We start from the raw sequence: 144,179 nt of genomic DNA, 5'->3' as shown, positions 1-144,179 counted from the left end.
GTCCTTCAGCAGGATCCATCACCAACTAGTGACTTCCTCCTGATTCTCCAAAGCAAATTCCAGAAAGAGACAGACTCTGGCTTATCTTTTTGCTCCTCTTGAGTAAGGCTGTAATCCCAAACCCTCATAAGCTGACAGCTAGCCCAGGCCAATCAGCATGCCAATGCAGTCTCCTCCCACCGTGTGTCCTTAGCACACCATATGTGCCTGACAGCACAAGAACTACCCCCTTCCTGGGTCCCACATGTCAATCCCACTCCCCCCCCCCCCCCATTGCTGTCCCACCCTAAACCAGGCCAGTTTGGTGCTGAGGAAGCATCTGATGTGTTATATTCAGATCCTCTGAAAAGAGAAAGTGTCAGACCCTGAAGACAAACCGTCTATTTCATAGTTTCACCTTGGACTTGAGCTACAGGATGTGGGAATTTGCCCCTGTGCTATCTTCCTTTTACAACTCTTTATATAGTCACTATATGGATGTGAAATAATTATAAGTATTAAATAAGCAGAATTATTTGTTCTGGTTCTGGAGATACCTATTTCTAAAAATAGCCAAAGTCTGAAGGTCATTGTACAAAAGAGATGTGGCTTGGAAATTCCAATAGCCACATCTCCATCCCTCCCCCAGCAAATGCTACAAGCCAAACCACAATGAATGTCATTAACAGGAAATCTAAACGCTCTCCAGGGACACAAACACTTTCCTAACTTCCATCACTCCACCAACATCAGAGACACTAGGGCTGATCTGGCTTGAAACCACTTCAAGTTCTAAAAATGGCTCTTTAAAAAAAAACTATCATGGAAACCATCTAGACTGGGCTTCATACATGTTATTCCAAAAAAGAAAACCACTATCACTGTCCTTTCCCCCACCTCTCTTCCTCCTCCTCCTCCCTTTTATTCTGCAGGTCCTCTGAAATGTGAAGTCCCCAACCAGAACAAAAGGAAAGAATACAATTGCTTCCCACATTAATGGATGATGCGCTAGGGACGGCCAGGGATTTAAAGCTCTGTATGAGCATCTTCTTCCTGAGCCAGTAATTCCCCATTTGTCTGTTGAGTATGTCCATTTGAAAGATTTTTGAAATGTTTTATTTAACAAAAGCAACTTGTCCTTTAGCAATAAAAGTGAAGAGAATTGGCTTTTCTCCAGCCATTTCTTTTTAAAAAAAAATTAAATGGGCAAATAGCTATTAAACCACCCAGAAATGAGCTCTTAGAATTCCTGCTATTGAACAAAAATTGCTCAAGAGACTAAAGAAGCCAACTGAAAGTGGGGAGAATCTACCATCACATTGACATGCATTCGTTCACCATGTGCCTACCCTTAGGTAGAGGTGGAGAGAACACCAGACATGGCCACTGAACTCAAGGGGCATCCGTAATACCATGGATAGTAACAGCCAGCTCTTACTGAGCACCTATTCTGTGTTGACGACTTATGTATATTGCCCTGATCCTTATAACGATCTTCTAAGGCAGGTGACAGTTTAATTGAGGAACAGGTCATGCATATAAATGAATAAAATACAAATAAATATATGTAAAGTCTCAAACAATTTAATTGAGGAACAGGTCATGCATATAAATGAATAAAATATAAAGAAATACATGTAAAGTTTCAAACCAACCAAGTTACTAGAGTTTTGAGAAAGGAAGTTAACTAGGGTGCTCTTTTGAGGCTTCCAGAAAGCACGAGAGCAGGAGAGAAAGAGGAAGCCCTTCCAGGGAAGGGAGGGGCAGCCCAGGCCAAGCTTCAGGGTTTGTGGACCTGGATGGGAGGAAGGGGGATTTATGGGAGGCAGCATGGTGGATGAGTTCTTCCACTGGGTTGGCCAGATCTCTCATATTTCTCTCTGTGTAACTCTGGGCTAGAGGGCTCAAATATATTGCAGTTGGCTCAGAGTCCACAGAACCACCTTTTTTGGGCTGAGCTTGCCTCCCTCCCCAAGAAGCCTTCTGTATCATCTCCATCGTATGATATCTCTCCCTGACTGACTGCCTATAGCACTTATGATCTGAAGAGGCCAAATTATCATGTGGTGGTTTTTTGTTGTTGTTTTTTGTTTTAACCGTTTTCCTAATTTTTATTTAAATTTTAATTAGTTAACATTCAGTGCAATATTGGCTTCGGGAGTAGAATTCAGTGATTCATCACTTATATACAACACCAGTGTTCAATAACATCATAACAAGTATCCTATTTAATATCCATCCCCCATCTAGCCCATCCCCCATCCACCTCCCTCCATCAACCCTCAGTTTGTTCTCTATCATTAAGTCTCTTATGGTTTATTTCTCTCTCTCCTTTTTTTCTTTCCCCTTCCCATATGTTCATCTGTTTTGTTCTTTAGATTCCACATGAATGAAATTATATGATTTGTCTTTTATAAAAAAGATTTTGATTTACTTATTCATGAGAGACACAGAGAGAGAGAGAGAGGCAGAGACACAGGCAGAGGGAGAAGCAGACTCCACGCAGGGAGCCTGATGTGGGACTCAATCCCAGGACCCCAGGATCACGCCCTGGGCTGAAGGTAGTACTAAACCGCTGAGCCACCAGGGCTGCCCTGTGATTTGTCTTTGATTGATTTATTTCACTCAGCATAATACACTCTGGTTCCATACATGTCATTGCAAATGGCAAGATTTCATTCTTTTTGATGGCTGAGTAATACTCCATGATATATATATATATATATATATATCCATATATATATATATCACATCTTCTTTATCCATTCATTAGTTGATGGACATTTGGGCTCTCTCCACCATTTGGCTGCTGTTAATAATGCTGCTATAAACATCAGGGTGCTTGTATCCCTTCGAATCTGTATGTTTGTCTCCTTTGGGTAAATATGTAGTAGTGCAATTTCTAGATTGTAGGGTAGCTTTATTTTTAACTTTTTGAGGAACCTTCATACTGTTTTCCAGAATGGCTGCACCAGTTTGCATTCCCACCAACAGTGCAAGAGCGTTCCCCTTTCTCCACATACTCACCAACACTTGTTGTTTATGTGGTGATTTTTACAGTCCTATGTCCCTCTCCACTCCTTCATGTTGTACACATTTAGTGTTTCCAACAGGATGGCAATCTCCTGGAGATAAGAAATGGCATTTTACATTCTCCATCTTCTGCTCCCTAACTCTGGATTTGCCCAGGGCTCAACGCTTGGTCTTCTGATCTTCAGACTTATTTTTACTTATCATTTATTGGCAGCTGACCCTTCAACGTTTATTCCTAGTTGTTCTCTGTTCCCCAAGTTCTGCTCCTGAATTTCCAGTTGTCCATAGGATAATTCCACAGCCATGTCTTGCCCTCATCTCAATATAATATATCCAAAATTGAATAGTCCATATTCATGGCAGACCAGTTCCTATAGCCAACTTCCTCACCTTTGTCAAATATATTACAATATACTCAAATGTAAAATCCTTTTATATGATGAATAAAATGTTAATTTGGTTGAATCCCAATACACTATCTGGCTCTAGGTGGTCAATATCAACCAAGTGAGCACTAAGTCCAATAATTCAAATGCCTATACCATCTTTCTTATGTGGCTGTCACTTGTCCACCAGCCTCCACTACCTACAACATATCTGGGATTCCAGAAGTGAGACCCAAATGTTCAGTATATTTTTACTATTGTTAAGTAAAGTTACTAGCCAAAATGATGCCTCCCCCCCAAAAAAGTAAGATCTAAAGTTTATAACTTTGCCAGTGGGAGAGTCTTCTCAAGGTTTCACTCAGAACCTGTTTATTCTTACCTTACTTTCAGTTTCAATAACTGTGGTTATCTGGTTTACAACACCATCATACAAGCATAAAAGTATGAGGGAAAAAGATCCCCCACAGAGTTGAGTAGCTGAGGGAGGAGAGGATTTTAAAGCCATGAGAAAAGCTAAAAAAAATAGCAACCCAAAACCATCTCACATAAAGGCAGGAGGCCTCACCTCATTCTGAGAGCAATGCTATTTCAGAGGAGAGCATGAGTTATTATGTACAGTAATAGCAAATATTTGTCTAGTGTTTTACATTTTGCAAAATGGTTTTCAAACTATTTTGTCTGCTTCCTTAACCATCTCTTTTTTTCGTCCCTCTCTCATTCCCTCCCTTCCTTTTTTCCTCTCTTCACACTGCACACTTCAAACTAAAACCACTACACACACCCAGCCAGCCTAAGATGAACAGAATCCAATTCCTGAAAATGCATTACTCATTCACCCAGAGAAGACCATTCTGCAAAAATCCTTTAAAACTAATTACAAACTAAGGCTTCCAACCTCATAAACTCTATTTACTTTATTCCAAACCCTCTTTCGATATTTAAAAATGAACACATGTTTTATGGAGCTATAATCAGTGTGTTCATGCTATTTCAAGTTCTGTTTTTTTTAACTTACTTTTTTTTTTCAAATACGGTATCCATATTAATTAACACTTTCACACAGCATCTTATTAACTATCCTATATTCCATTACATTCCCATACCATAGTTTGCTAAATCTACAAAATACCCTTTAAAATACATTTTTAGCATGCTGCATGGTGAGGGATGCCATCTGCACTGACCTAATACAGGCCTCACCAGGGAGGAAACTCTGATATTTCATTTCTGTTTCACAGCCACTGCCACAAATCTTTGTGCAATAGCTGCCTCCAGCAAAATGCCAGATTGCACCTTGAGAACAGGGTTGGGTGGGGAAGCTAATTTCCACTCCTGTCTTTCACCTGTCTCTTTCGTTAGAAGGTCAGTCGAGGCAATTTTATCCCTGACAGAAGGAAGTCAGGCTGCCTGTTGTTGCTTTATTTTTATACCAACCCATGTTCTTCTGTGGCAAATGTCATATCAAAAACCAGACTCAGGGGTCATTTAGCTCCCATGATGCTAGAACACACTAGTGTTCCTGAGCGGTAAATGTATGGAGTCCCCAAGCTTTTAGTATGGCCAGTAGAGACAAATTCCAAAAACTTAGCCAGTTGCTGCTCCCCACATTTATTCCACCTCAATGCCACTGACCTCCTTCTGTACCACTTGGACATGGAATCCAAAGTCCTTGGAAACAACCAAGAGCCACCATCTGAAAGTAAACCCAGTAGAGGCATCTGAAGTAATTGACCATAAGAAACCTCTACAGGACACATGTTGTATGCTAGAACCTAGAAATGCAGACATAAATCATCCAGAGGTGTTTACTTTCTAATGGGGAGGACAAGAATACTTCTATAAGAAGCAAGCAGTGGTGAATGCTGTAGTGGAGATGTTCACTACATGTGAAGGGAGATGCAGCATCTACCCCTGCCCTTCTGTCATCTGGATATCTGAGAAGTCACTGCCTCCCTGTCCCCAGCCAGGCAGGTGGGTGGAGCTGACCACACCCCCAGCTCCCAGGAAGCAGGACAACCTGAGTAGCTTCTGATAGTTACTATTTCTCATCATCATGGCCTCAGCGACTGGTTCAGGGATAGACACGTGTTCCAAATAGTCAATATGGAAGGAGGAGATTTTCACTGGGAAGGAAAGATTTTCTTCCGATTGGAATCCATGCAAATGGCACCAACATCATGGAAGCAGCGCAGAGGAAAGGAGAGAGATTAGGACCAAATCACACCATGTGAGCCCTGAATCCAGCCAGACCTCAGGCCAGGACCACAATTAGACCTTTCAGTTACTTGAGTCAATAAATTATCTTTATAAACTAAGCCTGCTTGATATGGATTTTGTCTGACTTGCAGCACAATAATAGAACTTGACTGTTGTTTGGTTGGGAAAACTGGCAGGCAAACAAGCTAGCTCTAATATGATGTGACAGGTGCCATCTCCAAGGAAGGAAAAACCAAGCAAAAAGAGTGATTCAGTCTGATTCAGAGGGAGAGATTCTCCTACATTAGGGGCAAGGAGAAAGAGTCTCCTGGTACAATATTGTCTTGTTAGAAGCTTTCATAAGCAACTAGGACATTCAGCCTTTAGAACTGTATAGATGCCATTTCACACTCAGATATGAAATCTTCAAGCCAGACAGGGTGTGCCGTCTAAGATGTCAGTTCTATGTCAAAGTTGGAACCAGAACAGAAATCTTAATTTTTTTAATGATTTCCTTAATTTTAATCCAACAAGGCTTTTAAAAATATCTTTGTAAATTCAAAAAGTGGTTTGTCGTTTTAAAATTCTTATTATTCCCTTCATTTGTGATGCCCTAAATCTAGCTTTTTTCTATATTTGGGCTGATCTTTTTTTATTAATTCACAGAACAGGGGGTGGCGGCTGTAGACATTGTACATGGTGGAAAAACACCATCTTGGGAGCAAATCCTTCACAAACCCAAAAGGCAGCAGGCTGTGCTATTAGATGTTAATATCTGAAAAGCCAGGGGAGGAGGTGTCAGATGATTTCAAGGTTCCATATCGCAGGTTAAGGAGGTGGACATTTCTGCAGTCATGAGTCCTTAAACAAAAGTATGTCAGTCCTGGAATTCAACCTGGAGGGCAGTGCACATCAGAGCAGAAAGGGTGAAGTTCTTGGATGGGGAGGGGGTGGGGCAGTAGCTTGAGGGGGTTGGGGGATCGGATGGGGGAGAGGGAGGAGGGGAGGGTTATCAGAAGAAATGATCAATCGCCAGTGCCCAGTTAACATTCATTATGTTCCCTTTGAACATAATCTTACAAAGTGGAGGAAGAAGAGGAAAGAAGTCCTAGGAATAGTATGTTCCACATTACGGTGGACAGATGAAAATGACAAGGAAAAACAATGGAAGAAACCAATTAAAAAAAAAAAAAAAAAAGACAGGAAAAAAAAAAAAAAAAGGTCCAAGCTAGGATTTAGAAAAATAAGGGAAAGACAGCTGAATATGCCACCCCAAATATGTCACTTTGGCATGGTGATTATTTTAAATTGTAAGCACTTGAAAAACAGCAAGTGCGGGGAGTGGCTTTCTCTCAACTTCCTTTATCTGCCCAAGGACAGATTGTTAGATTCTGAACTGGTAGACACTGATGATGCGTCAGAGTGAGTCCCCAGTGATCTATGCTTCCCTCAAAAGAAAACAAAACTACATTACTCATAAGTTTCATGTAGAAATAGCCATGCCTCTAGAGGGAGAGTTATGTTTTCCATTGCTCCCTGTCACTTTGCATTTAAAGAAGATGCTAATGATACTGCTAGATGTATATGCAAACATGGAGGGTAGAGCTGGCTCAGTCCTCCCCCACAACCCCCAGCCTCAACAGGGCTAATGTCACCACCTAAAGATCCTTTGTTTCTGACTCTATTCCTCCAGGCGTTGGCTTCTCTAATGAGGAAAATTAAAACTCTGCTCACGTGCCTTTTGATAGAAACTGGCTATATAACTTTAACATCTTCTCTTTAGTCAGCCATAGAATTGAGAGTTTTGTACCTCAAACTTCCCAGGTTTTGAATAAGGAATTAAATAAACCCCTTCTGTGCTAAATTGTACAAACAAGCAGATGGGAGGGAGATGCAATTATGATTTTTAAAACCATTTTAAAAATCAATAATTTTTTCTCTTCTCAGCATACAAAACAAGTACAGCCCGGTGATGGCAGGGAAAGTCTTCAATTTTCTGGAAAAGGTAAAATGCACCTTCATGCACCTTCATGAGAGAGAGCACAAGGAGTTCAGAAGGTAAAGAAAATTGTCAAAAATTGTAGCATAAATACAAATACAACTCCCTGGGTGCATTACTGATGATCACAACAGATTCTGATTCTGTTCGAATTGTGAGGATCCAGGAATGGGCATCTTTAACAAGACACCATGCAATTCAGGGTAGGCAGCACGGGACCCAGCACTGGATCCAGTAGAGGGAAACCCCATCTAGAGAAATCTCTGGGAGGAAATGGTAGTAAGTCAGATAGTTTGACCCACCTCACTGAGGGAAAAAATGTCAGAAGCAGCCTGACCCTTGTCCCCTGGAGCTGACAGTTTACTAGTTACTAATGGTTGGTTAAGAAAGATGGTTCAAATTACATGAGACGATGCATTTTGTTTTCTTTGCTGTTTTAGAGTAAATGCCTCCCGTCTTTTTATTATGAAGTATTTTATTGTTTTTTTCCAGACACTTTCCAGTGTTAGTCAAACAGAACTTCTGATCAGCATGGCACAACCAGGATTTTAGAGTCACCTGAGAGAGTTCATGCCCAAAGCAAAGAACCTTGATTTTAGTTCTGGGATGTAAACACATGCTAATGGCAGGTAATATATAATCAAGCCCCCGGGGCTGTGAGCCTAGCAGGGCAAGAAGCATGATAAATTGCAGCTGACACTGTGTTAGTGTCAGGGAGATGTAGGAAAGGGTGGGGCCTGTGGCAAAGTAGAACAGGATACACCCCTGTGAAGAAGGCTCCAGTCGGCAGGCTCCCCGCCCGTGGTTGCCATGCAAGAATGTGGATCCAGGGTGGCCAGATTGCCCAATTTTTCAAGAGTAGTAAAAAATTGGATATTTTTTAGTGAAATCTCCTAGTTTGAAAACGCTGATGATTTTGATAAAACGTAACAGTGCTGCCCTGAGGAGGCATATGGGCAGGCTGGATTTGACTCTGAGCGGCTGTGTCATGTGGTTGCTGTCTGTAAAGATGCCCACTCCTGGTTGGTGTCTGTAGCGATGTCTCCGTAAAGCCACAAGCTCTGGTTTCTGTAGTGAGAGCAGTAGAAAACACACAAGGGCCGTTCATCTTGTGAACTCTTGAAAAGAGCTGGTCCAGGACTATTGCTCTAAGATAGGGATCAGAAAACTTCCTCTTGTTTTTTGTTTTTGTTTTTGTTTCAAGATTGTATTGCTTTACTAAAGAGAGAGAGAGAGAGAGAAAGAGAGCATGCACACAAGCAGGGGGAGGGGCAGAGGGAGAAGCAGACTCCCCACTGAGCAGGGATCCCAACTCAGGACTTGATCCCAGGACCCTGGCATCATGACTCCAGCCAAAGGCAGATGCTTAACCAACTCAGCCCCCCAGGCACCCAGAAAATTTCCTTTAAAAAGGCCAAATAGTAAATGTTTTAGGCTTTGCACACCATTGGGTCTCCTTTACAAGTGTTCAGCTCCTCCTTGTACCCCTGAAAGCAGCCATAGATGATTCATAAACTAACGTGTGCCGTCGGATTCCAATACAGCTTTGTAAAAACAGACTGCCAGGCTGGGGGCTGCAGTGTGCTGACCCTTTCTATAGGGTGTTTTTTCTGGGAATCCTTGACACTTATTTACTCAGTCTGGTTTGTCTAATAATTTTGGAAAGAGAAGATCTATTTGCAATTGTGCAAGCCAAAATTCATTGTGATAGGAAGCTTTCAGAAACAGTCTGACTCATCATGTACCGCGTCTTTGAAATATCTCACACGGGTGGTGCGGTGAAGGGGAAAGTTCCCCCCACTACCCACTCCGGAATCCACCTGGCCTATGTCAGTCCCAACTCGGAGACCTGCTTCCCCACAGCCCCCAGCTCTCCTTGTTCCTGGGGCCGAACAAGCCTCACAGCCTCTATTATTTCCCACCAGACTGCTGGAGACCGCACTTAGCGCCTGGCATTCGTGGGATGCTATTGCCCAACACCAATAAAGCCACATGCTAAATTTAGCACAGCCCTGCCTGCCCAGTCACATAGAACTGTCACCTTGCAACACTTCCTGCTTGATTCCTGCTGATTTTCCCCTTGTCTGAGTGAAACTCAGACTTCTCACTTGCAATAAACGTTGTGGCTAGCTTTGATCTTTGTCCCCAGGGCCGCTGGAGCCCCTGGTTTATGCCAGCGGATCCCCCACTGCCCAGGAACAGCCAGCCCCCAGTGCTGGGAAGAATGGGACAGGTTGTTGGGGCCCAAGGGCCAATAGACACATGTAGTCCTCCTCCGGTAGAGATGGTGCAGGGTGAGGGGGGTTGAAGATTAAATCAGGACCACAGATTTGAAGATAATCTCAATAATTGTCTCATCAGGGATGTCCCCCGGAGGGTGAGAAGTGAATCATGGCCAGGATCTAGGGGCACATACCAACACGTAAAGCCATTAGCACTCTGCAGATGCACCCACAGGGCCCATTGAGCCTGAAACTGCACAGACTGTCCTCTTGCCCTCCTTGTCGAACTACCCAGGGCCCTGACACATGCACAACACAGAAAAGCAAGAGTTGCCTGCTTGGTTTTGTAAGTGCCTGGTTCTATACAGCCTCTATTCTCCTGGCTCAGCCTTCACAAAGCAAGTCACTAATTCATAGGATTCGCTGTCAAGGTTAATCTGACATGAATACATCTCACCGAGTTCTGAAAAGCTGACACTAATATGTTGGTGGTGGCCATCAACTCGGCCTCCTCAGGGAATAGCCTGGAGTCCCTGCCTCACCCATGTGAAGGCTTCTAAGACCTGGGGAAATAAAAATATGGTTTGTCCTGGCAGCGACAGGGCCTGTCTGGGTGAGCTGAGATGGCCCACAGGGAACAGAAGAGTGTGCACAAGCTCTCTGACCCCTGGAGGTCACAGGAAGGCTAATTCCCAAGTATCCATGACAGTCACACTAAGCTGCTAGATGCCCTGAACCAAAGGCTTTTTGCATGAATCACTTATTCCTTCAGAAGGGTTGGTTGGTGTTAGCAGGCTTTATCTATCCCCTGTCACAGTGTGAGTAAGGCTTGGGGTATCTCAGGGCCTATGCAGGGGAAGTCCATTAGCAGTGAAGCAATCCCTTTCCATCTCCTCGCCCTCAGGTCTGCTGATGAAAACATGCTTCTGGATGCACAGCAGCTGAGTGGGGGAGCCCTGTACTTTCACGGGCTATATTGGGATGAGGCCACTCGTTGTCACATAAAACCTTGCCTGACTCTCTCCAGGGTATAATACAGAGAGCACCAGCCTATAGGTCAGAAGGTAGGATGTCCAGTAGCAGACTTGCCACCCATACATAACTCAATAGCCCTGGGGATGTCAGTTAACCTCCTAGAACCTCGGTTTCTTACTTGTAAGGTGGTGTCTTTGGAAGGGAATCATCTTTAAACTCCATACTGGAATAACTCTAACATTTTCTACTGGTGCTTGCCTATAATGTTACTCCAGAGCACACAGCTAAATGGCTGGTATCTGAAAACCAGGACATGCTGGAGTCCCCAGAACATAAAAAGCAACCATTTAATCCAGCTCTTTTGCTCATGAGTAGTTTTCACTGAACGCTCTCTCTGACAGGACTTATGAACAGTTCAGCCTCACTCTGTCCCATAATCAGCTGTGAGTGGTAGAGAAGTAGGTCACTCTCAAGCTCTCATCTCGGCTGCCGATGGGCCTTTCATCTTACTTGACATCCTCTCTGCCAGATTGCCAAACCTCTAGCCGGAGTGTGTGTTCATTCTTGTAAATGAGAGATCTCCGTGCCCAGGAAGGCAGCAGCTCTGTTCTTCAAAATTGCCTAAGTTCAACTCCTCTTCCCTTGGACTGTGTTGGCCCCTGCCACACAGGGGCACTCTGGGCCAACTCACCAGTCAACTCTCCTCTTTGCTTGGATCTCCCATGGTGAGCCCTACCCTGCTCCTTGACAAGAGCTCCAGAAGGACAACTCAGCTTAGAAGCCTTTCTTTCAGTATCAATGCCCCATGCTTGCTGCCTCTCACCAACAGTCATTGGAGGGAACCAACTGCCAGTCAGATCTTCAGGCCCATGCCAGCCTGGCCACCATCTTGACTGCAACCTCCCATGAGACCCCAAGTCAGAACCACCCAGCTAAGCACTCTTAAATTCCTGACCCACAGGAACTTTGTGAGATAATAGATGTGTGTGAAGCCACGAAGTTTTAGGATAATTTGTTAAACGGTAACAGAAAACAGATAATACAAGTCAAACTTCTAAGAGGCTTGGAATCCAAAGTCTAGATTATGGCTCTTGCATGGTGCCTGGGAATATTCCTGAGGATACTGGTTCTCTCAGCGGAGTATGAACAATGTCCATGAGTGAGAAGCCCAGGTACTCAGAGAAAGCCATGGGGGATGAAGAAATGTGGTGGGAATGCCAGTCAGCACTCTGTGCCAGTTGGTACCGTCATTCAGTGAGGCTAAATTCTCTAGCAGTCATCAATGAACCTAGTAGAGGCCCTGCATTTTTGCTGCTAAGGTGCTGGAGCTCTGCTATCATCTAGCCTAGACATTTACAATTGATATGAAAACTTGGTCTAAGACAGCCATGCTAACCCTTCCCCATTTTGTAGGGATGCCAGTAATTTCTTCTCAGACCCCCCAGTCTGTGGCCGTAAGCAGAAAATTTGGATTTAACAAAAAACAAACCAACCAAATGTGGATTTAACAAAGAAAAGCACAGTCTTGTCAAAATGGGCCTTCTTACAACATGTCAGGGGAACGCTCCGAAATTACTCTCTTCAGAATCTCTGTGAGAAAAAAAAAATTGTTTTCTTTCACACAGCAGTAACAGTGTGAATTGTGTTGAATTACGACAGAAGGGGTCAAGAAAGATACCAGCAAATGTGATATTTAGCGTGAATGAAGATTTTTTTTGCAGATATGGTGTGTGACATTCTAGGTATGACAGTTGAATGATGACTGTTCCATCACTGGTGTCCCCGTTGGCCATTGGGCCCAGGGCTCTGCTCCAAGAAACACAGAGAGCGCTGTGTGGCTTCTTTGTTGTCACTGGTATCAAGAGAAGTTGGGGAAAAAGACGTTCCCCTGGAGCCTGTGTTTTCCAGTGCTTCCAAGGAACTGCAAGAAACAGAAAGAGACAGAGACACACACAGAGAGAAGTTTAATAAACTGGCAACATAAAGTTAACTCTAATTTCAAACCCCTTAAAATCTCTGGCAGGGCCCAGAGAATGGTGGGGCTGACAACACAAATGACATAGCTGGTGAGTGGTCTGTATCCTACAAATAAGCCCTGCTGGCCCCCAAGAAATTTTTTCTTATAACCCCAGACTGTTCCACAAAGTGATGTCTATAAAAGATCTGCTGTCACACCAAAAGTGTGAGTCACAGATCTTTGCCCGTAGTTTCCCATATGAATGGTGGCATGGTCCTAACAGTATCCGCCAGTAGGAGGAAGCTCAGACACTGTAGGAGACACTTGGCCACACACATACCCTCCACCTCCAGCAGCAAGATGGTCCTCATGGCACTGTCAGACTCTGTGCTCTGCCCCACTCCACCTTGTACCCAAGCCCCCCTGCTGCTACTTCTCCCGCTGGTCTGCTTTGCCAGCAGCCACTCCTTCAAGACTCTCGCATGACCACCTCTGCCTGTCCTTGCCTGTTGCCTGGAGGCCACCTCCACGACCTTGCTCTGCATGCACCTTCACTCATAGAGCAGTTGCTGTGCTGTGTGATGCTGATGGCACACACATCTACATCCTCTCCAGATCTGGAAACTAGTCCTAACGTTCCATGGTGGAGGCTTTCTGGTCTGGGCTGACTTGGCTGTGCTGGATGGTCTCTGATGGCCTGTTTTGCATTTCTGGGGCCTTGGCTGGAATGGTTGGGATCATTGGGACCACTTACCATCTAGATTGACCCAGCCTTGTCCACATGGTGGTGGAAGTTCCTAGCACCAAGACAGGGCAAGACTCAATGTGCAAGCACTTTTTAACCCTCTCCTTGTGTCACACTTGCTATTGTCCCATTGGCCAAACAAGTCACATGATGAAACCTTCACACTCAAGAAGGAACCATTGCAGAGAGGCATTAACAAGCCAGGACCACTCAGAGACAGACAGACTAACCCAAGAGACATCATGTCTCTTATTTTCCTATCTCAGATGGTCCTCAAGTATCTCCTTAATGAATGAATAAATCTGCTGATACTCTAACATGAATAAATATAACCAATTCTTTTTTATGTTAAAATAAATGCTTCATTTATGATTGATAAAATCTTTGGGATCAGATTAGACACACTAAACAAATGCTTAGAAGGAGGTAAGTAAGCTTGATGGGAAAAGTAGAACTTGCGTGGGGCAGGGAAGGATGTTTGCCATCAGGAGAGGCAGAAGGAGCACTATACATGTGAAGCATCATGCAGGCGCCACTGAAAGGCAGATCATTTTATTCTGTACATACAGAGTGTGCAGTCAGTCAGGGATCTAGCCGCTCTCGATCCACTCACTACCTGCCTTTCACTCCCCTGTTCTGAGCCAGTGAGCCTGAATCTAGAGAATCTACAGACTCTGTGTGGTTCAGCCAGTGGGAGGTATTGGCCAGAGTTCAGAGGGCGGAGGAGGAAGTGATGGGGTATTTCTCCCCTCTTGTTCCAGAGAAGCCACATTTTTGATGGAAATGGCATCCTAGACCACAGCCTATGTTCAACAGCCCCTCCGATAGCTGAGGCTCTCACCTGGTTCCAATATTATCACTTCCTCCTTTTGTCCAAGACCTAAAGGAGATACAAACAGACCAGCTATGTCATTTCTGAGGCCTACTCAAAATGGACATGCCATGCATTGTTAAAAAATTAATCCATCCATGAATGAATGGATAAAAACCATGTGGTACAATGAGATATCACTTTACAACCGGTGAGGATGGCTAAAATTAACAAGACAGAAAACAACAAATGTTGGTGAGGATGCAGGGAAAGGGGAACCCTCTTGTGCTGTTGATAGGAATGCAAGCTGGTACAGCCACTCTGGAAAACAGTGTAGTGGTTCCTTAAGAATTTAAAAATAGAGTTACCCTATGACCCAGCAATTGCACTACAGGGTATTTACCCCAAAGATACAGATGTAGTGAAACACCAGGACACCTGCACCCCATTGTTTGCAGCAGCCATGTCCACAATAGCCAAACTGTGGAAGGAGCCATGATATCCCTCAACAGTCGAATGGATAAAGATGTGATATATATGTATATGTCACATTATTATATATTATATATAATATATATTATATATATAATGGAATATTACTCAACCATCAGAATGGATGAATACTTACCATTTACATCAACGTGAATGGAACTAGAGGGTATTATGCTGAGTGAAATAAGTCAATCAGAGAAAGACAATTATATGGTCTCACTCATTTGTGGAATATAAGAAATAATGAAAGGGACTAGAATGCAAGGGAGGAAACTGAGTGGGGAAAAATTAAAGAGGAAGACAAACCGTGAGAGACTCCTAACTCTAGGAAATGAACAAAGGGTTGCAGAAGGTGAGGTGGGTGGGAGGATGGAGTAGCTGGGTGATGGGCATTAAGGAAGGCACATGATGAGATGAGCCTGGGTGTTATACTATATGTTGGCAAATTGAATTTAAATAATTTTTTTAAAAGAAAAACCATGTGGTATATACCTACAATGGAATATTATTCAGTCTCAAAAGGCAATGACATTCTGACAACATGGTTCCACTTGGATGAGCCTTAAGGACATTATGCTAGGTGAAATAAACCAAACACAAAAGGGCAAACAATTGCATAATTTCACTTACACCAGGTACCTAAAAGACAGGAAGCAGAATGGTGGTGACTCAAGGGCAGAAGGAAGGCAGAGTGAGAAGCGACTGTGTGAGAGGTATGGAGTTTCAGTTTGGAAAGATGGAGATGGTTGGTGGATGATGGTTACACAATAATGGGAATGTACTAAAAAGTGTAATCATGGATTTTTGAGTAAACATGACTTTTTACTTTAAACAGAAATTATTAAAAATTTCAAGAATGTGAGAGCAGAGCATTAAACCAGGTGTGAGAACCTTCTGAACACTGATCCCCGAGGGATCACACTGGCCACAGCCCCCAAGGAAACAGCCCTGGGTAAAGCTTCCCGTTGCTACCACCTATGGAGCTCCTTCTTCCCTGCGGGTTCCCAGAACCGTACAGGGACCTAGAGAGACAAGCCTTTCTCTCAACTTGGCCCAGTTAACCTGTGGAGGGTACCATTTTCTTCCCCCTCCCTCCCAGGAAACTCAAGTGAATGTTGATATTCTAATCCATGACTGAGAAGAAAAACTCCTCAAGAGAAAACAAGCACAGCACAAAGAAAGTGAGTGGAAACACTGGGCCCTTTTGAAGCTGGTCATATTATTAGTCACAGTCACAGTAACATCTATTCACAGTATAATTTCACCCATATTTGACTTTCACCAGCAGTCCTCTAAAACAGACATTAGATAAAATAGATATCCTCATTAACATATGAGGCAACGGACTTCAAAAAAAAAAAAGTGATTTTCACAAGGTCACCCAGCTAGAAGGTAACAACAAAATCGAATCTGACTCTTCTGATTTTAAACCTGAAGATCTTTTCACTTGAGCTGGATCAAAAGAGATCAGCTTTGGGAAAATCATCTAGGAAGGTCCCTCCTGTTTCAGAAGGGGCTTACTAGGGTGCCCCCTTTAGGTCCCTCCCTGTTTCAGAAGGGGCTTACTAGGGTGCCCCCTTTAGGGAGGCACCAGTCCAAAGGTTCCCAAACTTTCTTGGTTTGTGGAACTCTTACTCTCCCAGAAACTTCTTCATGGCATCTCTTGGGTAAAAAAGATATCTAGCAGTTCCATTCTTTTAAGTTGTTAGGTACAAAAACCTTAATAAATACTTAAGTCTTCGTGTTTCATTGTCTTTTTGGAAAATAATACACAAATGGAAAGAAAAAAAATAATATATTTGTTTTATCCTTAAATAACCCTGTAAGCTTACTCCTGGATATGTATTCCTATTAGGCACTGCACAACCTCTCAAACCTTGGAACCAGGGCAGAGACCACCACTGTCATTTCCTGCTTCACACTGATTTTCATGTAATACTTGCCTTTTATTGCAGCAACTACCAAAAATCCAGTTTTGCAAAAATATGCTGTCTTCAATAGAAATAAAGCATGATCTAATGTTAAAACTGTGAACTGCCTTGACCTAGTCATTCACTCTGTGTCTGATAGATATCACTGGCATCCCTCAAAATTTTAAAATATCTTGTGGTGCCCTGAGTTTTGAGGCACTCCTGGATGCTTCAGTCACAGTTTGGGAAACATAGCCCCAGATCTAAATTTTGCACTTTGGGAAACAGGATTTCATGTATTCTAACAAGAATTCAGGCTTTACTATTAAAATGTCCATACTAACCAAAGTGATCTAAAGATTCAATGCAATACCTTCCAAAATCCCAGTGACATTTTCTACAAAAATAGAAAAAAATGATCTTGAAATTCATAAGGAACCTCAGGAGATTCCAAATAGCCAAAGCAATCAAGAAAGAAGAACAGAGCTGGAGGTATCACACTTCCTGATTGCAAACTCTATCACAAAGTGATAGTAATCAAAACAAGTATGGTATTGGCATAAAAACAAATGCAAAAATCAATGAACAGAGTCCAGGCATAAACCCCTGCATATGTGATCAATTAATTTTTGACGAAGGAGTCGAGAATACACCAGGGGAAAGATAGTCTCTTTAATAAATAGTGTTGAGAAAACTAGATATCCACATATGAAAGACTGAAAAATGGACTCTTATACCACATAACCAGTCAATTTAAAGTGGATTAAAACTTGAATGTAAAGTCTGAGACCATAAAATTCCTAGAAGAAAACATAAAGGGTAAGCTCCCTGATATTGGTCTTGGCAGCAGTTTCTTAAATCTGATTACCAAAAAAAGCAAAAATAGACAAGTGGGACTACATCAAATAAAAAGTCTGCACAGCCAAAGAAACCATCAACAAAATGGAAAGTCAACCTATGGAGTGACAGAAAACATTTGCAAAGCACATATCTGATAAGGGGTTAATGTTCAAAATATACAAAAAACTCCTACAACTCAATAGCATAAAAACAAATAAGTCTAATTGAAAAATTGGCAAAGGCCCTTAACAGACATTTTTCCAAAGACGATACACAAATGGCCAACAAGCCATGAAAAGATACTCAAAAATCACTAATTTTTGAGGAAATATGAATCAGAATCACAAAATGAGATATCATCCCATACCTGTTAGCATGTTTATTGTCAAAAAAGATCAGAAATAAATGCTAGTGGGGATGTGGAGACAAGGGAATCCTTGTATGCTGTTGGCAGGAAGCTGGTGTGGCCACTGTGGAAAACAGTATGGAGGTTCCAGAAGAAATTAAAAATAGAACTACCATATGATTCAGTAATCCCACTTTCGGGTACATATCCAAAGGAAATGAAATCATTATCTCAAAGAGGTATCTGTACTACCATGCTCACTGCAGGGCTATTCCTAAGCCAAGGTATAAAGACAATTTAAGTGTCTGTGATGAATGACAGATGAATGAATAAAGAAAATATAGTACATATACACAATGTGATATTATTCAGTCTTTAAAAAGAAGGAAATCTTGCCATTTACAACAACATGGATAAACCTAAAGCACATTATGCTAAGTAAAATTAGCCAGACAAAGATGAATACGGCACGGCATCACTTACATGTGGAATCAGGAGAAAAAAAAGTGGAACTTCTAGAAACAGAGAGTAAGAAAGTGGTTATGAGGGAGTGGAAATGGAGAAAGTAAGAAAAGATTGATCAAAGGGTCAAACTTTTAGTAAAATGAATAAAATAAGAGGATCTAATATTTAATACGGTGACTAGAAGAATAACACTATAATTGAAGTCTCTTAAGAAAGTAGAACTTGTGTACTCACCAAAAAATTAAATTTTTAAAAGATAAAAGGTAAATACATGAGGTGACAGATGTATTAGTTTGATGGAGAGATCCTTTCACAATGCAAACGTGTATCAAATCATCACATTATACACTTTAAATATAATCCAGTTTCATTTGTCAATTATCCTTCAGTGAACCTGGAAAAAATAAAATAAAATAAATTACAGAAATAATAAAATTATGATTTTAGTATTTATTTCAGACTCAGCTCTCTTCCCAAAGTCTCACCTCTAAATGTGTATCGGCTCACTTCCCTGCTTGATTATGCACCTGCTACATCCCCCATATATTTAGAAATGACAACACCATTTCAATAGATTACCAGACTGTGACCTTCCACATAGTTACTTTCTTTTTCTCTGGAAAAGCACCAGAATGTTCTGCAGCAATTTTAAAGGATCAATTTTCAGTTTTTATAAAGAGATGAGTTAATTCTTTGTAAGCTTTAGCTTCCATAAATTTAGACTTGGTGCTGTCAGTCTTTTGGAGAAAATACCAGAGAAGTGTGCTTTACATAAGTCACCATTACATAAGTTTTCTTGAAGCTCGGGATATAGAATGACCAGGAAAAATATCTCAGAAAAGCCATTTCCGAACATGTAAAATTGACATGTAAAAATCACCACCATCTTAAAAGAAAAGAAAACAATAAACCAGAGAAATCCTCTATTCTCATCCGAATGGACAAAGATGAGGATCAGGCTCAGTGCCCCGGGGCTCACCTCTCTCCCTTCCTGGGCATTCTAGGATGTGTGGGTCCTGGAATGAGGCTGGTCTACTCTGGAGAGAAGCAAAGGGCATCTTTGCTTCTCCTCTAGGTTCATTTAAGGCAGATTTCATAAGACTGAGAAACCAGAGTCACAGATAAAGGATAAATGTTCACTTTTTTATGGTTTGGATCTTGCAAGTGAAACAAACTATAATGTTTTAAGAAAAAAAGAGACATTTTTAAAAGTTGCTGGGTCACATGACTAGGAATACAAACTAGAGGACTTAATGCAAATGCCCACCCACCCTCACCACACACACAAACTCCAGCAGCATAGGGCCTCCCATCCAATCCTACAGACTCACTCAGTTTCAAGTCAGATCCTTCTGAAGGGGCCTCTTGCCCTTTATTTGCTCCCGTTTGGCAGCAAATGCCCAGCAGTCAGCAGCATTGTTTCTCTCCCCAGGAAAGCTCTGTCCCTCTCCCCAGTCCGAAATCTGAAAGCTTCAAGGAAATTAAAACCATCTCTCCCACAAAGTAATCTTAGGGAAACACAACGAACTCCCTTTTTCCACAACACTTGAAACACCTGGGAGTATTGAATTCCATTGGACCCTTCCTTTCTCCAATATTCCACCTGAGAGGAGTGGGTGAGTGAAATGGGTGAGTGCATATCCACACTCCTTAATCTACACAAGTGCACATGCTATGATCTCAGCTCTTCCATTTCATAGAAAATGCTTTATCATGTAATCCAAATAGCACATTCTAAGGCAATTATTACATTACAGACTTTCTCCTGGGGAATCACCCTTGCCTTTAATATCCAAGCAAAATGGCACAGTGTAGTTGGAAAGGAAGGTACCAGGAAGTGCCACAGTAATACAGGTGCTTCTGATCTCTCTCTTGGGGGAGATACTTAAGCCCTTGACTGGAAGTCATGGGGATAGAAGCCCTGTTGTTGTTGTTTTTTTTTTAAGTAATATAGGTGCTTTGTATTACTCAACAAAATGAATCTTTTTTGAGGACCTAATACGTAAAAAAAAAAAAAAAAAACTCAACCTATAAAGGTACATAGAAATTTTTTAGGTTATGGTCTGGTTCTCAGGAGCTTTTATAACCCAGTGAAGTTTTTTTTTTTTTTTTTTTTTCACTCTTGCACCAAATCTCAAAGCAGCAGCACACCATGGGCAGGCAGGAATTTGCCTCCTGTAGAGGCTGGGAGTGCAAAGACAGTGGTCAAAGTGGCTATGGCTGGTCAGGAATGAATCTAGGACTGGAAGTCAGTGCCTCATTCTCTAAAACATCAGGATGGCCTGCAGTAGGAATCATCATAGAAATTAGTAGATCAATTATCTGCTGTTTCTGCAGGCTTTCAGGACCATGTCACCTCCCTTCTCCTAGCTGTGAGCTTTTGTTATCACATTGCACCCACAGCAGGAATTGGCAAAGCTGTAAGTGCAACTGAAACCTCAGTGACATGAGATTTAGCTCTTCTGGGCTCAGTTTCTCCATGAAGAATGATCCCACCAGCATTGCTATGAAGCCTCAGACAAATCACACTGGATTCCCAACAATTTCAGATGAAATCAAGTGAACAATGAAAGTCCAGGAAAGAAAGAAAAGAAGGAGGCATCTTATCACACTCTCAGCAGGGGTGACTGGAAAGACAGGAAGACTCTGCTGTTGCCAGGCAACCCCCTCCCTCTCTGAGCCTCAGGTTGGGGCCCTGACTGTGGGAATGACTTCCTTTGTCCTCATGTGTGCCTCCCTGGCTCCCAAAATGTCCTCTGGCAGCTGAGATCACCCCATGTGTGAGACCAGAATCTCTATCCTGATTTGTGCTACTCTAGAAATATTTATTTCTAAGCTTCTTTCTTTCCCAGGAACTCAAAGCTCTTCTCTGTATGTCATGGATATTATACAATCTATATGCAGACAGCATATATGAACACATTACACATGCAAATTGAGCCAATTCCTTGGAAGTTCTCTGTTCCTTCCTCACCAGCTGCCAGATCTGGCAGGCCAGCTGACACCCAGCCAGACCATTTTATTCAACATTGCACAAAACCAGGGTTTGGCCCCTCTCTTCCTAAGAGTCACAAAATACAAAAGCTGGGAAAAGCCAGGGGCGGGGAAGGGGGTCTCTTAGTTCTCTCTTGACAGCTCTAGCCCTTTCCTGGGGGTTAAATTAAGCATTTGGCTCTAGCTATTGTAAACCTGTCTTCCTTGTGATGGAGTACTTAACTTGTGACTTTATTCTTTGAGGAGCACTGAAACAGTGTCTAAAGAACAGCTGGAAATATATGAGAAAGAGGGCAGTCTCAGCCTCTGGGGAGAATGTCCATCACGGCCCAAGGTTTCTATGTGGCAGGAATAATTCTCCCATCTGATAGGAAACCTATGATGCAATCTAAGTGTTGCTTGAGATATTGGTTCCCAAGTCTTTCTTCTGGGGGTGGGAGGTCACCCTTTCCTTTAACATCCAAGAAAAATAGCTCCTGCCCATCCCACATTCATTATGAAGCCCAGTACCTCATATCTCCTGGGAGTTTCAGAGGGATTATATTCCTCTTGGTGTTCTCTCTCTCTCTTTCTCTCTCTCCCCCTCCCTCCCTCCTCTATCTTTTCCATTGAATTCTCCATCTTCAAGCAGCATCACTTCACCCACCCCAGGCTCTCCCTCTTCTTTCATTCCCCAAAGCACCGTCAACATAAGATTACTGTGTGCAGCGCAGTTCCGTGAAGATTGGGATAACGGAGGGAGAATTATAGAATAATTCACCTGATGTAAAATTGAGCATTAGACATCACAGTCCTAGATTTCCAGCCACCGCTGCCACAGACTTTCTCGTGGGCATTTTTTCCATTTATGGTTCTTCCCTCCTGACATTCATAGGGATCCTGTGGACTTCCCCTTCTAGTTCGTACCAATTGCCTCCTCTCTTTCAGGCTATGAGACCCTAATCAAGAAATCCTGCTACTTCGGGCAGCCCCGGTGGCGCAGTGGTTTAGCGCTGCCTGCAGCCTGGGGTGTGATCCTGGAGACCCAGGATCGAGTCCCACATCAGGCTTCCTGTATGGAGCTTGCTTCTCTTCTGCCTGTGTCTCTGCCTCTGTGTGTGTGTGTCTCTATGAATAAATAAACAAAATCTTTAAAGAAAAAAGAAATCCTGCTACCTGTAATACAGAAAAAGTTTAGGGTTTTTTCTAAACCTCTTACCCAGTCAAGTATTGTATTTTCTTCTGGATTAAAAATATTCTATTTGATTCTAATCTAAAAATTAGATTCATATTTTTTACCTAATCTAAAAATTAAGTATATATGTTCATTCTTACTTATATTCATCACTAGAAAAGTCTCCTCAAGAAAATCATCATGGAATCAATCACTTGCAAGATGAGAAGTCTTTGGACAGTATTGCTGCCCAAAACATAATTGGCACCTCTCATCTAGGATGGAGATATGTAGCAATCAGTGTTGCTGTATTTGTTTTTACTAACTTTTAAAATTCCAACTACGTTGTCATAATACTAATAAGATAACTAAAACTCCCAAGAAAGCAAGTCACTTAACATATCTCAATGAAGTACAGGTTTGAGGGAAATCTGAAAAATGAAAGAGTAGGAATCAGATGATCTCCAAGATTTCCTCTAGTGAATACTCTTCATTATCTTCTCTTCCCTGCAGACTTGGAGACTGAAGTGGAAGAGGGAAATGGATGGGCAGGAAGCAAACTCAGTGGGTTTTAATGCACTGTATGTTGGAATGAATTTGAAAGAATCAACTGGAGAGTTTGTTAACTATAAACATAGCTTGCCAAGTCTCACTTTTGGATATTCTAATTTAGGAAATCAGGCATGAGTTCCGGTATCCACATTTTTAAAAACAAAATAAATTCCGTAGATAATTCTAATGAGCAACAAAGTTTAGGAACTACTGGATTGTATGACAACTGACAGTAATAATGCAGGTTAGAACTAAAATGCAGGTTAAAATAATCTATTTGAATACCAAAGAGGAAAATAATATTAATCTCTTACAATAGATTTTGTAAATGTATAGGGCACAAGACAGCACAAGCTGGCTTTTTCCAAAGACTACATCAAAAACCAAGAGTCTTTCCAAAGGGTGAATTAATTAAATATTAATTAAATGTAAGTTTCAGCAAACCCAAAAGCAGAGCTACAGTATACCCAAATACATTGCTTTGACTAACAACCAGGTCTCTTTAATATTTGAGTAACCTAACGTAACTCTTTAGCTGGCGTCCCCAAATTAAGGCATTCTAGGATAATTTAGGACAACTTTGCAAGTAATGTAATCCTTCTGGATTAAAAATAATCCAACCAATACTTTCCATTCACAAGCAAAAAAAACAGAATATATATTCTATTCTTATTTATATCATTATTAGAAAAATCTCTCAATAAAATTTAAAAATTTGAAGCACACACAAACCACAATGTTACTTGAAAGTCTTTTTTTTTTTTTACTTGAAAGTCTTTACCTTTACATTAGACATAGCAAATATTCATAATTTCTGTAGATCTCAATTTTCCTGAAAATAATAGCAATTTCTTCATTAATGCGGAAAGGAATCATTAGAAAACAAGGAACTGAAAACTGCTTTTGAAAAAAACAAGTAAAACTTTTTTTCAAAATATATTTGTCTAGAGATGCCTGAGTGGCTCAGTGATTGAGTGTCTGCCTTTGGCTCAGGTTGTGATCCTGGGGTCCCGGGATTGAAAGCCACATCGGGCTCCCTGCAGGGAGCCTGCTTCTCCCTCTGCCTATGTCTCTGCCTCTCTCTGTGTCTCTCATGAATAAATAAGTAAAATATTTAAATATATATATATATATATTTGTATTAGTCATCATTGCTTTATAGTAAATTACATCAAAATTTGGTGACTTAAGTCAATACATATTTACAATTTCACAGTTTCTGTGAATCACAATTCTGGAAGTGACTTGGCTGGGTGGTTCTGGGTCAGGGTCTCTCATGAGGTTGCAGTCAAGATGTTGGCCAGGTCATCTGAAGGCTTGACTGGGGCTGGAGGATCTGCTTTCAAGTTAGCTCACTCACAAGCCTAACAAGTTAGACCTGGCTGATGGTAGAAAGTCCAAACTCCTCTCATTGACCTCTCTATGAGACTGCTTGAGTCCTTACAACATAGCAGCTGGCTTCTTCCAAAATGGGTCAATCCAAAAGTAAATAAGACAGAAGCAGCCAGGTCACTTATGACCCAACTTTGAAAGTCACGCTCTGTCATTTCCATAAGGTCCAACTGGTTGTACAAACCAGCCTTATTTAATGTGAAGGAGACTCACAAGGATGTGAATATCAGGAGGCAAGAATAACAGGGGACAAGAGGGGTATCCTGAAGACTGGTAACCACACTGCTTGAAACTAACAACAGACCTCAATAAACACTATATTTGATTGGGTCTAAAATACGACTGATTATATAAGACACATTTTTGTTTTATGTAACAATAAGAAAGAAAAAATGACCAATATTGGGAGACTCTCCAAATAAGGCTGGTCTACCAAAGGCTATGCCTTCAGTGTGGGAGTAAATGAAAATAAATCCCCAAAACAAAAAGGAGCAGCAGAAGTTCTCACAAGTCTCAACCTGCACTGGGTGAAGATGGGGGAAAAAATATTCCCTAGAGAATTTGAACCCTAGCAGGTAGGACTCCAAACTGAGACAACTGTAAATAGAACTCTCTGCAGATCCTCTGTTAAGAAACTTGATTTCAATCCAGGTTGAATGCAATTTCTAGAGACTTTCTAATTTTAAAGGATGTTAAAATGTAGGAAAATAACGCAATTTAACATGAAGAAAGCACAGTAAGTCCTATCAGTGAAGATTCAGGTAAAATGTTCAGAAATAGTTTAGAGTCAGCATTCTTTAGGGCAAGATGACAAAAATGGAATCTTATTTTTGAAAAAAGAACAGAACCTTGGTCCATCTGCTGTGTTCTTTTGGCCAATACTGTGTCCTTTCTCACATCAGTTTCTTAGACTCAGCTAATTACAGAAGCAGAAAATGAAGAAAAGCAGAAAGTTAAGATGGGAATCACAGCAGAAATAGGATGAACTTTGAATTAGACCCACTGAGGTCCAGGCCTTCCTAGCTTTGTGATCTTGAGCAAGTTGCTTTACCTTTCTGGGTCTCTAGTCATATGACCTTTGGGTAAGGCCCAGGCAGTGATCTGCCTTGCAGAGTTGTAAGAATTAAATATTACAAGTATGAAACATCTAGCATGATTCTCATCATATTTGCTCAACAATGATAGCAATTAGTATGATTGCTATTTAACAGCTTCTAAGACTACACTCCTTTTTTGAAATTTTTTTAAAAGGCCTAACAAGGGCAGCCCCATGTGGCTCAGCAGTTTAGTGCTGCCTTCAGCCCAGGGCATGATTCTGGAGACCCAGGATCGAGTCCCACATTGTGCTCCCTGCATGGAGCCTACTTCTGTCTCTGCCCCTTTCTCTCTCTCTGTGTGTGTTTCTCATGAATAAATAAATAAAATCTTTAAAAATAATAAAAATAAATAAATAAAAGGCCTAATAAACAGGAGCCATAGGCACAAGGGAAGTCTACCTTCCTCCTACTGTTCATGCAACAATGACTTGTAAACATTGATGGGTTTCTCAGTCTTAATAGTACATGGGTCCTGGGCTCAAGGGTTAGTCCAGTTGCACTGCTTAGGCAGCCCTGCTTCCTTCCCAAAGAACTGGAAGGAGAATAGAGCTGGTCCTCAGGGCTGCCTTCCTCCAACCATCACCAAAAGGAGTCCCACTAAGTCTCATCCTGGAGAAGTCACCTTCATTGATTCGGAGTGAATGGCTCTTCATTCTACAAACATTTACTAAGTATCTTCTAAATTCCAGATTCTACATCAGATTGCAAGGACACAGAGTTTAATTAATAAACATGGCCAGTACCTTTTGAGAGGCTGATGATCCTGTGGAGGAAAGGGTAGGAAGAACTAATCATGGCAGTGAAGTGCCCCCTGAGGGAGATGTAGGTGGAGGTTGTGGGAACAAGCAGGACATATCGACTGCCTGGCGAGGTCAGGGAAGGGTTCAAAGAGGAGGTGATGCTTGGCGAATCTTAAAAGATGAACAGTATTTTGCCAGAGGGATGCCATTAAGGTCTTAGGGGTTCAACATTTAACCTCATTTATTTTTTCCCTTCTCAAGTACGGAATCGATTGAGAAATAAGACATAATAGATGGACCAATGGAGGTCAAAATCTCAGGTTTATTTCTGAGAAAGCCAATCAGAGAACATGGTTCTAGACTTAACCTACAGCAAAAAAGCAAGCCCCAAAAGAGTAACTTTATGGTGGAGAAACCTGAAAAAAAATCCATAAGCACAGTATAATTGTGAGAAAAACTTCAGACTAATTCCAGTTGAGGGACTTTCTACAAAATACCTCACCAGTTCTCCTAAAAACTGTCAATGTCATCAAAGCAAGGAAAATCTGAGAAACTGCTACAGCCAGGAGGAGCCCAAGGAGACATGACAAAAAAACTGCAAGGAGGTATCCTGGGTGGGATTGGGGAACAGAAGGAGACATTAGGTAAAAGCTAAGGAAATCTAAGTAAACTATGGACTACGATTAGTAAAAATGTATCGATTTTGGCTCATTGGTTGTAATAAATCTCCCATACTAATGTAAGATGTTAATAATAGGAGAAAGGGGGGTACCTGGGTGGCTCAGTGGTTGAGCGTCTGCCTTCGGCTCAGGACATGATTCCAGGGTCCTGGGATCGAGTTCCACTTCAGGCTCCCCTCAGGGAGCCTGCTTCTCCCTCTGCCTATGTCTCTGCCTCTCTCTGTGTGTCTCTCATGAATAAATAAATAGAATCTTTAAAAAAAATAATTGCAGAAAGGATGCAGAGTATATGGACCTCTCTGTATTATCTTCTCAAATTTTCTATAAATTTAACACTGTTTTAAAAAATATAGTGTCAAAAAGAAAAACAGAAGAAGCAGGTTGCCAGTGTACCCCAGGCTTCCATCCAAGTGTAGACAGTGAGGTGGATATTTGGGAACAGCAGAGCAGACCCCCTGACTCAGCACCATTGCCCAGGACAATGAGGAAAGGAAACTGAATCTCCCAGAAGATTCTCACTGGCTGTGACCCCCCATTCATGTCACGGAAGCGGCCTCCACGCAGAGAGAAGGGTTGCAAGAGGCCAGACAGGTTTCCAGAGAGGCCTTTTGGCAGAGCAATCAGCACATGCATGTGGGAACTAAGCCTCCTGGACCCAAAGCCTGAGTTCTCCGAGCCTCTTGGTTTGGTGATCTGTAAGAGCAAGATGGTGATAGTAGACATCTCAGTGGGCTGACAGCTCAAATCAGATACTACAAGCAAAGTAGGTGGAACAGTCCCTGGTACACAGGGCTCAATAACAGCCCTGGTGTAAGCTGTTATTCATTACTCTCATGGAGACATAAGGCCAGGGAAACGGCGCCCTGGCTGGCCTAGCAGTCATCGTGGGGCAGGACACGGGGGGCCCGGGAAGCAGCTTCTCCACAGGCAGGGAAGTGAAAGGGAACGGGACACATCACTGCAGCCCAGTGTGCACATGGGAACTCGGGTGAGATCATACTGGAGCACAGCTGGACTCGGCCACCAAGCCAATGAAGACCAGGACTCAACTTTTCTAGGGCTAGACAAGAATGTTTAAAGCTATGGTAGGCAGACTTTTTCTATAAAGGGCCAAGGAGTAAATACTTTACGTTCTGTGGGACAAGAGGTGAAATCAAGGATATTATGTGTCCTTGTTATATAACTATAAATAAAAATATATGTATATACATATATAGTTGTGCATATTAGATATGCATATATTAGTGTTATATAACGAGAGAAAATTATCCATTAACAAAAGTGGATTTCAAGAAAAATAGCTAGAACAGTTTTTTAAGATTTTTTTAAATTTTTATTTTTTTAGAGAGAGAGATAGTGAGAGAGAGAGCACAACCTGTGGGTTGGATGGGGGAGGGACAAAGGGGGAGGGAGAAGCAGACTCCCCACTGAGCAGGGAGTCCAATGCGAGGCTCAAGCCTGGGCCCCTGGAATCATGACCTGAGCTAAAGGCAGACACTCAACTGACTGAGTCACCCAGGCACCCCAAGAACAGTTATTTTTGAACACCATAGGTATTTGAAAACAACTGAGTCTAGTGCAATTGCATAGCCAAATTCCACCCCATCTCAATTGCCAAGCCTCCTGTGAGCATAGGTTTCAAAATTAAAACAGCCAAGGTAAATTGTGGGATTCTTTGGTCTACAATTGTCAGCAAAATCATCCTCAGCAACTACTGAGTTAGAACATAGTGCTTCAGGTTTACTCTCCTATGCACTATAATTTGAAGTCTTTGGAATAGCTGGTTAATAAAAAGTAAAATGAAATGTCCCAGTATGGCAGAGGGGGCGGCATCCCAAATGCTGTCGAGTCACAATCACAACACTTCAATTTATAATGCACCAAGCAGCAAAGCATCATGTGAACTCCTGTCAACTGCTGTGCTGTTATAGCAGAGAGCCGCCAGAGACAACAGGTGGACAAGTGGGCGTGGCCAAATGGGCATGGCTGTGGTCCAATAAAACGTTATTTGTGGATACTGAATTTTGAATATCATGTCATTTTTCCATGTTGTGAAATGTCATTCTTCTCTTCATTTTCCCCCCAACCATTTGAGATTGGAAAAACTATGCTTAGTTTCAGGATCCTACCAAAACAGGAATCAGGCTGGATTCTGCTCACTGGCCAGACTACCCAATCCTGTTTTTTATTATTTTTTTATTTATTTTATTATTTTATTGAAATATAGTTGACACACAATGTTACAATAGTTTTGGGTGTACAAGGTAGTGATGCATTATGCTGTGCTCACCAGAAGTGTACTCACTACCTGTCACCATGCAATGTTATTACAATACCACTGACTCTATGCCCTGTGCTATGCATTTCATCCCCATCAAACCCACTTCTCTTTTAAAGGATGGTCCTAAATAAACACTGAATCCTATCAACTCATTAGCAAAACACATACCTAAAGTCTCTTCTCTTCATGTTTGAGGCTCTCTGTCTCCAGGCTTGGGAAACCCCTCCAAGTGACTCATCCATTTTCTGGTACCATTTGTGGCATCTCATCCCTCCTTCAACAGCAGGTGCTGTCTCAGATGGCAGCAGAAGGAAACTCAGAAAAATTCTTATCACTCTAAACTGAGGGGATCCCAGGCTCCCGCCACCAATGAGAAAGAGCTTCTTTTAGCCTCATGAGTATTGCCAGGACTTAATGAGCTCAATTCAGTTGCTATAACTCACTTGAACAGCATCCCCCATCTATGCAAGGTGTTACGCTAGACGGATGCTCTAAGCTCCCAACCTCCAGGAAAGGGACTTGCAATACGCTGGAGGAAAGTTACATGTAGACCACAAAGTATGTAATACACTATGGAAGCAATGCATCCACAGTTAGGTAGCCTTCGACTTGTAATCAAATTGGTTTGTATATTGAAAGGAGTTTTGAAATGATAACAATAACCATAGGTGCCGCCATCCACAAACTGGTGCAGAATGAGGCATGGGTGCTGGATGAAAAGGGAAGAGGACAGGAAAGGAGAAAAGGGCCTGGAGCACACTCTCCTTCATCAATACCAAGCCTCGGAACTGGCCCAGGGGTGAGGGCTCAACTCCTTTGACAGAGAAGAGGAGTCCACAAAAGTGGTGGGTCTTCCAAGTCCACAGAGCTGGCAACTGCGCTTCATTGTTCCAGGCTGAGAAGTACAGGTCGGACAGACTTCTAGGACCACACTGGCTGAAACCACAGGGTTGACACTAGTTCACACTGGCAGTCTTGGGTTCCTCCTACTTAAGAAAGTAGGAATTGGTTTGGGTGCCCAGTAGAGTCTTATGTGTATTTTTTCAATGTAGCTAATAGCACCCTGTTCACTCTTAAGAGTCTCTGGCTGCACATCAATTAAATGGTCACCCTACGATTTGGTCTGTTACTGGAGGTAAAGAACTTAATTTTCTGGACATGTCTGCAAGTGTCTGCCAGCCTCCAGGACAAATAAGAGGGCGGGTGTCCCGGACCCAGCTGGAAGACTGCAGGCCCACTGGGATGGCCCAAAGCATGTGTTCAATCATGCATTTGTTTTCTTCATCCAGCTCTTTCCCAAAATATTGGTCAAGTTCAAAGAGTCTTTTTTTTTTTTTTTTACACTATGCAGTCATGTTCTTCGTGCACACAAAGCTCACAGTTCATTTTCAAACTAAACCAGTTCCAGACCAAGAGCAGACTAGGTGTAGGCCACACCATTCAGTACATCTGTACCTGCCCCTTAGAACAGCCCACACCCTTCAAACAGTCCTGGAGAGCAGTGACACCAAAGCTTGAAAACCCTTTAATCCTTGAAACTCTGGCTTGACGTTGGGTACTCTTTGGGAAACCGAAAGGTTAGAAATGTTCAGTGTTGAAAATACTTGGTGTTGAGCAACAAGTATGAAAGTCTGGACAGAAGAAAGTAAAAGGTAAACATCAAATGGTCCCTGGAAATACAGTGTGACCCTGAGTATCCTGACATTCAGTCAATAAAGGGAGGACAGACAGTGGGTGACATTGCTTTGAGCAGGTTACCCAAAGCATGAAATGAGGGCTTCCTGGGGGTGTGGTAAGTACAGAATCCTGATCTCTATCCAAGAACCTGAGAACAAGGTCAGAAGCTACATCTCTAAAGACCCCAGACTATTCTAATACGCAACACATGCGTGAAAGAAACTGATTTAGAACATTCTTTCCATTCTCTTTGTACATTTTATACTACCTTGTGGTTGCTTAATGGGCATTTTCCCAAGATCCTTGAAGACAGATTTTGATTAATGATGGAAAGGATCAATCAATCAATCAGTCAAAGAGGGGCAAAGGAAAGTAAGGGAGGGAGGAATCAATCATGTGAACATCAATCTCTAGAAGAATTTCAAGTTGCTCTATAATGAATTGCCCTCTCCCCCTCAGATAACACAGCTGACTGGGCTCATGGAATTCAGAATGTTCCCCTGGTATTGTCCTGGTGGGTTACAGGCCTAATCTCTCAGTGACCTCGACTTCTGCTTGTCCTGTTTGCTCCAGTATGCCATCATATATCTTTTTCTATTCATGCCATGATGCAGAAAGGATTAGGAAGACAGAAATTATTTCACCACAAACGTACTTGTTAGCCTTCCAATCAATATTCAGCACCCAATTCTAATGAGGGGGTCGGGGGGTGGGTGCAGGGACTCCACACAAACAAGTAACTCTCCCACAACAACTACATGTTATCCAATTCAACTCAATTCTGATGCTGTCTACCCAGAGATAGCATCAGATCCCACAGGTTAAGGACTCAATCCACAACACTGCCCCCTGCCCACCCTTCACACCCACTTCAAATGGCAATTGCAAGCCCAGGTAGTCAGCTGTGCTTCTAACTGACCAGCTATGGATAGAGCTTCCAACAACCCCCCACCCCCGACCTTGGATTCTGTTGATTTGCTAGAGTTGCTCACAAAATTCAGAAACATTTTACTTCGTAGATTAATGGTATATTGTAAAAGAATGTAACTCAGGAACAGCTAGATGGAAGAGAAGCATAGGGCAAGGTAAGGGGAAAAGGCAGAGCTTTCATGTCCTCTCTGAGGCACCACTCTCCCAGCAGCTCCCTATGCTCACCAGTCTGGAAGCTCTCCAAACTCTGTCCTTTGGGTTTTTATAGAGGCTTCATTACACAGATGCGATGGATTAAATTATTGGCCATTGGTGATTGATTCAACCTTGAGCTCATCTCCGACCCCTGAGGTTAGGCGGTGGGACTGGAACATTCTGACCCTCTAATCCCATGGATAGTTCCTCTGGCCCCCATCCCCCATCCCTGTGGTTACCTTGGGAGAGGTGGGTACTTTCCAAAAGAGACATCATCAAGAAGATCAGAGACGCCTTTATTGTTCCCATCACTTAGGAACTTTCAGGGGTTTTAGGAGCTCTGTGCCAGATATGGGGATGAAACCAAATATATCATTTTCATTATAAATCACAATATCACACCTACCTTCTCTTTCACTGGTTAATTTTGCCTGGAAAGTGCTTTCGGTTTGCTTGCTATTGAGTGGGGCAGGGAAGCAACCTTGTCATATCCACGTGTTCTTTGTCAAAGTCCAACAATCAATACCAGACTGGCTTATCACCAGAACAGATGGAAGGCTGTGTGTCTGCCCCATAGCTTCGCTTCAGAAAAGGCTGAAGCTCCCGCACTACTCTGACCTGAAAACCTTGGATCTTATGCCTCTGGGCCATGTTTCCTGGAGGCTTCTGGGGTGTCAGCAATAAAAAGGCAAAGCGTGGGTGGGGGAATCGGAGTGGAGGAGAGAACAGGAGAATAGAAAGTGCTGAGATGCTGCTTTTGCCACCAGCTGCTGCACTTCTGCAGCTCAGTCTCATCAGAAGATCTGAGAAGCCAACACATTTCAAACCTTTTATGTCTCTGTGAACTGTACAGCCCAAGGAAAGAAAATGGATGTGATTTTTTCCCTGTGAGTGAATCATTTTAAGACCAATTTGCCCTTTGGAGGCACCCGAGTGTGACTCCAGAAGGTGTGTGAGGCTATATTTAACCTCAACTCCAAACCCAGACCTCAACTGTGCTGTCAGGGTGGGCTGCTTGGCCTAGGAACCAGCCAGAATTGGCCTTGCCTCTCATCCATGGTGAGGTCAAGCCAGGCCAAACCTTCTGGGAGCCCTCTGAAGGATATTTTTTGGCAGCAATGCCACAGACACTCCTTTTTCCACAGCAAGGGCTGCAGCAGGCTAGCAGGCATGTCCCGGCCTGTTGTTTTCCCTGGGGAAAGAGAAAGAAGGCCATATGCTAACTTTTTGTGGGCTTACATAGCAGAGTCAGAACATATGTCAAGAGAGTTATGGAGATGCTGCCCGTTTAGCACAGCCTTTGTCCACACACTTTTTGGAGAACAAAAAGCCCCTATTAATTCAATCCACTTCCCTGCACTTGCCAGACACCAGTCAGCCCCCTGATGATTCTATCAAGCATTTCTTTGTTGACTAGAGAAGATTGTGGGCCTTTCTTCATCTCTTCCAGATAGTGAGGGCCAAATGTTATCTATCGCCATGGACGATAGCCTAAAAATATGGGCTATAACTGTACAAGTTTTCTTTTTTAGTTAGCTGTAAAAAAATAATTTTCTCAGAATGATGAACATTGCAATGGTGAGTGGTAATGTCTGCCTGGTAATGTCTCTACAAGAGGAGAGATCCACATTCACATGATGAAGTCCTCCCTCAGATATATGGATGTATCTTGTTAGATTGTTCTTAAAATCCCATGACTCTGAAACAAAAAATGAAAGCCAAAATGTTACTGTGTGGTACAAGGTACAATTATAAGTTAGTTTCCTCTTTCTTCTTATTAGACATATTTCCAATGTTCTAAGAAAAGATTTTTAATACCACTATAATCTAAAGGAAGGAGCCATGCTGTCCTGACACTGGGAGAGCTATAAGCTATGCTATGCAAATGAATTAACTTAGTGATGGGTGCTTTGTTAGTGGTAGGCATGAAGGCAACATTTCCATGAATCCGGCAGTTGGAATCCAGCATCAAGAAGTCTTCTACTACATGGGTGGAGCTGTCCTCCCTGGTGAATATGCCTAAACCCTAAACCTACCTGGGCCTGAGCTAGATATGGGAGTAGAGGCTGGTGAGATTCTTATAAATCTTATTAAATGCCTTATTAAATCCTTATTAAAGGGTTCCAGAAAACTTCTTAAAAGTTTGAGAACCTCTTTCTCCAAAGAAGACATACAAATGGCCAACAGACGCATGAAAAAAATGCTCAATGTCACTCAGCATCAGAAAAATACAAATCAAAACCACAAGATACCACCTCACATCAATCAGAATAGCTAAAATTAACAACTCAGGAAACAACAGATGTTGGTGAAGATGCAAAGAAAGGGGAACTCTCTTACACTGTTGATGGGAATGCCAACTGGTATTGCCACTCAGGAAAACAGTATGGAGATTCTTTAAAAAGTTAAAAATAGAGCTATCCTATGACCCAGCAATTTTGTTACTAGGTATTTATTCAAAGGATACAAATATAGTGATCTAATGAGGAAACTTCACTGCAATATTTATAGCGTCAGTGTCTATAATAGCCAAAACATGGAAAGAGCCCATATGTCCATTGGGAGATGAATGGGTAAAGAACACGTGGTGTATACATACAATGGAGTATTACTTGGCAATCAAGAAGAGTGAAATCTTGCCATTTACAATGACATGGATGGAAATAGAGGGTATTATGCTAAGTAAAATAAGTTAGAGAAAGACAAATACCATGATTTTACCCATATGTGGAATTTAAGAAACAAAACAGATGAACATAGGAGAAGGGAAGGAAAAATAAAATAAGATAGAATTAGACAGAGAGACAAACCAGAAGAGGCTCTTAACTCTAGGAGTTTGTTTCCTAAACTGAGGGCTGCTGGAGGTGAGGTGGATGGGATGATGGGGTAACTGAGTGATGGGCATCAAAGAGGGCACTTGAAGTAATGAACACTGAGTGTTATATGCAACTGATGAATCACTAAATTCTTCCTCTGAAACTAATAATACAGTGTATGTTAATTAAATTGTATTTAAATAAAGAAATTTTCTTAAAAGTTTGAGAATCTCAACTTTAATGAGAGCTACCATCAACCATCCAGTCTTGGCAAAGTGATCTGGAAACAAGATTTGAAGAGAAAGAAAGGGAAATAATAAGCTGCTTTTGACCCATCTGATCCTGTCTTTGGTGCATAAAGTGATTATTGTCAGAAATCACTATGGGACTTGCCCCAGACTGGCTTAGCAAGTCATTTCTCCAAACTGTAGTTGCCCTGATTACAAATTGAGGATAGGGGACAGAGTAAGTGTTTGGATCTTTCTAGGTAGATCTATTAAATCACATAGACTTTGGGCACCTGGGTGGCTCAGTCAGTTAAGTGTTTGCCTTCTGTCCAGGTCATGACCCCAGGGTCCTGGTATCACGCCCCACATCAGCTTCCTCTCAGCAGGGACTCTGCTCCTCCCTCTCCCTCTGCTCCTGCTCTCTCTCTCTCTCTCTCTCTCTCTCTCTTGCACATGCACACCCACTTTCTCTAATAAATAAAATCTTTTAAAAAAAAAATAAAATAAATCACATAGGCTTCAAAGAGGAAGCTAATGAGAATATTCCCTTTTGCCAGCTTCCTGTTTTGAGCTTGAACAGCATATCCTGGACTAAGGAATATTCAAATATTTAGTGAAGTAGAAATGGCCACTCGGTATCTCTTTAGTCCAACATTTTTCTAAGGACTTTCATATATTATAGTCATTTTGAACTGATTATAAGTAGACTTTCCCAGAGTCTTTGCAGCTAGGGTTTCCTAAGGGATTAGGATTTACCACTCAAATGCACTCCTGTAAGCCTTGGAGGATGACCTAAGTGGGGAGGGAGGTAGGGCTCACAGGCATGGTTCAGTTTTGCAGCCAACAGGTTTGATGGTAACTTTTGATCCCAGGATCAAGGCTGGGATGGTGTGTTTCTGGAACCAGTATTTGCAATGGCTACCCCCTGAACCTTGGAGTATGACTAAGGGATAGGACCAGAAGAACCTGGCATTTGCTACAGTGGTTTGCCGATTCCCCAGATTCCTGAAATTCCCTTAGTCTCTCTGTCCTGCATTCTTGTTCTCCTGAGAGTCATTCCTAGGAGCCCAGCCTACAATCCCACTCCTTTAGCCCTTCCGACAATTTTGTAAGCAGCTAATGCTCTGTATTAAATCCCTTTCTGCTTAAAATAGCTATAGTGGACTCTTTATCTGCAACTGAACACTGAGTCCCAGTAGAGATATGCTGGACTCCCACTACATGCCAGGTTCTGTGCTACCCGAGAGTATACAGACATTAATTCATCTGTATTGAGCACCTCCTGCGTGCCAGAGATCACTCTGATAATCCCTTTCCTTCAAGACCTTATTGGTGATAATTACATTTGGATATGCATAAAAATAATGACAGATGGTACATTATGATGCAACCAGTTAGTGTTATAAGAGGAGATCTAAATACAGTTATGGAGGAGCAGAAAAGAAAGAGCAAGAGTTGGATAGGCATCAGAATTGGGGTTGCACACCCCCTCAATGTCAGGCAGCTATCAACTGCTGCTGGCCTGCTTCCCACCTGCTCGGGCCTACCATCTTCCACTCCAGCCAGCTTGGTCTTCTCATGATTCTCACCTCTCTATCTTTGCTCATTTTAATCCCCAACACCTTGAGGGTTCCTCTTTGCCCACCAAAAATTTCTTTCTCATTCATCTCTACTTTCTCTGACTCAGTCTTTGTCATGTGGGCCCTAGAGAGTTTGTAACTGTCCCCAGTCTGCTTATTTAGCTTCACTAGCCCTTGGAAACAAGGGACTGTTCACCAAGCATGTGGCAGTCGCTGGATAAACAAGTGGGTAATATGATTTGTGAGTGGCCTCCACTTCATGATTCATCTGCTTTTTCGCAAGGCCCTCACCCTTGCTGGCCTGAGATGAGATCAACAGAAATAGGAGTTCAAGGAAGATGGGGGGACCAGTTTAAGAGCAAAGAGAGGACAAGAAAGGAAGGAAAAAGTACAAGTAATACACAAGAAAGCAAATGGAAAAGGGTAAGGAAAAATACTTTGCACCTGGCTGGCTCACTCAGAACATGTGACTCTTGATCTCAGGGTCGTGAACTTGAGACCCACATTGGGCGTCAAGCTTACTTTAAAAAAATAAATAAATAAAAACAAAAACTTTGCCTCTTAGGCTGAACAATACTTTTCTGTCTTCATTTGGTAGCATTTCCATCCTATGTGGTACAGTTTGACTTTCCAAGTGCCCATTCAGATTATATGAGTCATGTTGGATTCTTTTGATGCCCACATAAGTGTAAAAACAGAGTCCAAGTTCCCAAGAATGCCCCCAAATTAAAAACCTCAGCCTGCTATTTGTAATCCCCATCAGCTAAGGCTGTGCAAGGCACTGGCATTTTCTAAGCATCTGTTATAGTTCTATCATCTCAGTACAAAAAACAAAACCCTATCCATCCTTTTCTATCTACCATACTGCTAGGAAAATCAATCTGCCTTTCTTTCCTCTAGTAAGCTCAGAAAAATAGAATACTTCTCCTGGGAGCAAACTGGGGTTTGGAAGGCTTTGCAATATTTATTTAATCTACTCATCCTTCACATATGCCCATACAGTGTAGTATATTTGACCAATGAAAAGATCTTGTCAGCAGCTGACCTGCATAGTATGAGCATGGATAAATTCTAACCAGCACATGGAGACACATGGATCTTAAATGGGTCCAAGATTTTTTACCTTGGAACTCAATGGCCCTTGCTTTTAACACAGAGAGTATTGCTCATGCTATTGTGATTCTTCCCCAGGGACTCTTCCTAGACATCATTTATTCACCTAGATGCTCCCAAGACACAAGTTACTCCCTTGATGTTGGGTACTCCAGGAAGGCATCCTAACTCTCTGATGCCACTAGAGACTCATTCATCACATGCTTCTGATAGTTGCTCTTGAGAGCAGAAGGATACCACAGAGTTCTACTCATGCACCAAAGGTGAGGTGGGTCCCATCCCCACAGGCACACTGGGCCTTGCCTACTGGCCCCCTTCAGATTTCCAGCAGGCCACCCTTTACCCACCAGGGGTACTTCCCCTGGGGTTCTCATAATCAGTTCAGGCAAATATTTCCCTCATTTGTCAAACGACAAAAAGAAACAAATAAAACCAAGCACCAACAATAAAACCCAGGCCCAGATGGACTTAATACCTTAGTCAAGGTCATACTGCAAGATAAGTTCCAAACCCTCAAATTCTTTAGGAGTTCCCCATTTGGATAAAGTGAACACATTACAACATGCATGTGAAGGTCATTGTGACCTGACTCTCCGGCTTCACCCCTCTTGCCTCATGCTGACACCTCCAATCACTGATAGCCAAACTCGTGGTACCCATTCTAGCCAGACACTTGAGTTGTCCCATTCCCTTTGTTAGAACATCCTTCTCCAGTGTCTAATCCCACCACCTCCTATACCTTCTCCTGACTTATTCCTACTCATCTTTGGGGTCTCAGCATCTCATTTATTCAGTGAGCCAACCCACAGGCATCCTGCTAGTATTTACGCTCCATGCCCCACACCAGGTGCTAAGGATATGGCAAGGAACAAGTGGATCTGGTCCCTGCCCATCCAGAGTTTGTAGCCCAGTGAAGAGTCACAATTAAACAGGCAGTAATAAGATGCTGAGACATAGTGTAACAGAGTGTATACTCAGGCTTCTCCAAAAGAGTCAGAACCAATAGGCAAGAAGAGGTGTGTGTGTGCATGTGTGTGTGTATAAAGAGATTTACTATAAGTAATTGGCTCGCATAATTATGAATGTGGACAAGTCCTAAGATCACAAGTCCTCACTCATAGAGTGAGTCAGGAAGCTAGAGACCCCTGAGGGCCAATAGTTTCATTCGAGTCCAAATTTGAAAGCCCAAGAACAGGACAGCCAATGGTATAGTTCCTGCCCAAAGGCCAGCAGGCTAGAGATCCAGGGAGAGCCAGAGTTTCAGTTCTCATCCAAAGGCAGGCATATACATATATACATACATATGTATCCTATTGGTTGTTTCTCTGAAGAACCCTGACAGGCAATATTTGAGAATCATGGATTAAGGGTCGAAGATCTGGATCTGTCCCAACCCCATCATGGACCAGCTCTGGGAACTTCAGAAATTTCTGGGAAGGCCTAAAATTCTCTACAGAAATTCTCTTCAAGCTTTAAATCCCTGTCTATAAAGTGACAATAAAAAATACTTTGTGAGAAGTCACACCGGCCCTGCCTACCCCATAGAATTGATGTGTGTATCAAATGACACAGATGAAAATGTTTTTGACACTAAAATGCCACCCTGATATCGGTTATTAAACTCCAAGGGCGTATTTCTTACAGATGCTAGGCAACTATTTCCTTTCATTCACACTTTGCACAATTGGCCTCCAGGTGGGACAACAAAAAGAGGGCTCTGGGCTTCAGCTGCAGCGAACGAAGAGGGCCCGGCCTGAGGCCACCAGGAGTCAGGTCAAGGAGGTAATCAATACACTGCCGCCCGGGCTGTCCTTGAGGAGGCATGGGAGGGACACGGGGACACGGAGGGCGCCTCGGGCTCAGTGTTGGCATGGAGACGGAGGAAAAAGGTGTGTGCCTTGGGTCGGAGACATGCGACCAGGAAAGCGACAAGCAGCACGGTGGCTTCTGAGCCCCCCTAGTGCCAGGCAGGCTGCTGGCCCAGGACACGGGGCCGGTGCTGGGTGTCCCCAGGCACCGCTGAGTGGCCGCCGTGGAATTGCCAGATCCAGCACAGCAGGAAATGTGGGCCATCTGCCCACGAGGCAGGGTGTCACCTGGGAAGGGTGTCCCCAGTGGGGCCTCCCTGGGTGTGAGCAGCCCGAGGAAGGGAAGGGGCAGCGGGGATTGGAGCGTCCGGCCGGGGCCTGCGGGATCCAAGAGGCTGTCAGCCAGTGCGGCTCCTGCGGCCTGACACTCGCTCCAGGCGTCCCCCTGGCTACCAGCACGGAGGCCAAACTGCGGGTTATGCGGAGCTCCTCGCTCCGGTTGCCTCGGGTGACTCTGCCTTTGCTCCTGCCCCGTGCACTGCGGAGAGCTCAGCAGTCATCATCGGAGGCTTCCCCAGGCCTCCGCCCCATCACCTTCTTGCCCCACATGGCACCACACCTGTAGGGCCACCAGGCCATTTAGCATTCTCCTGGTCTTCCAGGATGCCAGCTTGTATCCAGGCCAACAGACTGTTTCTGAGAACAAAACGCTTTCTTCTCACATTCAGCAGAGCCGCCCCAGTCCTCTAATACTGTAATTATAATTTAAAAAGTGTTCAGTATGAGGGCACCTGGGTGACTCCGTTGGTTAGGTGTCGGACTCTTGACTTCAGCTCATGCATGATCTCAGAGTCATGAGATCAAGCCCCAGGTCAGCCTCCCTGCTCAGCATGGAGCCTCCTTAAATTCTGTCTCCCTTCCCACTCTGCCCCTCCCCTCCCCTCATAGGGCCTCATAGGCTCATAGGTGCATGTGCATATGCTCCACTTGGGTGCTTTCTCTCTCTCTCTCTTAAAAAAAAAAAAGTGTCCAGTGTGACTGACATGAGCTTATTTGACACCCGACTGCCCCACAGCCTGAGAATTCTTCATTTTCTCAAAGCTCCCTACCATATATTTTCATCATAAATATTGATCTCATACTCACCCCCTCAAGACTTGTCATACTTTTATATTTTCAAGACTGTTCTGTGTTAATATTTTCTTTCTTTTCCAGGATTACCTCCATTCCCCATATGCTCTTCCCCCTGGGTAGTCATAAAAATCAAAAGCCTTAATCAGTATTCACCATTAAGTACGCCAAATAGTTCAAGCACGTTTATGACTATGTGTCCAATGGGCACTGCCTACCCCATTTGTCTCCGTAATGGCATCTGCTCTGGATGCCACCTCCCAGAGGCAGAAGACTGTTTCCACGCTGCACCCCTGCCCAGGCCACACTCAGGTTTCTGGAAGTAAGATAAGTCTCATTCTATAATTCTATAGAATTCTTCAGATATAATGGGTAAACATCTGAGCTCAAGCAAGAAGTTCCATAGTAAAAAGAAATGATCCATGTTTGCACAAGCGGCATGTCAAAAGGAAGGAAGGGAAAGAAGAAGGGAGGGAAGGAGGGTGGAAATAAGTCATCACAGACTATCACAGGAAAGGGAGATGACAGATATTGTGCTTCTCCAAAATCACCTTGAGTATTCGATGATATCTGGTAAGTTCAGAGGCACGGACAGCCTCATTGCCAGTATTCCCCAGAACAGGGCCAGTCTCTATGCCAACAAGATGGCCAAATCCAGCTGGCATAGTAAGTATGGCCCTCAAATTAAAAATGGTTATTGCATTTCTACAGGGTTGTAAAAAAAAAGTGGCAGTGGGGTGAGAGGAAGTGGCAAGAGGCTGTCGAAAGCTCTGTGGCCCACAAAGCTTAAATTACCTATTATCTCACCCTTTCTAGAAAAAGTTTGCTCTGGACTTTTCCAAACATATCTGATCATCTTAAAACTCACTGTGGACACTGTCATGTGTACGGATCCCTGCCGTGGCAAGCCCGTCATAGCATTGTTTTTATGTTTTTACTTTTATTTTGTAATTTTGTAAAGATTTTATTTATTTGTCTGTTTGTTTAGAGAAAGCATGCATGCGAGCAGGGATAGGGGCAGAGGGAGAGGGAGAGAGAGAATCTCAAGCAGACTCTGAGCTGAGTGGGGAGCCAGACGTGGGACTTGATCTCAGAACCCTGAGATCATGACCTGAGCCAAAATTAGGAGTCAGACACTAAACCAGGTGAGCCACCCAAGTGCCCCATAGCATTGTTTTTAATCACGAGAAGTGATTATGGCCTACATCCATGAGCAATTGGACACCTCCCTTAGAATAAATGAAGTGGCCATGATTATTAAAACAGGAAATTCTCACATGTAAAAAGCATGGTGCAGATAGAGAAATGGAGTATGATACTATGTATATGAAGTTTTAAGTGTAGTATCACTTGTGGAACTTACATAAGTAGTAAAAATATAAAGGCACGCATGGGAAGGCTAAAGAGCAAATTTAGTTGCCTCTACAAAGGGAAGGATGGGTCAGCCAGGCCTCCGATTTTATCTAGAATAACAAATAGATAAATAGACAGATGATAGATTGCTATGGACAGAGATCAGTATTCCAATATCATTGCCTAGATTTTTCTGTATACCAGAAATAGTTTATTATAGTGATTTTTAAAAAATGACTGCTGATCTTCTTAATAGATATCTCAAGAAGCCAAAGCCTTTTAGGATTAATACGTGGATCCCATGAAAGAAACTCTATGTTTTCTGGTTCCTTTTTCAATGATGAATTTATTGAGTGATGAAGATTTTAAAAATCAGCTGGCTTTTTCTAATCTTAGGAAAAAAAGTCATCAAGGTCCGTGCTTGATCAAGAAGCTTCTCCACCTCTTCTCCCAGAAATCCTTTACCCCTTGGACTTTCTGGCTGAGAAAAGGAAACATCGCTTCTTTCTGGAAACAGCAGGAAATGCGGGTCAACATCTTTATTAAAAGGCTTTGGACAGGTGGAGACCAATTCAGGGGAGAGCCAGGAGAGATGGCCAGTGGGGTGGTGATGAGCAGCGGGTGGGGAGTTGAGAGACAGAGCAGGCCTGCCCTTTCCTGGCTCACAGCCTCAGCTCGCTGGGAGGGAAAAGAACGCAAGCGAGACAGCAGGAAGAAACCTACAGACGATGCTTCCAGAGACTGGGCTGCCAGAAAGAGGCAAGACCTGTGAATAAAACCTCGAGGCCAGAGGGAGGTCTCTGCTAATTGGAGTATATAATTTAAGAGATGAACATAGACAAAGCCCTCGAGGGACTGACTGCAGGTTTAATTAAAGATGATCTTCCATAACCTTGTCCTTCATTTAAGAACTCTTTCTGTGAGAAATGCTGAGGAAAAGACAGGTGCACCTCGCTGGATGGATCTCTCCTTCTTTGAACCTTGGATATGAAAGGCCATTTCCCACCTATAATTTGGCCCACTGGGATGGCTATTGGATTTAGGATTGTTGCTCAGCTGCCACCTCCATACCCCAGCCAAATGTGACCCCAAGAGGGAGAGATAACACAAATACATTTCAATATTAAAAAGTGGAAAGTCTAATACACAGGTAACGAAGATCAAAACACAAGGTTTTTCAGGTCCCCTAAGCATCTAACTACAGAATTTGAGAGCTTGAGAATTCTGGGATACAGACACTTGTCCTTCACAGGCTGATGCTCCAGGCTTGCTTCTAAAGACACCTCCTCCTTACAACTTCAGTGCCTGAAGATGTGCCATCCACTCCACTGAATTCCTCTGGCTTCCACACTTGTGGGTTTGCAGAATCAGATGAACCCCAGGAACCAATCAAGAAGGAAAAGGAAGGAGAAAGAACAAGAGTTTTAAGGGTGGTGATCACTATTTTTCCAACTGAAAATGAGCAAGAAAGAGTATTTTGAGTAGCTACGTGTAGTATCTTCCTAATTACAGACTAGTAATAAGGCACTTTTTATATAAAAGGCTTATATATGTGCACAATCTATTATTTTATTTTCCTAATTTCTAGATAAAGAGAGGAAGGGGCAAGCACCTAATGAGTTACCAAAATCACATAGAAAGTAAGCAGCGTGATTCCAAGCCCAACACTGTTGAGTGAGGGATTGATGAGCACCACATCTTCGCAGCCACTCAAGCTTCCAATCTAATAAACATACTGCCTTGTTTCTGCAAGTGTTTAGCCAGTGCTGGATCTTTTTGCGTTAATATTCATTTGCTCTTTTCTTTGCCTGGGGAAAATCACTTGCCCCAGGATACCATGATGAGTTGTGACAGATCCAAATGTTCTCCTTCTATCAACCTCCAAGGGCCCACCTGACACCCACAGGAAAGTCAAAATAAAGACCATACCTTTCCTCACCCACTTCCTTGCAGTTTTGTCTCTCACAGCCCCCAGTATATTTTCCTGAACTAGACATTTCTCTGCAATGTTTGCATTGTGTCAAGTGTCTTGTGAACGAAATATTCAGAACAATGAACCAGAATCACAAGCTGCTGAATCTAGCACCCAGGGCCTACCTCAATACATGCTTGGTTTTGCTATTTTTTCCTCAATACTGAGAGATGCCCATACTTTGTTGGGGGAGGCCTATACCACAAGATGGGAGCCAAAAGATACGATGGCCCTACTTCCCTAGCCCAGATAACTGTCCCACTGGGTTTGATTTATAACCACACACAGCTTAACAGAATTTGTTTTGTAATCAGGTTGCCCACCTTGAAATAGAAGCTTCACCATCCACTGGATATATGGCATCAGGCTATGTATTCTCTCCAAGCCTCGGTTTCCTTACCTACATAATGGGTACATTATATAGGTAATATATAACTTGCTTCATGAGGCAAGTACAGCTTGAATCCAAGGGCATTAGCATAGCACACTCAGTGAAAGGTGGCTGATGTCGCCATCACTTGTTCAGGGTAAGGTCGGTGATGATGACAGCACCTCTCCCCCAACAACGAAAGCTTGAGCTTGGACAGAGTTTCTCTGCACATAGAGCATGTAGTGGTGGGAGCTAGACAGACAGGACATGCAGAGGCTGGATGCATGCTTCATGGAGCCACCTGAGATGAACACTACTGTTCTACTGTTCTTCTACAAGGGCCATCTTGGGCCTGCTCTAGCCACCTCTAGCCGCCTCTGCTTTTCTGGAAAAAAAAATAGACCTCTCCCCCTCTCCCCATTCTTCACCATGTCTTTAGGGATATAGTTTTACCCTCTACACTCTCAGGGTCTGCCCTAACCCTTCCTGCTAGAACTGGATACTATTTTTGTCCTTTTTTTCACATTCCCCACAGGCACCCTTTCGGGATCAGGAAACTGAGTTTCAATTGACCATCAGCCTCTTCCCAGAGGAAAAATGCCTTCTCTGCCAGGGCCTGTTGGAATCTTCCAGTCGCCCTGCACAGTCACCCAGGCAGGCCCAAGCACACTGTCCAGGCAGTGCAGACCATGCTCAGCCAGCCCTGGACACAGGTGTGAGGTTCACAGAGGCACTGGGTAAGGCACCTTCCACAAATGTGTCTTACTCAAACTGTGTTTCCTCACTAAAAGTGAAGATGGACTTCTTGGCAGAAAGTACTCAGACATGGGGCACCTGGGTAGCTGGATCTGTCCAACAGTTGGTTTTGGCTCAGGTCATGATCTCATGCATTGTGGGATTGAGCCCTCCATCAGCGTTGTGCTCAACTTGAAGTCTTCTTAAGATTCTCTCTCCCTCTGCCTCTGTCCCTCCCCACTGTACTTTCTCTCTCTCCCTAATATAAATAAATCTTAAAAATAAAAAAAAGAAATAAAATACTCAGACACTATAGAAATGTAACCAATAGTAAGTTGTCTCCCTAACACTTGACCCTATACTCTTATCCCAAGATCAGGATTGATGACAATGTATTCTTCTGCTTTTTAAAATGTATATAATCATATATATATTAATATATACATATTATTATTAATTATATATTAATATGATATATAATATAATATAATATATATTAATATAATAATATATTATTATTAATATATACACTGTTTTTAAAAGGTAGAATTACATTAAATCCTCTCTTTTGCCTCTTGAGAACAAACACCATGGATGTTGGTGTATCATTCTTCATAAAACTATCTAATGTGCATGAATTGGTTTCCATTTTTCTCTATTACAAAAACACTAATAAAAAAACTTTCTATGTATATTTGTACAAGTATTAGATACATTTTAAAAAGTAGAACTATTGAATCAAGAAATAGTAACATTTTATATTTTAATAAATATTTCTAAGTTGCCCTCTTAAAGTCTGGTATCAGTTTATATGTCCACCCTGCTCAGTCTTTTGGCAGAGTTTGACCTTCTTTCAGCCTAGATTGTAATTGTAAATGGGATATTACTCTACTCACATCACAGGGCTGCCATAGGAGATAAATGACATTCAAATAACATTCGAATGACCATTGGTAGGGTCTTCATTACCAACATTTGCTAGCCCTCACAATTTCACACACCCAGACTCACACCACCCTAGCAAAGAATTGGACAAAAACAAAGATGACTACACTTTAAGGCTCCTACCAGGGGTATGTGCTGGTTAGCTTGAAGGAGAATGGATGCCCAGTTGATTGTGGGGCCTCTAGCACAGACGTGGGAGGATTGCAGGATGCTAGAGGAAGGAGGGCAGGGCAAGAGGCTGAAAAGCTCACCAATTGGTGCCTGCGGACTCCACCAACTCTACTAACCTAAGCTTGTTCCAAGAGGATTCTTCTTTTGAAAGCCAGGGCCACCATTTAGGAGGAAGACAGAAGGAGCCATGGTATTATTTTTAAAACTTGATGTGTAGTATAGTGATATGTAGTAAAGTATGGGCTTTTCCCCCACCCATTGCTCTTAAAACTTCATTCGCCTTCTTGAGGAGACAATCCCCTCTGACAACTACAGGTAATTTAAAAGCTTTTATGGAGCTTTGGGTAGAACCCAGTAAAACTTCCAACCTTGGCCAGTTCAATATAAGCATCTGAAAAGTTAGTCATAAAACATCCTTTCCTAATCCACGGCAGACATTAACATTGACTTCTCCAATTACCAATGAATAACCCTCAAGGACTTTTCACTAAAACTGACAACACAAAAATTATGAGCCCCTTAGTAATGAAATTCGTATCTGAGGGAGATATTGGATTGATTATTGGTTAGGATTCTAAAGCCCCTTCATTTCTGCTTGTTTTTCTCTAGGCAGTCATCACTGAATGAACATTAAGTTTGATATTTATTGTTGGCAACAAAATGGGAATTCCATCTCTTCCAGGGTTTCTGCCTTCAGGCCCTGGAGCCCATTAGAAATATGGCTTTGTCTGGTTCACAATATGGGTGGCTGAGCCATTTTGAATCTCAGGTGGTGGCAGTGTGAGCAAGTACTTAGGCAGTGGTAATTGCTGCTGCTAACATTACGTGTGCAACTGATTTGTGTAGTGGCATTAAGAAGTATCTTTAGTGTTTCTGCTGTACAAAGATCATAAATTATGGGCCAGTGCTTTGGATTAAATGAGACTCATGATGAGACACGAGCAAAAACAGTTAAGAGCTTACTTCCTCTTAGAAGGTATACAATATTTTACAGAATTTAAATTCCCAGCCCAAATATAACACAATGGCTTTCTTTCTCTGCATGCTTATGAAACAAACAAAAAAAAAATGCTCAAAAGAAGTGGTTTGTCAAGGGACAAGGTATTACCTTCTTTTCTTCCCCCCCCCCCCAGGGACAGGGGGAAAAGTATGGGCTTTTCCCCCACTCATTGCTCTGCACTGTACACCAGTATTCACATGCTTGTCTCAACTTGTTTTTTGATAACCTAAACAAGATGGCAGAAATGAGTGGGAGTGGGGGTTGGGGTGAGGATAGACCTTTCTGCAGGTGCCATTTCATACCTTTTCCCTGGCTAGGCAGTGGTGTTGGTAGTTGAAGCAGACTGTGGAGCTGAACATGTTGGGGGTGAATCTACTCCAGAGGCTTGTGATCATGGGAACCCAAGGGCAGGACCCATCACAACAAGCAGAAGAGGAAAGACACCTGAAATCTATCTCCTAAACAAGCCAACATATGCATGCCAGGGAGAACCAGCCCCTTCCAGGCTTCTTTGCCAGGCAGACAGGCCATTACTTGCTTCTGGGGCAGCGTGTCTGGGAGAACCTATCAACCACGGAAGGAATTCGGCAAAGTGGAACATCTGAGTATGAGATGGGGAAGAATGAGTTTGGGAATTTGTTCGGGAAGGTCTGAGGCCAAGGAGGGGCGGCTGGCCTTGTCACCAGCTATTCTGGGACTTCTGGGAACCCTGGCTTCCTGCATGACTGTGGCCTCCAATGTTCCAGGCTCTGATTTTTCAGAAGATCTAGGTATGGACATTTTGAGAACCTAGTGATAGCACAGACCCTCTTCCCTACCATGCCTGTCTGCCACTTTCTGTGTCCTTTCTTTCTGGTACTCTCTCTGGCACATGATCTCTCTGTGGCTCTGTGTGGCCCTGTCTCTCTCTCTCTCTCTCTCTTTCTCTCTGGCTCTCTTTCTCTCTCTCTCTCCTGTAAAGTTCCACGAGCTGTAGCTGTAGGAACACTTAGCTTAAAGATACTGGCAGGCAGTTCTCAGCACATCTGTCTGCAACAGAAAATAAGATTCGGAAGGGGAAAAAAACAACTAACTATGCTTTTTTTTCCCAAGAGTTTGGAGGTTTTGTTCAACTTCTCACTCATCACTAATTTCAGTAAGTTTCTAGGGCTTTGGCGTATTCTGTTAAAGTGATGCAAGCCTACACGATCTATTGTACAAATTTTGGTTCCTGCCCCTGTTGGGAGCACAGCTTAAAAGGGTAAGGCACTGTGCTAAGTGCTATAAAAACATTCCTTAAATATGCATTATCTTATTTATCTCCTTATCTATGAACAATCAGAAAGGGGGTTTTATCAGTAATATTCCCTTTTATAAATCTCATCAGCAGCAAGGGAGCACTTCCTGCTATTAACAATAGGAAAACCAAATAGTAAATCACTTAGTCTCAAGCCACCTGTGACCCAGAGGGGGTTACACTTTCTGTAAAGCACCCTGCGAACTGACAAGAACCATGAGCTCATTTTCTATTTTTGGTTTCAGAAACAACAGGGTGGACTACAATACACAAGGAAATTATGATCAAAAAACTACTTTTGCAGTGGAATTTGGGAATTTGACAATAGCAAGCGATAATGCGCTACTCCTATTATGCAGTACTGGAGAGAGATATGAGGCAAGAACTGACATTTGCTTGTATTCTCCATTTCACTCCAAGGAGTCATTTTTGTGTGAAGCAGGTGTGTCTCTCCGTCATGCATTTTCCCTGACCTCCACCAGCATTCCCTTTTTGCTACTAAGGAAGAGGAAGAGAGAAAGTGGCTTTTGTGAAAGTAAATTCTATCCACAGAACCACCATTTGTGGCATGGAATGTCTTTAACTTCTGACCCTACCCCCATTGAAAATGATTAATCAAGTTAGGGTCTAAATATAAGAAAGTATCTACTAGTTATAAGAATGATACAAATCACACTGATAGGGTCTCAGACTTGACCCTATTACAGGCTGACAAGTTAGCCTGCCTCAGTTTCATGGATGCACCAGACCCCACAATCCTGGGTCAGAGAGAAACAGAGTTTGTCAATTGGCAATAGTAGTTGCCCAAGTAACAACACTTTTTGATGTTGATTTCTCCCAGAGCCAAGGCCCATAGGGGTTTGCGAAGAAGGCTAGGTGATGGTTGTGCAGGCAGTGAGTTGCATTATAGGAGGGAAAACTCTGAATTTAGGGAGTCCACATTTTTTATAATGGGCAAACGCCTGCCTGCTCTTTGCCCTAGAGGGAAAAACTTATTTCTATCTTCCAATATTGACATTAATTAAAACATGCAGGAACATGACAGACCTGGGTAGAATTGTTTCCCAACAATGATCACACTGAATTAAAAATATGCATATAAATGAGATCAAGTCTATGTAGCCATGATGTTAAAAGTGCACATTTCTTTACCTTCATATGCTTGCTAGGATCATCTACCTCTAGAACCGACCAGAACAAGGTCAGACTAAAGGAGGCCATTCAGCAGAGTCACTTAACACCCTGCTTGAAGATCCTGAAGATGAAGGAAAACTGACCAGAGATAAAATAAATCTGGTCTTATTTATCCAATGGATCCAATGAAAGCACTAGAAAACTGGATTTCCAGGACCTAATTTGTAGCTATTTTAATATTAGTATTCTACTGAAATGCCTATCTGCCCTGTTGTAGTGGGAGCACCCACAGAGCCAAGAGAAGTGGTGAACTATCTAGTATTATAAAAACAACTTCTCCCCAGTCAAGATACACCATGGTGGCATAAGAACACCGAGGAAGTGAAACATTTCCTGCACTTGTGTCTGAATAGCGGTGCAAGCGGTCCAAGGAAACTCCGTGAAGTCCGGATAGGTCTTACTCATAGAGAACTATGAGAAGCCACCCAGTTTTTCACAGGGAAATTACAAACACACCGTAAGTGATATCCTGAATTCCAAAGGAAGCGGCACTAGTTCTTACTAATAACTGCAGGATCATCGTAAATTCAGGAAGAAAGCACTAGGGGAGAAAACCTGTATTCCTGTCAGTGTCCAACTTGCAACTGGCTTTCACAAAGTTCCAGTTACCAAATACATTAAATTCTTTTGCTTTTTTTTAGACAGACCACAGACAAGGGGTCCCCCCACCCCCACAGTACTTTCCACCAGGCCCTCTTAGCCCATTTGTGCCATTAGAGGGACCTGAGTGTAGTGACCCAAGACAGGGGCAAAAGGAGGAGACAATGGGGATGTGAAGTAGGGAGACAGCACCTCCAAAGTGGCTGCACTCAGAGAAGGTTCCTGAGAAGTGGGGGGAATCCCCAGGATCGTTGACTCAGAAGCAAAAATGATGTAAGGGTAGAGATGTGTCCATCAGCTGTGGGGCCTGCCTTTCCCCCAAGCTGTCAGGCACACACAGTAAAGGTCTTGCTGAGCAATACTGGAGGGACAGCAGAAAGAAAGGCAAATCCCAGCGGGCTGGGCGGGAGCAGTGCCTACCACAGAACTAAGCCATGGGGCAAACTTCAGCCCCCACTGCCAGCCTCGCCTGTGCCATGGAAGGGGAGGGGGCAACCCCTAGATGCAATCCCACCCGCTTCTCTGAGTGGTGCACCAAGTGCCTGGGACAGATTGGCTACTCTAGGCAGTGGCCCTTTGGTCAGTGTCCCTTGGGGAGATGGTAGTCATCGCTCAACAATAGCTCATGTTCCCAACCATTGTGTCTTCTTGGAAAGAGCTGATACAATCATGTACTCATCTGTTAATAACTGATTCTGCACAGCACACAATCTCTTATGGGGATCTGAGGTAGCAAATGAAAATCGGATATCCCAGTGTTACAGGAATTGAGAAAGAATTTCCTCCAGATGTTCTTTCTCCCAATTTTACCTCCTCTGGAAACTGTTGGCAGGTACTCTATGCTGAGCTACCAAGGCCAAGTCCAGGAATTTTTTTGTCAGGGGAAAAGTGAAGAAGAGCCTGGGGACAGAGGGGAGCCCAGCTACAAAGTCTGGCTGTGCTGCTCCTCAGGAGCTGGGGGTCTCTGTTCTCAGGGGTGGGAGAGAACCCATAGGTGGCTGAGGACCCACTCTAACCACAGAGCCTCCCACTCCCCACCTCTCAGCTCTGGGGCTCCGATCACTTTAGATGCAGCTCCTGGCTTTCATTCCTGTGGGGGGAACTGAGAACAAACCCCCTGCAAGGGGCAGGAAAGCTAAATGGTCAAGGGGCTTAGAGGCAGACAGCAGCACTGGTCTTGAAGGTCCGCTCTGGGGCCATGGGAACTCCAGGAAATTGCTGAACGATTCTGAGTTTATCTTCTCTTCTATAAAATGAGGCTAATGCAATCTACCTCCATAAGATTAATGTTAGGATTAAATGTGGTAAGGAAGGTAAGCACTCAGCACAGTAATAAATAAATGGGGACTATTATGATGATTTTTATAAAAGGATAAAGTTTAAACTTGGATTTCTCAATGCTCAAGTGGAAGACTAAGCCAGAAGTTGGGTACTTTGGGGTCATTCCCCTGGTGCTGGATTATAGTTTCTCTCCAGCAGAAGGTAGAACGAGAAATAGTCAATGTGCTAATGCCACAGCTGCCATCCACGGCAACAGCATCCATGTTGTGAGCTGAGGCCAGTGAGGTCAAACGTGTGTGCCAGACTCCACAAGAGTGATCCAATGGGTCAGTTGGTGCTCAATCTGGGAGCTTAAAAAAAAAACCCTAAGGTCGGCTTCTTCAAATTGTTGTTAAATTGGTCAGGACTTGCTTTTAAAACTCCTCAGGTGATGCAAATGTGCATTCAGGCCTAAGAACCACTATCCCAGCCAGGAAGGAAACAGTTTTCTTGAAGCTTTTGTCATATTTATTCAGTTGGCAAACATGTATTGATCCCTTTGATGGGCCAACTTCATGATTTGGTGCTTGATTTATAAGATTGGGTCCCAATCTCAAAGATCCTAGAGTCTAACAGAAGAGACAAACAGGTGAATAGACAGCAATAATGTGGTGTGTATATGCTGGGATGAGGTAGTAAATACTAAAAGCTCTGGACATCCTTAGGAAGCGATATAGACCAGCTTCCAGATAAAGTCTTTGGATGGTGCGGTTATTCCAGACTGAGGCAACAGTTTTTGCAAAGCCTCAGAGGAGAAAATATATATGCTCTAGAAACTCTAGTCATTCAACAGGACTGGATATTAGTGGAAGATCAAAAAAGGAGGCGGGAGAAGCAGGGACCAATTCCTTACAAGGAATGTGGAGAAGTTTGGGTTTTAAGTAAGGGGTGGAGTGATCCCAGCTGTCTTTCTGGCTACTGGGTGGAGAACAGATCAGAGGTAAGCAAGTCTGGACATGGGGAAACCAATTTCAAGATGGTTGCAGGAACCAAGGCAAGATTTAACAAGGGATAGATATGAGAGGTATGAGCAGAGGAAGAAGAGCCTGGTGAATGAGGGCGTGTTGAGGGCAGAGATGAGGAGCCAAGGAGGAGGTCCTGTTCAGAAGGAGTCAGGTGATGCCAGGCCTTGGGGAGGGAAGGAAGAGTATGTATTATGTGGCAGGATCAAAGGGCCTCTTGCTTCATCAGCTCATAACTTTGGGCTGGTCAGCCCTAGTAGAAATCCTGCAAATTCAGTATTTTTCTGTGTTTATAGGATGCACGGCATTCCAACAATAACTGGAATAGTTGGTTAATTTGAAATTTTCTTGAGAATTTTTATCAGATGGGTAAAAGGGAGTTCTAATTAAATGCAAAGCACATGGCCTGAGAGAGGGTTGAAATAGAAGCCAGGCAGGACCAAACACACAGAGCTCCTCCTCCATTTCCTTCCCAACCCAGGAATGTTGCTTTCAGCAACCTTGCTTTCATCAGGAGAGAACCAGGGTCAAATGCCTGAAAATACCTGGAAAGCGAAAAGCTAGGTATATGTGCTTGGTACCCCTGTCTGCAGAACATCTCACACAGAAAAATTATCATTTGAACAGGTTTGGCAATGCAAGTGTGTAAGCAGAGTCGTAAGCAGCTCCATTTATTTCAGTAAATAGCTTGTAAATAAATCATTGGTAAACATTACAAAATTAAATACATTTTCAAAAGCTTGCCAGTATACATAAAATTCACAAACATAGTTCTTTTAAAAAATAAAATATGTTCAGAGCACCCTTGATATAAAATGTCTGACTCCTGTCCTCTGACAGGGCCCCCTAGAGACATCTTACAGTAGATGGGGTTTCTGTGGGGAAGGCGGTGGAGGCCTCCTTGGGGAAGGGAAGAGTTTCTCCTCTGACCTTTTACCCAGCCCACATCGTCTGACGTTTGATCCTTCTCCAAGGAGCTGATCTATAACCAGGAGGCACAGGGCAGGTGCCCCACACCTCGCTCCAAGCAAGGAGACTGGGGTGCATCATTAGGGCCAAGAGCCAGAAGCCTCAGGACATGCCATTGAGAGGAGCCAGAAATGCAATTTCCACCATCCTTCCAAACCAGCGGATGCTCTTGCATCAACTTTCTTGAAGGAAGGTGAGGCTTTCTCACCTCCACATCACTCAACCCTCAGCTCACTCGCACCGCTCTAATGCTGCCCAGGCACAGAAATGACCAGATCGACTTCTAAGGAGGAAGATACTTAATTTGCTAGCTTCCACATGACCTGCTTTCGTGGAGAGAGAGTAATACACAGTATTTGGTTGAAAGCAGAGAATTCATTGCTACACAGTGCTTCCTTTCCCCATTGCAAAACACCACTCAGCATGGGCTTTTCTTTAGAAATCTGAATAGTTCTTCAAATTAAGGATTCATAAAACTTTAAAATACCACAAACAAGGCAATAAGTACATGACCTGGCAAAGCATCCCAATTAATGAAATAATATAAAGTCCATGAATTAAGCCCTTGACCAACTCAACTCCATGTGGTGTAGCTCATTAAAATAACAGATACACTGACTTCTTTCACTTTGGTGCATAAAGTGAATGCTGACGGTCAGCAGCATTCACATGAAGAATATCCAGTGGCCTCTTGAAAATACATGTGCTGTGACCTTCAATTAAAGGACAACCACAAGTTTATTCCATCAATGTGAAATAAAACTCACGTCTACAGTTCAACTTAGTCATGTGTGGATATATACAAGTACGAGAAATTCGGCATCTGAGACAGTTGTACAATTTAAGAAAAAGATTACCAAACTCGTAAGAAAACCACCATCCCTGTATAGTTAGGTCCTAAACCTTTGATTTTACAAAGAAAATGTTGCCTGGCCCAGCCCATTCTTGCATGTCTGCCTGGTTCAAAACCCCTGGTTGGGCTGAAACCAGAGTCATGATGTTCTTGCTATTAAAATAATACACTAATAGAACCTTTCAAAACAAAAAAGGAACACTCTTGAATAAATGTCTAATAGACACCCCCCTCCCCCAAAAAAAGTTTCTCATAAGGGCAACTATGCTTTAATAAATGTCTTCATGAAGCCCAAATCCCAGGACCCATCTTCGTCTCTGGGAGAGTTCCACCCTGTGTTAGAATTATCCGGTCTTCTTCTGCGGAGGGTTCAGTTTCCTCATGCCTCTTATCCGAGAGAGCAGCTCCTGGATAAATTCCTAAAAGAGATCAGAAGAAGTTAATATGACAAGCTCACTCTACTAAAATTGGGAATTAAAATATGCTTGAGGTCACTAAGGTCAGTGGCAGTTAATGTGAGTTGATGAGTTTGGTTGGAGGTATCAGTCCCAGCTGCCTTGATAGAGGACTTTTTTTTTTTTTGTGAAGATTTTATTTATTTATTCACAAGAGACAGAGAGAGAGAGAGGCAGGGACAAAGGCAGAGGGAGACCTGAGCCAAAGGCAGACACTCAACCACTGAGCCACCCAGGTGTCCCAATAGAGGACATTTTTAAACAAATGAAGTGTGCTTAAACCTCACATCACGATCAATGCCTCACCCTGCTCTCTTCACTCACTGACCTTATCTATATGGCCTTTGAAGGCACATGTGGTTTAGATCAGCCTTCTCAACCTTTAATAAACCTTTAATATGAGCATACAAATCACCCAGGGAGCTTGTAGATTCTGATTTAGTAGGCTAGGTTGGGGCCGGAAATTCTGCATTTCTAACTGGCTGGCTGTGCCTATGTTAGTCTCTGGACCATACCTGGAACATCAGGGCTTGACCAGTGGTTCACAAATGTAAGTCCTCATTAGAATCACCAGGGGTACTTATTAAACCATAGAGTGCTGGGCCCCCAAATTTCTGATTCAGTAGTTCTGGGGCGGGGCCTGAGAATGTGCATCTCTAACACGTTCCCAAGTGACACCTGCTGTTGATTCCAGGATCATACTGAGACCACTGATCTAGATCTCAAAAGAATCTTTTGACTTTTTCTGACTGCAAATCAGTTTTTTTTAAAGCCAAACACATTTTACATTTACAATTCAGTACATTCAAACGCATATTTGAAATAAAAATCTCAAGAACGAATACTTAATATTTATAATACATCCTATATTTTCTCTTCTAATCTAATTTCATTTAAAGGGTAATGCTGAGGGAGATCCACTAAAATGATTTCATGTCCTAGTCATAGATGAACACCCAATGACTAAAGAACAGTCTAGAATGGTTCCTACTTTATACCATCAGGAATCTTTCACTGCTGCCTTCTGTTTAAAATGATTTGGCTACCTAAAAAGTCATATTTATTAAATAATAATTACTTTGTCTTCTTATTTTATATTTGTCACAAAGCAGACAGCCAGACTTTCTGATCAGCAAGTGGCGGTTGGTGAATGACAGGACTGGGTACATCAGGAATTTATCGAGAACAAAAATGCTAAGAAAACTTCCTTTCCATTTGGCCTTCTGAAAAACCACTCTCAAGCCCCCCTCCCAATCACAACCCTTAGTACAAGCTCCCAGGCCAAGTGATCCCAGAAAACTATTCTCCAGCTCGAAAACACAATAAGCTTAACATTTAGTATGTTGTTAGCCACCCAAAATTTTTTTTGATAATTTTTTGTGATTATAAATATATGCTTCTTCTAAACAACTTAAGAAAATACAAGCCAGCAACAATTACTCCTTAGAATGAACCACTAATGTATTTTCTCCTATGAAAATGGTTTTTACCTAATTAAGATCACACCATATAAATAAGTTCTTTTCTTCAATTTAGCATTATGTAAGAATCTTTCTCCCACAACATTAAATAGCCTTCTAAAAAATAACTTCAATGATCTTTTATTATATAGCTGTTCTACAATCTGCTTAATTCCTCCATTACTAGAATACGTGGTTGGTTCCTGACTTTTTCAGAATTATAAACAATGCCACAAGAAACATCCCTGTGCATAAATCTGCAGTTTAGGGATGCCTGAGTGGCTCAGCGGTTAAGTGCCTGCCTTCAGCCCAGGGCATGATCCTGGAGTCCTGGGATCGAGTCCTGCATCCGGCTCCCTGCAGGGAGCCTGCTTCTCTCTCTGCCTGTGTCTCTGCCTCTCTCTCTGTGTCACTCATGAATAAATAAAATATTTTTTTAAAAATCTGCAGTTTAGATTCTTCTCTTTGTAGAGCTTATCCAGAGAACGAGAACATTTTCATCACCACCATTTCTGACCTTGGGCAGAATGGAACACATGAAATAAAAGGAGGCCCTATTTTAACTTCCTGAACACTATTTTATCTAATTTAAAGAATTTTCTAGGATAAAATAATGCCAAATTTTCATACTTATATTCAATTTGCATTTTGTAAATTTAACACATTTCCTATTTCTCCTCTTGCTATGTGGTTTCGACAATATAATGTGAAACATACAGTTTCATTGTTTTGGGAATCTACTACTCAAATGATTCCTGTAAAAAGTTCCAGCATTTCAGTGTAGATCTCCTTTTTTTTTTTTCAAGCAAAGGCAAGAATCACAAATCCTTTCACTTATCTTGTTGATAAGTAGCAATTCTTCTGCACTATTCCTATAACATTTTTTTCAAAAAGATCATTATAAAAATAAAGATCAAATATTAGAAGGAATAATATACCCTAAACTACAGACTTTTCTCCTTCAAGACAAAAGTAATTTGGTAATTTAAATAAAATACAAATTATCTCGAAGAACCAATCATAATGTACATTCATCTCAGTGATTAAAAACATCAATAAATAACTTGTATTTATATTTAACATCAATGAACTCTAAAATTTTATATTAACTAATTTTATGTCTACACATTAATATACTGTATTTTACATATTTCTAAATGTTCATTAAATTTGCATAATGAGGTACTCCACTAAGTTAAAAAAAATAGCAAGACCAATACTTATTCCCCATACAGAAACTTGCACAGAAGGATTTTAATGAGTACAGATGATCCTCAAAGAAGATCCAAGAATCTTTAATCAAAAATATTTTGAGGGGCGCCTGGGTGCCTCACTTGGTTAAGTGTCTGACTTCAGCTCAGGTCATGATCCCAGGGTCCTGGGATTGAGCCCCAGGGATGCTCAATCAGGGGCCTGCGAGGGGCCTCCTTTTCCCTCTGCCTCTGCTGCTCCCCCAATTTGTGTGCTCTCTCTCTCTCTCTCTCTCTCTCTCTCTGGTGCTTTCTCTCAAATAAATAAAATCATTTTTAAAAAATACTTTGATAGCTTTGTTCATATTACTCAAAAATTCTCTAGGTAACTAATAATATACCTCATTTACTTCTAAAACAGATCACTTAGACTTGGGTTGTGGACACTAATCAAGTCACAGAAAGGCTGCCCCTTTGAGGAAATGACACCTGATGTGAGATGTGAATTAACAAAGAGAGGCCAGCCTGGAGAAAGTTGAGGGTCTGGGTCACACAACACATGCAAAGGCCCTGCAGAGAAACAAGCAAGGAAGTGGGTGTTCCTGGCACAGAAAGGCCAAGTCAAGTGGGGCAGGAGCCATGCTGGGGATGCTAGGGTCAGCTTGCCAGGGCCTCGCTGCCCACAATACAGTGCTGAGAGAGTATTCTTGATGCAATGGACAGCTTTTAAGTAGGGAAGCAACATCGTCTGATTTTGGCTTCTAAAAGCCCTCTGTGGGGATCCCTGGGTGGCTCAGAGGCTTAGTGCCTGCCTTTGGCCCATGGTGTGATCCTGGAGACCCGGGATCAAGTCCCACATCGGGGTCCCTATATGGAGCCTGCTTCTCCCTCTGCCTGTGTCTCTGCACCTCTCTCTCTCTTCCTCTCTCTTTGTGTGTCTCTCATGAATAAATAAATAAAAATCTTTAAAAAAATAAAATAAAAGCCCTCTGTGGGGCAGCCCGGGTGGCTCAGCAGTTTAGAGCTGCCTTCAGCCCAGGGCATGATCCTGGAGACCTGGGATCGAGTCCCACATCGGGCTCCCTGAATGGAGCCTGCTTCTGCCTCTGCCTGTGTCTCTGCCTCTCTCTCTCTCTCTCTCTCTCTCTCTCATGAATAAATAAAAATCTTTTAAAAAAATAATAAAAAATAAAAGCCCCCTGTGACTGCCATGTAGAGTACAGGCTGTATAAAAACAAGATTGAAAGATAGGCTAGTTTGGGGATTTTGCAGAGATTCAGGCAAGGGATGCCCAGCCTTAAAGGCAATGAAAATTAAGCAGGATCCATTTCAGAGTCAGAGTCACTAGACTGTGTTGCTAGAATGAATGGGACCTCCAATAAAATGGGGAGATGGGACAAGGAAAAAGGGGGATTAAGGTAACCATTACGCTGAAATGAGAAAAACCCAGAGGGTACCTACTAGACACATGAGGATCTCAGGAAGACAGTTCAACATGACTTGGTGTCTTAGCTCAACGGCTGAAGTCATAAAGCTAGGCATCACTTGCATCTAAACTAGTGGCTTTCAGGACGCCTGGGTGGCTCAGTGGTTGAGTATCTGCCTTCAGATCAGGTCGGGATCCTGGGATCAAGTCCCACATAGGGCTCCCCATGGGGACCCAGCTTCTCCCTCTGCCTATGTTTCTGCCTCTCTTTCTCTCATGAGTAAATAAATAAAATCTTAAAAAAAATAAATAAATCAGTGGCTTTCAACTAAAAAACACAACTCCTAAAAAACTACATGTGATCCATACATAGTTACATCAGCTAGTTCACAAAGAAACAAGCCTGAAACAAAGGTTTCTTGAAAAGATGTAACTCTTACGATATGTGATACCCCTTGATATTTTATTTTGAAAAAAAAAAAAAAAAAAGGGTCAAGGCCAACTCATAGGTTACCACCCATAGTTTGTAAATACAATGATCTAGACCAAGGCTAATGAATGCAGTAGCCCCCAACCACATAGACAAGTAGTATAAATATAATAATATAAATATAGATACATACTTATAGTATATTCATATGTAATAAATATGCCTATATTCTATAATATAAATGATACAGTGTAACTATTTAAATGTAAATGAATTAAGACAAATACAATTTAAAATTCAGTTCCTTATTCGCACTAGTCATATTCCAAATAGTCAGTAGCCATCTATGGCTAGTGGCCACCATACTAGACACTAGGGCTATAGAATATTTCCATCATTTCAAAAAAAAAGATTTTATAAAGATTGTGTTTATTTATTCATGAGAGACACAGAGAGAGAAAGAGGCAGAGACACAGGCAGAGGGAGAAGCAGGCTCCATGCAGGGAAGTCTGACATGGGACTCGATCCCGGGTCTCCAGGATCATGCCCTGGGCTGAAGGCAGTGCTAAACCACTGAGCCACCTGGGCTGCCCCATTTCAGAAAATTCTATTGGACAGCACAGGTGGCAATGCTTTGAATTGCAAGGCTCCATGAGATAAGCTTGGAAGAAAGTGTAAATAGAGAGGAAAAGAAGGCTGAAGACCAAGGCCAGAGGTCCCCTAGCAAGTGAGGTCTGGGAGAAATGCTGGGGCCAGTGAAGGAGACTGAAAAGGAGAAAGCAATGAGGAGGGAGAAATGCAAAAGAGTGTGCTGTTAAGAAGTCAAGAAAAGAACATGCTTCTAGAAAGAAGAGGTGCTCAATCAAGCCAGGTACCAATAAGAGGTTAAGTAAGTTAAGATAAATTCAAAACCATAGAGTTGCCAAGAAAGAGGCCATAGTGTCCTACTTGGGAGAAGTCCATAGAGTTGCCAAGAAAGAGGCCATAGTGTCCTACTTGGGAGAAGTTAGTAGACTGGCTGGGATGGAAACTCCCACCACTAAAACGTCCTCTGTGACTTTTTCTTGGTAAAAGATTTATTAAGGTATAAATGGCATGCCATAAACTACACATTTTAAGGCATACAACCACAAGTACACCATCTGTGCAATCAACATAATGGACACATTCAATTCCTTCAGAGGTATCTTCATGCCCTTTGGCAATCCCTCTCTCCTCCCTCTGCTCTTCTTATTCCCAGGAAAACTCTGTCACTATTAAATTAACTTGCATTTTCTAGAGTTTTATACAAATGGAACCATAATACTACATACTTTTTAGTCTTCTATTTTTGGGGTTTCTTTCATTCAACATAATTATTTTGAGATTCAGCAAAATTTTAATTGCACATTTATTTTCATTATTATTATTATTACTAAGTAGCATTTTGTTGTATTGGAGTACCAGTTTGTTTATCCACTCACCTGTTGATGGAAATTTGGGTTGTTTTCAGTATAGGGCTATTATAAACAAAGTTGTTTAAAATATCCATGTAAAACTCTGTATGGAACATGCTTTGATTTCTTTTGGGTAAATATCTAGGATTAGGATGGCTGAACTGCTGATTTATTTGTTTGTCTTTATGGCAATATCACTCTGTCTTCTAAGTATAGGTTTACAGGTCCTAAAATCAGGTAATGTTAGTCTGCCATCTTTGTTGATACATATTGTTTTGGCTATTCTAAGTCCTTTAAATTTCCTTAAGAATTTTAGAATCAATTCATTATTTTATACAAAACAAAAACAAACAAAAAACGCTGCTGGGATTTTGGTTGAGACTGCATTGAATTTATAAATCACTCTGTGGTAAAGACAATGAATGTTCTCAGCAACATTTTATAGTTCTCAGTGTACATCTTTTGTCATATTTATTCCTAAATGTTTAATATTGTTGATGTTACTAGAAGTGGTACATTTTTATTTCCAATCATTGCCAGCAATAGATTTTCATATATTTACCTCCTTTTCTGCAAGCTTGTTGAACTCACTTGTTAGTTCTAGCACCTTTCTGTAGACCTTTTGCAGATGTTCTTTCTAGAGTTTAGGGATTTCCCTTCTATTCCTAGGTTGGCTGAGAATTTTTAACCAGGAATAGGGAGATTTATCAATTGTATTGTTCTTTTCAGAGAATGAGCTTTTCTTTCACGGATTTTCTTTACTGGTTTTCTTTTTTATATTCACAGATTTCTGCTTTCATTTTCATTATTTTCTTTCTTCACCTTACTCTGAGTTTAATTTGTTCCTTTTTTCCCTAGTTCCCAGGATAGATTCTAAAGTCATTTGAAACCTTTCCCAATATAGACAGTGTTATATATTCACCTCTAAGCACTGCTTTGGATGCATCTCACAAATTTTGATATAATGAGTTTTCACTTCATTCATTTTGAAATAGTTTCCAATTTCACATTTGATTCCTTCTTTGGCCTAGCAGTTATTTAGAAATGTATCAGTTAGTTTCCAAATATTCGGAGATTTTTCCAGACACCCTTCTGTTACTGATTTCTAACTTAATTCCATTATTTAAAGAATGTACTTTGTATGACTTTAATCTTTTAAAATTTGAGACTTGCTTTGTGGCCTAGAACATGTCTATCTTGGTAAATATTCCATGTGCATTTATGTTCTGTGTGCCTATAATTATAGGCTAACTTCAGGTCTTTTACCACTGCATTTATTCGGCATCTTGCCATGTGACTTGTACACATACAGAACATGTCAAAAGAAGGGATGAATAAAGTGTCTCCCAAGATGCAATATTTCCACAAGAAAATGATTCCCTAATCACAAAAGACATGATCTTTTGTGACACTAAAAAAAAAAAAAAAAAAAAAAAAAGGCATTTGTGACTCTTTTTCGACCTTTGAATCCCCAGTTGAAAGGAGGAGCGAGAATGGATGCAAACCCCCTAGTGGACGTGGGTTGAATATTAGGATCTGGCACTGGTTGTGCTCAATCCAAACAAAACAAAGGGAATCAACATTTGCTGAAGGCCTTTTCTGTGTAGCCTATTTATATATATTGCCATATTTGATCTAATGTAGTTTTATTACCTCCATTTTACACATGAGAAAAAAATGGATGTCTAGTTCACTATAAGTCATTGTCTGAGGTCACAAAGCAAATATTTGAATCCAGGTCTCTTGAAGCCAATTGAGCTCAATAAATGGGTACCAAGCCCCCAGCATGTGCCAGATACTACACTACTTGCTGGGATGCAGAGGAAGGGAGAGGCCCTGGCCCAAAGGGGGCTCCCAGGCTAGCACGAAACAGGCTGTCAGTGTATGACACCAGTCACAATGCTAAGTGTGTATATGAGTGCTCCCTGGGCAGATGGATGGTGCACACTGCCCCTACCCAGTCCAGGCCTGGGACCACTCCTGCCTCTCCCACTCTGCCTCTCCTGGTGGATGACAGGCTAAAAGAAGGTCATGATTCCAAGAGACTGAAAGATGAGAAGCTCTGTGTCAATTCAAGGAATCTAGAATCTGGAATCACTGCTCTGGGGTGTCAGCCCAGCTTCCTCTCCCTCCTTCTCCTCTCCTTCTCCCTCCGTAAGGGTACATCTTTTATCAGCTGAACATACCTCTACTAGTGTCTAAGATCTGGCCATTCTCGTTTCCTAATGTTTGAAATAGTATTTCAGCTAACTGCTGGAATTTTACAAAGGCAAACAGGCATTGCTCTGACCCATCATTTCAAGACAACTGGCAACTATTTTTTAGGCCACCTCAGCAGCTTTTGTCCAAATGCTCTTCCTAATGCTCCCCGAGATCCCCAGTCTGCAACCCTGAGGGAAGCCTCACCCAGTTGCAACATTCCTGCGGGCTACCAAGGGCCAGGTTGTGCTCAACTGGGCAGGGCGCCAAGCCACAGCTGGACAAATAGCCTCACACAGCGGCCTTTAATAAAAGGCTGGGGCCCTATGTCCCCAGGACCATGAGTTGTATGGAAGGGACTATGTGTCCCCAGGACTGTGAATTATATGAGGGGGGAACCTGTGTCCCCAGGACTGTGAATTGTATAGTGACACAAGAAGCAGAGAGACAAAAGATAAAGATCTTGGGTTATAAACACCAAGAGGGCCCTTTGAAACAAATGCCTATAAAGATCTAAGATGGGTCCATTCCTACGTGGAGGGAGTTGCCCTCTGCACTCACACAGCAGGAAGCAGTGTAGCCATGTGGTTAAGAGTAGGACTTGGGAACCAGGGGACCAGGTTCAAATCCTTGTGCATCATTTAAGGGCTAATTATTTTCTCTATGTCTCAGTTTTTCTCACCATGAACTGAGAGTGATGATAATGAAGCATAACCTCAAGGTTGGTATATTTAATAGTTTTATGAATTAAAAGCTTTGAGAAGCTTGGGAAGATGCTTGGGCCACAGAGAGCGCCGTGAAAGTGCTTTCTGCCATCTTCATCATCATCATCGAGACTATACTGATTAAGAATATTTCCAGTCTGTACAAATTCTAATCAAGAACACTAAGGAAAATGTAGCCATCTCATCCTCCCCCCACATACACACCACCACCACACACAGCCATGTAGAAAAGGTTTGAAAATTGAGGCAGATGAGAAGTACGTTGGTGACATCCAGCAAGACCAAAGTGCTCAGGTCAGGGGGTAACATCAGGCTATAAGCAAAACAAGTGTTTCCTGGAAGAAGCTGTTGGTGACCCCAGCCAAGTACGTGTTTTTCCCTCTGTGGCTGTGGGTTTCCCCTGCTTCAGGCAACAAGGCTGTAATTGTTGAGAAAATCCACACTAGCCTCTCTCATCCTGCCTGGGCTGGGGTCTCAGCTCCCATTGCACCTTCCTCAAAGATTCCTGCCTTCGACTGTCCTCCCTGAGATCTGACCACAGCCTACCAGCCACTGCAGAGCCACTGCCACGGCACAACCCCTTCTCAAAAGGCCACAAAGGAGTATTTGCTCTTCACATCATGAAGTGTTTAAAATAGACTTGAAAACATTCCTCCAGGGGCACCTGGGTGGCTCAGTGATTGAGCATCTGCCTTTGGCTCAAGTCGTGATCCCGGAGTCCCAGAGTTGAGTCTCACGTTGGGCTTCCTGAAGGGAGCCTGCTTCTCCCTCTGCCTCTGTCTCTGCCTCTCTCTGTCTCTCATGAATAAATAAAAAAAAATTTGTAAAAAGTTCCTCAGTGGCATTTCCTAACCACCTACCTCCCTCTTTCATACACGCACATGCATACTCAGAGAGTCACACACTCACACTCAGGCACACTCACACTCCGAGGGGCACACACATTCACACACTCAAATAGGCACACTCAGGCACACATATGCCACACGTGCAGCAGCAAACATGCCACCTCCCACCTCCTTTAACTCTTCCTTCTCCTTCTGACTCCTCTGAGTCTTTGACTATGGCCTATATCACACTGTAGGGGAAATCCTTACCCTTCCCTCCACCTAACTATTCTCCCTTAAAACAATGGAAAAATGTGTCCCTTAATAAACACATTTTTTAAAAGATTTTATTTATTTATTTGACACAGAGAGAGAGAGAGCGAGCACATGCAGGGGGAGCAGCAGAGGTAGACAGAGAAGCAGACTCCCTGCTGAGCAGGGAGCCCAACGTGGGACTCAATCCTAGGACCCCAGGATCATAACCTGAGCCAAAGGCAGACACTTAACCTACTGAGCCACCCAGGTACCCCAATAAACACCTTTCTAAATGACCCTGGGCACCTACCCCCGACCTCAGTTCTAGGTACTATTTTTGTATCTGAGAATGCTCTGCATTCACCTTTTTACCCATGAACTCACCTAGGGACTAGTCTCCCCCACAGTATGTACCTTCTATTTTGTTTAGGATAATGCCATGCTCTCATGGGCATTAAATTCCTGTCTGGGGTTCAGATAACTCATACTTATGGGCACCTTTTATGTGACAAGCATTCTGGGCATTTTCATGGACTGCTTCATTTAATCATTACAACTGTCTTGTAACACAGGCTCAGAGAGGTTGCGAGGTTTGCCCAAGGTCACATAGCTACTGAATGGTCAGACCAAGATTCAAACCCTATTTATATAAAGCCATAAGAAATTTGGACTCACTTCCTGGGAGCAGATGGTACAATTCCCTCTCTCTGTACCATGATACCCAGGGGGGAAACTTTTTTCTTTATTAAGCAACCAAGACAGGTAATTTTAGTCTAATTACAAACCAAACTAAAATGACTTGAAATGTGTGTGATAAACACAGCAATCCTTTAATGTTTACATATGGGGGAAGGGCTGGCCAGATATGGAAAGGACTGTGTTTTACAGGTAAGCTCTGGAAATCTTTCCCCAGAGCAGGAACCTTCCTTCCTTTCTGCTCATAGTCTCTTTCCAATGCATAAACACCTCAAAAGCCCAAGTTGCTGCCTTCTACTCTAACTTATAAATTAGAAAAGAAGAAAAAGAGGAGGGAAGATGGAGCAAAAAGGGGAGAAAGAGAGGAGAAAAGGAAGAAGAGAGGGAAGCCAGAGTGTTGACCTTTCTGCTCAGCCAGCGCGGACTCCTCAAGGCTCCCCCACCACAGCGTGCTCCTGCTCAGGTCTCTTCATTGGACACTGCTAAGGACAACTTTTCCTTCCTTCCTTCCTTCCTTCCTTCCTTCCTTCCTTCCTTCCTTCCTTCCTTCCTTCCTTCCTTCCTCCCTCCCTCCCTCCCTCCCTCCCTCCCTTCCTTCCTCCCTTCCTTCCTTTCTCTTTCTTTTCTGCCTACCTGCTTGCTTTCAGTTATTGACTTTATTGAGGAATAATTTATGGGCAATAAATGTGAGAGTTCCTAGACTCAATTCCTGGGGGGGGGGGGGGGGGGCTTCCCCACATCAACAAGCAATTCTGACACCAGTAGGGTGAATCCAAGAATTCAATGTAATTCCAGCACTATCCACCTAATGGTAACATCAGAGTCCACAGGTAAAGGTTTCCATCCCACAAAGAAGGCCCTCTACTTCAGATGCCAATCCCAAATCTAGGCTGTTAACCTGTGCTTCTGACAGACCGACTATGAACCAGAAGTTCCCCCAACCCCCTCCTTGGATTTGATTAATTTGCTAGAATTGCTTCCAGAACTCAGGAAAACCCATTTGCTCACCAGATTACCAATATATTACAAAGGATATTAAAGGATATGAATCAATAGCCAGATAGGGAAACACATGGGGTAAGATCCTGAACAAAAGAACTGTCCTCATGGAGCTTGGAGGCCAGCACAGTAGCACATGGAAGCATCCCAGTTCCCCAGCATGGAAACTCTCCGAACCCTGTCCTTGTAACAGAAGCTTCACTACTAGGCATGATTGATTAACTCACTGGCCATTGGCTCAATCTCTAGCCCCTCTTCCATCTCTGGAAATCAGGGGGTAAAACTGAAAGTTCAAACCTTAGAGTCATGGTTGGTTCCCCTGGCAACCAGCCCCCATCCTTCGGTGCTTTGCAAAAATCACTTCATTAACTAAACCCAGTTGTGGTAGAAAGGGGTTTGTTAGAAATAACAATTTGACCTTTATGGCTCTGAAGCTTTTCAGGAACTGAGGGCAAGAGCCCGAGTACTATAAAAAAAAAATGTACCCATTGCTCTTATGGCTCAGGACATTCTGAGGGTTTGGAGAGTTGTGTATCAGGAACTGTGAGGGAGGAATAGAATGCATATGAGAAACAGATTTTGATCATCTGAATGACCAAATATATATATTTCTTATAAATCACAGTATCACAAAACTGCTTCTATTTAAAGGTCAAATCATTTCCATCACTCCCCTAAATTTCTCATCTCCCTTTATAGCTCATCCTCCCTCTGTCCCAGCCCAATTTTCTGTCACTACAGTTTGCACTTTATGTAACTGGAATTATTCATCACATTCTCTTTTTGCCTGGCTTACTTCATTCCAATACTGTTTCTGAGACTCACCAATATTGTTGTGTGTGTTAGTCCTGCAGTCTTTTATATTGCTGACTAGTGTTCCATTGTAAAGATCTATCACGACATGTTTACCCATGCACCTGCTGATGGACATTTAGGTTGTTTCAAGTTTTGGACCATGGTGAATGAAGCTACATTGAATATCCATGTGCAAGTGTTTGCGTGGTCATATTTTTTCTTCCCTTTGGGTAAATATCTAGCAGTGCCATGGCAGAGCTGTGTAATGTATGTTTAACTTTTTATGAAGCCCCCAAATAGTTTTCTAAAGTGGTCGTACCATTTTACTTTCCTGCCAACAGGGGAGGAGAGTTCTTGATGTTCTACATCCTTGCTAACACTTGGTGTTGTCAGTCTTTTTAATTTTGGCCATTCTAGCAGGTGTGTATAGTGAGAAAATACTCCTTTTTTTCTTCCTTTCCCTTCCCTTCCCTCCCCTCCCCTCCCCTCCCCTCCCCTTCCCTTCCCTTCCCTCTCTTACCTTCTCTTACCTTCCCTTCCATTCCCTCCCCTCCCCTCCCCTTCCCCTCTTCCTCTCTTTCTTTCTTCTCTCTTTTTCTTTTAAGGAGGTTGCTTACTCTCCTCCACATTCTCTTTGTAAGTCTCTGATTTTCTCCCATCACTCCCTTTTGTCACCCACTTACTTCTGCCCCATGACCTGCTGATGGAATGGAAGCATTCTCCAAAGCTTGGTTCCCAGCCTCCTGAAGGCACTCTCAGCCAATCATTTCCTCACACTCTCAGGTCTCCTTTCTGTCATCCCCCTTGAGATCCAGGCCTGCATTTCCTGTTTCTCCCAGAGGTCTCCATAGGGATGTGACATAGGCACATCAGTCTCAAAATGACCAAAAGTGAACTCACTGTTACCTATCCCTGCTTCAAACCTGTCCCTCATCCAAAGGAATTCACATTTTTTATTATTGTGTCCTGAATGAATCAACACATAGATCTCATTTACATGCAAATTAATCTATAAGTTTAATGCAGTACCAACTGATATATAAATATTCAAGAAGAGTCAAGATATTTTTAATAAGAAAATTGTGGGTTCACCTGGCCCTTGCTAAGAACAAATTATAAAGCCCTGGCAAGGGGCACCTGGGTAGCTCAGTCGGTTAAACGTTGGCTCAGGTTTTGATCTCAGGGTCCTGGGATTGAGCCCCACATCGGGCTCCTTGAGCAGTGGGGGGCCTGCTTCTCCCTCTGTCCCTCCACTCCCCTTACCCCCACTCATGCTCTTTCTCTCTCTCTCAAATAAATAAAATATTTAAAATAAAATAAATCCCTGGCAGTTGTGACATTGTGTGGTGATAGACAAACAGCCAGAAGTTAAGTCCTGCATATTATGAAAATCTGATATACAACACCAGATGATTACATATCAGTAAGGGTAAGGACAGATTGTTCAATAAGTGGTGCTGGAACAACACAGCAAATGTAAAATTAGATCTCTATTTCACACCATACACAAAAATAAGTTCAAGATGATTTAAATATCTGAGTGTAAAAAGTAAAAGTGAAAAGTTTTAGAACAAAATATAAGAAGATTATCTTTTTTTCTTAGAGAGAGAGAGAGAGTATGTGTGTGTGTGTGTGTGTGTGTGTGTGTGTGTGTGTGTGTGGCTGGGTGGGGGAGATCGAAGGAAAGGGAGACAGAGAATCTTAAAAAGGCTCCGTGCCCAGGGTAGAGCTGACCCTGAGATCGTGACCTGAGCTGAAATCAAGAGCCAGGGGCTTAACCAGCTGAGCCACCCAAGTGCCCCAAGGAGACTATCTTTGACATAGGAGTAGTGAAAGATTTCTTAAGCACAAATCTTTTAAAAGCATAAGCTATAGAGGATGTCACTGGTAAATCTGATTTCAATTAAATGTTAAACTTCTGTACACAAAAGACAACACAACCAAAATAAGCTCCACAGTTTTTGAAATATATTTGCAACCTACGTAAAGGTCAAAGGACTGCCATCCATAATATATAAACAACTCTTAAAAATCAATTACAAAAACACAAATCAAAAGAAAGTAGACAAAGGATTCAAAATGGAAATTCCCAAATTAGGAAATATGAACAGCCAATAAGTACATGGAGAAAAAAATGGGTCCAATCTTACTAGCGAGCAGTCAGGAAATGGTATGTTAAAACAATAAGATACCATCATATTGACAAAAATTTTACAGTTGGGCAATACCGGGTATGAGAATGCTGAGGTCAAAAGAGAATTCTCGTACCCTGCTGGTAGGCATGCAAGCTGATGCAAACATTTAAGAGCAATTCCATTTCTTGGTATATTTCTTGGAAAAACTTTGTACGTGAGCCAAAAGATCAGGAGTTTTTATTGCATCACCATTCATAATGAAGAAAACTGGACACAGCCTAAGTGAGTCTCAGCAGAAGAATGGATACGTACATTAATACATAGGAACACTACACAGCAATGAAAATGAGTGAAGTAGAGCCTCCTATATCAACAGGAACAAATCTCAGAAATCTCATATTGAGCAAAATAAGCAAACTGAAGAAAATTTGCAAAACGTTACTTATACAGCATAAAGTATTCAGGATAATCAACGTGCAGATCTGTCATTCCTGCTTTTAGTTGCAAGAGTCCTAGCCCCCTTTCTTTTCCTAGCATGGCGTGTAATACAGGAGGTGCTCGCAAAGGTTTACAAAGCAAAGGAATACATGCATGGCCTAATTAAATCACACAGTTGTGTTAGGTAAGTGAAGAAGCAGAGAGAGGAAACACTAGAATCTCTGTGCACTAATTTGTGTGTGTGTGTGTGTGTGTGTGTGTGTGTTAGGCGGATTGTACAAAGTATCAATTGGCCCCAGCTAAGGAGCCTCGGTGTCCATCGAAAGCTGAATGGATAAAAAAGATGTGGTTTATGTATACAGTGGAATATTCCTCAGCCATTAGAAATGACAAATACCCACCATTTGCTTCGACGTGGATGGAACTGGAGGGTATTATGCTGAGTGAAATAAGTCAATCGGAGAAGAAAAAACATATGGTCTCATTCATTTGGGGAATATAAAAAATAGTGAAAGGGAATAGAGGGGAAAGGAGAAAAAATAAGTGGGAAATATCAGAAAGGGAGACAGAACATGAAAGACTCCTAACTCTGGGAAATGAAGGGGAGGGTGGTGGATGGGGAGGAGGGCGGGGGGGTGGGGGTGACTGAGTGACGGGCACTGAGGTGGGCACTTGACGGGATGAGCACAGGGTGTTATTCTATATGTTGGCAAATTGAACACCAATAAAAAATAAATTTATAAAAAAAAAAATTGGCCCCTGCTACTGTGGAGGAAGAGCCTAACGGTTCTCCTTCAAGCACTGGGAAACCAGCCAAACTGGAGGAGCTAGGGGAGACAAGAAGCATTTGGGGAAGGGTGGAGCCTAGCATGCTTGTGTGCATGCATGCACACTCACACACACATGCACACATGCACAGAGAGATCAAAGAAGCAATAGAAAGAAAAGAAACATTGCCAGTGACCTCGTAAACCTGACTCAATACAACAGGCAGCCACCTGATTTATGAGAGACTTCTAAGAAAGAAAAAAGCCAAAGCACGTTTCTGAAGGGATCTGCCGGCAGCTATGAAAACAGAAGGTCCTTCCTCGCTCCGGAGTTTCTGCCGTGCGGCGCTGTCACGGAGCACGGCATCCCAGGGCCACGCTCCCCTCTGAGCTCTCGTCCCCCCATCCCTCCTGGGCCCCGGGCTTTCAGCCTCCACACCCTTCCACCCGCTCCAGCCTGGACCAGAGGCGGCAGATGGACGCTCATTCTGTAATTATCACCGTGGCCAGGCGTCTGGGACCTTTCCCTTGTCCCTCAAAGGGATTCATCTGCTCCACTCATTGATGGACTGTGCTGCTTTAACAAAGATGGGTCCATCAGAAAGTGGGAAAAGGAGAAACCACAGTATCTCTGCAAATCACTGCTTTGTGCATAATTAAACCACACTCATGTCATTCTTTCAAGCATTTAGGGTCATTTAAAAAGACAAATGGATAGTATGTGGTAGCCCTTTAATCAGAAGTATTTCCCCACAAAAGGACTTATTGAAAGATATGCTTAAAACTGTTGCTCATTGTGTGGTGTCACCAATCACAATAATTATGTAGATCATGCGAGCTCCCACAAAGGGCACCCAGCAGAACTCTGGATGCTCAATCTGCTTTTCAAAAAAATATCACCCCCAACCCCCAACGCAGAGTCCAGGGTAGAGAGACAGCAGGTGAAGATTCCAGTCATGTGGTTCAGTGACTTCCCCCATGTACTGTCCCCTCTTTGTCACCCCAATCAATGCACCGGTCACTTCCTTAAAATGCATATTCACAAGGACCAGCTGCTCCAGGTGCTGAGTCTCACTGCGCAATGATAGTAAAACCAAGTCAACCTACACAACTTTTACAGAGCTAGCTGACACTTCTTCCAAAAAGCCTGACATCCACGCATCAGATATTGTGGGGATCAGGCAAAGCATGATCCGGGGAGGGAAAGAAGAATTTCCAAATCTGCTGAAGTTTAGAGAAGCGAGGCCAATGGAAGGGTAGCACCTGCCTGTTTTAAAAGTGATGGAAACAACTGAGAACCGTTCCAAATGGCAAAATGTCCTCACCCGAAGAACCAGCTAAGCATTTAAAAATCACACTGTAAATTTTTATCAGCTTGCGTATCCAGGTCACACAGGAGGCCAAACATGCAGGCCAAACAGGCAGTGAGTCAGCACTGACAAACAGCTCTGGGGTGTCCCCAGCCCCGTGTGATGCCAGGATTTGCTCCTGCGATCTTAGGCACTTGAGCACCACAGGCACCAATATCACTTACCCGTGAATATTTAACTTTCCCCTTCTTTTGTCAGGGGTTGGGAGGAGTGTTGTTTACCTTTAGAGAGGTTCATCTGCTCACAGTGCACACCAGAACTGATCTTATTTTTTATTATCTTAAAAGAGGTTTATGAATCTGTTATGGGTAAGAGTTTGTGCCTGCTGTCACTATAATCACTGCTGCCAACAGAAAATTCCTGAAGGTCTTAACTGCATCCTGGTTATTTTCTTCTTTCCTTTAACTTAAAACCACTTGACATTGTTTTGTACATTCATTTTCTTGACTATCTGCCTTCAGAGATTAATTTGTTGTGCTGGTGAAAGCAGTCCCATTAATCTATTTTAGAGACTCAGACCACTGCTCTTAGACTAATTATTTTGTACCTAGATTCTAACCTTTATTTGTATGCAGCAGAACAGTTCGCCTGCCCTCCCCATAGTCAACCTCACCAGCATTCAATTCTTCTTTCACTTACTAATAATTGGCTTCTCAGAACCTGTACACTTAATATTCAGACAATGTAAAATATAACCCACATAAATAATCCCACCACAGTAAATGATCGGTGGAGTAAATCCAGTAAAATTATAATCTCTAACTTTATAATCACTAAAAAAAGCTATAGTAATTTAGGGCCCCATTATCAATGAAGGAGAATATTTGCTACAAATACCCAAATTTTGTTGAAATGAATATTTGCTACAAATACCTAAATCTTGTTAAGATGAAATCTTACTGGATTTATGAACTGTGAGATTTGTTTTTGATTATGACTCCCTTGCTAAAGATACAGAAATCCAAAAGTCACGTGTCAAATTACTTTTAACTCGTGTTCTTTCTTCTATCTGGATAAGTCCAAATGCAAGAAGAGAATGTGGAGTTGTTTATAATTAGGGTTGATCAGCTTTTTTTTCTTTTTAAAGATTTTATTTATTTATTCGTGAGAGAGAGATAAAGAGAGGCAGAGACACAAGCAGAGGGAGAAGCAGGCTCCATGCAGGTAGACTGATGTGGGACTCGATCCCAGATCCCCAGGATCACGCCCTGGGCTGAAGGCAGCGCTAAACCGCTAAGCCATCAGGGCTGCCCGGTTGATCAGCTTTTAAAACATAATCATTCATTCTGAATTTAATGAAAGAAGAAAAGGCCATAAAATCACAATCAATCATTTGAAAATGCCAGCTGCTTAAAGGTCCACTGTCCTTTAAAGCCTGTACCTCCTCCATCATGTGTTTTAAAAAAAAATAACCATCAGTAATTACTGGGGGAAAAAACATCCAAAGCCATACCTATGTGGCTCTTCCTATTATACCATCTACTTCTTCTTTCCTTATGTCACAATTATTATTGTCATCAACATTATCATTCTTCTCATGGTCATCCTGCTTCTAAGAGTGTGTAGTAAAAAATTTCACCTTCCCAAAAAGAGTCTAGTCTTTGCCCTCAGTTCCTGGAAAGCAAGCTCTAAGATCTTGAATGTCTTGCCTGATAAAAGTATCTTTGTTTACTCCAGGGCCTTGGGCCATGCTAGAGAGTCTAACAGTGTGATTTTGGGTGGAGACTTTGGGTCATGTGATATCAGCTCCATATACCAAGGGACTGGAGATGAAAGTCAGCCACATGGCAGTCAACCAATCTATGTAAGCAAGTCCCAGTAAAAACTCTGGGCATTGAGGCTCAGGTGAGCTTTCCTGATTGGCAGTACTCTACACATTCTCACATATCATATCTGAATTAACCCTGTACCGGGCTCTACTGAGAGAGGGCAGCTGGAGGCTCTGTGTTTGAACTTGCCTGGCCTCTGTCCCATGTATCCTTCGCTTGGCTGATTTTCATCCGTAGCCTGTGACTGTAATAAAATGAAATTATGGAAAAAAAAATAAAAAATAAAAAATAAAATGAAATTATGGGTATAGAAATTCTTAGTGAGTGCCATGGGTCCTTCTAGCAAGTTATCAAGTTTGAGTATCACCTTGGTGACCCCTAAATTTACAATTAGTGTCAGAAATGAGTATGGGCTTGTGGACTGTTCCCTAACTCTACAAAGAGTGCTGAATTATGACCAAAAAAGAAATGCAGACTTTTGGGGCACCTGGGTGGCTCAGTGGTTGAGCATCTGCCTTTGGCTCAGGACATGATCCTGGGGTTCTGGGATTGAGTCACGCATCCAGCTCCCCATGGGAACTCTGCTTCTCCCTCTGCCTATGTCTCTGCCTCTCTGTGTCTTTCACAAATAAATAAAATCTTTAAAAATAAATAAATGCAGAATTCTGCTCCATGACTGCATGTCTTTGGCAGGCTTACTTAACCCTTCTGGGTTAATTTCCTCAACGAAACAATCTTAACCAAATTTATAAATATTCCAAAGTGGTGCTTGTGCTGACCTAGTAAGAATTCAGAGAAAGGCAGTGAGAAGTAGAGAAGTAGACAGATCACAGGATGTGGACTCAAAAATGGATCTACATGCTAGCTCTAGCACCTCCTGGCTCTTTCTTCCTGGGCAATGGAGGCCTGAGGCATAAAGAGCCTTAAAGAAAGTGTACGAGCAACCAACTGGCAGACTGTGACCAAAATCCTTTTGGTAAAGTTACTCTTGTTTCTGGTTAATAAATCCCAGTCCTTTATTACTTACCTGCCTATTCATGCTAAAACATAAAGCTTTCCTAGTCAATGGCTACAACCACTAGGAATGTCATTTTTGTTGATTCCAGGCTTTGTTTGGAAGGTCCCAATTTTCTCACTCTTCGGAAACATTGTTCTGAAGGTGACAGCTTCCAACAGGTGTATTTCAACTCATTAATCCAGCTCTCTTCCTCAACCCGGCCCCAAATTGCAGTCTTTTTTTTTTTTTTTTTTTCAGGAAACCCCATGAGAGCCCAGAAGAACAGGTTACCCTGCATGGAGTCACTCTGACCCATTAAAACGGAGTGAAATGATTACTTCCTTTGTCTTTCTCTAGCAAGTATGGATCCGTTCAATTCACATTCCATTAGGCGATTTGGTAACTAAGAAAACTATGGACTAAGCTGACATCCTGGCATATCTGTCCTTTTATTACTATTTTAATATCCTTTGAGCACTTAAGTCTCCTCAATTAACTTAATTGTGAACTTAGAAGAGACTTTTTTTTCAATGGATGCCCAGGTTCACTGCTTTATCTAGGCTCTAGATTAGTTATGGGTGCATAGATGTTCAATAAACATTTGTTGAGCAAACGAATAGAGAGAAAATTGCAAAATGGCAAGCCATGTCTCCTCTGGTCACACACACAGCCTTTCTGAGTTATTAATACCCAGTTTATCTTTTCTCTCCACTACAATCAGCTCAGAACAGGAGCTCTGAGCACTTTCATTACTTCCATGTATACATAACTGACCAATATTTTTGTAGGGCAGGTTAAAAATGCTAAATGGAGTGAGAATGATGTGAGCAGGATGAATTGACAATGGCCACCACAAATGTCCGTCAGGACAGTGAGATGCAATCCCCATGACACCATGGCGAAAAAAGGAGATCCCGTTCTCCTCCTGTCAACATGGGAGAACAGCGAAGCACATCTGCCTTTCCACAACCACTGGTCAATTTCTATTTGCAAACCACAATCAGACATCCATTTCCTGCACTGTCATGTGTATGGGACATTCCTATAATCCGAAAGATTATTGGGACCCAATGCCTCTCACCACCTACTCACAGACTTAGTCATCCTGCACAAAACCCTGATGCATATCAACCTACAGGCTCCGATTGCTAAAATGATATGTAATACGATAACCTCTATTTCAAAAATGAAATGCACAGAAAAAAAATATGACGTTTATCAGAGAGCAATGGCACAGCCATCATTCACTATAAAAAGAGATTTCTAGGCGTCCGTTGACTGGACTGACAACTCCCCTAACAGACGGTAAGACAAATGCCCTCAAACCCATACTAAATTCATTTTCTGTCTACCATATCAGTACAATAGAAGTGCTCCTATGTGATCCTAAGATTTGAAAACCATGCAAAGTAAGAATGAAAAATAGGAAAAGAGGCTCCTCCCCAGCCTGGCTAGCTGGCCCCAACACCTCACCTCAGATTTCTATAATGTCCACCAGGCTGTCACTTACTGATCATTCAAATCCAAACATTAACCAAAATTAAATTACTCCTTTTCTTCTTGCATTATATAGAAACATTATTTTTCTACATTTAAATCAGCTCTATTTATCATTATTATAAATCAGCTGATATTAAATCAGCTACATCAGAAATGTCATTTACTCAAGGGGAAAAAATTAAAATACCATTCTTACTAATCAGCCACAAATACATTAGTGTGGTGGCCACAATAATATTTCTGTGTTTTGAAGGGTCCAAGTCAGCAAAGATTTTCACATCAAGAGTCCACAGCTGGGAATATGAATCAAAATGAGAAAATGCAAATTCTTTTCTGATTAGCCAGAGTCCCACATAAAATGAGACCATGGACCCAAAGCATATGGCATGCCAAAGAAAATATCACCTCTGTGAAATTTGCAAATTCCTTAAAGTGTCCTCTTCAAATTGAAGAATTCAAGAATATCATTTTGGTGAACTGGGGCATTTTTCATTTTTAATATGTAATGGAGAAGTATTACCTTATATCAAACCAAATTCAACTAGCACGGGTCAAGCTTTATGTTATGTGCTCTTGTGCATATCCTGGTATCTCCAATTATTAACTATATCACCTTAGGCAAACGACATTGCCCTTTGATGTCTCAAATTTCTTACCTGATAACAATGGTGTAAACTTCACAGCTCTGTTGTGAAGAAGAAATAAGTTAATACATGTGATATACTTCGATCGGTCCCTGGCATGTGCTTAGTAATTATTTAGCTACTATTGTTATTATTGTTATTGTTATTATTATCTCTAAAATTATTATCAGTGCAAATGATTGTTACTCAAACCCAGAGAGGTGATTATTATCTCCATTTTATAGCAGAGAAAATGGAGGCTCAGAGAGGTTGAGAAAATCAAATAATTGTTACTAAAACCCAGAGAGGTGGTTTTTACCTCCATTTTATAGAGGAGGGAATGGAGGCTCTGAGAGGTTGAGAAAATCACTTTGAGTCACACACATGTAGTGCTGGTGCTGACATAAGACTCTTGGCTTAAGGGTGCCTAGGTAGCTCAGTCAACTGAGTGTCCAACTCTTGATTTTGACTCATGTCATGATCTCAGGATCCTGGGATGGAGCCCTAGGTGGGGTTCCACACTCAGTGAGGAGTCTGCTTGAGGATTTTTCTCCCTCTCCCCATCCCCACTCATGTGCACACTCTCTCTTTCTCTCTTTCTGGCTCTCTCTAGAATAAATAAACCTTAAAAAAAAAAAAAAAAAAGACTTGTCTTCTTAAAGTCCAGTCTTCCCACCACCCACCCCACCTCTGCATGGAGACTACAAATAAATGTCCCTGAATCAGCAAAGACATCTTCCTTACATTTTTAACTTCAAAGTGACATAAAATTGTATGCAAAATCCTTTGATCAAAAAATAGCACCTTCAGAGATGACTACTTTAAAAAGAACATCATTAATTGGTAGTCACTTAGCTGAGATAGGACAAAGTCCTTTAATGTCCTAAATGTCTTTCCAAGTCAAGTAGCTTAGGAAGCCAGGCAGAGAGAAAGAATGAGCACAAGATCAGGTGTCTGAAACTCTGGGTTGAGTCCTCCCTTTGCTCACTGCTATAAGGTTGTAGAAAAAATAACCCAACTTTCTCCTTCAGGTCACCATTGTGAAGATTAAATAAGATAATTCTTGTTACTATGATTGAACTCTAGAGCTTTGGGAAAATAATAAGCTAGGATTTTTATCATCATAACCCAACTGCCAACCTTTTCTGAAATGACCTTTTTAATGGATAGATGAACTTGACTGTAATTCCTTAGCATTTTTCACCATTTCCATTTCTAGAAATCATGAGCTAAAGAAACAGAGATGTTCATACGTAAATGCCTTTCCTTCTTTCTTCTTTTGGAACTCCAAAAAATATTTAAATATCACATCTTTCATCTCTTAAAATTCCTTATAAAAACCAGATAAAAAAAAAAACAGATAAAGAATACTTTTTGTTCTGGAGGAAGCAAGACTCACCATCTTTATTTAACTGTATGGCTGTTAAGAAGTGTGAATATTTTGCTTCCTAGATATTGTAACAACTGGAAAATCATGAAAAGTCTAACCTTTCTATCAAAATACCAAAACATGAACTGTCCTGCTAGGAGGAGAAGGGAAGGAGGAGAGAATGTTTGAGTAAATGGCATGCCTATACCTGCCCGTCTGGATCTAGTCTCCGCAGGAACCCTCCCACCCCCACATCACATGTGAATTCAATGACACAATCTATCACCTTTCTTGACTTTCCTACTGTTCTTGTCTAACCTTTCACAACATTTTAATATAACTCTCCAAATACCTAATTAATTTAACTCTTATATTAATTCCCCCAGACAACTATAAATAAAGAAGCTTTTTTCCAAAAGAACTCATAGTGAGGTCTATTGCCTCCATCCTGTCCTTGCTTCCAGAAAGCCTCTAATCAAACTATCAATTCCTCAAGGAGTTTAGATAGCAAGCAAAGACAAAACAAATCTCTCCAGTAAAAAGAGGTCTAAATAGCAACATTTTGAGTGGGGACTACTTCCTCCACACACACACCACTAAAAAAAAAAAAATGGGGTTTGCAACCAGGTCACTCCATAGCGACACCCACCAACGGACAAGCTGTGCTCATGCTACACAATTAGTTTACCGGCTCCTAATACTCATACATAGACACACTGCCAAAAATCAGCAAAGACAGACAAAAACAGAAAGAAGAGATTCAGAGAAAAGAGATAATGCTGAGAGCAGAAAAATCTTTAAAAAAAAGGAAATTAAACATTTGATTAATATCCTCAAAGAGAAAAAATTATAAAACGTGTGAATGAAACAAGAAATACTAAAAATACAGTGAACAGAGATCAAGAAAGTGCTCTTAAATATTAAAAATAACACACTGAGAACTTAAAATAACAAAACTTTAAAAGGCTAGGAAATAAAGTCAGAAGTCTTTCACAAAGTAGAACAAAAACTCAAAGAGATGAACAACAAAAGGAAAAAAGATAAAAAAATTAGAGGATTCATCCAAAAGATGTAGCACCTAGATAATAGGAGAGCCAGTATTACAGAATAATGAGGAATAAATTGATGAAACAAATAATATTTTTTTAAGAACTGAAAGACATAAATCTTCAAACTAAAAGAGAGTGCAAAACACCCAGCACATGAGTAATAAAGGACGCACAGTAAAGCATATCACGGTAAAATTTCAAAGTATGGAGGTAATCTTAAAAGTTAATTGAGGAGGGACAAATAGGTCACATACAAAGGGCTAAGAATGGCATCAGATTTCATAATACTAGAAATAACAAACTAGGATAATGCCTTAAAATTGAGTTTTAATACTGAATTTTGTCCCAGAATTCTATACCATCCCAAATTATTAATCAAAATACATTTTCATACATGCGAGGATTCAAAAACTTTACCTTCTATGCATCCTTTCCCAAAAAGCTACTGGAGGACATACTTTCCAAAAATGAGGAAGATTGGGATTTAAGAAACAAAGCATCTAACAGGACAGCAGTGAACAGAAATCTTATTACAGTAGCTACTCAGTAGGCCCCAAAAATAACTTCACTAGATTATTGCATAGGGGTGCCAGGAGGAAACTTCTAGGGTAGGGGCATAGTAATGACAGGCTTGAGTATACAGAAAATATACTACATGTTTGACAAAGATATTGAAGAATTCAACAAAAAATAACAATAGGTACTAGACAAAAATAAAAGAAAAGATAGTATCAATTTCAGGGAAAACAAAGAGCTATATAAAGAAGGAGACATGGTTATATTTCACTGCTTGGCTTAGCAGTGAAAATATTTGTTTAAATCATAATACTATAAACCTTGACCACTGATTCAATAAAATACTAGTCAATACCTTTATTAAGGGAATGGAGGGAAATGAATCACTTGGAGAGTGAGAGAGCTATCATATTTCCCCATAAGCCAATAAATGAAAAAAATAAATAAGTAAACAGCAATTGCATATTTAGGAATACAAGAGTAAATAGCAGGAAAACAGCCAAAAACGTTGATGTATAAAACTATATGAATATAATATATAATATAATATAATATATATACCTTTAGGAAAAGGTACTGAGGAAGGGGAAAGGCAATGTTACTTTTTCTTTATAAGCCTAATTGTATTTTGGCTTTCAAAACTATGAATATGTATTACATTAATTTAAAAATATAATAACTTTATAATTTTAAAATTAATTTTAAAAATATCTATGACTACAAGATGCAATCAACATAAAAGAACACTGGAGATTATAAGAATAAAACTCAAATAACTAATTGGCCTCAAGCCAAATGATCACAAAACACCCTAGTCATTTAAATCTTACCCACTCTTGTGAAAGTATGCTTTCTTCTCATTTTGTAATTATATCACTTCAAAAATCAGAAGTCCTATCTCCATTACTTTAATGTTGCAAAAAATATCTTATGGATCTTGTGCCTTCTCTGATTCATCAGAGGAATAAATGAAAAGGAATTCCTTTACCAATCTTTTCATAACTGATCATATCCTTAATTTCTACACCATGCTTTCACTCTTTGAGTACACATTAATTGCTTTGGTCTAATCAAACTAATACCCATTTTTTATATTAATATTTATCCATTTGATGATAAATATGCAAACAAAGCATAATATTTCTCCTTCCAATAAAGGCAATTTTTCTGAATGACAGATTTCACTTAAAGCTTCTTAAAGATGCATAGCTATATACTAAAAGAATATATTCTCCAGTTATAAATCTAACACCTTTACTAAAATGATTTCCAACCCTCTCACAATTACCTTTGAATTTGGCTTTTAGGAATAATTGAGTGATGGGCATTTAAGGAGGGCACTTGATGTAATGAACACTGGGTGCTATAAGCAAATGATGAATCACTAAATTCTACCCCTGAAACTAGTATACATTATATGTTAACTAAATTGAATATAAATAAAGAATTAAAAAAAAACAAGCAACACATCCAATTCCATTAGTTTTTTTTTATAAATTTATTTTTTATTGGTGTTCAATTTGCCAACATATAGAATAACACCCAGCGCTCATCCCGTCAAGTGCCCACCTCAGCGCCCACCACCCAGTCACCCCCACCCCCCGCCCACCTCCCCTAATTCGTTTCCCAGAGTTAGGAGTCTTTCATGTTCTGTCTCCCTTTCTGATATTTCCCACTTATTTTTTCTCCTTTCCCCTCTATTCCCTTCACTATTTTTTATATTCCCCAAATGAATGAGACCATATAATGTTTGTCCTTCTCCGATTGACTCATTTCACTCAGCATAATACCCTCCAGTTCCATCCATGTCAAAGCAAATCCAATTCCATTAGTTTTAAGTCTTCCTGAACCAGGTATGCTTGGGCATACATTTAAGGAAGTTAATACTAGTCAAGCATTGCACTTCACTTACGAGATAATAACTACTACTTAGTATATACATAACTGAAGCATATACTGTTGTTTAGCTTTAAAAATACACAAATTAAAAAAAATACACAAATTGGTTTCATAAAAACTAATGCAAACATGGCATTTAGGAAAAGCAATTTGTTTACCTCTGTTGGTTTGTAGCAGTCTACAAGAGCTTCCTAGAATAAAATACACAGAAAGTAAGTTTGATTATTTTAAAATTCAGTATCATTTTAAAAGTGAAATTAAAAATCATTTTCATTTTATCTTTATGGTATTATTCTAAACTTGATAAATCCAGATTTCATGTCAACAATCTAGAATCACACTTTGTTTCAGCACCTGTTGGATCATCTTGAAGATACCAAAAGTTGTACCTTCCTATGCAGGAGTGCCTTGCACTCTTCAGAACACACACTCACACCTTTCCTTTGGCCTATTAACATGGTTAATAATAAACTGTATATGCTTAAATTGAGACAGCTTGTGGGAAATGGTAATAATCACCCTGGACACAGAAAGCAGGGGGCCTGGCTGTAATTCAACCACAAATCAACTTGTCACACCTCTAGAAGCTTCAGTGTCCTCGCCTGGGAAACCAAAGTGGGTGGCCTACAGTAGGTAAAGCTCTCAATTTTAAAAACACTTTTATATATCATTACATTTTCTACAGAACTGGTACCTGCTTTATTTTTTCAACTTTCATAACTAGATGCTATCATGTCCCAACTAAATTTACCATCAAGAATTAATCATTAAGCTGAGACGGTTCACCACACGAGGGACACTAGTAATTATTAACATGTTGATCACATTAATACATTAAAATGTGCCCTTTAATTGCCTTTAGAGATCACTTGTCATTTGCGATAACCAACAGCCATTAACAGTAATTATCGGTGAACATTAAGAACAGTGACAGGTCAAAAGTTAATTGGTTTTAGAAACTCCCAAATGTAGATTTTAAAATGATAGATTTGACCTCCCGTGGGAAGGGAAATAAATGTTGTATTGCTCTAGACTAAGGAAACATCTCAACATCCATTGTTGTACTGGAATGCTACCAGGTGAACATACTCTAATGAAATGTCTTTTATTATGTTGTAAACAATCTTATCTAGAAATTTATTTCATACATGACATAATCCACAACTGTGAGACTAGAGTCCTGGACTTGGGTACTCCAGTTCTGGCTCAGCACCTCGCCTTCTCATACAACTGTGGAGCATCACTTCCATTCCTGGCAAATGGATTTCTGGAGGCAGAACCAGCTCTTCTTCCAAGAAGACGTAGCTACAGAAGCTCATATTCATTAGGTGGTTTGAGAACTGACTGTAGTCAAGAACTGCTCTACCATCAGAGATGCAGTGCATGAGAACAGATACCTAGCACTACACTGCTTTCCTCTCAGCAAACTGCCATTGCTCAAGTCCTTGTGGTAACACCACAACAGGGCAGGATCAGTGTATGCCAGACTTGGAGATCCAAGTGGATTCAAGCATCCATGACTGGCAAGTTCTAGATTTTGAAAGCTGCTTACCCGTAATTTTAAAGCTCTCTCTTCTTCGCTGTCTGCATCAAGTAGATCATCAATGTCAATTTCTACTTCTGGCATTTCTTCTTCCTGGTTGGGCGGGGGCGGGGGGGCAAATGGGAAGGCATTCTATTTAGTGAGAAGTCATATTGCACCAAAATGATTTAACTTAAATAAATGACTACATCATCAATTAAGGGGGGGAGATCAACAATTAGGGGGAAGGAGAGACCAGAGGTAAGAGGAAGGAAAGAAGGAGAAGGGGAAGAGTAGGAGAAAGAGAGAAAGAGGGGAGAAAGGAGAAGCCAGAAGAAAGGCGAGGAAGATGGGGGCTGGGGTAAGTGGAAGGAAGGAGGGGGGGAAGGAAGGGAGGGGGAAGAGGGAGCAAAGGAGATTTAAGAGTCATGAAGCAGTAGAAAGTAATATTTCAAAGATGGAAATTTCCCACATTCTGGTAGAAAACTACAATTATTAATATACCATGGGACTCAGCATATTATAGAAAGAGCAGTGAGAGTTGCAGTTTCCTACCCAACCTCTACCCTTAGCGTGGTGGCTTTGACCCCAGTTCCTGACATAGAGCTTCTAAATGCCTTAGGAAATTCTGAATTTCCCCAGGGAAATTTCCTGGCTGGTAGGAACATCTTTAGTCCTTTTTCTTTTTCAAAGATTTTATTCATTTATTCATGAGAGACACAGAGAGAGAGAGAGAGAGGCAGAAACATAGGAGAGGGAGAAGCAGGCTCCATGAAGGGAGCCAGATGTGGGACTTGATCCCGGAGTCCCAGGATCACGCCCTGAGCTGAAGGCAGAGGCCCAACCACTGAACCACCCAGGCGTCCTGGAACATCTTTAATCCTAATGAGATGACTCTTGGTGGGCTTTTAGGGGCTGGTCATAAGAAAGACCAAACCATGATTAATAGTTTAGAACTTTCCACCATATCCCTGCCCCCTCCTTCCTGGAAGGAGAGAGGGGCTGGAAATGGAGGTGGGTACAGATGTGGCCTCTATCCAGGCTGAGGTTGCTGGAAGGATCCCAAGGCTGCACTCTGTGATCAGGATGCTGCAAAAGACCACACTGGATGTGCATGTCCTTTCCTCCCTCCATGGGTACAGCTTCCCTGACTGCCACCCCTGACCCCCATCCATGCTGGTGCTCTGTCACTCTATACCGCCTGTGCCCCACTTCCTATTTTTGTGCGTATGTGAAATCCTGGATAAAAGGAGAGTCATTTAGGAAGCCACAAACAGATGGTGGTACAGCTCTCAAGGGTCTACCAGACTTTCCACAGTGAAAGGACAGGTGGGGACTGAAACACCAACAAAGAAACCACTAGATTATAAAACAGCCAGCAGCCCACAAACACAGACCACAGCCAGAGACCTGCAGTGTGGACAGAACCTGCAGGGAACCTCCCCAAGCCAGTAAATGTCAAAGTAATCCCTTTGGTCCCTGGAGCAGAGCCCAGCACACACTGGGGTGTAAATTTGGTTAGAGATTAATTCTGTGGATTAATCCACAGTACACTGTGGCTTTAACAACTACCATAAAAGGCCAAAACACCCACAACCAGTTTCAGCTGGTTCTAGAAAAGCTAAGCAAAAGAGATAAACCCACAAGTTCCTATCGAAATGATCTATACAGAATCCTCCTCAGTTTCTCCACTCCTCCCCCAAAACAGTCCTTTGGCTTTGGCCATTAATATTTGAGGTGGACACAAAGTATATATTTAAGTCAAGGTTATTAATGTACTTGAACACAGGAAGTGGGACATAGAACCAGCTCAAGGAATCACAACCAAGGGAAGCTTGGCATCTGCTATTCCTCAATACACTAAGTAAAGAACGTTCTCCTCAGAACAGTGCAGCAATGGGTCTCCCTTCAAACATTCAGCTTTGATGCCCTGCCAAAGTTGGTCAAATGGGCCTTCACTTGTGCAGCAATGCAAAGTCCCACCCATGCAGGAAGCTCTCCCTCAGGCATGACATGTGACCCATTTTCCCCAACCTTCAAGATCCAGGTGAAGTTCACTAAGATGAAATACAATAAAAAATTCAGTTGCTCAGTCACATTACCCACATTTCAGTGCCCAGTGGCCACAGGTGGCCCATGGCTCCTGCACTGATGTAGAACCTGTCATTCCATTGGATAGGACTGACCTGGAGTCCGCTTAGCCCCTGGCCCAGATACTGGGAAGTAGAGCTTCCTTCCCTCTTAAAGGAGTGTGGTGGGAGTAAAGAAATGCCCAGCACCACAAGGTCACGAAGGGTCACTTGGCTTTCCAAGTGGGAAACTTGATGCAAATTGTCTTTACCAACTAATTATAACAATCACTGGGCATAGACACTCTCTACCAACCTATGATCCTTCTCGTTGCCCCTCACACACCCGTCACTGGCTAAGAGGAATCTGAGCTCAGCATACACCAGGAGTGTGGCATAGGGGTGTGTTCTGAAGGTCAGTGACGCCAAAACCAAAGCCCGGGGACACAATGGCATAGAGACGTGGGCCATGGAGGTACATGTAGGAAAGTCCTGGGGAGCAAATACTGAGCCAGTATCACATATTGAATCCCATGTATATTTGGTATTTACAATTTACAATGAGGAGTGTAGAAATATTCTACATTCAATTGACATCGTCTTTAGCTCTATTTAATGTATACAACAGTATCACTGAATAAAGAACTTTAGTGATAGATGACATCATAGACAAGGGAGTAACCACAGCCACATCTCTCTCTGATGTGCTAGAGTTTAGTTGCATTTGAGAACTTCACCACATTAAAAATAGATCTCAAAACAGTGGTTATGGTGAAAGTAAGTGAAACAATCTCTTCAAGGTCCCTGGGCCAAGTCACCAGCTAACACATCCCTGCTTTAGTCAGAGGCCTTCCTGTTGGCACCCACAGAACAAGTCCCTCGATCATGACCACGCATCTTTCTGATCATACATCTGTTAAGAATCCACTACATGCAAGGCATTGTGGGTCACATACTGTGAGACTCTGTCGGGGAGGGACTGTCAGTCTCGGCTCCAAACAAAATAACATGCGATGGCAGCAAAAGAGAAAGACAAAACCCAAGTGCTTTAGTAATTAATGGAAGAGAAGACTTCCACCAAGGGCTGCCGAGATGGGTTTCACTAAGGAGTGTGTAAGGTGGCCATGCAGAGTGGACAGGGTTGTGGGGAAAGGGAGAACAGCCACAGAAAGCAAAATGGTACACAGGAAGCAAAAATACAATGTATGTCGTAAACATGGAGTGTAGAAAGGTCCTCGGCCTGGGAGTCAGACGCCCTGTGCTGCCAATTTAATGCCTATGGTGAGCAGACAGGTAACAGAAATGTGTGTAAGGCTGCCCGGGGGTGCTATAGGGAGGAGTGGGGAGCACGGCAAATTGGAGAAAACATGCCCCCAAGAAAGACAGCACAGAACACTCCATTCCTGCCCATTGTGACCTTCCTTTTGAGAACACGTGCTTAGTGCTGCCAGATTTTCTATCTTTTCAGGAGAAGCTGAAAATACAGATTTTAAATAGAAAACTATCACATTATTTTAAAAGTTGGTTAACAATTCCTGAAAATACTGTCAAGGACAAAGTCCATCACACTGCAGGCAGCAGTCTTCCCTCATCCTGCAGAGACTAGCCCACGGAAGGTTCTAGAGCAAGGGTAGGAAATGCTGGAAGGGGAGCCGGCCGATTCGCAGGGCCACGAGCAAGGGGGAGGAGGTGGGGAGATGAGGAGGCTGTGGACAAGCACACACTCATCCCAGCGTGAGCCACCCGGGCTTGAATGAGTTGTGGCAAGAACGAAAAGATGTTAAACCGTGAGTAACAGGGAGGGAAAACAGATGGCATTTGTTGATGAACTGGGCAGTGGATGAGGGAAAAGGAAAAGGTAGGAGAAGGTCTACGTTTTGAGGCCAAGAGGTGGTGGAGGAAAATGCGGTAATAGGGAGCACGTCTGGGGCCTTGAGGGCAGTTCACAACCGACAAGCAGCTCCGACCTAAGCCATCTGCGATACCCTCTCCCCGCAGTGCAAGAGCAGACGTGGGACCCCCACGCAGCCACCACAAAGGGACACATGGCAGTGCTGAGTGGCAGAGTCGGGCCTGTGCAGGCAGCAGCTGCAGCCTGGAGCCGGCGACCACGGCTGGGAGCGCACAACAGGCCCGGGCACGAGGATGCACTCATGCCACCCACGCAGGCTCCCGAGGCACGGCCGGCCTGTGGCAACACACACACCCTCGAGCACACACACCCTCTCACATGCACACGCACACTCACGCACAGACACGCACTGACACATATGCATACACTCTCATATGCACATATGCACATACTTGTACACACTCATGCACACATTGTCACATGTGCATATACTCACATGCACACACTCTCACATACCCTCTCCCATGCACACACACACACACTTTCTCACATGTGTGTGTACACACTCATATACCACAAGCACACACACTTCTAACTTGTCAGAAAATTTATACCATGAACCGTGTCAAGTGTGGTGTCAAATGTGTTTATATTTTTAAGAAATACAAATGCTCGCTTCTCTCCACAGCAGTGATGGGGGCGGGAGTGCTTGAGCTACAACAGCTTGAAAATGGATTATGGTTTTCCAGCTCTGAGACACACAGCCTAACGGCTCCCTGGAAGTGCCAGAGGCTCACAGTTGTCAGCAGTCTCCATCTCCAATAGGGACGTGAGTGCCCCGGGATTAGAGCCTGTGACCCTAGGACACGGGGGCAGTACAGGTGGAGCAGTTGGGGCAGGGGTGGGGACCGTCTGTTCCCACAGCCGGCACCTCTGAGCACTCGCCCTGCTGCAAGCACACAGGGGAAATGGGCTTAGGAAGAACCTAAAAAGAACAGAAGTGAGTTGAATCTGAGGGATTCCACGCGTTCCCTATGAAAATATTTACATTCCATGTTTTCACTTTAATGACAATCCCAAAAATTTCTGTAAGCAAGCATATTTATTCTAAGAACCATCTGGATGACCATCCTCTAACCTATAACTCCACTCTGTGTTTACACATTGGCATCAAGCAGAATTACTTTAACTGTCATGGGCTAATGAAGAAAAAGCCAGAGATTCAATACCAAATAGATTTAATACCCATTAGATTTATACCTCAGTGACGTCTGCACACCAGGTGAAGCCAGAAGACATCTCTCACAGGACACGCAGGGACAGGGCTGTGCCTCCTTCCTAACCTTGAAAAGAGTGACATTAGCCATCACACTAAATTCACATGGTGTGCTTGGATTCCATTGGCTGGGTGCTTTATGGCTAATTTGCAATTTCAATTTGATTTTATAATTGGAAGATAAGTGTGAAGAGTTATACTTGGTCTTAAGTGGTACCTATTTAAATATTATAATATTAAATGTTTAAACCAGCCCTGGAAACTGCAAGAAATCTTCTCCACTGAAAAAAGAGCCTAGCCTCCCCTACAGTACATCATTGTGGAATTTCAAAACACTGGGGATGAGGAGGAGATCCTAGAAGCAGGATTCAAGAAAGGAAACAGGTCACACATAGGCAATCAGAGAACTGGCATCATCAGGCAAGAGAGCAGTCATTTCAAAATCCTGAGGGGAAACGATTTCCAAACTGGATGCCTCCATGTCCACAAACTGCCAACTAAGAGGCAGAGAATTACCACAGATATTTCAAGACACGTCAGGTTTTACATCTTAATATATCTCTCTCCCTTTGGGGCACTCCGAGGGGCTGGAATAGGATGGCTTCACAGGGAACCAAAGTGGGGGAAACAAGTGTAGGTCATCCTAGCTCCAACACCCTTGGTGAGTGGTATGATACCATGCTACTAGTATTTCCCTAGTACCTACTTATTTTAAAATTCAAATAAGCTTCTGGGGTTGAAGCTGGCTCAGAGACAAACAGCAATATCTCCCAAACTCTTCCAGAAAGGAAAGAAAGAAAGAAAAGAAAGAAATGAAAGAAAAGAAAGGAAGGAAGGAAGGAAGGAAGGAAGGAAGGAAGGAAGGAAGGAAGGAAAGAAAGAAAGGAAAGAAGAAAGAAAGAAAGAAAGAAAGAAGAAAGAAAGAAAGAAAGAAAGAAAGAAAGAAAGAGAAAGAAAGAAAGAGAAAGAAAGAAAGAAAAAGGAAGGAAGGAAGGAAGGAAGGAAGGCAGGCTAACCAAACTTTATCCTGTAATGAAGGGATAATTAAGATAATGTCCACAGAGGATGCTATTCTTCTTTTTTTTTTTTCAAGATTTTATTCATTTATTTGAGAAAGGGAGAGAGAAAGAAAGAGAGAACACGCAAGAGCACAAGAGCAAGGGGAAGGAGAAGCTGACTCCCCGCTGACCAGGGAGCCTGATGTGGGCTTGATCCCAGGACCCTGAGATCACGACCTGAGCCAAAAACAGACGCTTAACCAACTGAGCCAGCCAGGTGCCCCAGAGGATGCTATTCTTGCCACCCAGAAGAGCAAGTCTGTACTTCCCTTTATCCCACACACCCCACAGCTAAAGTTCATTTCTGGAACACTCAGACCAACTGCCATAGAGAAGGGAAAAACCACAAGACATCCATTGTCACCACTCACATTCACCTAGCACCCCACACGGAGCGTCACCCCTTTCCTCTTGGTCAAGAAAACATGATGTGATATGAGTGAGCAATACTGATGTTATTTTACAAACACCATAAAATGTTTTAATTTGTCAATAGTTTCCTTGCTTGACTTAGTACTTTTTACTATTATCATTAAGCAAATGACTTGTGACACAGCTTCAAGTCATAGAAGCCCAGGGAAGAACTGTTAGCCTAACAATCAACAATACAAAATGAGTAGCAACTCATAGATAGAAAGATTCACACTGCTGGTCTTGTGAGATTATTCTAGAACCAGGCAGATCTACAGCAAAAGCTAAGAGTACAAGGCAGATCCATGCAACATCTATTGACTGAATACCTACTACCCACCAAGCACTTTCTAGATGCCAGAGAGAAAGAACAAATAACTGACAAAAATACCTGTTCTTGGGGCACCTGGGTGGCTCAATGGTTGAGCGTCTGCCTTTGGCTCATGTCATGATCCCAGGGTCCTGGGATGGAGTCCCGTATCAGGCTCCCCATAGGGAGCCTGCTTCTCCCTCTGCCTGTGTCTCTGCTTCTCTCTCTCTGTGTCTCTCATGAATAAATAAATACAGTCTTTAAAACAGAAAAAAAAAAACCCTGTTCTTGTGGAGATCAAACCCCAATAGGGGACAACAGACAATAAACATGTAAGTACCATATACAGCATAGCAAATGGTAATAGATACTTTGAAGAAAAAAACAGGCACAGGGGAGGGACAGGGAATAGCAAGGCTAGAATTTTACAGAGGATGAGAAAAACAGCTGAATAATAGACCTTGAAGAGAGTGACAGAAGCCATGTCGATGTCTGGAGGAAAACATAGAGCGGGAGAAGCAAGTGCCCAGGTGTATCAGAGAAGCTACGAGGAGCCAGGGGTCACTGTGGTAGGCTTGGGGTGAGGCCCCCCTAAAGACTGACACGTCCTCTGAGAGAGAAGCTGCTCTGAGCCTGGGCACAGTGGTGACGTGATCTGATTGACCTTCTGAAAAGAATCACCCTGGGCTGTGGGAGGCATGGGCGTGAACAGAGTCCACGTAGGAGGCAGCAGAATTCACCTGGTAAGAGACAATACGACCTTAGACCAGGCGACAGTAGCACAATATACATTCTCTTCTTATTTGGGTCACAGCTAATCCAGACCTCGAAGAGCAGACTGCACACACGCAGCTCCACGGGTTCCCGAGGCTGGCGGGGCTAGAGCATCCCACCAGGTGTGGGTATCGGGTGCACACCTATTAAGCAGGAGCAGTAGGTGAGTACATTCATGGGCGGGAGCCACTGGGACACACACTTAGGGACTGAGGGCCAGCATTTGGGTGAGGAGGTGCCCAGGCTGAGAAAGCTAAGGAAAGGAGCTGCGTGGGAAAGCAACCGAACAGCACAGAGCCAAGCCAGGGAGGTGCTTTCTCAGACCTGAACCCCGTTTCCCGTCCTGCCCCCGCCCCATGTAAATTGTTCCTCACTGAAGGGCTACGCCAGGCTGGCCTCTGCCAAATCTCTGCCCTTCCCAAATCCCAAGTGTAGCAATTTATTTTCACAAATGAATATCTCTGGAGAGAGAAGTATAGCTCTCCAGACATGGATTTTGGGGGTTTTTTTGGTTTTTTTTTTTTTTTGGTTTGTTTTTTTTTTTTTTTAAAAAGAGGACTCAGAGTCAGGGTAGAACACAGGTGTTCTATGTCCTGCCCTTGGTCTCAATAGTTCATGAAACCACGTCTTTCTGTGATAAAAAGGACCCCAGGGAGTTTAGGTGAATAGAGCACAGAACGGGAATCCAGGAATGAAAGTGTCATCTTCCCACATATGCCCCAGGCTGCCCTGCTTCTCAGCACAGATGAGACCCCTTGCTGCACGGAGTTGGAGAGAGACCCAGGTTCAATTGCATTCCTGCCACTTACAACCTATGCGAGCTAGAGCAAGGTCACTCATGCTCCTAACCCTTGTTTCCCACGCCTGTAAAATGGGGACAAATACAAAAAGCCAGCACAATGGTGCCTGGGCACATCGCACAAGCTGAACGATCAGTAACACAACCTTATATGTGGCTAAGGTTTCTGAGCACGTTTGACCAGCTGATCCTTCTTTTTAAAAATTTAATGTAAATGTCTCTTTCAGGGCATCTTAGACTCCTTGTGCCTGAAAATTGCAAGTAAAGACCTAACACATCACCAACTTGTTCAAAACCACAAGGATTAAAGGGAGGGGAGAATATAAGCAAAACCCCCCAGCGGCAGAACTTTTTGGAAACACCAACACTTTGCTCTGCATTTCTGCGTCTGAGCACTAAACATGTGCAGCTGGTCATGAACAACGCCAAAGTGACAAGAAAATCAGAAGCTAGTAACCTAATAAGGTATTTGAAGATAAGTGAGAGCTAAGGCAGTTCATAGAGATGGCAAGGACAGGCTTCTTAGCCATGGCATAACGGGTGTCCCGAAGGTTCTGGTTACACTGAACAGACAGCCACTATCCTCATGCTATCTGGGAGAGAATAAAGGGCTGTTCTGGAAGAGAGGATTGGTGTCACCCAAGGAGAGCAAGAGCCAATGGGTGCACAGCCTGTTTCTAAGAAGTCACACTTCGCTGCATCCTGCTTCCCATCCATTCAGTAATACGGCTGAGACTGTCTTCTGATAGAAGATGATCAATACCCACCTTTTTAGAAAAACTGCTTCAGGGCCAAGCAGAACTCTCTAGGCTGGAAACACTCAGACCCAGGGTGTCACAAACACAAGTGCCTGTGACAGCTCAGTCCTTTATTATTATTATTATTATTATTATTATTATTATTATTATTTATTTGAGAGCAAGAAGGAAAGAGAGAGCACAAGCAAGGGGAGGGACAGAGGGGGAGGGAAAAGCAGGGAGCCTGATGCAGGGCTCAATCCCAGAACCCTGGGATCATGACCTGAGCCAAAGGCAGACGTTTAACCGATGAGCCATGCAGATGCCCAACAGCTCAGTTCTTAGAAGAAAGTCTTCCCACACCATCAAACCCATTACCACACTGCTCGCAACTGAATCATTCCAATGGGAATCTGGGTGACCAGAGCATTGGATTTCCAGAACACAGAATACTGAATGCGGACGTTTGCCCACCTCCCACCTTGGGAAAGCTCCTAAATCTGCAATGGTTAAATGTGTTCAGGGCTGACAGGTAGGCAGAAGACTGAGATGAGGCGGAACCACCATTAGGAAGAGATGCCAGGTACTGAAAAGAAGGTGTGATTCCCATATGGAGCTCGCCAGGTGCAGACCAGCAGGTGCGGTCCACTTGTGGTGTAAAAGACTATTGTTGAAATAGTTCTCAAGCCACCAAAAGACATGGAGGAACCTTATATACGTATTGCTAAGTGAAGGAAGCCAGTCTAAAAAGGCTACACAGCATATGATTCCAACTATATGACGTTCTGGAAAAGGCAAAACTATAGAGACAGTGGAAAGATCAGTGGTTGCCAAAGGCTTGGGGGAAAGGAGGGATGAACAGGTGATGCACAGGGCACTTCAGGGCAGTGAGATCGTATGACATTGTAATGGTGGATAAATGTCATTACTGTCAAGTCCCATAGGAGGTACAACACAAAGAGTGAACCCTAATGAAAATTCTGGAGTCTGGCTAATAAAGAACTATCAATATTGGCTCATCAGTTTTAAGAAATACACCAGAGTAATACTAGCTTTAACAACAGAGGGCGTCTGGGTGGCTCAATTAGTTAGGCATCTGCCTTCAGCTCAGGTCATGATCCCAGGGTCCTGGGATCGAGCCCCACGTGGAGCTCTCTGCTCAGCGGAGAGTCTGCTTCTCCCTTGTCCCCTTCTCCTGCTCTCTCTCTCTCATAAAGAAATTAAAAAACAAAACAAAACAAAACAAAAAACTTTAACAACAGGTGAAGCAGGGGAAGGGGAGGGGATGCCAAGAGGGTGTATGGGATAATTTCCACTCAGGTACCTTCTAGGGTACAGTGAGAGCTCCAGGCCACCCAACAGGACATTCTGCCTGAGGAGGAGAACTTGCCAGAAGTTCCTTTCATTACCTCCCTCATACAGGAGTAGAGGGAGGGGAGAGAGGAGCTCTTAATCTAAGGGCCACACTGGGATCAGAGGGCAGGTCCCTGGGCACCTGGGCCTCACTGCCTTTGGTCAAAGTCCAGTCTCAGAAAGAAAGGACAGCCCCCCCCAAAAAAAAGTGACTTAACCAGCGCTTCTGTGTGACATGAACAGACCAAAAGGAGCACTGCTTCGTAAGCAATTCCCATGATCACTTCCATGTAATGAGTGCTACTCCGCATAGGCAACATCACCATTCCAGGAAGCGTGGCCCATGACCCCTCCTCCCTCTCTCCCCCTCATCTAATCCATCATCAAATCTATCAATTCTCTGGCTTAAATGGCTTCTGAATCTGCGTTTTTACCTCTTCCACTATCCCCAAATCTACGTTAAATCATCTCTTGCCTAAATTATTACAGTTCTCTCCCAACTGCTGCCACATATCCATTCTCATCCTTTCCTCTGTCCAATCTCCACTGAGTAGCCAAGGTAGCAAATTTAAGAACACTGAAAACCTGCTGAGAACCTTTCAGTGATTTCCTATCAGTCTTAAAAACCAAAATTTCTAGCACGGCCTATGAGCTGTGCTGGACGCCAGCACCCCCTGGCCCGTCCCCAATCTCTCAACATGCTACCCATCTAGGCCTCCACAGAGCCTTTGCACATGCATGTGTGGCATGCTTTTATTATCTGAAGTCAGCATCACTTTCTAAGGGAAAAAACCCTTGGTCTCACTTGTTCAAGGTCAACCTCCCAACCCCTGAAACTGTATGCCTAATACCACGTGCTTCTCTGTTGCATGTACCACACAGGTAAAAATTTACATTTGTTGGTGTCTGTCCCTAATCTGTAAGTCCATAGGGCAGTGCCTTTGCACAGTGCCCAGTAAACCCTTGATAATCATTCTTTAAATTCAGGAATGAACAATTCACTGAGTTAGGTATTATCCTCAGCACTATTTCACAGAATTGTGTGAGTATCTAGACTTGGGGGCTGAGGGCTTTGTTTCAAACTCAGACAACCTGACCCCAATATGTACAGCCTTGTGCCAACACATGTGCCATGCCTTTCAGAATGCAGCAGTGCTGAGCAAAAGATTTGTTCCTGCTGATGTCAGTGACTTTGGGAGTAGCAAGATAATGGCAGAGGCCTTTCAGAGGTGCTGGGCGGTAGCCAGAGAGCCCTCGAGGCACTGCTACACAGTCAAGGCTTCCAGCACCCCAGCCCATCAGAAATAGCCAAGGCACTCACCAATCTGGAATCCAGGAAGTGATTCCAAGTTTCCATGGAACACGCCCTTTGTGAAATACACATGAATGGATTCAGGGCTTTACGGCCAGTTTGGGAATGACTATCCATTTCCAGAGGACATGCTAAACCCCAGATGGAGGCCTGAGCCTCACCTGTTACAAACATGGTGGAGACGGTTTATGTAAATACTGTTGTTCTCTGCGCCTGTCCCAGAGAAGCCCATATCCACACCTGCAGATATGATCCAAAGGGACAGGCCACCAGGGTCTGGGCAAAGGACCAGTGTCTGTACTAGTCTACACTACCTACTAGTCCACAGTGGGAAAGGAGTGCTCCCAAGACTGGAAACAGGAACCGGACAGATCTACCCTGGGGTGCCAAGGATAAACCTTAAGTCTTAGGCAGGAAGGATTCAAGATTATAGTAGACGGAAAAAAGGCCAATTGCTCCACAGAAGCAAGTAATTAGAATCCTGACATCTTGAGAAATGGCTGTGATATATTGCCAGTCTCCTGAGGCTAAAAGAGAGTTTATTTAAGATCTGGTACTTTGGAAACTTAACTGATTTTTAATTGTAGGTCTAGTAATTTTTTTTTTTTTTTTTTGTTACTGCTCTCCTATAAAAGGACTCAATTTTTTAAATGTCAACTGGCTTCAACCATGACACTGAATACTCTGGGTGTACCTGAAGAGAATGTTAAAGTGTCCCCCACAGGACTCAATGGGGTAGCACAAAAGAAATCAAAGGTGTGGAAAATTCTAGGCGTGTGATCAAAGCAGCAGGAATGAGTCAGAGTTCCTTCTTCGACTGTTGACTCCCCACTTGAAGGCCTACTTCCAAAGCACTCTGCAGCTAGAAGCAGGAAGTTCTCTTTCTCAAGCCATGACTCACAGAACACCTGCCTCAGGAGTCCCTGTGCAGCCCAGTGAAAATGCAGATCCCTGGGCAGCCCCAGAGCCACTGGACCCCAACGTGGGAGGAGGAACTCCGAGTGTACACAAGTGACAAGAGCCACAGAGGATTCACAAACCAAGAAGTTTGCAAACCACTGCTTCGGAAGGTTTTGAGTGTCTTGCAGAAAGGGAAGACATTCCGTGACAGCAAGTGAAAACAGGAAGGAGGAGTCACTACTCCTCACATATGGTCACTGATTTCTGCTCCTCATTTAGAACCTTCATTCTACATTATGGGCTGGGTGCTGAGGGTTCCAGCATTAACAAGACATTTGACCGCCCCCCGCCTCACAGTTTGGGGAGCAAGACAGAGGCAAATGGTGGAACCCTGCCTGGCTGTGGAAGCACAACTCAGTCACACAAGTGAGAACCGGCTGTTTCATCCTAAGTCAGAGCCACAAGAGAATGGATCCCTGCCCCCAGGCCACTGTTGCTCAATCACTGCTCATCTCTGCTTCTCCTAGGCCCTCTGTGAACAGATGGCACTGCTGGGCTCACCTGAGTGCTCCTTGGCTCCTGCTGGGGCCTCCATTTTGAAAAGGACTCAAAAGACCCATCTTTCTCTGCGTTTGTAATTGCCCAGGTCTTACACACAGGATGAGACGAGGTCAGTGGGAATGTCGAGGAGAAACAAAGTTCTGGCACGGGACCGAGCCCTTCACACACCTCTCACCAAGGAGCAGCCCTCCTCTCCCTGCAGAGGGCGGGTTTCTGGCATCCTGTAGCCAGAGCACATGCAAAACCCGAGAGCCAGTCCTCCTCCTCCTAGCCTGTAGCAACAGGGAGACAGATGTCATAACCAGATTGTTTCTACACTGGAAAGCAATGCTTCAACCACTTGGATACCCACCACCAGACACCCCATAACAGTCTGGAAATCAGCAATTTGCCAATCCTATAAAACAATCCTTTAACTCTAGGGCCACCTGCATCCATCTCCCTAATCTCCCAGATTCCAGGCAAGCAGCCAACACTCAATACAATTCAAACACTTACTGCCTTCTACACACCAGCCAAGTGCCTTCTGGAGCCAGAGATCCACTGGTGTGGATCTCCTGGGAGTGACCGCCAATGCAAGGAGGCACACGGCATCACTTCCTAGATAAACACCAGGAGCTAGAAGGTCAGTCTTCACCTGAATTGGATCCGTAAGCTTTGCGCAGTGGCAGTATCATAGCTAATGAGGTTTATCCAAGGCGCAGTTATTGCTAATTGAATTGGATCTGTAGCAAGTCCTGCTTGAATTCAACAGGCCAGAACTGAGCCTATGGCTCTCCTGACTTTTTCCACCTATCCTTTCCCTCTCTGAGATCTGAGGAAAGCAAGTACAGGAGGTAATCCTTGCAAACACTGGAGTGAGATTTGAGCCCCCCGCCCCCCCCCCCCAAGGTTATGTGCCCGGGAACTAAAAGGGTGAAGCAGGTGAAGCCAGTGGCAGCTGTTCGAGCCTCAGATTGTGGTGGGTGGGAGGTTATGTTTATGGGGGTGGGGAGGAAAAAAAGAGAGCATCCAGACCTTCCTTGTGCCTAGAAATTCTCATTGTCTTCCAAGATGCTCTCAGCCCTGATTAAGACAGAGTTTCACCTTTGATTTCAGGCAAGTAGCACAAAATAGAACTCCAAAAACGCCGATTCTGGTATTCTGATTCAATCTCAAAGTAAGCTTCAGCTAGGAAGACGGCAAGTTGTTACCTCATCTACATCTGTCACTTTTGCTACTGGAATAGACACTCATTTTAGAACACAAGTAACGGCAGATGCACAGAAAGGGATGCCATGCTTTATTTTTAATTTCTACAAGCCAACTGATTGAACTACAGATCTATTTTTTAAAGGAAAAAAACGGTGGCCAATAACAAAGGTGCAAATGCCTTATACCGATCTACATTTTTATTCCCAGAAAGAGGTGTTACATGGTCAAGTATGTCCCAAAATCTTATTTAATTTTTTCCGGGCAGGGAACAATTTGGATTAAAGATGACATACTCAAACAAAAAAATAAAAATAAAAAACAAAAGAATCCTTGGAACAGAAATGAAGACTCAAGAATCTGATGCCCGGCTCCTCTGCTAACTTTTGACATAAATGAGAGAGGAAAACAGAATGGCTCACACCTAGTGGGCATTCCATAATTGTCCGTTGAGTGACCGACTGCATGATTTATTCTGAGCCCCAATGGCTCTTTGCACTAGCAAGCTAATTCGATTGTTATAAAGGCAAGCAGGGTTGACGATTTATGACTGCCCTGTTACCCCAAATGACCATAAATCCTTGCCAACCTCTAGGCTGTTCCAAGCAGCCCAGTTAGTAGTTCAGCAGCCATGATAACAATATATTGTGATGATTCCCTTCTGAAGGCTTTGGTGGTACTCTTATTTAGAAAGTGAATGTCTACCACGACTACAGTCCTCAGCCTCTATACCATACAACAGGAGAATCTCATTTCTCTACTCACAGAGACAGGTCCTGCAGCCCAGACAGGGCCTAGGCTGAAGGATCTCAAGCCTTCTATCCCAGTATCCAGTGCACAACAGGGGATGGGCTGAAGGTCATTTGGGATGACCACTGCCCATGACCTGACACTGCATTAGTACCTGGATCTCCTGTCCTCTGGCCTCCCACAGCTCTGCAGTCATTAGCACATTAAATTTCATCATGATCACTAGCCCAGTATAACCCATCAAGGTGCGTATCTGTTGTCTCTGCTAGCAAACGAAAAGCTCCTTGAGGGCAGGGACTGTGTTTTGTTTATTTTGTAAGCCTTATGTGTATCCAGCCCACATGCATGTGCAGTGAATTTTTATTGAGTGAATAAACTGAAGTTCTCACCAAAATAAAATACTTAGGCCTAGAACTACCTTTAGACACATTTTCTAGAATACTGAGGTTAAGAATAAGAGGAGCTCATGTAAATGCATGAATACTTAATTTCCTCTTGAAATTGACCCAGAATTGGAGATAAAGTGGTCATGTAGGTTTATGTAAGACAGGCTATAAATAGCAACTGCTCTAGGTGTATAAGTAAAGAAATGCAGAGGGAAAGTAGACACATATTCTTTTTATAACTCTTGCCTTCATCGACCGAGAGACGAGACAGACAGCCTCTTGGATCAATTATTATATTTATGAAATGGCTCAGTCTCACCTTTAAATTTCTTGTCAATAATTGTATTCAATGTGCATTAGTACTTAAATGAGTAGACTTTCCCCTTCACTCGCTGAGATGCCAAAGAATAGCAAATATCTACCCCCAAGCAATTTTTTTAATTTATATTTTTTATTGAACTTTAGTCAACTTGACATACAATATTGTATTAGTTTCAGGTGTACAACGCGGTGACTCAACATTTATATACATTACAAAGTGATCGCCATGGTAAATGTTGCTACCATCTGTCACCATACAAAGTTGTCACATATTACTAACCATATTCCTATATGCTATACGTTGTATCCCTACATGTTATTTATTTATTTTACAACTGGAAGTTTGTACCTTTTGCTCCCCTTTACCTATTTTGCCCATATCCCACCCCTCCCCATCCCTACCTTGCTCTAGCAACCACTGCACTGTTCTCTGTATTTATGAATCTCTTATGGCCTTCATTATTGTCCATTTATTGTGTTTTTCAGATTCTACATATAAATGAAATCCCAGGGTATTTGTCTTTCTCTGACTTATTTCACTTAGCATAACACTCTCTGGGTCCATGGCAAATGGCAAAATTTCATTCTTTTTGTGGTTGAGTAATATTCCATTGTATATAAATACCACATCTTCTTCATCCATTCAACTACCAATGGACACAGGCTGCTGCCATATCTTGGCTATTATAATCAGGGTGCAATGTACATAGGGGTTGGAGGGCTAATCCCTGAGGCTACCTCTGGGTAAATTTAAAAGTGTGAGAACCAGCAAAGGGCCTGGAAAAAGTTTGGTGGCTGGAAAGCCAGAAGAAGAACTTGCCTTAAGGAGGAGGGAATGAAATCCACTGCACCAAACCCTGAAAGTAAGACAAGGACCAAGCCTAGGGCATTGGATTGAACAACATGGAAGTCATGGTTACCTAACAAAGCAGCTTTGGAGTAGTGCTGGGATGGAAACCAGAGTCAGTTCAAGATATAATGGGAGACTGGGACTGGGTTTGGTGTTTAAGAATGCAGTCATCCCACCTACCGTCTGCAGTTTCAAAAACCTGTAGCCACCTGCAGTCTAGAAGCAGATGACCCTCCTTCTGACCAAGCAGCAGAAAGTTAAGAGCAGCCTAACACTATGTCACAACATCTACGTCACTCGCCTCCCCTCATCTCATCACGCAGGCATCATATCAATTCACACATCACCAGAAGCAGGGTGAGTGCAGTGCAATAAGATATGGTGAGAAAGAGAGAGACAGAGAAAGACCACCTCCACAGAACTTTTATCACAGTATATTGTTGTAACTAACTGTTCTATCTCATTATTAGTTCTTGTTGCGAACCTTTATCGTGCCTAACATATGAATCAAACTTTACCACAAGTAGGTATGCATAGAGGAAAAAGACTGTACGTGCAGGGCTTGGTATTGTGCACAACTGCAGGCAGCCACAACAGGTCTTGGAATGTACCCCTTGCAAAAGAGGGGGGCTACTGTGTCAAAAACGTTCTCAAGGCGTTTTGAAGAAAAGGGAAGGGTTGCTCACTGGAGAAAGTGCAATCAAGAAAGAATTTTCTTCTTTTTTTTTAAGGATGAAAAAATAATGGCATGTTTATGCTTTGCAGGGAGTGAAAGATGCAGGAAAGTGAGGAGAAATTACCAGAACACTATCCCTGAGTAGGCAAGAAGGGCAGAGTCCACTGCAGAAGTGAAGGTGCCTTTCCTGGGCTGCAGGCAGCTCATCTACAGCACCAGGAGGTGAGCAATGTGTGTGGAGCCTCCAATTGCCCCTATTTTCTCAATGGGAAACAGACGTTAAGCCAAGCACACCAGGGGTGTGGCCCCAGCTCTGCCAATCACAAGCTGTGTGACCTGAAGCTCTCTGCACCTCTATGTCCTCATCCCTAAAATGGGAATAAATAACAATAGGACTTTCCTCGCTGGGCTGTCCCAAGGATTAAACAGTGTGTCCTTTGCCTAACACACTGTCCGCCCTTCTAGTAAATGCTTCACAAACGAGAGCTACAATAAGTCTGAGGAAGCCAACAGCTGGCCCTGGCGGGAAAACAGATCAGTCTTTGTCCAAATTCCTTATCATACCTGAGCAATGCCTTTGTCTACAGAGCTCAAAATATAGGTTTTATTACGCAGCTGTTCAGGGCTCCTGGCCTCTGTCCAGATGACTGCTTAGTAACCACCTGATCTACACACTCTAAGAATCAGTAAATCAGTCCCAGAGCAGCAACTATTATGTCTATTGATTAATAATAAAAAAGACAAAGTCTTGAACCACGAATCAGCTATGAATGAGTGACTTAGAGCCAATGTGTTTATTTTAAGAAAACTGTATAAAACACAAATTATCACCAAGTATGACCCTAGGTCTCGTCAAGAAGTACAAAATTGGGTAAGACGGTCCTCTCCTTTTCAAAATAATAATAGTTCATATTAGTACCACTGTAGCAGGCACTGTGCCAATAACTCTTCCAATCGAGAGTTTAATTATTTCTCATCTCAACGCTTGTAGCAGCTGTTATTATTACAAATGAGGACATGAAGACTTTGGGAGGTTATAGGATTTGTCCTGGGTCAGGCAGCTTGACCTAAAGGTGGTTTGAACCAAACTATCTTTCTTCCCTCTTCAACCTGAAAGCAAAATGGGAAACTAAGATTCAGCTAAGAGCCCTGCTAAACAGTGACCCTGGGGATCCCTGGGTGGCTCAGCGGTTTGGTGCCTGCCTTCGGCCCAGGGCATGATCTGGAGTCCCGGGATCGAGTCCCACATCAGGCTCCCTGCCTGTGTCTCTGCCTGTGTCTCTGCCTCTCTCTCTCTCTGTGTGTCTCTCATGAATAAATAAATAAAATCTTAAAAAACAAACAAACAGTGACCTTCTTGGCCTTCACCTTCCTGTGGCTTCCTGGAGGTGTTCTGGTAGGAGGGGAGGAAGTAGGGGACTGGAATCCAGAACAGATCTCTGTGATTCAATTCAATGAACTAGGATGAAGCGGGGCAGGGGCGGGGGGCCGGTGCGGAGATGGGGTGGTCACTGTAAGATTCGGTAGAGAACCAGTCAGAATTAAGATTCCAAGCTTTGGTTGGAAAAGTGTCTGTAAAGGTGTCTGTGGCTTTCAAACTCTTTCCAGAGGTATGTGGGGAAAATAAAGTATTCAATATTGGTCTGAAGAAAGGTATTAAGGGTTCCAAATAGGAGGGGCCCAGAATGTGAAGTCAGAAAATGTTCCCACTGAAAGAGAAGCTTAAAACAATCAATATCAACATGATGAGCTTAGCCACCACCAGAAAGCCCTCCGACATACAAAATGGTTTGGTAATATATTGCAGATGAGACTTGGGTATTTTCCTAATCCTCCATGAGAAGACTCGAACTGGTGCCAAATTTAATCAGGGACACTAGGTATCTTCCTTATCCAATCAAGAGACCAGAGTCCCCCCTCAAATCCAATAACCATGACCATGAAAAATGGGATGAGGATGTCAATTAAGTCATCAAAGAACACAGCAAATCTTCTCTATCGCATTATGACCACTATCTGAGTGGGCACTGTGTCAACAGAAAGAAATATAGGGCAATAGGGAGTGAACGCAAGACACTTTAAATGTATCGCTCTTCATCTGGCACTTTTGGGGGGAACGGATTGCACAGGCCCTCAAGGATTGATTTCAGTTATATCCAGAAAAACTAACTCAAAGAAGTGGGAATTTTGTGAGCGAACAAAGGGTAATTAAAATATCCTGTAAGGAGGTAGCTCCCTTTGCTCTGTTCACCACCAATCAAGCTTCTGATCTCCATTCTTGTCTCTCGGTTACACTGCTCACCAGGACAGCATGCCCCCAGCAAAGGACCACTGTTGCCTCCCTGCTAGACATCACACCCATCCGCTGGCAGGTCCTGTCAATCCTACCTCCAAAGAGCACTGCATGGCCCACCTCACCCCATCCCCATCGCAAACACCTTGGTCCAGACCACATGACCCCCTCCCACCTCCTAACTCTCTCTTGACCTTTGGTACTGCCAGCTCAGCTTCCCATTCCCCACACAGCAGCCACACAGGTCGTTTCAAAATTCTAATCTGCCTTCAATCATTCAGGAACAAAATTTACAGGTTTCAGAAGGTGCTGTATACACATTTGTCTGACCATCTGATTAAGCTATTACCAAAAGAAGGAAGATTTGAATAAATAGATTATCTCACCATAAAACCAACAAAATCAAAAGTTGATTAATCTGTTCTAAATTAGGAACCCTTAATGCTTTAAGTCCATACATACAAAGTTAAATTCTGACAACAAATTGTAGCAATCACCTAATGAAACAAATAAGCCCCCATAATAAACAGATCTCTCTCTCTCTCTCCCTCTTCTCTCTCTCTCTCTCTCTCTCTCTCTCTCCTGTGACTGAATCTGTGTTAGAGTATAATATTCTACTTTAGTTTTCTCACATTGCTAAGTTGTCTGTGTGAGTGAAAAAATACTGGAGATGATCAGATTTAAATGTGGTTATTCAGTGTAAAATATAACTTGAGGTTTAAAACAGAAATACTGCAAAGAGTAATTAGTTGTGGAAATGTAAATCATACCATGAAGAAAGGCATGTAAAAAATAATGAACAAATCAAGCATAAGTTAAATTTTAAAATTCAAGGCATTTTGTTTTGAGGCATCTTTGAGCTCGCCAAGCAGACACTATAAGCAAAACTACTCTACTGAGATGAAAGAATTTATGGGCAACAAGTTATGGTCACAATTAAATTGTGGCAGACACGGCCAAGGAATGCTGAAGGGATCTCGTCCCTTTATGAATCTTTTGATGGATGAATGCGTGGGTATGGCAACCAGTAGGCAGCAGAACAATGTGGGAATGATGGTAATGGGAGGAAGCAGTACCGCTATCATAGAAGACTTGGCTTGAGCATAAACAATGGTTGTGTTCACAAGCAGTATCAACTGTTTCTGCACGTCCCCCTCCACAGCACCTGTTTTGCTAGGGTATAAAAATCAGGTTGTGCACATTTTCATTTTGAACTGTTTTGTTAAATAAGCTTTTGTAATAGTAAATAAAATAAATCATTCCTCTGCTTCAATGCTTTCTAACTAAGCTTAAAATTCTGACTCCCTGAATTAACCCACAAAGTTCTCCAAGTCTCCAGCTTCTGCTGCCATATGACCTATAATGGTTTCCCATCCTTGGCTCTCCTCCTTACCCCAGGCTAGCTGATTTCTCAGCTTTCTAGAATCTTCTGGAGGGGGCCCTTCCCTGCCCCCTATTTCTCTTCCTTATTCTCTGGAGCACTTCCCTTTTCTTTTCTTTCTCTCAAACCACTATCATTTTGTTCATTAGCCACCCTACCATAGAACCATAGAACCCCAGCTCCTAGCTCAGTGCTAAGCACAGAGGGACCAGTCCCCCAATGGCTTATTTATGCCTTCTACGATGATTACTGAAGCACGAGCTTATCTACACAATGACAGCCTACATAAGAGTCAGGATTAAAGGCCACATAAACCCCGAACACACAAAAGGTCTCAGCAAAAGCCCCATAAAATAATCAAGTTAACTGAGGGACTTTTCACGTAAATCACTCCCCTTGGGGGCCCACCTCTAAATTACTTAGGACATTTTCTTTTCAGACAGATAGTTATTTCCTTCAAAGTGGATGAGTTAATTGTTCCTGAGAGCTTTGGTAGACCATGATGAAGGAAATCTCTATTTGTTAAGCTCCCTGGGATTAATGTCTTTTCCCCCTGACTAAATAAAATAATTATTTTAAATGAGGATGGAGATGTGGCATGGAACAATTCTTTTGAAAAGCAACAGTAATAATTAGGCAATACTTCCTTTACCAGCAAAAATCACTCTCTGGCCACAAGTACTCTAGCAGCCCCTTCCAGATACACGGTAAGTCTGTTTTGCTTCTCCCTCTAAAGTTAGATATGGAGTAAGATTTGCCGTGGCCAATGAACTAGGAGGTAGGAGTGATGTGTGCGCTTTCTGGTGGAAGCTTTTGGAACCATTGGGTACCTCTCAGGGCCCCTGCCCTACCTTGCTATAGGAGCATGTTTCCAGATGGACTCTCATGGGTCTGGGACCCTGACTGACGGTGAGGAGCAGAACCCCCACACCAGTCAACACTGCATACACAGCTTGAATGGGAAATCAGATGTTATTATTTTTAGCTGTTGAAATTTTGGGTCACTCCTGACTACAAAACAACCTAGCCTATATTGACCAACACAGTGAGCTGATTTGTCATTGATCGCCAGGATAATAAATGATCATCAGGATCCTATCATAGACAGGAAGCTGCAGAACCACCACGCAACAGCAGCCTTACACAGTGGAACCTGGAATCCCCAGGAGGGAGCTAGGTTAGAACCTCAACATCTTCCAATCAACAGGTACTTATTGGTATGCATTATCCATCAGACAGTGCACTAAGTGTGAGGGATACAGTGAACTGTTGCTAGAAAATGCCTATGGGTGCTGTGAGGTGGGTCCCCCCAGCAAGCTGAACAAAATCAGGAAAGCAATGAGGTGGCTGGCAAGGCCAAGAGTACAGAATTTGTGGCCTGGGCCTCCGGAGGAGCAGCTGTGAATGTGTATGAGGACAGTGTGGGTGACTCAAAGATCAGAACTATCACAGGCACTTTCCTAAGTGCTCCCATGCAGTCACTCCCTGCATCCCCCCCAGAGCTCCATGTGACAGGTGGCACCACTGCTGTCATTTCCTAGGCAAGGAAAGTGACACAGAAAAGAAGTTAAATTAAAAAAATAAATAAATAAGCCAAATAAATATCCCAACTAACCCAACAGGTAGGGAAGTGAAGAACACATACGTTGGAAATTAGGAATGGTAACAAAAATCTGGAATTAAAACAGAGAAAAGCCTGCAGCACAGTGTGACAGCCAAGGCCCTACCACAGGTGGCCTGGTTAGCTGAGAGAAGTTGCTGCTGCCCCACCAAGGAAGTAAGGGCATGAAAGGGGAACTGGCCATCCCCAGCCATGGTGGATGAGTCAGGACCCTGACTTCTTGCTCCTGCATCTCCCAGCTGGGCCGAGTGTGCCCAGCTTTGGTCTGCTCAAAGACATAAATTCATTCATCTATTAGTTCATTCACAAATCCTCTGGGGCACCTGCCACATGTGAGTCACTATGTACACTCTGAGATACAACAGTGAATAAACCAGTGCCGTGGCTGTTCCAAAGAAGCCTTTCTTTCTAGTGCAGAAAACAGACCTAAACTGTGAGTGGGGGCTCCTGGACAAAACAGGGGTCTCTTATCTACATTTTGGCAGAGAGAAGCTCAAAACCTGCGGAGTTGATGTCACTAAAACACAAGCTGTGGTGAATCACACCCTGTTGTCATGGAGGGAATGGGGTGGGGGAGGGTACATAGGGATAGACTTCCATATTCACCAGAAGGTGAGTTCAGGGACTCATCCAGAAGTCAGACTTGCCTGTGAGCGGGAGGCAGAGCCAGCAAGAGAGAGGGTTCCTCCATGCTCCAGCTCCACCTAAAAGTCTCTCTAGCTCAACATAGGAACAGGCCAAATGCTGAGCATCACATATTACCTGGGATACCTGAGCACCTGGTCCAGCATTTACTACACTCCAACATGTGAGCACACCTGCAAATTCATTCCTGGAGAGCCCAGACATTAACTTCTGAGTCCATCTAGATCAAAGAAGAACATTATGTTTAACCTGCCCAATTTAGCTCATCAACTTTTGACAACTAATCTTCTAGAGCCTGAAGAATCACTGACCTGACATCAAAATGGACCGTTCAAACATGAGAAATTTGTGAAGAGTCAAAAAGTGGGCATTACACCATAGCACATCTTTTTCAAAGATGGTTTTCTTCCTAAGATGTTTAAGATAAATAGGCTTAAAAAATTAAATTAAATTAAATTAAATTAAATTAAATTAAATTAAATTAAATTAAAATGGCTTTTAACTGTTTGCATCAAGATGAATTTTATATAAACCACTGTAACTTTTCTGTTTCATTCACTTATTTCAAGAAATACCCAGTTTGATGACTCAGGTAAACCCCCACTCAGATGTTAGAGAATAGGTTTGTAATGACTCTATATACCATGACATTTGGAAGCACTTTTCTGAACATTAACTTGCCTGAAATCCTAAGACAAAATACAAAATTTTATTTTCCATTCTATTTCTTTTCTGTCAAGGTAGAGAGATAAAGTTGAATTTATAAACCCATTTTCACCAACTCATTTTCCTTTTTATAATTTTAGGGCTAACTGTACTATAGAAAATTCAACTGAAATTTATAACTAACATTAGCCACAGTTGCTTGCTAATAGTCCAAGATAACTCATACCAAAAAAAAAAAAAAAATCATTCCCTTTCAAAAGTGCAAATTCTATGTTACCACAGTAAACATGAAAGCTATCACCCACAAACCAGCAGAATATTTACGCTTTAAGTGGGTATTTATAGATTTCTACAATTATATTGTGCTTAGTTGGTGATAGGTACTATACAGTACACTTTACACATATCATATTATCTCATTTACTATATAAGGGGGTACGCACCTATAAGGTAGGTGCATGCCTGTATTATTTCCATTTTATAGTTGGGCAAATAGAGAGGTTGAATAACTTGTTGTTCCAAGGCACACAGCTCGGAACTGACAGAGCCAGATTCAAACCCAGCAGTTCTGGATGGGGACTATGCCTCCTTGGCCACTAAACTAGAATTGTTCCATTGCTGACCATACAGATCTACACACACCAGCCCTTTGGTGAGACTGCTTAACTCAGTCAAATAACAAAAACCAAGTTTTCTCTTTCTTTAATATCATTTGCACCTGGGCTAGTTAGCTGTACAACCCATATCAGACTTAGCATTTCCAAAAAAACTAATTCATATTCTTCCCCTGCATCCTATTTCCCACTTTATCTAGCAAGTGCTATGAGAGGAGAAGAAGAAAGGGATAAATATATGGCAAATCATTTACTGCACAAAGTAATTTTATTTCAAGTCTCAAATTAGAGAAGCAACGAAAAAGAAAACCTGTCATAGCTCCAAATCAAAAATAAATCAAGTCACATTAATGAAAGATCTTAACAAAGATACACTCAAAGCATGCTCTGTTTGTCAGAAAGATGGCTCACACAGACTCTAAGCAAACCTCAGTGGCTCAGCTCTCCAGCGTGCCACAATTAAGGCAAAGGACAAAGCATATTATTATATCTAGAAACAAGACAACTAGGCTTGTATGTGACATTTTTCCTAATCAAGGTATAAGCAAGAAAACCATTATGTGCCAGAAACCGTTTTGCAACTTGGGAAGTGGAATACTTGGGGATGCAGGGACAAATGGGAGGAGCTAGGGCAGCAGAAAAGAACAATGTTAATCCACAGTTAAATATTCAAGACAAGATTTTTATTTATCTATCCATGAGAGACACAGAGACAGAGAGAGGCAGAGACACAGGCAGAGGGAGAAGCAGGCTCCATGCAGGGAGCCCGACATGGGACTTGATCCCAGGTCTCCAGGATCACACCCTGGGCTGAAGGCAGTGCTAAACTGCTGAGCCACCCGGGCTGCCCAAGACAAGATTTTAAAAATGTGCTGCCATACGATTAAAATGTCTCCTCTCAAGACAACCTCAATCTCAGAGCAGAAAGGATGAGAAAGGTCCACTGGAGCACCCCTTACCCCAAAAAGCGCCAAATAACCACTGCCAAGGAGAGGCTCAGGTCATGGTGAGCTAGGCAATGCTCATTCAGAATCTCTCCTAAAATGCCAGCCTCACTGGAAGCAGCCAGCCACTTCCTGGCAAATAGATGAAAATAGAGGGAAAAAATGCAGTTCTGGGGGTGCCTGGGTGGCTCAGTCAGTTAAGTGTCTAACTCTTGAATTCAGCTCAGGTCATGGTCTCAGGGTCGTGAGATGGAGTCCTGCCTGCATCAGGCTCCATGCTGGGCATGGAACCTGCTTAAGATTCTCTCTCCCTCTTGCTTTGCCCCTCCCCACACTGCACACATGCTCTGTCTCTCTAAAAAAAAAAAAGTAATTAATTAAAAATTTGCAATTCTGAAGACAGAGCCACTTTATTTCACCTAATACACACACACACACACACACACACACACACACACACACTTACTCCTAAATGTAAATCTGACCATTAGTTCCTAAGAGAGAAGCTATAGTTTCTCTACCTCCTTTTCACCCAAATCAACCTAAACTTTGACACTCTGTCCTGATTTCAGATGTACTGTGACAAGAATATGGACACTGATAAATTTTCCTACCGACGATGCAGATTGGCACTGTCACCTCCTATTTCACCCAGAGCCCCTCTTCAACCTGAGGATGTGGTCCAGGATCACTGTTCAGCAAAACCGCATCACTCCAAATGGCTCTGTGACCAGGTTTCCCTCAAATTTAAACCTGTGGTTTGCCCACTCCCCTTACCCCAGCCACCCCCGTGGGGACAGTCCTAGATCTCCACAAAACCACCCTGGCATTACTCATCTCAAGGAGCTTACACAGACTGCTCCCCTTGTGTCACCCACTGAAGTGATCTCAGGATGGTCCTCAAGACACATACTCAAAACAAGTATTCCAAGAAGGGTTTGTATGGCTGTGACAATATTTACATTAGGAAAAAAAAAGAAGCTCGTGAGATTTACCTGCAAGTTCCATATGCAACACCAGATAAAATATAAAACTATGCCATGTCTTATACTCCAAAGGGCTTGTGTTTCATTAAAGCGCTTTCCTCAAACACTACCAGGTGTAGCTCTCGTGACTACCCTTTCATAAAGGCAGAACTAAAATCCCCATTTACAGATGAAGAAACTGAGGCTCAGAGAGGTTCCTTTCTATGCCCACAGAGACAACCCACATCTCTCTCTGTCTATACTACTCTGCCTCAACTATAATAATAGCGAACATTTCCTGAGTGCTTACTATCTACGAGACACTATGATAAGTGCTTTATTACAAAGAACACCTCTGTTAATTCTCACAACATCTTGTTACCCCCAATTTTACAGATGAAGAACCCAAAGAACAGAGAGAGGCCAAGTAACTTCCCTAAGACCACACAGTCAGTACGTGACTCAAATCCTCGGCTCCCTCACACACTATGCATGGTGTCATTCTGGAGTTTCATCACACCTATTGTAAAAAATAATAAGGTTGTTTCACCTCATGTATGTAAGAGTCATCATGAATAGTGCCAATTATTTGTATCAGTCTGAAAAGCAACAAGACTTAACATGAAACAAATATTCGGATTCGGTAAATCTACACAGTTAGTTTTCGTTTAAAGAGATAGACCGCTGTGGCCAAGCTGCTAGCTCTAGACATTTATTGGGACTCTGCACCTGGGCAGTCCATCTCCTTACTGTGAGGATGAAGGCCTCTGGGCAGGCAGTCCCTGTTCCCTGGGTCTCTCCACATGCCTCCTCACGCTGGCTCTACTCTCCAGACAGGCAGACACCAAAGGCCTCTTTTCCTCTCAAGAGGAAGTAGATTGGAAAGGTATTTTAGGAAGTAGAACATAGCTTTGAAAAGGACTGCACTCATAGTAACAGACAGACTCTAGAAAGCTAACAAGTACAGCTGGCTGACTTTCCCTGGAGAGCTTGCTTTGCCTGCAGCATCCACATTTGGATCCAGTCATCCAAGAGGTACATCCAAGAGGAGCTCATTTTTCTCCTTCTCTGCAAATGAAGACATTAGTCACCTGTGAGATTTGAAAATCCAAATATCAGAGAGTGTACCTAGATGCCTTCATGTCTCCTCGAGCTGAGTCAGGGGTGTTGAGACAAACCACTGCTAGCTAGGTCTTCCTCTTAGATGATCACTTCCGTGCAGTAACACAATAACCAAGGGCATAAAGATCTGCTAGTGTTTCCGATACAGTATTTTGTATCACCATGATAATTTTGAAAGCCAGGCACAATTGTATCTTTAATGATTCCGAAAAATAAAAGAGGAAACAAAGCAATCAAGGTGATGCATCTATTACTATGTTTAGATTAGGCATACAGTCATCTCTTTGGTTGAGATACTTCCCATAGGTCCATAAATCAATCATACTGACTTTTTTTTCAATCATACTGATTTAATTCAAATTGAAGAAGTGAACTAAAAGAGCCACTCTTGCATATTAGGAGAATAACAAATCTCTGCCTGCTGTAACTCCTTTCCCCTCCAGTTATAGCCCAGAGTCTCCAGAGATTCGAGAGCTGGTCCTGCCCCCTCTGTGATCCCATATAGAGATTCCACTGACCCTGTGGCCCCAACACACTCCCCCGCCCACACATGGCACTGCCTTTAGCCTCCTACAAGAACTGGGTTTTCAGGAAGACCATCTGGACTCTTCACACAGGTCTCCTCACAGGGCTCCCAGGTGGGCCCAAGACAGGTCACTGGAAGCCTTTCCAGTGTGGTACCTGCCCCTGATCACAGTATGCAGATAGACAAGGAAGGCACAAAGCCTCTGCACAAAAGCCCCACAGTATCTGCTGGTGTGGTGAGAGGCCATCCTAGGTGCCAGGAGACACACACATCAAGTCCTCTAGGGGATTATGGTCACAGCACTCAGCTGGGGGGAAAGCATGTTCACAAGCAAGGTAAAACCTTAGACTGATGAGCCACTAGACAACTACACAGAAAACAGGAAAAACATGGATTGCAAAGAGAAGCTCATCTTCCTGGCTGGAGATGGGGCCCTGGTGGTAAGGTGTGTCCCCATCTCCTCAGTGGACAGGAGGACCACTGTGGTTCTGATGCAGGTCTGATCGGCCCCATTACAGTAGCTCTCCACCCGCCCCCCAGCTCCCTCTCCCGGAAAGAGAGGGACAGGAGCACACAAAATGGAGAAGAGAAAGCAAGGCTAGGCATGAAATCACTGCATCGTCACAAAAGCCCCATTACCCTGGAACTCCACACATGACCACGTGTTAACACTCTTCGCTGTCAACAGACAGAGGCCAGTCCTCAGTCATACTAGCAAGAAGTCTCACTTCTTATCTACCAAGATTGTTCCCTTCCCAATATAGACCTGGCCTGAAGGCGTCATTAAGTAAGACCCAGATATAGGCACCAATTATCATTCATCTCTTCTCCCCAGATCGCTCCACAGAAACAACAGGTAGAGAAGTAGTAGTTCTACTGAAACTGTCAAGATGCATCTCTTGAAGCAGAAGCTCATGCCCATCCTGGTCAGCACATAGTATCAGAGAAAGGTCTGCATCCTTTCCTCTGAGTGTTAAGACTGGTTTAGTGGTGTCTGAAGGGTAATGTGGTGTCAGAAACTTCTACCACAAAACCACCCAGCAATAGATCTGCTGGGATGTAGGTCCAAGTTTGTAGGCTAGGTCACACGGGCATTAGAATTTCTGGTAAAGAGAAAGCAGCAAACAGGACATGGAGTCAGGAACACAGGAAGCCAGAAGGCAAGGGCTAGCTGACACATAGGACAGAGGTGGGTTACTTACCAGTAGGACTGCTTTAAATAATTGGCCATTCCTAGTGATCTGGCTTCCCACTGCCCGGGGTGGTCTCATTAGTCAGCATGAAGACCACCTCCTCGCCTGCAAGGTCCTCCACAGCACAAGATTCTCCTGATTCAGCCCCTCCTTCCAGCCCTCTGCTAAACACACACCTGTGGCAATGACAGGGACCTGCCCTTACATGAGCCTCACTCCCAATAACAGCTTAAAAGAAAATCTCATTTCTAGGACATGAAAGGGTGTGTCTGAATGTGAACTAGTTGAAGATGATCACAAAACTCTAGTGGCTCCAAGACACCAATCCACTGATCCACCAAAACATCACAGAAAGGAACAGATTATGAATTAGACCAAGAACAAATCCTTCAAAGAAAGTTGTCACAATTGCTGAGCCCAATTACTTATTCGGTATTTTAAATAAGATTGCACAGATAAGGGCGCCTGGGTAGATCAGTCAGTTAAGCATCTGCCTTCAGCTCAGGTCATGATCCCAGGGTCCTGGGATTGAGCCCCAGGTCAGGCTCCAAGCTCAGCAGGGAGTCTGCTTCTCCCACTCCCTCTGCTCCTCCCCCTGCTCCTGCATGCTCATGTGCTTGCTTTCTCCCTCTCTCTCAAATAAATAAATAAAATCTTAAAAAAAAAAAAAAAAAAGATTGCACAGATAGAAATGGGATGTTGCTTTTCTGTTATCTCTTTAGCACCAAGACATACAATCAAGAGGAAAGGTCAATTTAAACCGATTGATAAGCCATGAAGCAAGAAACAAGACAAGAGGTAGTTGCCAAGGGAGACAGACACAAATTATACCAAGGGTATCTTGCCTCAAGCTTAGTTTTTAGGAGCAATTCCTGGCATGGTAACTTAAGGAGGCCATGGGCACCCTTGTAGAGATGGTGATCTGCTCCAGACTGTCCTGTCCAGATCAGCCAGTAGGGCTGGCTGCAAGCGTTGCATGGGGTCCACCCCCAACCCCACACCCCTCCCCTATAGGAGCCCCACAGGGTCCCAAGGGTTCACTGCTATCATGAGAACTCCTTCCCTCCCCACCCCACACACACACAAAAAAAGGTAATCAATCAAAGGATAAACCTACAAGAAAGGGGAAAAACAAAACCAGAAGCCATGTGATTTTCAACAGTATTCAAACAGTAGAGTTTTGAATTCCTCTTTAGTAGAATAACTTATGAGTTAGGTGTGGCAGGTTTGGGGATCCTGTTGCCAGAGAGAGAACCCCTTCAGGAGCCACCAAGGCAATTAAGACCAGCAAACCAAACATCAGTTGAAAATACCACAGGTATGCTTGTGGTTAAAACTGCATTTCCCGAAACAGGCCAGGGGTATGACATCCAGGTTTTATTTTAACTGATTCTAAGAAAAACACCAGCCTTAAACCTAGCAGAGTGAAAAGCCATGTGTTATGGTTACCCAATAACACATGGTTAGATGCTATAAAATGATTAAGCATTAGAACAGGGAAAGCACACAAAGTAAAAGTTCCAATAATTACCTACTCCCCTGTCCTGGGGGCACCAAATCACCACCCAGAAAATGTCAGAGCAGCTTTCTTGCATTTAGGAATGCTCCACACTTGGGAGCTTGCCTTTATTTGTGCTTTTAATTGGTAAAGTAATATATTACAAAGGAAGTCACTAAGCAATCATAAAGAGCAAGGAGTTAAAGATTTATAAAGGCTCACAATGGTAATGAACTCGCTTTTTTCAAAAAAGACACCCAGCATATCAAAGTTCTGGAGTCTTAGTAAATGACCACTCTGACCTCACAAAAAGAAGAGGTGAATTCTGTGTCCATTGTGATCCCACTGAAAGCAGATCCAAAAGATCTAGCCACAAGGGACAATTCTTGTTCCACCAGCTCTTCTTGCCTCTCAGTCAGTTACTGGATCTCTGTGTGCCTGGTTTCTACCCTTTTAAAATGAGGGTGTAAAAATACCCACCTCCAAGATTTGTTAGGCAAAAAAGAGTTAATGTGGGAAAAGCCTTACAATAGAGCCCAGAATCTAGTAAACCCTACGCTGACTATTATTATTGTTGGTTTGGGTTTTATTTGGTCAAGAGTGATTAAATGCCATAGCAGCTCCATAAGCAAAGTTCAAGCCACTAATAATAGGTCTCAAATAGAATGAGACTCTCTTCGCTATTTATTATCAAATGATATTCCAGGAAATCACACTTATTTAAAACACATTTACTCAACAGAGGACACAGTATATTAGAAACCAAAGTTCCTACCCTCTTACAGTCAAATTGAGGGATTAGACGCAGACCCATCACACCATGGGAAGCACAGGGTAAGTGCCAGCTGAGAGGTATAGCATTTATTCTCATTGATTTATAAATATTAAGAAGTTCTAGGTAAGCAGATTGGTTTCAGCCTAGAATGAAAAAAATCATGGAAATGAGATTTCAGTTGTGCTTTGGAGGGTGAGTACGATCTTCACTGAGAAAAAAGAGGGTTTGGTGAAGGAATATGGGAATGGCATGAGTAAAACTCACAGCGCCATCTTGAATTTGAAATGAGAGACTGGAGTGCTTAAGAATCTCAGGTCTACAGTCAGACTGTCTCAGTCCAAATCCTCATCCAACTACATACTGGCTGTGTGACCATGGCCAGCTACTCATCCTTTTTGTGCCTCAGTTTCCTAATTGGTCTCCCTCACAGGTACTCTCTTGAAGACTGAATAAGATAAAGCCTGGAAAGAGAATACAGTTCCTGCATACAGCAGAACTCGAGGTTGGCAATTGTGAGATAGGAAGCAATGTCAGGGAGGCTGCCAAGAGATCCCCCTGTCTGAAGAAGAGGGCTGAAGTTGAACCTGGGAGGTGGTGCAACATCATGTTGGAAGAGTTACAAAAGAGGCTTTGGGGAGCTCAGCTTCCATTCAGGAGGAGATCTGAGTTACCTCATAGCAGTCCGTTTTCTGATGGTTCACCTGGCAGTTCTGGGCAGCTCCCAAGAAGGCCAGAGAATCTGGGAACAGGAATCCAATAGTAAATGCCAGAGTCCACATGTGAGCAGTAAGGAGCTGGGGGCTAAGTCCAGGAACCATCACAAGAATGGAAAAGAAGTGCAGGTATAAGGGACTGGGGATTAGGTGGCTCACAGTGGGTGGGACATGAGAGGTGCCAAAGACAAACTCCACTAGATGCGATGTGATATCCTGAATTAGGTCCTGCTAGGGAAAAAGGACATAAGTGAAAAAAAAAAAAAAAAAAACAGGGAAATCCGAATAAAGACTGTAGTGTAGCTAATACTATTGTACTAGTGTGGACTTTTTGAGTTTGATAAGTGTACATGGTAAGATGTTAACATCAGGAGCAGACAGGTGACGAGGAAATGGGAAAGCTCATCAGAACTGTCTCTGCAACTCTTCTGTAAATCTAAAATTATTTCAAAAACAAACAAAACCCAAGTCTTTTGGGGTGATTCACCACACCATCAATAAAAAGAGGGAAGCCACAGCAAGTGCCAGTTTGGCCTTAAGGTGATCTGATTGAGTGATGCAGACAACAACATGGCTGACGCGAGGACAAGGAGATACTCAAGCATGGATGTGAGAACACGACCTCATGCCCACATCCAGCCAGGTGGTGAATCTGGATGAATCTGGCCTCTTAGGGACAAGGAGTGGCCTGACTGTCCCCTCAAATAACTATGTTCACATTCCTTGTCAGGAGCCCATATCCCCACCCATGACACACAGCACCCACACACCCACTGCTTCCTGTCACAGCAACCGTGCCCACCAGGAGAGATGTCAGATAGCATATCCAAAGAACTTTATCTTCAGACTAAGGAGCTTCTATTTTGAGGCCCATAATAAACCGAGTCTTCTTAAGGAAAGAATAAATATCCATTACACCAACTCTCAATAGGCCAAACGAAGAATAATCACCAGCTCGTGAGCAGCAGACCTGGGCTTTGATTCAGGTCTACCTTGCTCTGCAGGCCATGCCTTCCCACCACACCACAGGGCCTCATAGGTAGGCCTGTACGGTCTCCCACACTAACAGACACACACTAAAATACAGCTTTACCAAAGAGCTCCACCATGTCATCCAGGAATCAATTCCCCAGGGTTAGAAAGATCTTCCAGAAAGCTGTCTAGTCTCACTCCTACAGACGTTCTGGAGGTTACTTACATCCATTGTATCGTCTGGAGGCCCAAGGGAATCAAATATTTCCTATCTATAGTAATGTGAACGATTAGTTCTGAATGTCAGAAATGCCATAGAATGAGTATATATGCATATATATACACACATACGGGTTTTCCATATATACACACCTATGAATAAATATATAAAAAACCCTGTATAATAGATATCCTTTATAGGTGGGTGATGCATCAGTAAAATAAATTCTTCATAAAAAAATAGGACCTACTGAACACCAACCATATAACAAGTGCTAATAAACATTTGCTGATTTTACTTAATGATACAGATACAGTGGTCTTTAAATTAATCCCCACAAATAAAACATGTCTTGTGTTAAATTAATGAAACCGGGAATCGGGCTGTTTTCATAAGAATGAAATTGGAGAGCAACAGGAGAGAGACTATATTAGAGTCTGGTTTGGGGCCTAAGGAGCCCATGTCCCTCCACCTTCAAATGTGTATGTCAGTGGTAGATTCTGTACCGGGACTTGAGAAATCTGAGCAGCAGAGACCTGGGACTCTCCATCCACCAGGCTGTGGATGGAATTAAAGTGTCAGGCAGGGAGGTCAGAATAGATATGGGGTCTCTTTTAACTACAAGCTTCTGGGATTCTCTTCAAGAGCTATTTAGGTTGTTGTTAATGCTCATATAAGATGGCACAATATCCTTCAGCTATGAGGTGCTGGGTGTGTGCTGGAGAGGACTCACAGCTCACAAGAGACAACTGTTAACCTTCCAGGAATTTTATGAGCCAGCTAGCAAGCACAGTCATTAAAAATTAAATTATTGGGCAGCCCGGGTTGCTCAGTGGTTCAGCGCTGACTTCGGCCCAGGACGTTATCCTGGAGACCCAGGATGGAGTCCCATGTCGGGCTCCCTGCGTGGAGCCTACTTCTCCCTCTGCCTGTGTCTCTGCCTCTGTGTGTGTGTGTGTGTGTGTGTCTCATGAATAAATAAAATCTTTTTTAAAAATTAAAATTAAATTATCGAAACATCCAAGTAAGTTAGTTACAAGTAAAATAAAGTTAATAAATACTCAAAACTTAGCACTTTTTAACAGCTTCATTACCTTTCACTCCTACAGACGTTCTGGAGGTTACTTACATCCATTGTATGGTCTGGAGGAAATAGTCCTCCCTGTTCCACACTCAGTGACCTCACAATGGTGGCCTGAGATCAACCATGGAGGAGGCCCCACACCAACCAAATCTATGAATGCTATAAATCGGGGTTGGTTTGTTTTTTCCCTGAGAACCAGCTGTTGAACATTTACCAGCAACCCACTGGATATTTGTGTCCTTCAGAGACAAATGGGAAACTGTGCTGTGTTGGGCAGGGGAAAGGAGTTAGGGAAGGCAGGGAGGTAGCGGGGCAGGGGTGGTGGGAGAGTGGAGAGAGTAAGGGGAGAGAGGGCAACAGGAAAGAAAGCAAGAAGGGGGAGACAGGAAATGGGGGAGAAAGAAAGAGAGAAGGCAGACAGAGAGCAGGAGAAAATATTTACTATCCTGAAGGAAACCATGGTTCTCTATAAGCAAATTCTTTCAGAGAACCAACACTGGGACTCCTTTTCTGAAAATCTCTCTAATGTATCACTCGTGTGTCTGCCTTCTGAAGCAGAGGCTACCAACAGAATTAATATTTTCTTAATGACTCAGGTCAGCCCTGTGAGCAGACGTTCCATTGTGCTGCATTACCCTCCAGGCTACTGGCATGCAGAGAGCTCTTTTTGTCTTCTATGAGACGGCTCCAATCTTCTGAGCTTTTTATAGATTCTCTGTCAACCCCCTTACTGTCAGGCTGTCAGCTGTCACTTGTAGACTTTCTCCCAGTACTTAGAGCAAGCAGCCTGGTGTGCTGCTTCGAAATCCTGGCGAACTAAGAAGTCAGGAGGCCAAGCTTGTTAGAACTGTGGCTAAGTAAGAGTAAATGCGCCCTCCTAGCCCTCAGAGTCTCTCTAATAAATAAAGCACATAAAATCCAGGGCAGCTCCCCGGGTTCTCAAAGTTACCCATCTGCTTTCTCACAGGTTCTTTTCTATGCTCCAAATGGTTGAGGTTACAGAATTAGTGACCTCTGGAGAACTGAAGTTTCACTAAATATACAAAACATTCAATGAGACAAACTAAAAACTAAACAGAACACTGACTAATACAAAAATGAATAAAAGTTCTGTCGTGTAAGCGACAGTCGATAACACAGACACCCTGTTCTCTTGCAAGCCTCTTTCCTTTGCTGAGGCAGGGGGCAGAGCCAGCATGGCCATGGCCCAGCTTCTTCCAGTGTCCACAAAGGGCTCTCGAACAGGTAGAGCTGGAAACCATCAGAAACAGGCAGCAGTAGGCAAGAAAGAGTTGGCAGAGGCAGCTCCACCTTTCAGCAGGTAATGCCAAGGGCTGGCCCTGGCTTAGGCCATCTACCCACCCCCACACTCCTCATTCATATCCCTGGCAAGGAGCAGAGAGACATGAACCAGGGCCCTACCATAACTGAGCAAGATGGTGGCTACAGAGAAGCCATCAACAGACAGGTCCCCCACCCCAGTGGACAGGTACCAGAGCAACAGCAGCGCTCAGCATGCCACCCACTCGTAATACAATCTGATGTAAAGACTCTAACTGGCCCCTTCTGGGCACAATGCCAACCTCCTGAAAATGCGTGTCTCCATTGCACTGAATGTGGTCTTTGGGCTGGCACTAAATTCTGGAAACAAGAAAAGTATTTAACTGCTCATTGAATTCACCAGATGAAATAATGTGCTTTAAAAAAAAAAATTAACCTTTTTTCTTTTCTAGGGCTCTATTTGTTTTAAAATATTCTGATAGCAACATAAAAGTTCTAATATTTAAGCCTAGTGCCTATTTAACCAGACTGTCACACAAAAATATTTTAAATAACTATAATAGAACAACAAAACTATCCTAGAAATAGAAGAAAATTCCAAAATTACCCTTCTTGTACTGAGTATTCAACTTGTAAAGAAAGAAGCATTTAACTTGTAAGGAAAGAAACAGCAAATATTCTAAAATTAAAAATAGAAGCTCTATACAGAATCCCATTATTTAATAGTTCTACTTTATGCCCGGCACATAGTAGGCCCATACAAAATATTTATTGGATGGCTAGAGGGATGGATGAATAGATACAGTAGTACTACTAACTGGAGAGTCTGAAGTTAACTGACTTTCCCTAGGACTTTCATCAGCAGGATGGATCCAAAACCATATTGGGGCATGTTGGAGAAATATAATTAACTAGTCAAGTAAAGTCTTTTCTAAAATGAAATCTGAGTATCTTTTCTTTGAGCCTGAGCCTAGAGATTATAAATACTCTTGCCTAAAGGCAGGTTCAGACCTGCCCCCTGCATAGTTTATATTTACTAAGCATCCACCATTTTAGTGCTTGGGCCATTGTGCCAGGAAATGGAAATGGGAGTACTGTGAGCAAGACGGGAAGGCCCAATCCAACATTAAAACACACTCATCAGAATCTCTAAAAGACCCACACAGACAAGGTCCCCTGATTTATGACTATAGTGCATTGGGGAGAAGATGATCTCCCATGAATGGTGCAGGGTCAACTGGAGGGGAAAAAAAAATAAATCTTGATCCCTACCTTATACCATACACAAAAATCAATTTCAGATAGAGCACAGATCTAAATATAACAGGTAAAACAATGAAGCATCCAAAAGATAACATACGAGAACATCTTCATGACCTTGGAGAAAAGATTTCTCAAACAGGATGCAAAATGCCCTAACCATAGAGCAAAAAAATGGAAAATTTAACAATATTAAGAACTTCTACTTATCAAAAGACGCAACATTAAGGGACGCCTGAGTGGCTCAACGGTTGAGTGCCCACCTTCAGCTCAGGGCATGATCCTGGGTCCGGGAATTAAATTCTACATCGGGCTCCCTGCAGGGAGCCTGCTTCTCCCTCGGCCTGTGTCTCTGCCTCTCTCTGTGTGTCTTTCATGAATAAATAAAATCTTAAAAAAAAAGACATTAAAAGAGTGAAAAAGACAACTCACATGATAGGAGAAAACGTCCAACAACACGTATTTCTGACAAAAGACTGATAGCTAGGATATATAAAGGTTAGTAGTCAGGATACATAAAAGTCAGTAAGACAGACAACCCGGCTCAACATCTTACTTTTCAGTTCAAAAGATTTGAACAGGCACTTCACAAAGAGGATACCCAAAGTATCAATAAGTATATGAAAAGGGACTGACTGAACTTTATAAGTCCTCAGGTAAAGGCAAACACCACAACGTGGTAGTATACCTAACAGTTAAAATGAAAAGAGAAAACACCAAGTGTTGGCAAGGATGGGAAACAACTGGCACCTTCATATACTGCAGTGGGAATGTAAGTCAGTATAATTACTTTCAGCTGCCATATAAAATCATCTGGAAATATGTAGCAAAGCTGAACATATGCACACCCGCTAAGCCAGCAATTTCACCACTATGTATATAACCCCACAGAAACGCAGACATATGTTCACCAAAAGACATGCAATAATGTTCACAGCAGCTCGATTCAGAATAGTCCCAAACTGGAAACCCCTCCAATGCCCATCAAAAGCAGAACAGATTAGAAAGAAGTGTGATGTACTCACACATGGGATATACTATATGATAACTAAAATGAACAAACCTCAGTGGCATGCAACAATGTGGGCATATCGCACCTACTTAATACCAAACAAAAGAAACAGGCGTAAAATTCATTAAAGAGACAAAGTCAACCAGATTCCCTTACAGTGGGGTAGGGAGCTCATGATGGAAAGGGGACACAACAGATACTCCTGTGGTGGCAGCAGTGTTCCATTTCTTGATCTGGAGAATGGTTACCGCATGGGTTCAGTATGAGAAAATTCATCAACCAACCTATTCAGGAAGTGTGCACTTTGTATGTTATGCTTTAAAAAAAAAGGTAATTCCAAAAAAAATTTCATTCATGATATTATCTCACATTTCTCTCCGTCCCTAGTCCCTCAACCATGTCTAAGGTCCAGACTGCCTCAGAGTCTTAGCAGGAACTGAGCCCCCAGGAGAAAGCTCATGCTCCCAGGGCCTTTGCACGGCTGCGGTCATCTCTCATCATGTAGGTCCAGGTTCACATGTAACAATTTGCCCAGGGAGGTCTTTCCTTGGTCCCACCAAGCAGGCCATAGTCATTTTACCCCTTATCCTATATTCTATTGGCCTGTTTTATTTCTTTCGCAGCACTTCTAATGAGACAAATCCACTTTGGTTTACTCATTATATTTGTTTTTAGAGCACAGTGACTTTGCCCCTTCGGTTCACTGCAGTTTCGCTGGCACCTCTACCCTTAGCATTTAAAACTGTGTCTGGCATATTTACGCAACTGATTTGAAACTTATATCCACATAAGAGCTTGCCTGCAAATGTTTATACCAGGTTTATTCATAATTGCCAAAAACCTGAAGCAACGAAAATGTCCTTCGATAACCAAACAGACAAATAAACAGTGGTACATTTATACAATGGGATATTATTCAGTTTTAAAAAGAGCTGAGCTATCAAGTCACAAAAAGACAGAGATGAATATTAAATGCATATTGCTAAGTGAAAGAAGCCAGTCTGAAAAGGCTATCTACTTATGATTCCAATGATACGGCATTCTAGAAAAGGCAAAACTATGGCAATGCTATGTAGATCAGTTTTTATCAGGGGCCTGGCGAGAAGTGGAAAGTGTTGAATGGGGGAAGCACAGGAGATTTTTTAGGGTGATGACACTATTCGATGTGATACTGTGAGAGAGTATACATGACAAGATGCAGTTGTCAAAACCCACAGAACTTTATAGCACAAAGAGTAAGTGTGATGTGCGCACATTTAAAAAAATCATTTTGGAGACTTGGGGAATGCTAGGAAGGAATACAGAATATGACAAAGCAATCTAACTATGCTACAAATGTAGGAAACAACCTCACTGCTGACCTAAGTAACTGAATATGAGTGTGGAGCCTATAAAGCCAAGTGCAAAAGAAACTGCATGTGGCCCTTCACTCTACTTGATCATGTTGTTTCTCTTTTTTTAAAAAAGATTTTATTTATTTATTCATGAGAGACACAGAGAGAGAGAGGCAGAGACAGAGGCAGAGGGAGAAGCAGGCTCCATGCAGGGACCCTGATGCGGACTCGATCCCAGACTCCAGGATCAGGCCCTGGGCTGAAGGCAGGTGCCAAACCACTGAGCAACCCAGGGATCCCCGATCATGTGGTTTCTCATGGTGGTCCAGCCACCCAGAAAGATACAGACACCTTGATTTCTAAAAGTGTTATCAGCACCTGGTCTGCAAAGGTAAAGAATCAAATAGGATCAAAATTGTGAACTTACTCTTTCCTTAATTATTTGCAATTAAAAATAAAAACCGCATGGCTGCCTCAAAAAGAAGAGAAGGCAAAGTACCATGAAAGCTTCTCTTAACATCATAAAGCCCTAGAACAGGACAGCTCGTGTCATTGAAGAGCAAGGAGCCCTTTTCTTACCACTGACAGCAGTCATAGCCACGCCTACTCTTTTTAAAAATAACCTTAGATTTCTCATATAAAAAGAACACATGCTCATTGTACAAAACATAAATAAAATAAAAATTATCCATAATGACACTAAAAAACACTATTAATATTTATCACGTATCTTTGCAGTCCGTTTTCTAGATACATATGAAAGATACCCTATGGAAAAGATTTTTATCCAGAATGAATGTTACATGGTAATAGACATATTATCACTTAACCCAAATGCAATAATTCTCTTGAACTGAAAAAACAATTCTCTTAAAGCAGCCCAACAAAATTTTTCATTCTGAGACACTGTCTAGGTTATTCTACAGTCATAAAGCCTGGTGTGTGACCAAAATTTTCAACCACAGCTGAAACCCCCTCAAAAAAAGTTTCAAAATAAAAACTCCAAAAGCCTCTGTTCTCTTTTTGGCCAAAGAGCGTACCTTTAACTCAAATATCTGTAGTAACAAGGCTGCATCGATCATGGCAAAAAAGAGCATAGCTGTGGCTAATGGTTCTTTTATAAATATCCTGCGCTTTTCCTGGGATGATTTTTTAACATTATTAATCCTCAAAACATCCCTGAGAGGGCTATATCATTTAAAAGGGGAAATTAAAGGAAGCCAAGGATGACAACCCATAACCACACTGTGAATAAAGGCAGGTGCAGGGAGCCCGCCTCATCCTTCAGGGCAGACCAAGCCCCCTCCTGCCCCAGCCAGATGGGAGCACCTCCTTTATAGTGCGATGCCCTGCACTGGGCCTGGATGTTAAGCATTTAAAAGGAACCCATGATCGCAAACAACAGGGATCTCTTAAATGAGACAACCTATTTCCTACCACCAGCAGGAAGCCATATCTAGGAGCTGTTCCATTTGGTTTGGCTTTATAAAGTGGGGCTAGAGGGGGAAAAGCCTGAATTCCTTAAGCAGCCACACCACACCCACCAGGCCGGCTTCCCACCAGCAGAGGCAGGTGGGCCAGTGTCTTCCTCATGATGGCTGACTCGAGAATTCACCCTTCACTAAATGTTTCATATGTACTCTGTATCTCATGCTTTGCCCTCCTTCCCTGGCTTAAGCTGCTTTAGGCAAGGCAATTTACAGTAAGGTGTCAATGATAAACAGACCGATTCCTCATTTTCTTCTTCTTTAGAGTAATGTTAACTCAAATTTGGGATATTTCACTTATAAAATGGAACCCACTCTCCCTCTCTGAAGTTTCACATGCAAATATCCTAGAGGTCTGAGACCTGACTGGCAGCTAAATGCTTTTAAAGAAAATCTCAGGCTAGTTTAGGTAATGTTCTATTTACCTAAATATACACGTTTTTATTTGAACGTCCATCCATATAAACTGGTTCTGGCAGAAGATTGCTGAATGCTGAACCATCTGGGGTTTGATGAAGAAATGGAATATTCTAGCTTAATGAAAGGCACTTGCCTACCGGAGATAGTACTTTTTTTTTTTTTTTAGTTGTAATTTTTGTAGGCTACTTTCATTATAGCAAGCATAATCATGTTTTAGCACAAATCAATGACTCATTTTCTCTTGACTTGTCAGAGAGCTGCCACGCCCTATCACAAACAGCACAAACAGAAGAAAAACCAGTTGACTAATTAGAATTGTTATGTAGAGTATTAGCTCATAAGAACTGAACAGAAAAAATCATCTTTACCAATCTGAAATCTCAACACCTTACCTATTTGTCTTGAAACAGAATTGATTCTATTAACATTTGCAGAAATGAATAGAACATCTATGTCAATTGTACTACTGACATAAAACATAAAAGATATGTACTCACTTCGGCAGCACATATACTAAAAAACATAAAAGACACTAACAGATGATTGAACAAGCAGCTCAGGACAAAAATATCCTTTAGTAGAAGCAAAAGAAGTTATGAAGGCCTTTGCACATTTTATTTAGAAGCATTATTAGAAGCATATTTCTTTACTTCTATCATGTGACAGGTAATATCTGATGCTTTCAAACATGCAGGATAAAATACTTACTTTGTAACCAATGTTTTATTTAAAGTGAGTTTCTAACTTTTAACTTCAAAATTCCATCCATGTGGACACCAGGAGAACGTAACAGCTCTAATACGAACTGTTGATGCAGACTTTACAATCCAAGAAATAAGTAGCACGCTTCCTATGATAAATACTTGAAAATCGATGGATTTGAGTTTTTCTAAAGAAATAGCTGAATCCTGTTAATGGTTCATCTAATAAACTGCAAACATAGAATGGAATCCTATAAACTGTTTGGCTAAGATGAAGCATATTTGAAAATGTATCAAATAATTAAGCAAAAGAGCCTTTTGCCCAGTATATGGGGCAAACGTGCTAGAATGGGTTCAGATGACCAGGGTTATGGGAGAAGATATTTGCAAATGACCTATCAGATAAAGGACTAGTATCCAAGATCTATAAAGAACTTATTAAACTCAACAGCAAAGAAACAAACCATCCAATCATGAAATGGGCAAAAGACATGAACAGAAATCTCATAGAGGAAGACATAGACATGGCCAACAAGCACATGAGAGAATGCTCCGCATCACTTGGCATCAGGGAAATACAAATCAAAACCACAACGAGATACCACCTCACACCAGTGAGAATGGGGAAAATTAACAAGGCAGGAAACAACAACTGTTGGAGAGGATGTGGTGAAAGGGGAACCCTCTTACACTGTTGGTGGGAATGTGAACTGGTGCAGCCACTCTGGAAAAATGCGTGGAGGTTCCTCAAAGAGTTAAAAAAGATCTGCCCTACAACCCAGCAATTGCACTGCTGGGGATTTACCCCAAAGATACAGATGCAGTGAAATGCCGGGACACCTGCACCCCAATGTTTCTAGCAGCAATGTCCACAATAGCCAAACTGTGGAAGGAGCCTCGGTGTCCATCAACAGATTAATGGATAAAGAAGGTGTGGTCTATGTGTACAATGGAATATTCCTCAGCCATTAGAAATGACAAATACTCACCATTTGCTTCAACATGGATGGAACTGGAGGGTATTATGCTGAGTGAAATAAGTCAATCAGAGAAGGACAAACATTATATGGTCTCATTCATTTGGGGAATATAAAAAATAGTGAAAGGGAATAAAGGGGAAAGGAGAAAAAATGAGTGGGAAATATCAGAAAGGGAGACAGAACATGAAAAACTCCTAACTCTGGGAAACGAACAAGGGATGGTGGAAAGGAGGTGAGTGGGGGTGGGGGTGACTGGGTGACAGGCACTGAGTGGGGGGACTTGATGGGATGAGCACTGGGTGTTATGCTATATGTTGGCAAATTGAACTCCAATTAAAAACAATGTAAAAAAATATATAAAATATATATATAAACTAAAAAAAAAAAAAAAAAAAACAAATGACCAGAGTTGAGGAGTGACACTGATGCTCTTTGTTTCCAAGTGTAAGTCTTCCTCTTTTTTCCTGCAGGCAATTTAAACTTGAGCATGAAACTAAGCCTCTTTGAGCCTCAGTTCTGTTGGGGTTTTTTTGTTGTTGATTTTTTTTTTATTTGTTTGAGAGAAAGAGAGAGAGAGAGCCCAAGTGAAAGGAATGGTAGAGGGAGAGGCAGACCCCTGGCTGAGCAGGTAGCCCAACACAGGGCTCGATCCCCAGACCTTGAGATCATGACCTGAGCCCAAGTCAGATGCATAAAGGCCTGAGCCACCCAGGTGCTACTGCGCTTCAGTTCTGTTGTTTTAAAAATGAGGCAGTTGGGCAGCCTGAGTGGCCCTGCGGTTTGGCGCCGCCTTCAGCCGGGGATGTGATCCTAGAGACCCTGGATCGAGTCCCACATCAGGCTCCCTGCATGGAGCCTCCTTCTCCCTCTGCCTGTGTCTCTGCCTCTCTCTCTCTCTCTATCTCTCTCGCTCTCTCTCTTATGAATAAATAAATAAAATCTTAAAAAAAAAATGAGGCAGCTACTGGGGTACCTGGGCAGCTCAGTCCATTAAGCATCTGACACTTGATTTTGGCTCAGGTCATGATCTCAGGGTTGTGGAAGTGAGCCTGCGCCCAGGAGGAAGTCTGTTTGAGATTCTCTCTCCCCCTCTGCCCCTCCACTCCATATGTGTGCTTCCCTCACCTCTCTAAAATAAATCTTTAAAAACATGAAGTAGCTACTTATATCACAGAGTCTTTGTGTAGATTGAATGGGATTATCTGCTGGTGCTTTATGGATTCTGTCATCATACAAAATAAACAAATATTATGAAGAGCAAAAAATTTTGCTTTCCAATTCCCACCACAATGGTCCATGAAAATCTTAATTTCTTTTTTCTATCCTGTCATGCATGTTCTAAAACTAACTACAAAATGTCATTCTAGGAGTAAATTCCCCAGTGAAAATTAATTTATTTATACATATTTATTCTAACTCTTATTTAGACTACTTTGTACCCTTTACCTTTTAAAAATTTTACTTCCAAAACCTGTTACTATTTTCCCTCTCAGATGCTCATTTTGTATCTCAAAACAAGGTAAGATAAATACCACTATTAGTTAATTATGAGCTGCCAAGATAAAGGACAAATAATTAGAATGGGAAAAGCCCCCCAACAGCCAATATTATAAATTATACATTGAAAATTTTTAAGTTGAATATGCCAGCTCTTAAAAGTTAACCCAATTACATTTTTTTTTTCAAAAAGGCAGATAGATACCTATGATATCTGCACTGCGAAGTTTTCAAATTTAACTTAGAAGTCAATAGTAGGACATGCTGGAGGAGGGAAGGAGGGCTTTTGTTTTGTTTAAAGATTTTATTTATTTATTCATGAGAGACACAGAGAAAGAGAGGCAGACGCAGGAAAAGGGAGAGGCAGGCTCCCTGCTGAGAGCCCGAAGGGAGATCCCAGGATCTCAGGATGAGGAGCCAAAGGCGGACACTCAACCACTGAGCCACCCAGACATCCTGAGGAGGGTGTTTTAAAAAGGTTTCTCAATTTGATTCTTCCTATCCAAAGCACATCACATAAGAGATCATGCCAAGAGAAGGATAGATACTACATTCTCACTTTAGTTACTGGAATTAGCTATGCAATTAGATGATCCCTTGGTGAACTAGCCTAATGCTTGTCTCAGGTTTGCTTTAAGAGAGAAAGACTCTTCTACCACTTTAAATATCACCCTCTTTTTAATAAATCTCATTTTTGGCAGCGCAGGGCTACCTTTATTATAGAAGCTCTACACGGTAGAGCTTAAAAACCCCAGGCCACCCTCCTTTTTTCAGATAAGAAAAGAAAACCTGAAAACAGAAGTCTATCACGAATATGACTTGCCAAGGTCATCAAGCTAATTAAGCAGCAGCCCAACCAGATCAAGTCTCACAGGGTCTTCCCATGTCATCCTGGGAACAATCGACATGTTTTGATTCCATAGATTTAATAGATGCCAACGAGGTCCCACAGTCCAAAAATAATATATCCCGCCCTGCTTTATCGATTTCTGAAGTTTGGCTGTTAAGAGATTACTTTCTCTTAACTTAAAACTTCACTTCCTATTAAAATAAAAGATAATTAAAGTATGTTTAGTCATTTACATTATAATGTGAGCAAATTTATCATACCTTTTCCTGAAAACAGGCTTTCAGTAAAGGAAGAAGCACAGAGCCACTTTGCAGGAAATAAACGTACTGAGTACACTAATATGACTGTGAACAGGACATAATCTCCACCCTCAAAGGGCTTGCAATCATATGGACACCTCCATTCTTCCCCTGTAACAGAAAAGGTTCCTTTCTTTTTCTTTTTTTTTTCTTTTTTTTTTTAATTTTTATTTATTTATGATAGTCACACACAGAGAGAGAGAGAGGCAGAGACACAGGCAGAGGGAGAAGCAGGCTCCATGCACCGGGAGCCCGACGTGGGATTCGATCCCGGGTCTCCAGGATCGCGCCCTGGGCCAAAGGCAGGCGCCAAACCTCTGCGCCACCCAGGGATCCCCGGTTCCTTTCTTTTTCTTTTCCTCTTACTCAATTTTAAAGGATCAAGGCTTCTTATTCCCCTTTCTTCATCTTTGCAAGTATCTGTTGGAATGAATGAACCAATGAACCAACCAATCAATCAATCAATCAATACTCCAAAGTCCCTTCCACAGTTTGCCCTAAAGATCCTTAAAAAAAGGAAAAGCCCTTCTTTGATCATTTTTTTCCTCAACCATAAAGTAGTGTTTTCGAGGCTAATCCACAATCTGGTCTCTTCTTTATTCTAAGCTTTTACAGTGTGGAACAGATTTCCAGAGCACCAGTGCTGACTCAGAAAAACCTGATGAGACTTTGTTGGCCTCAACTTTGAAAGCATAGGCAGGAATCCTGGCTCTCATTTCTTGTCCTATTAAGACTTGTGTAAGCCTGTTGCTCTGAATCTTATCTGCTGATGGAAAAGCACTCACCCCTTCTTTGCCCAACAAGCATTTCCACTCTCAAAGAACTGAACAATGGCTGTGCAAATAAAATAGGATTCTTGTACATACTGAAAAATTAAAATTATAGAGAAGTGTGGCAGTAAACTGTGATTACTTCCTTGGAAGACTTTCATCCCCCTGCCTCTGTGCTTTATCCCATTACAACTTCCTTTCTGTTCACAGCTTCAAAGGACTGCAAATATAATTCACAACCAGGGAAGAGAGCCGAAACTTTGAGTCAACAATGAAAGAGCAGACTTCTAACACAGGCAGAGACGCATTAGATTAGCCATGTTAATTTGGGACGTGTCTTTCTGAAATGTGCAATTCCAGAAGATGGTCTGGAGGGCCAGCTTCTGTTACACTGACTTGACAACCAGGTGCTGGACATCTCAGTACACCCAGGTGTGTAAGAGACACTGGGGCTGCAGGGATCACAAGATCCTGCCCTCACAAAGTTGCGAGACAGGATCACAGCAAGTGTTCCAAAAAAGGGGTAAACACAAGCCAGCGAAGGCCTGTCACCCAGCCTGCCAGTGAAGAGATACATCAGAGAAGCTTCATAGTGGAGATCCCCCAAGGGTGAGCTTGAAGAACAGCTAACAGATGGACAAGTAAGGTAGGAGAGGCAGGGAGAGATGTTCTGGCAGAGGGAAAAGCAAGCTTGAAGGGGTTCCTGTCTGCCCTGCAGTAGAATCTCAAGGCTCCGGGACAGAGGCAAAAGATAAGGCTACAGAGGTGGGGAGCGCGAGCCCCTGAGCCCTTGCTGTGGCCTAAGGGCTCATGCTTTGTCATGAAGGCAGCAAGAGTAAATAGGATCCAGTCTGGATTTCAGAAAAACACTTTGAATTGCCACAGTGAGGGGTAGCTGGAGGGGAAGGCTCTGACGGAGGAGGTCCCAGCCCAGGAACCAGAGACAGGTGTCTGTTCCTATCCCTTTCCTTGAGAGTGAAGTGGCCTCTGCCCAAGGCCTTGCTGCTCAAGCCCTCTATACCTCAGTTTCTTTTCCTACCTTGCAGAGTTACTGCAAGAATGGGGTATGCAGTGAGCACTCAATGAATGGAGCTGCTGGGAGCAGTGGCAGTATAGTAGCTATGTGCCTCTGGAGTCAGCATGACCTTAGACAGGGATGGGTAACAACTTCTCTGGGCTCGCTTCTTCCACCACAAAATGAAGAAACGAAGATACCACCACCCCTCCTAAAGTTATTGTAAAGTCTGATTGTGGGAGAGAGAATGTACAAGTCACCTGGCCCTCTGCGTGGAGCTATATTAGTGGCAGAGGTAAGCCGCCCTAACAGCAGCAAAGCAGGGGGCTGCTGCGGGCGGTGGTACCAGGCCACGTGGTGGTAGTGACTGGAGAGAACTGAGGTGGGAAGTGTCCATCAGTGAGAAATTTTGAGGTGTTGCACTAATGTGGCGGCAGCGAGAAGTCAAGGCACTAGGTTGCAAAGCTGTAAGGCGCGAGCGTCAACAAGACTTCGTGGCTGCCAGGTGAGCCGTGCAGGGCAGAGGCAAGGGGGAGGGATGCCAGCAGGCTCTCTGGCTGGGACATCCGTGGATCACAGCTCCTGCCATTCACCAGAGAAGGGAAGAAGGTAAACTCATTTGCAGACCAGTCAGCCATGAGGCTCCCATAGAATACCGAAGTGCAGTTGTCCATTGCAAAACTCTCTGAATATGTCTGGTCCTCAGAAAACAGATCTGGGCTAAAAATACAGATTGAAGAGTTGTCAGCATATGGCCAGCAACCGAAGCCACGGGAATATTCGTATCATCCAGAAAGAACGTGAGAGAGCAGAGGAAAAAAAAAAAAAACTAAAAGGCAGAGCAAGGCCCCAGAGACAGACCCTGTGCAACATCAGGCCAAAGAGATGGGCACAGAAAGAAAACCCAGAAGGGGGCTTGAAGAGTAGCTAGAGAAGAGTGTGAGACCCCCAGAGGCTGCCTCCGAAGCCAAAGGCTTCCACGGGGAGTGGCAAGGGTGCTCAACGAGGCAGGAGGCCGAGGCAAATAAAGACTCACACAAACCTCCCAGATTGAGAAACAGCAAGGTCCTCAGGGCAGCTGTGGTGGATAAACAGCATCTGTCATGGGTGGAGAAAGATCTGGAAAAAAGAGATGGAAAGAGGAGAAGGAGTAGCAACCACAGCCAAACAGGATTGAGGAAGAGGAGTGTTTCTCATGGCAGGTGATCGCCGTCGCTGTTTCTAGCAGGGGAGAAAGACTTGGGTTTGTGCACATGCTGGAGTGCCTGGGCCCGTGGGGAGCTGGGGTGCCCGGGCCCGTGGGGAGCAGGGCTGCAAAGCCATCCACAGCTGGAGGGTGATGGAGGGAAGAAGCCCCCTGATGGCTGCACCTACTGGCACAGGAGGGGGCCGGGGCCGGGGACCAGGCTGAAGGGAAGGGAAGAGCTCAGAAAAGTGGCCTGGAAAAGACAGGTGATGGTTTGAAATGGCCAAGTAGGGCACGGGAGACCAGGCAGTAAACGGCAAAATGAAATCGCGCGCACAGTGCAGGCACGCATTACGTGGGAAGAGACGGTTCAGACTTTACTCTTCCCTCATCTAGAAAGAGAGACTCTAAGGAGAGCTATCGATTAGGCAAGGTTTGCCCCTTGCTGCAAGGTCGTTTCAGAGCTGGGGGAAAAGCAGAAGACCCCAGAAGCAAACATGAATCCGAGGTGAGAACCACAGGCAGTGGTCGTTTGCCAAGGGCCACAGCAGCCAAGGAAGAGCAGGTGGGCAAGAAATCCAAGGAACATCAGATTCTCGAAAGAATTCTCTTGATCTAAGCTGACAAATCAATGCACTGCAACCACGATCTGTAAATTCCTGTTTGGAGCAAATAAGTCAACAAGGGTAGGTGTTACTTTTCAACAACGCTGAAACACAATAGTAATAATGCAAGAGTAGGATATGGATTACTGTAACAAAACCATAAATCTACTTTGTTGTCTTGTGACTCTAATAAAGAAATGCCACCAACTAATTCAATGCTGAAACATCAATGACTTATAAAACGTTTTCTGATGATTGACTCATTTTCGTTCATTCAAACAAATACTTCATAGTTGAAGAATTGTGCTCTGCCATACGAGGCCACCACAAAGAAAATCAACACCGATTGAAGTCTAATTTCTCCATATAGACATGAAAACCCAGAGGAACTTCCAGAATAAGGACGATTCCAGGAGAAAGGGGAATGATACAAGAGACTACTTGCCCACGTTCAAGTTCAAACATGTACCAACATCCCTGACCCCAAAGTATCCACACATCCTTCTCCAAATTCTACCACCAAATAGATGGGAGTGCCTTGTTTTCTCTTCCTTCCTGTCCTCTGCCCACATCATAGAGGATAAGCAATAGTTAATGTCTGGTTATGGTTCGAGGTACGACAGCGACTATGAGCCTATCACATTCCAGCTACTGTGTTCCATGGCTTTCCCATCCGGTCCTCACAACAACCCTACAAAGAGGACAGGGTGATCCCCTTAAACATAAGGGGCGGTGAGGCTAAGAGAGATTGAGGACCTTGCCTACTCTCTCACCACTTCTAAACACTGGGGCCATCATGTGACTTCAGGTTCTTCTAGCTGAGGAGCATTTACTCTCTTAACGACCGCCTCAGCCCTAAATTTTCCTAACTACTGTTCACAAGGGAAATGTGTAAAGTACTTTTCTTCCCTTGGCAATTTAGAATTATTTTATTCATAGACTTCTAGTATGTTTACTTTATTCCTTAATATTTTACAGATTGAGTTTACGGAGGTTTAAAAAAAAAAAAGCAGTTTTTTTTAAAAAAGGCTACTCACTCTCCAATACCCAAACAAATGGAGATCCACCAGATAAGCCACAAAACAAGTTCTAAGCAATAGTTTCTACCTTCTGGCTCAGGTACTAAGAAAGCAGCAAAATGGGGAAATGTGACATCGTAGGGTGGGAATCTGTATACAAAACCAGGACCTGAACTTAAAACTAGAAGCCTGATCCAGGTACAAGAACAACTGCCCTGACGGTGGTGTCTCCCCTACATGCAAGATCAGTAAATTGAGAGGTTCCAACAGCCACGCCTGGGGAGTGGGGAGTTTATGGAAGTTCACAGGTGCCTGGTTCTGTCCTGCCTTGAGAAGCAGTTCAGTGCAGTGGGAAAGGTGTATCTGAATTCCTGGACATGCAGGGTGTAAACTACAAAATGAAATCGTGCACACAGTGCATGCAATCTACATTTCGGTTGTAAGCCCTGGGGCAACTTTCTGACATCTCTGTGACTCAGTTTCTATATCCATAAAATGTGAATATCAGAAATTATTACTAGGACTACATGAATCATACCTGATGCATAGAGCACACTTAATAAACACCAGCTAATTCTATCACACATGTTTAGGCTTTTTCCTCTCTGGAGGAATATATTTTTTTAGGATTTATTTATAGATTCTAGAGAGACAAAGGAAGTAGGGGCTGAGGGAAAAAGAGAGAATCTCAAGTAGAGTCCCCGCTAAGCACAGAGCCCAACTTGGGACTAGATCTCATGACCCTGAGACCATGACCTGAGCTGAAATCAAGAGTAGGACACTTAACCGACTGAGCCTCTGGAGGGGTATCTTTAAAACTGCATGCCACTGTCCAAACTTGTGTTATGAAATCTATCTACTTATTTATTTTTAGAGAGAAAGAGAGCATGAGCTGGGGGGAGGGACAGAGTGAGAGTGAGAATCTTAAGCAGGCTCCACGCCCAGCACAGAGCCAGATGCAGGGCTCAATCCCATAACCCTGAGATCATGACCTGAGCCAAACTTAAGTGACTGAGCCCCCCAGGCATCCCTGAAACCAATTTAGAGGGTCACAACCAGCAATTCTGGAAAATGAAATAGAACAGAACATAGTATTTAAGCATTAATAAAGTCATATTTTGTATTACCTTTGTAATTTTTTCTTTAGAATACATAGTAATATTAAGTGGTGCTTTGTGAATCCATGTGTCTGTGAGTCCGGCAGCAATCTAAAGGGTATTTCTTACTAGGCTCACCATCAAAAAATTTGGAAAAACATGACCTACAGAATGAGTATGACAGGGAGTCAGGGAAGATAAAAAGGTATCATACGCCAGAAACCACATTTTAAAATGCAGACAGCTGCCACAAAAGGAAAGCCCTCCTAACTGGACCCTCAGGATAACCCAGGAAATGCCCTCAGCACACAAGTCTATTTACGGTGAGGCTGCTACAGGCATTTTAATAATCTGAGGTTAACAACAGGCTTTTATTTCCAAAGCAAATCAAATTGCAAAACTGGAAGTACAGATGTTATCTTTGATGCTGGGGCAAGATGAGAAAAAATGATATGACTTATCCAGTAAGCCATCTTGCAATACTTGTCAAAGTAGACACTATGCCAGATTCCAAATGCTCTTAAAAACTGTCTGGGTTTGGAAGAGATATGAAAATCTCTTTCTTAAAACAGAAATTCTTAAATGTGGATATAGATTCATCCTAACAGTTCCATTATAACCAAATCTCTAGCTGAAAATTTATCTATACAAGAAGATGAAATGGAGAACTATAAACACAACTAAGCATTTTAGAATTTATAAAAACATTTATCTCTATATCCAAAAGGCTACTTGATGTGGTGTTCAGCGATCCTGCCCTTAGAGTGGGTAAGGAGGGCCATGGTCCTAAGCCCTAATTCTCCCACACCCATCTTCCTGCAGATGTCCTATGACCGACTGGACCCACCCAACCAAAACTACTGTTCCTCTGTCTGGTTTTAGGCTCTGCTGCAGATCCCCAAAGTTTCCTGATCCAATATGAAGCCACTTCCAGGACATGAACAGGCTCCTCCCAGATCTGTCCTCCCAAGGGGGCCTCTACCACTGGTCTGAGGCAAAGGTATGATTGAGGGGTGACAAAGGGTATAGACAGAGATTGGGTATGCAAGTGGACAAAATGCTCTTCACCAGGTGAGACTGTACCATGGGTGGGAAGAAAAGGAAGCAGACCCTAGACCACAGGATTCTCCAGCTCTACATTCCAGCTTTGAGCTCTGGGAAGTTTGAGCATTCATAAGTCAAACCTAGCCTTCCAGACCACTATGAGATATCATTTCAAGGCAGGTAGATAGAATAAATTTTTTCTAATGCTTATTACATATTCATTATTTATAGATATTTAGGCATATGCTATGCGGGCCTCCATGTGTTCTCTTGCACGGACCTTGCAAACTTAAGAGGCAGGCCCGGTGGTTAGCATATGGGCTCAGAGCCACACTGCCATGGTTCATACTCCCACTCCCACTCCCACACCCTGCCCTCACCAACTCAGCGAGCTTGGGAAAGCCTCTTCTTACTGTGTGTCTCAGTTTCTTGGTCTGGAAAGCAGAGACAACAGCACCCTTCATAAAGTTGTTGCAAAGACTAAATCAATTAGTCCATACAGACTGTGAGAACAGCACCTAATAATTGCTCCACGGATGCTGTCTTTGTATTATTCTCCATACAAAATTGGTCACTGCAAACTTCTAGATAAGACCACAGCTAGAAACTTATTCTGTGTACTTCTTCTTTCCTACTCCTAATTTTAAATATCATGTTTTATGCCTCTCCAAAAGATCACTATTTTCCATTCTAAAAAGGACAAGTCATCCAACTGCTGACCTGCCTAATATAAGTTCTTCTGAAATTAAATATGGGTTCATCATCTCCCCCAACTTGGCAGAAAGCTCAGGCCTCTGGCCAGTTTGAAGTCTGGCAAATTTGCTTTCTGTTTCAATTGCATGCCATAAAAATTTGACATTACCAATTTTAAGTGTAAAAGGAACATTCCCTACCCTTTATATGCATGAGATTCAGCGCTATTAGCCAGGGTAGGTCCTTCTTGATTAAGAAAGTAAAGGCTGACATGCTGGAAGCCATCAGCAAGGAAAGGCTACCAGACCAGAGAAGCTAAGCTAAAAATAGAGCCCCCCCAGTGGAGAAATAGATGGAAGAAAATAATTCTTTATATGGCTACTTACAAGTCCACACATTTTTTATCATTAAAGTAAGATGTATCATCAGCTTGGTAATTACAAACTGCCAACAACCTTCTCAATGACCAATATCCCTTCAACCTAAAATGACAAACAACTTGAAGAGAAACACTTGCCACATCGTAATGACATGCTGGCAGCACATAGCCCTCTCTCATATCTCTAGTTGTTTGCTGTACGTCAGAAGGTCTAAAATAGGAGAAGAGATGCACAAGGAAAAGATTCAAGGTCATGTTTGCCCTTTAAAATATGTACCTAACCTCATGTTCAATTTAGTGAACATCCAATCTACCATTTCTCCCAATTATTCTGAAGAATTTTTCAAATATTTGATTTGCCAACCTGCTAAGGGGCCAGAACTCTCTAGTTTTCGCAACTACACCTAATTAGTCTCCCATAAAAGGAGGACTGCTAAAGTGCTGTTAATTTCAACAGTAGTTTTTCTATTAAATCTTCTCCAAATCCAAAATGGAGTATAAAGGTCAGTGTGAAATAAATGACAATGAACTGGACTCTACAGAGGCAAGACTGGGCACATCCATCCACCCAACAGCAATCCCATCTAAATCAAATGCAGTGTTTCTTGAAAGAGTTTCGCCAACTTCCCATTAAAAAAAAAAATCCCAGGAACATTTCCTATGTTGGCCAGTTTTTATTTAGGCAATTAAAATGGCTTTTTGGAAGAGCCAGGCTGGAGAAACAACATATTTTTACAAGCCCATTAGTCATATAGCCAAGCTTCATTATATCCTAATCATTCATCAGTAGTCCCTAATAAGGATGCTGTTGCCTCGTGCAATGAGAATACTAAGGAAAGGATGTGTTCACAATAGGCTATAAAATGTGTGAAAAACAGAATACCCCAAACCAGTAGAAAAGCCAATGAGTTCATCTGGCTTTCATTTTTTGCTGAACGGCTTAACAGCTGTATGAACACCAACCTGGCTATAACTTAGAAGCTATATCCTTAATTATTAATTCCCTTCATTCTCCCACCCTTCCCAAACTCCACGCCCTTAAGAGAAGTACAATACTTCATTCAGAATCGCTGTTATTAAAGACTCTCCTGGGGAATCATTTTGGCTTCGATCATTTTTCTAGCAGGCGTTTGTTACGGCTTATTCTAAATGTTTCTCCTAACATCAGGCATCTACGCGTCCGTCGGACCTGAGCGCGAACCCTAGCCCCTGAACCGTGGGAGGTCACGCTGTCGGGGCGGGCGGAGGGGAAGCCGGTGGATCCCGGGCATCCAGCACACCACCCACAGAGCTACCTTCCTTTCACCCAGGCCCCCTTCCAGGTTTGCCAAAGGCTCTCACTCTGCGCCCATCAATGGGAGCAACCGAGCTCGGCCAGGAAAAAAAAAAAGAAAAGAAAAGAAAGCTGCCTCAACAAAGCCCAACAAAGCCCGTTTACCAAGCCCAGCTTGGGTAAATGCAAGGATGAATTATGGGGACACGCGTCGGGGCTGGCTGCAAAAGGGAACGCTCTCATCTCATGATTTTGATATAGAATTTCAGGAATCCAGGGGTCCTCTGAGATCCCCTGGGCCTCTCCTCTCCGTTAGGCAGCTTACAGGTCCCTTCCCCGTTCCCTCCCCACAAAAATCAGGACGGCCAAGACCTCGCCAGGGAGGACTGCTCTGGGGTTAGGCGCCGCTGGGGTGAGCCCTCCCGAGCTCCGCTGCGTGTAGCTGCAGCTGGAGCCTAGAAGCGCCCCGGGCTCTGAGAAAAGCAATGCGCTTAGCGAGACCCAGTGCTCCCCGCAGCCATCCAGGGGGCACGGCTCGCCGGGCACACGGCATCTGCACCCGGACAGGAGCTTCCCGACGGTCGCGCCCCAGCGCCAGGGGGCACCCCGGAGAGAGGACGCCTGCGCCTCGCTCCCCGCGCCGGGTCCCCAGGAGGCAGCGGTGCGCACCCGAGAGCCGAGCCCCGGAGCACCCCGGTGCGGGCACCGCGGGGCGAGGGAGCCCCGACCCTCCCGGCCCCGCGCTCGGCTACCTCGCAGCCGTACAGCTGACCCAGCTGCTCCACGATCCACTCCTCCAGCACCAGCCGCTTCCGAAGCTCCTTGCGATCGTATTTCACTGTCACTTTTCCCTGCTGGTGGCGCCGCTGCTGCTGCTGCTGCTGCTGCTGCTGAACCTGCCCCGCAGCGGCCGCCGGGGCCACGGGCGCCGAGTCCTCCCGGGAGGAGCCTGAGCCGCTGCTGGAGCCCGGGCTGCCGCCGGCGCCGCCCCGGGGGCTCTGGAAGAAAACCCGCGCGCCGCCGCCGCCGCCGGCCCCACCGGCCGCCTCGCTGCCGCCCGTCGCCACCGACATGTCCCCGCGCGCCGGAGCCCGAGTGCGGCCCGGAGGAGCGGGGCAGAGCGCGCGCGGCGCCGCTAGCACCTCGGGCCGGGCAGCGGCATGCGACGGGCTCGGCCGCACCTGCTCCGCGCGCCGCGCACGCCCGGCAGCCCCGCTCCAGGGGAGGTCGGGAGGAGCGGCGGCTCCGAGGAGGACGGGCGGGGAGGGCGGGGGAGAGGCGGGGCGGGGACGGCGGCCTTAAAGACGCCGCGGAGGACCCTCGGCGTCCCGCGGGGGGGGGGGGGGTGTCTGGCGCCCGGCAGGCCCGCGGCCCGGGGCGTGGGAGGCGCGCGCGGAGGCGGCCGTGTGTGCGCGGAGGCGCGCGCGGCCGCCCGTGTGTGGACCCCGGAGAGGACGGGCTTGGCTCGGGGCCGGGCGGTGGCCCCGCGCGGTGGCCGCGGCCTCTCCTCCCGGAGACGCGCCCCTGCGCCCCCCGCGCGCCGCTGCCCCGGGGCGCACGACACCCGCCCCCCCAGCCGCCCGGGCACAGCGCTGCGGGGCGCAGGGGCCGCGGAGGGGCCGAGCCGCAGGTTCCCGGGGAGCCTCTTCGGATGGGGGCCGGGGCCGGGGGCGGGGGCGGGGGGGGCGTCTCTCTCCCTCCTGTCCCCACCCCCCAGCTCCAAACACATTCCCATTCATGCCACTTCCTCTCTCGGATTGTGAGAAAAATGGACTAGGCGATGTTTGTGCAATCAGACAATCAAAAAGCCTGAGAAATTCCCTTCAGACCAGTTTTTCTCTCCTCGCAAAGTGTCTGTTTATTAATGTATCTTTATATCTAAAGGACTGAAGGCTTGATCCGTCGCTCGGCTAAGAGGCTGGGGTTATTTCTCTACAGACAACAAACATTTCTCTAAAGGAGTCAGTGCTATGTACTGGTCTTGCATTTCTAGTATTGCATTCCCCGGCTAGCCAGCTTTCCTCTCCCTCAATACCACTGCCAAGCTACCTCTTTTTACCAGGGAAAAGCAATTGCACTAATCTACTCTAAAATCATGCAGCCAAGTAGAGTTACAAATGAATGAGTTTATTATAAGGTTAAGGGCAAAGAGGTGGGGAGGGAAGCCGTAAACAGAAAACAGCATGTGTATGTGTGTAACATTATAGGGAGACACTAATGTATGTCCCTTGTACGTAACATTACATTTCTGTGCAGGCAACTGAAAGAAACCACAAAGATGCTCAAATACAGTAAGTAGCCTTTAGGAACTTCTTGAAAAAGCTGGTGAGGTTTACTGGCAGCCACTCAAAAAAGTTTCTCAGAGGTAAAATAGATAAAGTTCATTTCTTCTGAACGTTTTCTAAGGTACAGAGGATTCTATGTGGGATTCTAGACCAACTGCCATAAAGTGAAATAAAAGAAGTAACCAGCAACTTTCTCCCCAGCTTTTCTGGCTCTGAGATCAACCTAGATTTTGTGCGCAGGTCTGCTCTACGTAGATTTATTTTTTGTTTAATATTTTACTTAAACTCAATTTTTCTACATATAGTATAACATCCAGGGCTCATCTCCTCACTTGCCCTCCTTGATGCCCATCACTCAATCACCCCATCACCCCACCCACTTCCCCTTCTGCAACCCTTTGTTTCCCAGATTTAGGAGTCTACCATGGTTTGTCTTCCTCTCTAATACTTCCCCACTCAGTTCCCCTCTTTTCTCTTATAGTCCCTTTTACTATTTCTTATATCTTACCCATATCTAAGATCAGCATTGTTCCTTCCCTTTGAGGTTTTCACCAAGAGTCTGAGATTTTCCCAGGGAGTCCTATGCCTGAAGCTCATCATCAGGAAAGGGCAGTCCCTGAAGAGTGAAAGGAAAGGATCTAGTGGGGGACTGTGTGAAATGGGATGGCTGGTGTGGGGGCCCTGGAGTCCTAGCACAATGAGAAGGGGTCAAGGCTGACACATCTCTGCCCCGTGGAAGTGGTCAACTGTCCTCAGGTAGGTTCCCCACCCAACTTTTCACAGACAACAGAGATAGAACTACCATGATTGGCCCCCAGAGACTGATGACTATTTTTCAGGTCACCTCCACCCCCACCTGCCTGGGGCATCAGAGGTTGTTCTAAATCCAGAACACAGAGCCAAGAGGTTGAGCACCTCTGTTGGCCAGGAGGAAGAGGATAGAAGGCACTGGGGATAGGTGACAGTCTCCCCACACAGAACAAGCTTGTCTCTCTCCAGACATCTGGCACTTGTCCAAGTTAGCTCACACCAGCTTTAACCAACTGAACCAACCAGGATAATTTCAATCAAAACCAAAACAGCTAAAATTATAGTTAATGAAGGAGAAACTATTCAAAATCTCTCCCACATTCTGGCACTAGGACCTGGCTCTACCAATACTTTGAAAATGGCAGAGTAGAAAACTCCAGCTCATTCCAACTCCTTTGAGTCTTTGGACAATGAATTCAGTCATTCAAGAACAACTTCAAAGAACTTATAAAAATTCACTACGTTTTTTTCTGAGAAATTCTTGGGTCAATTTTTTTCTTCACTGTGTAGGATAGTTTTTCCTTTGTGCTTAAAACTCAGCTTTCACTTACAACCTCAAAAATGACACGCACTAAGAGACAAATAAGGAGAAACTTGGGTTTTAGGCATCTTCACTTGTAAAAAAACAGCCAGTGATGAATCAGTAGTCTCTTTACATAGATGCATACATTGACCTTCACTTGCCCAAATGAGTCACCTTGACTTGCAATTAGGAACTGAACTAACATGAAAGTCCCTCTTCTTGTAAAATCCACTTGCTCTACCCAAGACATACACTTGACATGAACAGCCCACCACACAGACACACACAGACACACAGACACACACACACACACACTTTAATTTCGTGTTTCAAAATACTTGGGAATAAGGGGTTTGTTCTCAGGCAGAGACCCTTTCAGAGATGACTCAGTTCAACAAAACCAGCCGTATTTCTCATCTTCAAGACTATACATTTTTGTTCAGGGCAAACACTTTCATTTCTAACCCATTTAGACAAGATTTTTCACACATCCTGGTTAATCAAAAACAATGACTGACTTTTAGTGAATTGAATGGTCTGAGAACACAAGAAATGAGCTTTTACCTTAAGGCAATGACTCACTGCTGTGAAAGCAACCTAAGGCAGATTCGTCAATATCCTTTCTTCCTGGCTTTGCATTTGCTTAAATTGCTCTCTGATTTGGAGAAAGTTTCTTTTAGGAATTGTATATAGTTCCTTCATCTCTGAAAACATGCCCAAAGTTTGTTAGATAAAGTGACTTTATAAGGGATGCCAGCTTTCTTCATTCCTCCAGGGAAACAAGGATTAAATACAAATATTTATACTCAGATGCAAATTTCCTTACTCCTTACAGACTAGATGTCGCAATAATTATGCAACACCTCGTAACCTACCTTGAGGCTGTGATAATGACAGTCCCCAAGGCCCACAACACCTAAACAGAGAACTCTTATCTTGACTAGGAAATGTCAGTGATAGGGTACCCACACCTGAATTCTCTCAAACATGTGGTAAAACCAAAAGACAAATCAAAAATAATTTCAAGTCTAGTTTTCATCATAAAAGTAGAATAAATTTAATCTGTCCCTTTGGATTCTATCAGTTACCCACAGCATTTTCTGTTTTCAGAATACAGTCCATTATTTCATTATTCTTTACGCAGTGATAATACTAATGTTGTTAATAGTCTATCAATGTTATTTTTCTTTTGGCTACTGTTTCATCCTTTTTTTTCTCCTCCTAACTCTGGGATTTTGATTGTATTGTGCATTACAAATTGGAATCATAATTCCAAAATAAACTTAGCTGTTACATGAATAACCAGAGCAACAGCAGTCACTGTCACAATTCTAAAATTTTGTCTCGGCACTTACCAGAAATTCTTACCCGACTGTTCAGAGAGGATGGGGGTAGTGGGTGGGAATCCATGGCTTCACCTCATCCCTTCTAACAGAGACTAAATATTCCACACCTTCCTATTAACATAAGCCTAGCTTGTAACTATTTTGCCTTTCTGTAACACTAGTAGCAAATTTGTTTCTGGAGGAGCCAATTATTCCCTGTCTAGCCAACAGCTTCTTGCCCTCCCCATTTCATTGCCAAACATTTTGGAAGAGCTGCCCATCCCCATGTGTCTGTCTTCCCCTCTCACCATCCAGTCCGCCACAGCCCAGCTGCCACCATTGGACTAAAGGTCCCAACCAAGGTCACCAAGGAACCCTATGTTGCTCAATTCAATGTGTGCTTTCCAGCTCTTACCTAACTTGACCTCCTGCCACATTTGACGATCTTGAACCTCTCCTTGCTTTTCAAGCTCTCTCCTCTCTTGGTTCCCATGCCAACACCCTGGTTTTCCTCCCACCTCTTTGACCGGGTCTTGTGAGCTCCTTTTCCAATATTCCTGTCTTAAAGGTAAATGGTTCCCCAGATTCTACTCTCTTCTCTTTGCTCATTCACATCCTCTCTCCAGGTGATTTTGTCTCCTGATAAAGCTTCCACTTTGACAACCTACCATCTACCCGCCACCAACTCCCTAAATCATGAGCTAGCTCAGGTTTCTGGTCCAACCTTCAGATCAGCAGGTATACCATATTTAGTGCCAATGCACATGCAAATATGTTTGTAGTTGAAGTAGCAAACGTACGCTTTTATCAGTTAATTAGAGAAGAAAATATAATAGCACCCCCTTATCCACAGGGGGTATGTTCTCAGACCCCCAATGGATACCTGAAACCACAGATAATACCAAACCCTATATACACTGTGTTTTT

General features: G+C 42.9%; 1 protein-coding gene, 2 long non-coding RNA genes and 1 pseudogene across 6 annotated transcripts; 1 reads left to right on the top strand and 3 right to left on the bottom strand.

Annotated features, from left to right (window-relative positions):
- Positions 1–6,624: 6,624 nt before the first annotated feature.
- On the bottom strand, positions 6,625–21,877 carry LOC112644298 (uncharacterized). The gene is made up of 3 exons (XR_004809646.2): positions 18,591–21,877; positions 14,334–14,372; positions 6,625–12,711 (listed from the first exon to the last, which is right to left on the bottom strand). It is a non-coding gene; the product is annotated as an uncharacterized LOC112644298 (long non-coding RNA).
- Positions 21,878–32,324: 10,447 nt separating this feature from the next.
- On the bottom strand, positions 32,325–42,813 carry LOC118352473 (uncharacterized). Its single transcript, XR_004809645.2, has 3 exons — positions 40,738–42,813; positions 40,211–40,343; positions 32,325–33,746 (listed from the first exon to the last, which is right to left on the bottom strand). It is a non-coding gene; the product is annotated as an uncharacterized LOC118352473 (long non-coding RNA).
- A 10,462-nt stretch (positions 42,814–53,275) lies between these two features.
- On the bottom strand, positions 53,276–139,552 carry PPP1R14C (protein phosphatase 1 regulatory inhibitor subunit 14C). 4 transcript variants are annotated; one of them, XM_049115763.1, is made up of 6 exons: positions 139,062–139,552; positions 83,320–83,403; positions 81,926–81,958; positions 76,968–76,996; positions 67,026–67,081; positions 53,276–54,861 (listed from the first exon to the last, which is right to left on the bottom strand). In XM_049115763.1, exons 1-5 carry the CDS (start codon positions 139,380–139,382, stop codon positions 67,075–67,077), a joined length of 474 nt encoding a protein of 157 aa, XP_048971720.1. In that variant the 5' UTR covers positions 139,383–139,552; the 3' UTR covers positions 53,276–54,861; positions 67,026–67,074. The 4 variants fall into 4 exon arrangements, with proteins under 4 accessions (XP_048971720.1, XP_048971628.1, XP_048971692.1 ...); XM_049115671.1 differs by lacking the exon at positions 67,026–67,081 and adding an exon at positions 74,004–74,058 and having other exon boundaries at positions 139,062–139,549; XM_049115735.1 differs by lacking the exon at positions 67,026–67,081 and having other exon boundaries at positions 139,062–139,546.
- LOC112645771 (U4 spliceosomal RNA) lies at positions 97,355–97,561 on the top strand (annotated as a pseudogene).
- Positions 139,553–144,179: the final 4,627 nt, after the last annotated feature.

Source organism: Canis lupus, chromosome 1 (assembly GCF_003254725.2).
Source record: "Canis lupus dingo isolate Sandy chromosome 1, ASM325472v2, whole genome shotgun sequence".
NCBI classification, from domain to species: Eukaryota; Metazoa; Chordata; class Mammalia; order Carnivora; family Canidae; genus Canis; species Canis lupus.
The sequence above is the reverse complement of the archived record's forward strand: the minus strand, read 5'-3'. Positions and strand labels throughout refer to the sequence as shown.

Excerpts from the sequence above, each read along its gene's own strand:
- PPP1R14C (XM_049115671.1), bottom strand. The coding sequence starts at position 139,382 with ATGTCGGTGGCGACGGGCGGCAGCGAGGCGGCCGGTGGGGCCGGCGGC. Across the intron at positions 76,997-81,925 it reads ACTGCTACAAACCAACAGAG|AGCTGTGAAGTTTACACCAT; the intron begins GTAAACAAATTG and ends TCTTCACAACAG. Across the intron at positions 54,862-74,003 it reads ATACATGGGACAGAGGCCAG|GAATTTATCCAGGAGCTGCT; the intron begins GCAAGTTCAAAC and ends GATCTCTTTTAG.